The sequence below is a fragment of the Pecten maximus genome, chromosome 1 (assembly GCF_902652985.1).
Source record: "Pecten maximus chromosome 1, xPecMax1.1, whole genome shotgun sequence".
In the NCBI taxonomy this organism is placed as follows: Eukaryota; Metazoa; Mollusca; class Bivalvia; order Pectinida; family Pectinidae; genus Pecten; species Pecten maximus.
Genome location: NC_047015.1, coordinates 25,090,724 through 25,234,902, shown reverse-complemented (window position 1 = coordinate 25,234,902; position 144,179 = coordinate 25,090,724). Strand labels below are relative to the sequence as shown.

Here is a 144,179-nt window from a genome sequence, read left to right as displayed (position 1 = left end):
TCTTTTACATTTTGCATCACAATTATTCCTTTGCTGAATTGTGCTTCTTACGTTTGCTTTGAGGCAGTCATATTTCATACTATTTTTAGTAAGATGCACTGACAGCGAATTTCGATGAGATATCTTGTGTTAAATACAACTACAATTTATGCACAACAATCAATATTGCATCATATGATTCCAATCACCTGACCGTTGTGCGAGAGGATGTGCTATAGGCATTAAGTAATATTTGAGGCCACCTATCCTTTTTGCGATGTGACCAATATAGTCTCCCTTATATGTCGATGTCAATGTTACGCTTTGGGAGTGCACCATTTGCTTACCTGAGAGTTGATAACAAACATCAATGTGAAGCTGATTTAACGGGACTTTTTAATGGACCAAGGTCTGGAGCATATCATCCGTTACTGGAGAATTCAATTAGAACATACAGTGTGCAGCACGTGCTTAAATGTTTGAAAATAAATTTTACCCTGTTTACAATCTTATTAAAACAGTACATAGTAGTAACTTGATTTGCAATCTACATCTACTGTTTGTATACTAGTATTGTTACAGTAGTCCTAGAAACATTTTGACATGATTGATTTTTTAATTATCGTATGTTAATTACATTGAAGGTATTTGAGAATGATATTTCAACAACTTATTATCTTACCGTAATCATACCAATTAGGACAGTACATATAAAATAAGCAATCCGATATACAGATAGATATATTTGCGCATGTAGGGCTGTTTTCTCTGATACAATTACCTAATGGAATGCAACCACCGTATCAAAGCAGTGTCTTATACGGGAACAGATGACTGACGGTGCTGAAATAATATCACAGCGTATTTAACTCTCCTGACCTTATATACATTATAATCATGTCCCATATTGTTCCACATGAGACGTTATGTTTTGTCATTTGTTAAACAGAACATTATAAAACTATACTGTAAATGCTGCCCACGCAATGTGTCTTTAATGAGAGACTCTGACAAATATATACGACCGTTATAATCATTAAGATTCACGGGTTATGATCCACTTCACGTAATGACGGCCGTTAACGAGGTGAGTCGAGCGTATTTCTCGAGTACAATAGATTGTGACACACCCGACATTACTTTGCTATCACCACCAGGTCTGGAGAAGTATTCCAACTTGTTCGTACTTGCTTGTGATAGTAGTGAGACATTGGTCAACCTATTTAACGGATATCACACGTAACAACAGAATAATTATCTCATATCTAAAAGATTTGGATAAAAATATTCCGTTCTGAAGTCTAATGTTAATGATATCTGGTGATAACTTGAAGCTGACTGAGGTAAATTAAATAGCTTGGCTCTGTCAATCATTGCCTATTGTAAGCTATGTTACGTAACTAACGAAGTTTTACGGCGAAAAGCTAGGGCTGTTCAAACCCACTTCGTATTTACAAGGAGACTGTCTCTCAGCCTTTATAAACATGCGTTGGTAAAAGGCTTCATTCTGTCTAGGGGAAGTTTACACCAGCGGCTTGAGTACGGCATTTATTGCCTCACTAACTGTCAAACATGAATTTGTTACACAAGGGAACAGTGACAATTAACCACTGAAAACAACTTTTTTGGGAGATGCCATAGATATCGTTCTGATACGATCGAGTTATTTCCTCAACGGATTCTAACTTTTATGTATGTTTATGTTCTAATTGATTTAACATTTTGAATCATCTGAGATATTCCTTGTACAATAGCTTCTATGAATTAACGTTTAACCAGTATACATATATACCGCCTTTACAATAACGTAGAACAAGTATCAAATAAATACCGCCTTTGAAATAACGTAGACCAAGTATAAGATACATATCGTCTTTAAAATCAACCCAGCGTCATTGATATATCACGGACACGTGGTAATCAAGTGGTTATGTTATCAATTTTTTTCACCATACGTCTTATATTATGTACACTGTCACGCGAAGTACTTGTAAGATACTGCCACAACAAATGTTCAAAATTCTAGACACTTTCATCCAAACAATCTACGTGTAAAATACAGAATTGATCACGCCATCAAGTCAGAAAATACTATCATCATACTAAATCAAAGCGTCTCTGTGTCGTCTCAAAATACTAAAATTTCATATCTACAACTTATCATCATATCAATCCACTTGCTTCGTCACTACTTTGAAATATGATGCCTAATATCCTTCAACTTATTAAGACATAATTTACTTCGCCAATACATTAAAAAATTGTACAATCTTTCAATATACAAAATATACACTATGGCGAGTTGTCATTTATTTGCAGAGCAATATTGATCCAGTATTTTACCAAATTATATAAGATATCTTATATGTTTATGAGATATCTTTTTTAAAGTTTATAAGATATCTTATATAATATATAAGATATCTCATAAAAGATATGGTATCTTATATAATACAATGTACATAAATAAAGTCAAGAAAATTGGTCTTGGGGTAGGCGATTTTGATGTGAGTTATTGTAGAGAGGTTGGGAGAGGGGAGTCACTTTACCATGATTATAGTGAAAATATTTGTTTGTGGATTTAAATTTGTTCACTTAATATTTTCCAATAAAGTGAATTTAATGTGAGTCATGTAATGAGGGGGAAGAGGGAGGGGGGTACATTTGACCATGGCCATGGTAAAGTGACCCCCCCCCCCCCCCCCCCCCCTCCCGCCCCTGCACACACACCTACAAAGTTAACAATATTTTATTTGTTTTACTTCCATTCATTATAATATACATAAATAAAGTCAAGAAAATTGGTCTTGGGTAGGTGTTTTTGATGTGAGTTATTGTAGAGAGGTTGGGAGAGGGGAGTCACTTTACCATGATTATAGTGAAAATATTTTTTTGTGGATTTAATTTTTTTCACTTAATATTTTCCAATAAACCTCAATTCATTAATCTATACATTTTAAAAAATTGAATTGAATCGTTATCAGTGAATTTAATGTGAGTCATGTAATGAGGGGGAAGAGGGAGGGGGGGGGGGGGGGGGGGGGGGGGGGTCCCGCCCCAGCACACACACCTACAAAGTTAACAATTCTTTTTATATTGTGTTGATTTTTATTTTTTAAATTAAAAATTAATTCAGTTAATCAATTGAAGTAAACTACTGAAAGATTTGGCAAAATCCTATTTCTTGATGGATGTATATAAGATATCTCATAACAGATATGGTATCTTATATAATATATAAGATATCTCATAAAAGATATGGTATCTTATATAATATATAAGATATCTCATTTAATTGTCTTTATAAGATATCTTATATCTTTAAATGAAATACCATATATTATATAAGATATCTTATTAAGTATATGAGATATCTTATAAAGTTTATAAGATATCTTATACAGTTATATAAAATATCTTATATAATTTGGGTAATCCCTGGATCAACGTTGCTCCGTGAATAAGTGGCAACTTGGCTTGCTATAATATACAAAAAAAATATACACTGTGAATGTATGGAGCCACAGCATAGAAAATCGGAGTGTACTCTAATCACTACCTCTTCAGGGATTATTAAGAGTGTTAAATCATATTTAACCTACTGTATACAACTCCTGTCAAAATCCTCTTTTATTGATGGACTCCTTGTATAAGCCAATTCAAATCAACATTACAAACGGCAAGGTCATTGTTTACGTTATTGGCTCAAAACATAACTTGTTAAGCTAATGGAAATGATTGTTACAAGCTAGATTATATCATATTACTCTAGTATCATGCATGGATTTGAAAGAAAATTGAAGAATGATTTATAAAACAATCTTGAAATCAAAATAAATGTAGAGAAAGCATGAAAAATATTAATGATAATAAAGATATAATGAACTGTCAGAACTAATTCGAAACTGTCACATTTACATACATCCACTTTCAAACTTACGAGCAACAGAAATCAGTTCATAGTGATTTGATATTTTGGTATTTTTGTGGAAGTAAAATGTTCGTTAAACCTTTCTTGATCTCAACCCGAAATTATCAAGCTTTTTATATAAATGACGAGTATTCAACTAGATAAACAAAGAAAGACATACCATGGAAAGGTCAAGGTGACTACGCCGAAACGTTATCATAATGATAAACAATGTAAATAGAATTGCCCTACCAGGAGGTATCAGGCTATAGATAGTGTAAACATGGAACACGAATACACCGAATATGTGTGATGCAGAAGCCTTGGTATTAAATCTGATCCAGTATATGGCACTGGCAAATACTATGCATTACTGTATCTTTCTTGTCTGACACTGACTTCAGATAAGATATGTTCATTATGATAATTGAAATTTTATTAACACATACGTGTACCAATATTTGAAGTATAAAACGCATAGAGATAAGCTATTTTGTATTTATCTATACACACGGTGGTTTATTTAGATAACAGTTCTGTAAGCTTCGAGAAGAGATCAATGTTAAAGGAGACTACGAAACCTCCTAATAACAACATATCAAATTCTTCTTTAAAATAAGCATTGCAGATGTAGGCTGCCAATAAATATAGGTGACTATTTATAAAACCTACACTAGAATGTTCCGAGGAACTATCATCTTACTTCGTATACACAAACAAGATAGGATTGCGTCGTCAGTACATATCCCAATAGGATGGCCACTCAATGTGTTTATGGAGAAGATATTTGAATGTTTGTGAACCTTATCTCTCACTGATCAACACATATGTATGAAGACTCTGACTATGGCTATATTTTACTATCAACTACTGTTTATATTTGAGCGCTGAAGCATGTCTGAGTCGAACTTCCTCCGATGGAGATACATTGTCAAAACACTGACAGCCTCATTTCTGCATTATTTAACTCCGATCCGTATCTGGTTCAAACATTTCACTACAAATTGTTCTTTACATCTTGATATAACAATATGCGTTTATCAATGTCAATTCTCCATTTGTATATAGAAAACCGTCCAACTAAGGCAATAGTTTAAACTTGTGTTACTGAAATATTTGCCGATGTAGACAACACAAGATTATGATATGTGTGCTCAGTCAAACATGAAAAATATTGATTGGAAGCAGTATCTGAACATATAAATACAGAACATTAGGTTGTCAAGTTCCACGGAACCCTTCAGTCAAACATACTAATGCTGATAATTCATTTAGAAGACAATCATGACACTTCAATCATCAAAATGCATACTCTGTACTCAGTTGACATTTTTCTCCTAGCCGATTTGACATATTTAGTCTGGAATGAAAGCTGAGTAATGCCGTAGATGCACTGAGTGTTCGGGGGTTGCTGAGGTGCTGGACAGTTTTTAAGTTAGTAGTACAACGTATCATGCAAGGAATGGTTAATAACACCATAGTCAAATGTCCAGAAAGATGCATTAAATCTGCAATCTCAATTCCACAATCAAATACTGCAGAAAAGGGATTGATGCACATTTCTCTGATCTGAAAAGTATAGTGGAATACACCTCATCACAGCTTTTAGGAAGCCATTTAGATAGTGTTACATTGATACTTAAACGTTTGATTTATACTCGACAATTTAAAATGAATTACATTGTGATTACTTATGCTGAGATTAGAATTCCAAATACAATGAATCAAGTCTAAAAACAATCCAATTATATATAGAAATCTAAAAAGTATCACAACTGATTTCGATAACGTTGAGGATGAAATTTGGTTTAGTGCATTGACTGTTATTTCAAGATTAGATATTTTAAAAGCAACCGATGAACATTTGAACATAAGAAAACCTTGTCTTAGACATCCATCGTCTCTTTACAAAAAGAAAAAAGAAAACGGCGTGAAAGTCACGAATTGCTGACTGCTAAAACACTGGTACCTCCTGGAGGAAAAATGTCCGCGATAAATAGCACAATGGGAAATTGTATCGGCAGAAATGACATCACAGTAGTCTTTGCTGAAAAACTATGACAGAAAGGAAACAATGTCAAGGACGGTCTATAAATACCAAACTGACCCATTTGAAATTATTTTCAGACGTTATATGATATATAGATGTATATCTTTATATATATATATATAACAAACAAAACTTAACGACACACATTCTAGCGCTTTCACAGCTATTGGTGCTCTTCCGGAATTCATTGCGATCCAGGTGTTCATATCATCTTACAGACGCCTTCCACTATGATCATGTCAGGATATCGGGCCGACTACCACTGCGTCATTGAAACGTTCTTTTTAAGAACTCCGATGTGACGCATCGGGTATTTCTGGCTAGACGATTGGGTGCCGTAGATCGTTAGTCGGAGGCCCGGTCAGGGCACGAGTCATTTAGATGTCTTCCTTCGTCCGTTTTGTTTGTTATTATGTCATATATCAAATATGTCATACAAGAATGTACAACAGCCCTGGAGGGAAAATTTTAGTTACCATTTATTTGTTAACACTTATTTGTTAACACTTATTTGTTATCACTTATTAGTTATTACTTATTTGTTATCACTTATTTGTTATCACTTATTTGTTATCACTTATTTGTTACTACTTATTAGTTATTACTTATTTGTTATCACTTATTTGTTATCACTTATTTGTTATTACTTATTTGTTACTACTTATTTGTTATCACTTATTTGTTATCACTTATTTGTTACCACTTATTTGTTACTACTTATTTGTTATCACTTATTTGTTATTACTTGATAAAAGATAAAAACAACGCTGCGCGGATTCTTCAGTCACATCCATCTGACTCTATTCAGATTTCTTTGTGTAACATTGTTTACAAGTAGCAACCGAGGTAAAGAGTGTTATATAACCTGTAAGCATATAGAGGATATTGAATGGTTTCCCGTTTAATATAACATATATTTCATGAGTATGACAGAATATCGATATTTTCACGAGTGCGAAGCATACGAGTGAAATATATGTTATATTTAACGGGAAACCATTCAATTTTCTTTTAATTGCATTTCATAAACTTAAAACAAAATTAGAAACATCGAAAAATTAATAGTGTCAAAAAGTGCGGGAATCAGTAATGACGTCATCTCTTTGTGACGTTACTCCACGTCAACTTGACTGCGCCATTTTGAAATGACTGATCAACGCAATTTAAGCGTTTTATGCTGTTATAGGAGAATCTGTGCATGAAGAGCTAACGTCAAGGGAGTATTTTGTAAAAAAAATAGTCTGAAAATTTCAGAAATACAGCAAAATAGCCAATTTATCTATTTCCGCCTCGACTGGAAAAATCAGCAAGTTTCAACGAGGTGAATACAAAGGTCCGATCTGATTGGTCAAAAACGGAAAACTGATATTTTTACTGCAAAACTTATATTTTCACTGCAAAATCTTATATTTTCACTTCAAAATCTTATATTTTCACTGCTCATCGCTGCAGTAAAATATAAGTTTTATTAGTTTGATAAATTTCTATATTTTCACCGGCAAAAATGCAATAAATATTTATATGACATTACGGTATATGCTCGTGTTTCGATATATCTGTAACCCCTGGTACTATTTATAAGAAGAAGTCATAGTTTCATGAGTATGAACTCTACAGTTATATTCGCTATAACCAAATAACAGTCATACGAATGCAAATATCGATACTTATTTCAAATATTGCATTTAATGTCCAGACTAGATAATTACTTGGGGGATACAGCGTGTTTTATGAATATACTTGTTTAGTTATCCTACACAATTAAAATTACTTATATCAGAAACTGTGCAGTAATCAAACCCATATCTTGGAATATCAGTTGTCTAGATAATGTATCCATTTCACCGATTGATATATGTTTATTTTGGAAGTCCTATCTGGGTTTGAGTAGTTAATCTCATACCGATAATTTAGATTAAATCTGTTTTTATCCTACAACAAACACGGCGGATATTTGACGATAACAGCCAGATAAATCAATACTTTACTTGCCAAAACAATATGCTTATCATGTCCATTTTCTAATGATAATGAAAGGTGACTTATTCTTTCTCAAGGAAACTAAGATGGATGAAGAAAGCATAAAGTTTGTAAGAAATACGAGGGAAAAATATGCCATTTCACAAACATGATATAAACTATTTACATCGCGTACGCTCGATCAGGGTCATAAATCTGCCCTCATTTGCTACTTACGAGATCGACCTCAATTCAAACTATGTCACATACTTCGAAGAACAACTAACGCTTGTACCACTCCAATACAACTGTACAACTTTACTCGATTGATGATTTTGAACCCGACGGTTTCTGTGGTCAGTTTGTTGTGAATCTTGCTGAAGTCGGTTATAAAGTTAATGTACGTTCGAAATAGCAAATTGCAATACCCCGAAGCAGTGACGAAAGCAACGATTTTGGTTTCGCTTTTGTTCGCAAGCAGGATCAATATGAACAATTGGCTCAAACTAATGTGCTATGTTTTGATTATGATTGAAAAAAGGGGCCTCAATACATAATGAATATAAACTTTTAGCCCTATGCAAATGTAATCAGAAAGTTTTAAAGTTGAAAAATGACCGATTTGTGCCGATGCTTGAGATGTTTTATTCAATCAGAAAAAAATAACCAGTATCGAAATATTCATCGGAAATGTCTCATTGTTTGTAAATAAATGCCTAAACATAAAACATTACTAATACAAACATTCTGGTAATTTAGATTCAATTGCGCAGACAAACAAATCCCAACGTCATCATAAATGACTGTTTAAGAATGGTTACAATCATCACTGTCGACAAAATTACTTTCCACTGGAGGTAAACTTTGCCTGTTAAATGTATTTTGATCAGTGTATGAAACATAAAATAATTTTGTCAAACGAATACTTTGAGGGAAAATCTTGATGCTACGGATATTTGTAATCCAATTGCTTTTCTGACATTTGATACTGGCTATTGTTTGGTTGTTCGTTTGTTCTATTGATATCCTATGGTAGCGGAATCGTGGGATTCCTAAATTTCTCTCCGAGATTAAAGTTTATACAAGTTTGTTACAAAATAAAGAATTTTATTATCATTTTGTTTACGTGTTTATGTGTAAAATTAGATGAGATTCAGATTTTTGCTTGCCTTTAAATTTCGTGTATTATTCTGGGACTTCAATCGCGCTTGCTTTAGAGCTCAGATCGATATCGACCACCATTGTCCTGTTCTTTTATGTGATTCCAGCAGGTTTAGTTGACAATATATCTAAAATAAGCTTTTTTTCACCGCAATCTGATATCAACTGTAAATCCTAAATTTTGTTCATTGTGTAATGTTAGATTCGCATATCTCGTATCTGAAATTGATGGACCTTTTTTTTTACATTTGCTAGCCGTTCGTTGTCATGGTAATGAGAGGAAGTATGCATTAGTTCCCAGTCGCTGTTAGGATTCTCTCCACGTAACCTACATATATAGATGCCTGTTTCTGAAGATCATGCAAAACAAGACAAATACAAACACGTCAAATATGCAACCAGGCCTCATTTATTTTGTCCAATCGACTTTATATACGACCTTTTGTTCACAGCTGGTGGAGGGTAATTGGTTATGGGGCCACATACTCGCCTTAACCTGTTATATATTACGCGATGAAGCATGCGGGCTGTCAAAGATTTCTGGATTCCTGTCTATTCAAAAGCCGCCGAACTAATCCGAGCTCATCATTCCCGTCCGAATTGCAACTATTGAAAATAATAATGATTCAAATTAACCTTATTCGGAAATAGGAAAGCAGAGAAAATCGTCAATCATTGTAAAGTTGTAACGGAGTTAATATTTTAAGAGGAATTCTTTTGATTTCTTTTTAAAATTATGTAAATCAATCAATTACGACGGATAAGTCTGTTCAATCCGTATTTTAGTTAGCATTCAAAGCGTGTTTGTAAGATAACCTTAATACTAAACGTAATGTCTCGTTCAGGTTGCTTCTAAGATTGTGCAAATGACAATCAATTTCAAAATGGCTTAAAATAGCTTCAGTAAATAATCACAAAGAGTTTTGTTGACGATGTATCTCGGTTCTTCACGGTGTTCAATAGTTAAACAAAAACGTCAGAATTCACCTACGCACCTAAAGCAGATGCAATATATTTCTTAAGATTTGAATATCAAGAAGAAGTAAGATGTTTGTCAAAGGCAAGTCAATATATAATTTTAAGTAGAACTTCAGTAGATTACGATATATACCGAATAATGTAGATAGGTAGCATGTATCAATGTCGTATTTCTGGGATTTTAAACTGATATAAGAAACTGAAAGTGTGTAAAATTTCGGTTATTGGATTATTTGTATATTACATTCAACATACGTGCCCATTCTAAAATGTAGACCTGAAATGCTTGGTTACAACTAATCCCGGATACTAAAATGTACCAGTAGAGCTTACCAACCAGCAAAAAGGGGATTGTACGAGAGTTGAAGTTCATCTTTACAACATCACTTATAAGTATATTGACGATGTGTTCTCTTTGAATAATTAAACTTTTATCGACCATGTCGATTGGATATACCATTCAAGACTTGAAATCAAGGACGCTACAAACTCTTGAACATTACGTTACGTTACATAGGTGATATTCACATGTTTGTACATTTCTCTGAACAATGGAAATCTGGGTCAAACAATAACCACGGCTGTTACAATGTAACCATGCATCGGGCAAGGCAAGGAAATATGATATTTTTCGATGAGCATTTCTTACATCTACATACATTTCTCAGAACTGTATTTGTTTTAGTCATCCAACCAAACTTGTCACGGAATTTCACGGAACAAACCCTAGCAAATCGAGTAAAAATTGGACATGTAAACACCATCATTTGGGGAAGCATGTGTATTACTATCTGGAAATGGAATGAGAACAACAGGAACATGTAACGCTTATCGTACTGTTCAGTTGTATGCTATTTAAAGTTCATTGAAATTGAAGGGACTTTTTTACCTTCCATGTAAACAGCTACTTACGGAAAACAGGTCGGTCAAGATTGTACGTTACAAATCGCAAGAATCAACACCATGAGAGCATTATAAAAACAATGCGGCAGCAGAGGGATATTATACAGTTGCTACACTATATGCAGGTTTTCTGTAGACTTCCAGTCTACTGCCCTACACATCCTACATATCAAGTATTTTGTTATGTCGAGTATTCTCTTCACAATACTAAAACAAGTGTCCAGGGTGTTTCTGAGATATTTATTACAGATTTTCATTATAACGGTTAATTCCAGTCGATATATCATATAAAGGTCACGTGGCAAGAATCCTCTCTCACAATTATTAGAATATTACTAAAAACTATTGTTTACATCTAATTCAGTAATTAAATTCAGTACATTCAGGTACATTAAGGAACGTACAGAGAAATTAAATAAATAAATCCTTTTATACAATATGTCATATTTACATGTACGTAATTCCATTTTGCACACAGCCATCAGTCTTGAATTAAAAAAACAAAAACATAAACAAACAAAAAAACAAACAACAAAAAACAAAAACACAAAAAAAAACAACCATAAAATACTACTTGTACTTAATAATATAATAACCCGTAGAAGGTGTAATAAAACGAAAATCGCAGATAACGATGTACCAAAAGAAAACATAGGCAAACAATAAAATATTGGAATCATGAGAAAAATGGCACTGCTACACTGTACTTTCAAGTACATATACCATGGTCACAAGGGGATATGAACAGCAAACCTACAGCTTCTTACTAATCACTGCGGACGCGAAACGATGGCACGTATACAAACCTATTGAGAGACTTGTTTTGGCGGTAATACTTAGAACACAATCTTCCAGAAGCGGCACTTAACGTTGGCCGTTCGTGCTTATTTAGTCTGTGTCCCCTGAGAAATTGTATGGGGTGGCGATCACATAGAGACCAACAATGGTATGCAAATTGGATTTTTCGTTTGCAAGTTTTAGTTCATGTATTTTTCATGGAAGAGACTCATATACAATGCGAATGTGTGTAAAACTCATTGCTTTTCATTGGCCTATTTACCATGAAAAAGTAGAAGAACAATTTCATAATTGGCTAGGGAATATGTTTGGTCAAGTTTGGCGTCTCTAGTATGAGAAACACGCTGACTGAGATTGATTTTAAGTCTTTCATTCTTAAATGTAATTATAACTTTAAATCAGTGTTAGTCGACATATCCAACGCTCTACTTAACAACGCTTTAACTTGTTAAGGTACAGATGTAGTTACCAGTCAGTGTTAGATTGTATAACATGTTGACCCCCAGTTAGAGGGGTACTTAGATAACTATAATAAAAACAATGGATTTACTATTATACAAATATATCACGGGTGTCCAGTATATTTGACACAAGATACTGGTAATCGACCTATGTTCTATTGCACAAGCCGAACTAAAGTGATTATGTAAATATCTTAGACTTACAATGCACTCCCTTATTACTTTATTATTGGTATCATTTACTTGTTACTAGTTTGTGCTAGTTTGTCAGTGTTGTTGTGCCATTATTCTGTTGTTGTTTTCAGACCACTTCTGACTAAATACGTAAACCAACGGAGTAAAATCTGTAAATTAACGGGGCGAAATACGTAAATTAACTGGGCACAATACGTTACTACGTTAAACAACGGGGCAAAATACGTGAACTGTCGGGGGAAAATACGTAAACTAACGCGATCAAATCCACAAAGTGACCAGGCAGAATACATAAACTAACGAGTCAAAATATGTAGCCTTACAAGATAAAATGGGTAATTATATGTACAATTCAAGGTGAGGATTCCATGAATTGTTATATAAAATACAATGTATGTTTCAATCAAACTAACGGAACAAACACATCATCATTGTTCTTGACCAATGGAAATACGTCAGGGGATAGCGCCACCTGCATTCATTTTCAAGCAGCGTGATTATTTGTAGCAGCAGTGTTTTATTCATCATCCACCATCCGCCCCACCTCCACCTTTGATAATTTGCAGTTTTCTTTACTGTGGTTTGTGTATAATTGTTTATATTATATTATAATTACCTTTTAATATTTATATACTGTTGTTTTGTTTTGATTGCCTGTACTTTTCATGTGTATATGTTGTTTTTATTATATGTGTTTACTTATAATATTTATATTTATTACATGTCTTTTTTACTTGTTTCGGGCTCATTTGTTTAGGGGTAAGTAAGGCCTCATGGTGAGACAACACCTGGCAAGCTGGTCTGAGCATTGGCTAAACCTACCTCCCTGATTCAGGTTGGGGCAGCCGGCTCGCAGCACCTTTTTGTACATCTGTGTTGGTTAATTATAAGCTTTATTTTGTTACAATGCAAGCTGTCACATTTTTATTTTTATTTTGGGCTGCTCTTCTTAGTAAGGAATAGTTAGAGGATATCACTCACAGTAATGAATTTATCACGCCGTGATATTCGATTTGGCCTTTTAAATTCGGGGAATTTCTTGCCCCCAATTCATTATATCATATTTTGTGTATTTATTTCTTATGTAGATGATATGCTTGGGATCGCCCAAGCTCGGGGGTCGCCCCATCTGAAACAGTCTTAGCAGAACTGCCTGCTTTTTAGCTACCAACTGCTTACTCTGTGGCTTGAGGTCGCTCAAGCTAGGTTTCTCTCCTCTAGCTTGGGGGTTGCATGCCCCTATAGTATAATTAGTATCTTAATTGTTTAGGTGTATCTTTTTAGTAGCGAGTAAAAATTTATTATGTAATATTGTTAGTTGATGTTATTTAGTTGTAAGAATGAGCAGCCCCTAAGAATGCCAAAACCTTTAGGTAATATTTAATATGAGCCTGAACAAGTTATTGGTTCCATTCAATAAATTTTTGACTTTCATACTGTTTTGGTGTGTTGTGTATAAAATCAGCCTTGTTAGATATGGAAAGTAACCGACATGAGAGGTGAAATGACTTGCAGAAATTATATTTATCTTTTTTATCTTGATCTCACACGTTGGAAAAAAGTTTTCTTTTTAATGTAGTAGCTGAGGGGAAATGCAGAGCAGAAATAGTGAGAATGGTCCCTAAAATACTAAATGTAGTACAACATAAACATTTAACAATGGATTATCAAATATATATTTTTACAATATTTCCATTTTAAGTTTGAATTTATATTTATAGATACAACGCATGTTCTTAAATTCTAAAAAACAATATTCAAAGAAATCATCAAAATTGTGGATGGTCATGTCATTTTTTGCGATTTGTTATTTTTCAGTGACATATACATAATGAACTCATTAGTCCCTGTAGTACGTTAACACACAATCATTGAGGCTATATTCGGCAGTACCAGACAGATGGTTATAATCTTTAATAAAGCAACCTCAGCCCCAGGAATGCTCAGAACCGTAGTAATGTCTTTGTTCTCAGAGACGACGTGATCGCAGTCATAGACTGTACAACAAGCCCAACACATACACTGTTAAGTTCGGAGACCTAATGATGATTCTACAGAATAAATAAAGTATCTATCATGTTCGTACTATTTTAGTATTGGAGCTGAAATTAAAGATATGATTATATCCAGATTGGAATGATGCTGATCTACATCGATTATGTTGCATTCCTAGACTATATAAGAATCGTTATAAACAACGTTTTATTGCTGGCTTGAGTAGTCGTTCTAAACATTTATTCCAACACTCGATACAATTAAGATAGGACTACAGTTATATTGGGATACTGTTTACAAAGTGAAATTAATGCAATATGGATTTTGAAAAACCGTCTTGTTTACGGTGGACAGCATGGTCTCATTTAGAAATATTCCCTTTACTTGTGCTATATGAAATCGGACGAAGATCTGCGTGGTGGGTGTCGTCGATGAAGAGGACGACGCTTACTCTTCCGGAGCACCCAGCCTTATCATCCTTGTGCTTTTAAATGGTGTCCATGCAAATCTAGACATTTTATTCATATCATGAGTTCGTTTATCAATTTTGAGTTAGAATTACGTTTTTTGTTATTATGTCGGTATTATTATTATTTTTTTTTAATTTTGCATGATTGAATATTGGAAGGTGTCCTTCCATGTATAAACGGTTTCTGCTTAGAGTTACAAACTAAATAAGATTTTAACAGTAAAGACAACGTTCACAACGTTCAGAAAATAAAATTCAATAAAGGCTTGGAAATAAACACATTGTGAATGTGTGAATGTTTAAGTCTAAAGTTATCTGTTCCGTGTTGTTTTGTTTAGTGTTTCCAGAGAAATGATATAAAACATAATACACATATTCAGAAGCTAACTGAAAAATACATTCCTGGAACAGCCACCCAAGTCCATAATTTTATCATCCTCGAGATCTAGGCAACGAAACACAGAGCAAATTTCAGTGTTGCACAGAAGCTTTCATATCATTTGCACAATTTAACATTGACATCTTCAGCAATGGTTTTATATATAGAGTTCTTGACAAGCATTTAGCGATTAAAATCCCCATTTGATTTTGAAGAGTTTTATTCTGGGAAGCGTTATTGCTTCATATACACCTGTGTTAACTCACTCTGCCGATTTAAGCGGCAAATTATTGGAACAATGACTGTGACAACGAACACCAGTTCAGTGCTTTTTACTATTAGTTTACTGACAGAAAACGTGTTTAACGGTAATAATTTTCACTTTATAGAGTCTTAACTGCTCAAAGCAGCTGGTGGCATAGCATTACCACACATCAAAGGCTATCAGACGTGTAATTATCACATTTTTATATCAATTTAGCGACCTAAAGACTTAAAGACTTAATACATTATTAAATACTATTTTGTACGATGCTTGTTAATTTCATTGCTCTACTTGGCTCTTTCCAAGTGAGCACATGCGCATTTTCAGTGAAATCGGTTTGTTCTACACTCGTGTTGTCTAATGCCTTCAGTAATAAAGCTACATCCCAATAAAAAGGGTAATTTCAGAATTAAAACATAATACATTGGATTGGAAAATATATCGGTAGACGTTGAAACGTATGTCTTAAACTTTGTGGCGGGTATGAAGGTAAAAATGTCGCCAATCCTTACATTAAAATGTGTGCAGTACTTCAGTGTCAGTGTATTGAATACCGAGGACTAATTGTCTTTAATACGCATTCCGTTCATTTGACGACTTGTATACATGTCACTAAAATGCAGCAGAGTATTCGCCTTCGAGTCGAATTCCGTTATCGTGTCTTGCAATCTTTTGGGAATCAAAGTAAAAGTTTACAGATCCATGTACATTTATCATATCTGTGGTTGTCACTCGGCCTTTCTCTGTAAATCAGTGGCTTGTCCCCGAGAGAGGTTCAAACTAACAGAGAGGATGATTCCAGAAACACTGATAACGACTGTACTGTCTAACCACCACAGATGGGAACATTGATTCGATGATAGCATGCCCAGATCTTATTTGAGTCCATACATTACAAGCTCTTTCATGCAGCAAACGTATACTTCACTTCCAACCAGATTAAGTATGATTTGGAAGCTTTTTGAAGCTTTACCTCATTTTCACACAAATGAAATGTGATTTAGAAGATATAACTATACAATTTAAAGTTTATACTAGATAATCGATTGAACATGTCAATTTTGTTGAAATTAGCTGACAAGACGATGAAAATGTTTCAGACCACACATCAAGAGTGTATTAGAAGAGGGATGCTGAATTTATTCTTGTCATGTTTCTACAGTGTATACATACATTCATGAAATACCGTACAAGTACATGCAAGTGAGTATGCTCGTTTCAATCATCAATGTGGTTGTGAGCTAACTGCACACTACCAATCATATACCGTAGTTGTCGATACTGGTGTTGATATTATTATATCACGAGATAATGTCATTTGTAGTCTGTGAATATCAGGTAAACATACGACCAACCTTTAGTGAAACAGCTTCTCACATGTTAACTTCAAGTTATAGTATGCATTTATATTGATTCTTCTCAAACATTTATTATCAAAACTGGTCTCTTGATTCTCGAAGGGGGCCGCGGTGGCCGAGTGGTTAAGGTGTCCCGACACTTTATCACTACCCCTCCACCTCTCGGTTGCGAGTTCGAAACCTACGTGGGGCAGTTGCCAGGTACTGACCGTAGGCCGGTGGTTTATCTCCGGATACTCCGGCTTTCCTCCACCTCCAAAACCTGGCACGTCCTTAAATGACACTGGCTGTTAATAGGACGTTAAAAAAAAAAAAAAAAAGCCAAATTGATTGTCGTAACCAAACATCAACAAGATGTAGACAATACTAAAAAATTACACGTGTACTGGCCATGTACTATCTAGTATTCATATTCATATCTATCGTTTATAACTAAATGAATGCTACGAAAACAATATTTCTCTGTCTGCGAGATGAATATTGATTTTGAACATTTTTAAACCAGGTTTTCATTAACTCATCTTTTTTTATTATTGATATGTTTTAAAATAAATAAATAAATAAATAAAAAACCTATTTAGTATACCATTATGAATTTAGTTACTATAACACAGTATGGTTGCAGTAGTTACACAATAACAAATATTTATCCACAAAACACATACTTAATCAAAATTATACGATATAGTGTTTTAGTAAAATAATAATCAACAGTAAGAGCAGATACATTGATAATTAGGTTTGAAAATGTTCAAAATCCTTTTTCATCTTAACTGAGAAACATAGTGTCCATAAAATCACCTGTCCATAACATCACCTTTAAAACATAGCATTCGATGCTAACTCAGCAATCAGTCATCTTACACCTACCGGTATACTTGTTTATTATCAATAACCGTTGTTTATATATCTTCAATAACAATAAAAATTCAAATTTATCACTGATGAAATCACTACTGTAAACGTGGTTATTTCTGCGGTTTTCGATAGGTTAGTTATATACGTGGGGGCTATTTCTGCCATTTTCGATAGGTGTACTATTCGCGTGAGGGCTATTTCTGCGATTTTCGATAGGTTAACTATACACGTGGAGCCTATTTCTGCCATTTTCGATAGGTTAGATACACACGTGGGGGCTATTTCTGCCATTTTCGATAGGTTAACTATACACGTGGGGGCAATTTCTGCCATTTTCGATAGGTTAACTATACACGTGGTGGCTATTTCTGCCATTTTCGATAGGTTAGATACACACGTGGGGGCTATTTCTGCGATTTTCGATAGGTTAACTATACACGTGGGGGCTATTTCTGCCATTTTCAATAGGTTAACTATACACGTGGAGCCTATTTCTGCCATTTTCGATAGGTTAGATACACACTTGGGGGCTATTTCTGCGATTTTCGATAGGTTACCTATACTCGTGGGGGCTATTTCTGCGATTTTCGATAGGTTAACTATACACGTGGGGGTTATTTCTGCGATTTTCGATAGGTTAACTATACACGTGGGGGTTATTTCTGCCATTTTCGATAGGTTAGATACACACGTGGGGGTTATTTCTGCGATCTTCGATAGGTTAACTATACACGTGGAGCCTATTTCTGCCATTTTCGATAGGTTAGATACACACGTGGGGGCTATTTCTGCGATTTTCGATAGGTTAACTATACACGTGGGGGCTATTTCTGCGATTTTCGATAGGTTAACTATACACGTGGGGGCTATTTCTACCATTTTCGATAGGTTAACTATACACGTTGGAGTTATTTCTGCGATTTTCAATAGGTAAGTTATACACGTGGAGCCTATTTCTGCCATTTTCGATAGGTTAGATACACACTTGGGGGCTATTTCTGCGATTTTCGATAGGTTACCTATACTCGTGGGGGCTATTTCTGCGATTTTCGATAGGTTAACTATACACGTGGGGGTTATTTCTGCGATTTTCGATAGGTTAACTATACACGTGGGGGTTATGTCTGCCATTTTCGATAGGTTAGATACACACGTGGGGGTTATTTCTGCGATCTTCGATAGGTTAACTATACACGTGGAGCCTATTTCTGCCATTTTCGATAGGTTAGATACACACGTGGGGGCTATTTCTGCGATTTTCGATAGGTTAACTATACACGTGGGGGCTATTTCTGCGATTTTCGATAGGTTAACTATACACGTGGGGGCTATTTCTGCGATTTGCGATAGGCTAACTTTGCACGTGGGGGCTATTTCTGCGATTTTTGATAGGCTAACTGTGCACTTTGGGGTTATTTCTGCCATTTCTGATAGGTTAACTATACACGTGGGGGCTATTTCTGCGATTTTCGATAGGCTAACTTTGCACGTGGGGGCTATTTCTGCGATTTTTGATAGGCTAACTGTGCACTTTGGGGTTATTTCTGCCATTTCTGATAGGTTAGCTATACACGTGGGGGCTATTTCTGCGATTTTCGATAGGCTAACTTTGCACGTGGGGGCTATATCTGCGATTTCTGATAGGTTAACTGTGCACGTGGGGGCTATTTCTGCAAATTTTGATAGGTTAGCTATACACGTGGGGGTTATTTCTGCGATTTTCGATAAGCTAACTATGCACGTGGAGGTTATTTCTACGATTTATTTTCACCAATTCCTTAAATACCACACGCAATTTCTTTTATCTGAAGAATCTTATATTAATAGATTCGACTGAAATGCAGCTCTTAGACGGTTCTTGACTTGCCCTACCGTTAAGGGCGAAGGCTCGGCGATTTATGAAATCTGACTAAAAAAAAAATAGCTGGAGAAATACGTTTCTAAAATCATATCATATGAAAAGGTATGGGATAAGATACGACAAAAAAGTTGAAAAAGAAAAACGGCAACATCATCCCATTTTATCAATAAAAACTAAGTTTTCTCGTCTAAATCTGAAATTACAAATTGCAAATGCATTTGCCAAAAATATAGCCCAAAACTCTTCAGCCAAAAATCACTTATTCCAAACATTCAAAAAAGAGAAAGAAAAGAAACGTCTTAACTTTAAATCCAGCATAGAAAGTTACAACTAACCTTTTGATCTGCCAGAGTTGCTTGAGTCTCTAGAAAAATCACACGATTTAGCAGCTGGCCCCAATGCAATTATATATCAATTTCGGAAACATCTACTGGAATCATCATTAAAATGTCTCCTATCTATTTTAACCAAGTCTATACTTCCGGAAAGATCACCGAGTCTTGGAAAGAATCTACACTTAATTCAATTCCAAAACCCGGCAAGGACGCCACGGAACCAAACAATTACCACCTATCTCTTGAACGAGCTGCATGTGTAAAACACTTGAACGAATGACAAACACTAGATTAGTTTGGTTCCCTGAATCCTATAATATTTTGTGTCCACTTTAAAGTGGATTCAGAAACCACAGAGGAGCGGTAGACCATCTAGTCCGATTAGAAGCCTTTATTCGAGAAGCTTTCGAAAAGAAGAAACAACTTGTTGTTGTCTTCTTCGATCTTGAGAAAGCATACGATATTACATGGCAATATGGTATTATGAAACACCTGCATGAAATTGGTGTGCGTGGGAATTACCAAACATTCATTTAAAATCACATATCTGACAGACATTTTAAAGTATTCATTGGTTCAACTTATTCTGAAACAACTGAATAGGAAATTAGATCCCTCAGGATAGGATCATATCCGTAACTCTTTTTGGTCTGAAAACCAACAGTATAACTAAATGTCTCGGTAAGTCAACTGAAGAGTCTCTATTCGTTGATGATTTCTTGATCTGCTATAGGTCGAAGAACATGCACACGAGAGGACGACAACATTAATAATGTTTAGGCAAACTAAAAAAACTGGCAGATGAAAACGGCTTCCAATTCTCCAGATCAAAAACTCTCTGCATACACTTTGGTCAAAAAAGAAAACCACACAATGATCCAGATCTAACATTAAATGGTAGCAAAATTCCAGTTGACGACCTGACGTAATTCCTCGGACTAATATTCGATTCGAAGCTCTCCTTCATTCCACATATTAAACGTCTGAAGGATAAGTGCTCAAAGGCTCTGAACATTTTACGCTTACTATCCCTTATTGCCCGTGAAATGGCTTTGCACCTTTATATGACACTTATTCGATCAAAACCCGACTATGGCTCGATCGTTTATGGATCAGCACGCCTTACCTACAGATGCTGGATCCTATCCAAAACCAAGGACTACGTCTAGCACTTGGTGCTTTCTGAACAACAACAGTGTAGAGCCTTTATGTAGAGGCAAATGAACCATCTTTAAATGACCGAAGGAAAAAACTGGCTTACAATATGCCGCTCAGTTGAAGTCAAACCCGAAAAACTCGGCTTTTAATCTTTCTTTCAATCAGCAATACCGAAACATACTCACTCAAAACCAAAAAATCTTACCAACACTTGACATAAGAATTTCAGTCTTTCTTCAGGAACATAACATAAGACAACATAGGCGAGTACATCGTATCTGATTCACCACCGTGACTTGTCAAACAACCTATATCAAACTTACTCTGCATGACAGGGCAAAGTCGAGTGCATTGCCCGAAAAATACAAATCCTTTTTTTTTCTTTTTCTTTTTTGCACTCAGAGCCGGTAAAAGCAACCTAGCAGCCAGCAACAACACGGCATCTGTTCCTTTATTATATATTTTCATAAATGTCGTTCATACCTGTTCATACCTGTACAATGTATACTTACGTACAATCTTACATACACACATTCGTCCTTTCAAGAGCATGACCTCACACTCCCTCACACATGCAAATGGTACGGGGAAAAACGCAGACTGACACGGAAATTGGATACACACACAAATGTACATGTCCTTTCATAAGTACACACACATTCATCAATACAATCATACAAACGACAAGATATACAAAAAAACTAACACAGGCTGACAGCTAAACAATCATCACTTCCACAAACAAAATTACTGCGTACTTCACAGACATGCAGATGCTAAAAGAACAATTTGCATACGCTCACGAAGGACAGGGACATACTTAGATAGACATGTAAGAATACACCAGGCAGTCACTCCCTCAACTACGAGTACATACGCACTGACAGACATTTAACGCATACATGCGATTACGTCTACACATACTTACGTAGAAAGTTTAGTATATATCTTCTTTTTTATCTTGATTTCGTGTGATGCTTTTGCTGATATCATCTCATTTTTTTCTCATCATTGTGCTTGATTATTTTATTTCTTTTTATATCTACACACGTTTTTCAGTAACGTTATGATTACAAACTTATTTTATAGAAAAATATGTAACAAAGACAGCCTTTGTATTTTTGAAATAAAATTTTCTTCTAAATTCATGCTTAAATAATTTGACTATATCCACATATTTGGTTCTTGATTCACTAAGGTGGTACCATTTATATATAACAAAACCAATCAGTGATAAAAGACAGTTAATGTCATAATAAGCAGTATAAATGCTTTTGTACCCAAGTACTATAAACTTCAAATTCCTTAAATCAATAGTGTATCCAAGTTTATCCAGCGACTGTCTTACATGATACCATAAGTGGATCAATACAACAACATTCAATAAAATAGTGATTATAATCACTCTTAATTTTACAAACATTACAGCTTTCGCTTAACATAATATTCCATCTCTTTAATAATACTCCATTTGGAATAATATTGTGAAATAGTTTCCAACGAAATATTTTCTCATCATTTTCTATTATTATTCTAAATATAAAATGAAAGAAGCTTGTAAAAGTTTGATGAATGCTTTTCTTCAATACTGAATTGATCTTTCCATATATTGAAGCTATGTGACATGCGAGTTTTTTTATCCCGTAACATTGCATAAATATCATGGTTACTTATCTTTTCTACTAACATCACACAATTCCTATTGTAAAGACAAACATCTTTCCAAACAATTTGAACAACAGACTTAGATCCTTCTTTTTGTAGCTCTTCTAACCAAATTCGAGGCATTGCCTGTTTTAGGGCAGCAATCCAGTTTCGTTTACAAGTTAATTCACTATATATAAGATCATCATCAATATTTCCATTTCTTCGGATAATGTCCTTAATGTAGACCATACCAGAATCAATCCAGTTGGTATAGTATAAAGCTTCACCTTTAAAAGTCATGTACATGTATTTATTTCCCCAAATCACTTGTTGTTTTATCTCTCTGTAATTTTTGTTAACACTATTATCAGTCTGCATCATATACCATGCTCTTAGTAAGTCTAAATAAAAAGCTGTTATTTCGTGCTTTTTTGGTAGGAGTTTTATAGAATCTGTATTCATTTTAAATAATAAGTTATTTTTCCCAAATTGCTCGAAATAAAAACGTGGAATCAGTTTCCATGAAGCTTCATTTTCATCTAATAGACGTTTTATCCACGAGATGCGTAAAACATTAACATGACATTCAATGTCTCTTATTTTCAGCCCGCCCTTTTCAATATCACCAATCATTACTGTTCGCTTTATCCTATCAGGCTTTCCATCCCATATACATTTATATATCATCCTATTTAAATATTTTACTGTATCAGTGTCTGTTCCAATAGTATTTACAAGATATTTTTGGAATAATTAAACTTCGGATGATTAACGATTTCCCGAGTAATGTAAGTTTTCTTTTTTCTCCAGTTCTTAAGTAGTAGGTCAATACTTGTTATTTTTTCTTTCCAAGAATACAAATCCTCCTTTCCAGAGTTCATTGCAGATTTCCCCGATCATGTTCAGATTTACACTGATGGCTCAAAAGATGGTGAAAAGGTATCAGCAGCATTCTACACTGATCAGTATTGTTTTTCAATCCGTTCATCAGATGGTGCCTCTATTTTCTCTGCGGAAGCATGTTCCATCGGTTTGGCCCTCAACCATATCGATGAACACCGCATTAAAAAGGCGATCATTTGTTCTGACTCTCTGTCTGCCCTTCAGAGTTTACAATTGCGAGATTCGAAAAAAAACACTAGTACAAAAACTTGTCTTTCGAATATTTCATATCTTATAAAAATGATAAATAGATTTAGTTTGGATTCCGAAACATGTCGGAATTAAAGGCAACGAACTTGTTGCAAGTAGAAAATGCTTTAAATCTGCACCAAACACATATCGATCTACCATATACAGATTTCAAACCTGTCATTTGTACTGCTATTCAACGTAAATGGCAGCAACTTTGGTCTCTCGAGACGAGCAACAAACTTTTTAAAGTACAACCGAAACTTAAAGCATCCATTCTCAGTCGGAAAGATCGTGGAGAAGAAGTTGTCTTCTCTCGGCTCCGTACTGGGCACACATATATCCTACTCATTCGTTCCTTTTAAAGCAAGAATATCCACTAATATGCATGTGACAACCCAATTCACAGTGGAGCATTTACTGATAGAATGTTCCGATTTCAATCACATTCATGATAACTACTTTCGAGTCCCGGATTCGAAAGCACTACTTAGCTATTTGAAATACATCGATTGATTCTGTAGACTTTGATGTCCTTCTATCTTATTATCTTTGACGTTGTACATATATCACAAAGTTCAAATAATCTATTAGTTACATTTTTTTATTATTTTAACCCACTTTTTTTATCATAATGATCTAAATATACAATACGAATGCTTTTGAAAATGAACATTTTTATCTGATTTTAAATTCAAATTAAACAAAAGTATTTTAGCAGGTACTAAATGACCCTAGCTGTCGATGGGCCGTAAAACAAAAACAAATAAACAAACAAACCACACGCATTACAAATTAATACGTGTGGGGGTAATTTTCGCGTCCGAATGACATTTTTTGCGTAAAATCCCCCTCACGTCAATGTCCAAGTTTACAGTATATATTAATAATTTAATACCAACGAATGTATATCTTCTTAAAACAAATCCGATAATAAAATAACTATTCACTAAAATAGATAAAGTATAAAATATGTCGAATATTTCAAATTTCAAACTTAATGAATTCCACAAAAGGTTCACGACATACGTAGCCGTATAACAATGCTGTTGACATCAATAAATCTCTCTGTGTATATGTCAGTGTCCTCTGATGCTGTAAGCTTTATATAACTACGTCAATACCAGGTAATGACCAGTCCTATATGTGTGAGTGTTCTTTATCAGTCATGAACTTGTCAAATTGAGTTAAAATATCAATAATATATGATGAAAAAATTCTCAAAATCAGCGATTCCCTACATTTATTGACCACTGGATCACCACGGGAAAATCTCTTCCACTCTTACTTAGTGGGAGCCCGGATCTATCAACGACACCGTGTCCGGTTATTATACCTTCAGACCATATATATCGGTCACCTCTTGGGCACCGGTGGGAAATGGCGTGATTATCAGTGTGACTATAACATTAGTCCTATTTAGGTCAACTGTGCGAATATATTTACCAAGATTATTATGTTCAATAAAACATAAATAAAGACGATCGAAGAAGAACAGATTAAAAGGCTCTTGGGTAAACAATGTGTCCATATCTTATGGATGTAATGTCATGTTATTCAGATTTTTATTCAGTTAGCCTCGAAAGCGATCCTTGGGGTGTGTTTTCTTTGATCGTTAAGAACCGGACGTGGTGTCGGGAGATTTCGAGTAATAGACGCGGTCGTAGGGAATATGGAACACTATTCCATGGCCGAGCAGGTCTGTGACAACTCACATTGCTAATCAATGGAATCAATCGATAAATACTATATTGGTACACAGATCATGATCGATATTAGAAATGAGTGTGATTTCAAGTTAACTGACAATATGTTCTAGTTTGCTACCATGTCTGTCGTAAGTGGGCGAGTCAGATCGACAGCACATAGGCGAGAAATAAAGTGTCAAAAACAGTTTTAAAAGTTGACGTCGCTTTATCAAATAATTTATTAAACAACAAGCAATCCTCTTTTTAATTCATTTTGTCGTTACATTTGCAAATCGGCTTAATGACGGAGTGTTGTGAGAGTATACATACATATAACATACCCGAATAACAAAGACAATTGCCATAATATAATATTGAACCTGTTATAGTAATTACGATCTTTATACAGAAGTGTTTGGTAGCAATTACGTATTGCAAAAACCTTTTTTTCCTCTGAAGGACCATCGTGTCTCTCATAGAAACAAGATTTTAGAAAACATATCCTTACTTGGTAATGACCTTTTGTCACAATAGAATTTCGTTAAAATGTTACATATTGAATCTATGTGACTTACTTCCGGTATTTTCCGGGGGCAGTGGAGTCGTCACGCGCGATTCTGCACATTTAACGTTCTTACTTCAGACAATGATATCCTTAGCTGATTTCGATACACGTATCTTGTAGGCATTCCTATGGTCCTCTGAAAACAGTTTGTGTCGACTATCAATACAGGTATTCGCCTTATTTTAATACAGTTTTCTTAATGTTTGGCTTTAAATATATTTCAGGTACATTATCATGCAAAGCGAGCAACAACCCCTCGATAACTACAAAATAAAATCAAAATTGTGATCACAGTCTGTTGGCAGAAGGCAGAGGGATAATTTTTTCCCAAGAAGAAGGATTCAAAAGATATCGGGCAGTTCAGAACAATATCCTTGGTGAGGAATTTGTTTGCGGTATTGGCAAAAGGTATGACATCGTACATGAAGACCAATGAGTAACTAATTTGAGAGGCCAAGTCCAGCCGAGGGAATCTTTCAGTAGTGTGGCCAGACATGGCAAATACATTTAGATCAATACCCTATCAGCTAGTTGAGGTAGCCCTATAACATTACGTTATCCCAGTTAAGCCAGGAACGTGGGACCATGGGTTGTATCCATTCAGCATGCAAGACATCGCTGACACAGGGATGGAGGCATGACCCGGTGCTGCAGGAATTGGCAGATACCCTCGAGGTGGAAAGGAAGGAGAGAGACCACCCTGCAAACACAATCCATCCTCCATCCGGTTGGTAAAAGAAGGGAAGAAAGAAACAAATGCAGCAGCGGGCAACACTTTCATTCAAGAAGAGGCAGAACAAATGGGAGATGAGAATTGACCCTAAGGAAATACAGTTGGTGTTTCCGGATGTCGTACAGAAAACGCTATATACGTCTAGATGTGATAGTCATCGAGTTGTCAGACCAATGAGAGGAAGAGAGCCATGTAAATAGAACTCGGTGAGCAATATAGGGAGCGAGGGTGGCGAACATGGCTGTTTCCTGTCGAGGTCGGGCGTAGAGGATTCCCGGCACGCTCAGTCTGAAAGACATTGCAGGGTGTGGTCGGAGGTTACGCAGACTAGCAGAGGCTGCCGAATGCGTACGTGCTGGCTATGGAAGAGACTGGAGGGAAAACGCTGGAAGTAATCCATTTACGGGCAGTGAGGAGATCGCCACTGTCGACCCACCATCACATGGACATCCCGGTACAAAGGTTGAACCGCCTAAAAACTGCAGTAATTCACCAACAGTACAGGTACATATCAAAGTTGCCATGTTTCCGTCTGCATATTTTTTTTTCAACTGACGTCTAGTAAATTCAATGTTGCTTTACATTCATTCAAATGTAAACGACGTAGACTGTTTAATCCTTTGTGCAGACATAATCAATACAATGTAAATCTTTATCTGTATGTAACTGTAAAAAGTGGTTTTGTTGGTTTAAAATATATATAATTAATTTTTCTTTGTTTTCATGGTAAATACTCAAATGTGATTGGTCGAAAAATTCTTTTCATTCTTCTATGAAAGAAATTCCGAGAATGGCGCGAAAAAATGTGACGTCACAATACGACAATTGACGTTGCCTATTGATTTGAGAAAAAGAATCCCATTTAAAACCAGTAAAATTGTACATAAAACATGTTTTAAATTAGAAAATCATTTTCAAAAATTAATTATAAGCGTTGATGTCAATTATTTTTTTAGTTTCATCGGGGTATGAAACAAATTTTGTTTGCAAACTTCTGTAAGAATCCGCTACGCGGATTCATACAGTTTGCAAACAAAATTTGTTTCATACCCCGATGAAACTAAAAAAAAATAACATCAATGCTTAAACATATTGGTAGATACAGTATCTTCAAACTAAACACCAGTATATAAATATGTTAAATCCATAAATCATGAAAATAAACAAATTAATTTGTGTTTACATTTTCAATGCTTATTAAGTCAACAGTATACTGCGGTAATACTTTTTTATTAATGTCATTTGCAATAATATTTACTTGTAAATAGGAATTATGTTACGATAAAAATACAACAAACCACGCTAAAACTTAATTGATAGAAAAAAAGAGAGTTTCATAATGAATGTCTTCATTGTGCTATTCTAAAAGGTTTATTTTCATAACTGCTTTGGATGGAGAATGTTTCACGGCAAGAAATTCTTTTTAAAATGTTTAAGTTCAGGGCGGCTACAGTTTTTTCTGGACGTTAAAAATTATATAGAAAAGCCACTGGGCTCTGAAATATGTACATATGAACGGGTTTGAATAAAATATTAAGTCTAACCGCTTTGAGATAGCAAAGGAAACAACATATTTGTATTACCAACAACACAATAGTGCACATGTCGTATAAAGCCATAAAGCATTCCGAACTCGACACACGGTGTCGCCGACAGAAATGGCTTCTTTCCCTATTGGGGAAAATAAATGAAGGTCGCAAATTACATATTTTTTGTATTTATATGGCTGTTAACTACGATACAGAAAAATGAAAAATGGCAATACATCTTTTGAGAAAAAAAAGGACTTGATTTTCCCAGGCGAGAAGAAAAGAAAGTGATGAATAAAACTACAATCGCAGGCCGTGAAATGATGACGGGAAGATTAGTGATGTATGTCCTAGACAGAAAGATTCCTCACCAGACGGCTTTAATGACGCCACCAGCGCGATCGCTCAGTGTTAGTACCAGAGATTCTATATACCATTTACTAGTAAAATCATTGTTCAATTAATCTATTGTTACGAAACAAAACGCATAAACACCTTTCCAAATGAAAATACTTATTCATCATTAAATAGTTTTTTTTCTGTAACACCCATGTAATGGTATATGCATGATATACACGCGTGTAGTGTACTATCGGAAATACTAAAGCCTATACAAACATTACAATGCTAGCAATGCAATCCCAGCTACTCACTTGACACTAAAACGACCGCTTTGTTGCAAATCAAAGATAAAGATTTGCTCACTCGCACTTTGTCGTTTGGGACACTGTATTCTCTCATAGGAAACACTTTATATATGGAAATGTTATTTGAAGCAGACCCGTATCCTGATTAAGGGGTCAATAATGGGGTAAAACGAATAATCTTGATCCCGTACCTCAATATGTAAGGTATAAGGGACGTGGGACGTGGCCTTGATATATAGAAACCATAAACGTGGATCCCAGTACACTCAGAACCCCAAACACCAGCACGTGTTTCATATTTCCACGTTATTCAGTACCCAATAAATTTTAGGTATGGGAGATTCCACCGTTTTTTGGTTTCATCCTTTTTTTTAATTCCCAAAAACATTAACAACACCATAGAATGACTCTATTCTGATATCGGTCAATGAGTGGAAGTTTGATCAATTTGGTTGAACCCGACCTCTCGCTGACAAAATAAATTATAATAATTGATATACTGTAGGACCAAGACCCATTGTGATGTAGTGATCATTATTTCAAACATAGTGCCAGGGGTAAAATATTGTTATCACTAGAAATGTCACTGGAGACAATCATTTATCTTAAAATATATCAATAATTCAAAATTGCTGCTTGTGGAGTTGTTTCCGAAATAAAATGTAATTTATAGCATTTGGACAAAGGAAAGAGACCATCGGCCTTATCAACAGTGCCACAAATCAAGAGAAAAGCTAAATTGGACAATAGAAGAAAATGATCTAATGAAGATGTACTAAGTCGAGGATTACGTGCAATAATAACAGAATAGTATCTAACGTAAACGTATTTCCACGGGCACAATAAGTTTGTGTAGCGGAGCGTACGGTGTCATAGATTGAAAGCTGACATTCCTTATGAGATTTTCAATCAGCGGTAATAAAGTTTTACGGTTTGACAGCAGAGCGTCTGATAAAGTGTACGGGGTCTGAAAGTCTGACAGTCAGTAGTAACACGGAGAGGAGGTGTACAAGCCTGACAGTCAGTAGTAACACGGGGAGGTAGTGTACAAGCCTGACAGTCAGTAGTAACACGGGGAGGTAGTGTACAAGTCTGACAGTCAGTAGTAACACGGGGAGGTAGTGTACAAGTCTGGCAGTCAGTAGTAACACGGGGAGTTAGTGTACAAGTCTGACAGTCAGTAGTAACACGGGGAGGTAGTGTACAAGTCTGGCAGTCAGTAGTAACACCGGGAGTTAGTGTACAAGTCTGACAGTCAGTAGTAACAAGGGGAGAAGTGTACAAGTCTGACAGTCAGTAGTAACACGGGGAGGTAGTGTACAAGTCTGACAGTCAGTAGTAACACGGGGAGGTAGTGTACAAGTCTGACAGTCAGTAGTAACACGGGGAGGTAGTGTACAAGTCTGACAGTCAGTAGTAACACGGGGATGTAGTGTACAGGCCTGACAGTCAGTAGTAACACGGGGAGGTAGTGTACACGTCTGACAGTCAGTAGTAACACGGGGAGGTAGTGTACAAGTCTGACAGTCAGTAGTAACACGGGGAGGTAGTGTACAAGTCTGACAGTCAGTAGTAACACGGGGAGGTAGTGTACAAGTCTGACAGTCAGTAGTAACACGGGGAGGTAGTGTACAAGTCTGACAGTCAGTAGTAGCACGGGGAGGTAGTGTACAAGTCTGACAGTCAGTAGTAACACGGGGAGGTAGTGTACAAGTCTGACAGTCAGTAGTAACACGGGGAGGTAGTGTACAAGTCTGACAGTCAGTAGTAACACGGGGAGGTAGTGTACAAGTCTGACAGTCAGTAGTAACACGGGGAGGTAGTGTACAAGTCTGACAGTCAGTAGTAACACGGGGAGTTAGTGTACAAGTCTGACAGTCAGTAGTACCACGTGGAGGTAGTGTACAAGTCTGACAGTTAGCAGTAACACGGGGAGGTAGTGTACAAGTCTGGCAGTCAGTAGTAACACGGGGATGTAGTGTACAAGTCTGACAGTCAGTAGTAACACGGGGAGGTAGTGTACAAGCCTGACAGTCAGTAGTAACACGGGGAGGTAGTGTACAAGTCTGACAGTCAGTAGTAACACGGGGAGTTAGTGTACAAGTCTGACAGTCAGTAGTACCACGTGGAGGTAGTGTACAAGTCTGACAGTTAGCAGTAACACGGGGAGGTAGTGTACAAGTCTGACAGTCAGTAGTAACACGGGGAGGTAGTGTACAAGTCTGGCAGTCAGTAGTAACACGGGGATGTAGTGTACAAGTCTGACAGTCAGTAGTAACACGGGGATGTAGTGTACAAGTCTGACAGTCAGTAGTAACACGGGAATGTAGTGTACAAGTCTGACAGTCAGTAGTAACACGGGGAGGTAGTGTACAAGTCTGGCAGTCAGTAGTAACACGGGGATGTAGTGTACAAGTCTGACAGTCAGTAGTAACACGGGGAGGTAGTGTACAAGTCTGACAGTCAGTAGTAACACGGGGAGGTAGTGTACAAGTCTGACAGTCAGTAGTAACACGGGGAGGTAGTGTACAAGTCTGACAGTCAGTAGTAACACGGGGAGGTAGTGTACAAGTCTGACAGTCAGTAGTAGCACGGGGAGGTAGTGTACAAGTCTGACAGTCAGTAGTAGCACGGGGAGGTAGTGTACAAGTCTGACAGTCAGTAGTAACACGGGGAGATATTGTACAAGTCTGACAGTCAGTAGTAACACGGGGATGTAGTGTACAAGTCTGACAGTCAGTAAATAACACGGGGAGGTAGTGTACAAGTCTGACAGTCAGTAGTAACACGGGGAGATATTGTACAAGTCTGACAGTCAGTAGTAACACGGGGAGATATTGTACAAGTCTGACAGTCAGTAAATAACACGGGGAGGTAGTGTACAAGTCTGACAGTCAGTAGTAACACGGGGAGGTAGTGTACAAGTCTGACAGTCAGTAGTAACACGGGGAGATATTGTACAAGTCTGACAGTCAGTAGTAACACGGGGAGATATTGTACAAGTCTGACAGTCAGTAAATAACACGGGGAGGTAGTGTACAAGTCTGACAGTCAGTAGTAACACGGGGAGGTAGTGTACAAGTCTGACAGTCAGTAGTAACACGGGGAGGTAGTGTACAAGTCTGACAGTCAGTAGTAACACGGGGATGTAGTGTACAGGCCTGACAGTCAGTAGTAACACGGGGAGGTAGTGTACACGTCTGACAGTCAGTAGTAACACGGGGAGGTAGTGTACAAGTCTGACAGTCAGTAGTAACACGGGGAGGTAGTGTACAAGTCTGACAGTCAGTAGTAACACGGGGAGGTAGTGTACAAGTCTGACAGTCAGTAGTAACACGGGGAGGTAGTGTACAAGTCTGACAGTCAGTAGTAGCACGGGGAGGTAGTGTACAAGTCTGACAGTCAGTAGTAACACGGGGAGGTAGTGTACAAGTCTGACAGTCAGTAGTAACACGGGGAGGTAGTGTACAAGTCTGACAGTCAGTAGTAACACGGGGAGGTAGTGTACAAGTCTGACAGTCAGTAGTAACACGGGGAGGTAGTGTACAAGTCTGACAGTCAGTAGTAACACGGGGAGTTAGTGTACAAGTCTGACAGTCAGTAGTACCACGTGGAGGTAGTGTACAAGTCTGACAGTTAGCAGTAACACGGGGAGGTAGTGTACAAGTCTGGCAGTCAGTAGTAACACGGGGATGTAGTGTACAAGTCTGACAGTCAGTAGTAACACGGGGAGGTAGTGTACAAGCCTGACAGTCAGTAGTAACACGGGGAGGTAGTGTACAAGTCTGACAGTCAGTAGTAACACGGGGAGTTAGTGTACAAGTCTGACAGTCAGTAGTACCACGTGGAGGTAGTGTACAAGTCTGACAGTTAGCAGTAACACGGGGAGGTAGTGTACAAGTCTGACAGTCAGTAGTAACACGGGGAGGTAGTGTACAAGTCTGGCAGTCAGTAGTAACACAGGGATGTAGTGTACAAGTCTGACAGTCAGTAGTAACACGGGGATGTAGTGTACAAGTCTGACAGTCAGTAGTAACACGGGAATGTAGTGTACAAGTCTGACAGTCAGTAGTAACACGGGGAGGTAGTGTACAAGTCTGGCAGTCAGTAGTAACACGGGGATGTAGTGTACAAGTCTGACAGTCAGTAGTAACACGGGGAGGTAGTGTACAAGTCTGACAGTCAGTAGTAACACGGGGAGGTAGTGTACAAGTCTGACAGTCAGTAGTAACATGGGAAAGTAGTATACAAGTCTGACAGTCTGTAGTAACACGGGGAGGTAGTGTACAAGTCTGACAGTCAGTAGTAACACGGGGAGGTAGTGTACAAGTCTGACAGTCAGGAGTAACACGGGGAGGTAGTGTACAAGTCTGACAGTCAGTAGTAACACGAGGAGGTAGTGTACAAGTCTGACAGTCAGTAGTAACACGGGGAGGTAGTGTACGACAGTCAGTAGTAGCACGGGGATGTAGTGTACAAGTCTGACAGTCAGTAATACCACGGGGAGGTAGTGTACAAGTCTGACAGTCAGTAGTAACACGGGGAGGTAGTGTACAAGTCTGACAGTCAGTAGTAACACGGGGAGGTAGTGTACAAGTCTGACAGTCAGTAGTAACACAGAGAGTTAGTGTACAAGTCTGACAGTCAGTAGTACATGTAACACGGGGATGTAGTGTACAAGCCTGACAGTCAGTAGTAGCACGGGGAGGTAGTGTACAAGTCTGACAGTCAGTAGTAGCACGGGGAGGTAGTGTACAAGTCTGACAGTCAGTAGTAACACGGGGAGATATTGTACAAGTCTGACAGTCAGTAGTAACACGGGGAGATATTGTACAAGTCTGACAGTCAGTAAATAACACGGGGAGGTAGTGTACAAGTCTGACAGTCAGTAGTAACACGGGGAGGTAGTGTACAAGTCTGACAGTCAGTAGTAACACGGGGAGGTAGTGTACAAGTCTGACAGTCAGTAGTAACAAGGGGAGGTAGTGTACAAGTCTGACAGTCAGTAGTAACACGGGGAGGTAGTGTTTACGACAGTCAGTAGTAGCACGGGGATGTAGTGTACAAGTCTGACAGTCAGTAATACCACGGGGAGGTAGTGTACAAGTCTGACAGTCAGTAGTAACACGGGGAGGTAGTGTACAAGTCTGACAGTCAGTAGTAACACGGGGAGGTAGTGTACAAGTCTGACAGTCAGTAGTAACACGGGGAGTTAGTGTACAAGTCTGACAGTCAGTAGTACCACGTGGAGGTAGTGTACAAGTCTGACAGTTAGCAGTAACACGGGGAGGTAGTGTACAAGTCTGAGAGTCAGTAGTAACACGGGGAGGTAGTGTACAAGTCTGACAGTCAGTAGTAACACGGGGATGTAGTGTACAAGTCTGACAGTCAGTAGTAACACGGGGATGTAGTGTACAAGTCTGACAGTCAGTAGTAACACGGGAATGTAGTGTACAAGTCTAACAGTCAGTAGTAACACGGGGAGGTAGTGTACAAGTCTGGCAGTCAGTAGTAACACGGGGATGTAGTGTACAAGTCTGACAGTCAGTAGTAACACGGGGAGGTAGTGTACAAGTCTGACAGTCAGTAGTAACACGGGGAGGTAGTGTACAAGTCTGACAGTCAGTAGTAACACGGGGAGGTAGTGTACAAGTCTGACAGTCAGTAGTAACACGGGGATGTAGTGTACAAGCCTGACAGTCAGTAGTAGCACGGGGAGGTAGTGTACAAGTCTGACAGTCAGTAGTAGCACGGGGAGGTAGTGTACAAGTCTGACAGTCAGTAGTAACACGGGGAGATATTGTACAGGTCTGACAGTCAGTAGTAACACGGGGATGTAGTGTACAAGTCTGACAGTCAGTAAATAACACGGGGAGGTAGTGTACAAGTCTGACAGTCAGTAGTAACACGGGGAGGTAGTGTACAAGTCTGACAGTCAGTAGTAGCACGGGGAGGTAGTGTACAAGTCTGACAGTCAGTAGTAACACGGGGAGATATTGTACAAGTATGACAGTCAGTAGTAACACGGGGAGGTAGTGTACAAGTCTGACAGTCAGTAGTAACAAGGGGAGGTAGTGTACAAGTCTGACAGTCAGTAGTAACACGGGGAGGTAGTGTACGACAGTCAGTAGTAGCACGGGGATGTAGTGTACAAGTCTGACAGTCAGTAATACCACGGGGAGGTAGTGTACAAGTCTGACAGTCAGTAGTAACACGGGGAGGTAGTGTACAAGTCTGACAGTCAGTAGTAACACGGGGAGGTAGTGTACAAGTCTGACAGTCAGTAGTAACACGGGGAGATATTGTACAAGTATGACAGTCAGTAGTAACACGGGGAGGTAGTGTACAAGTCTGACAGTCAGTAGTAACACGGGGAGGTAGTGTACAAGTCTGACAGTCAGTAGTAACACGGGGAGGTAGTGTACAAGTCTGACAGTCAGTAGTAACACGGGGAGGTAGTGTACAAGTCTGACAGTCAGTAGTAACACGGAGAGTTAGTGTACAAGTCTGACAGTCAGTAGTACATGTAACACGGGGAGGTAGTGTACAAGTATGACAGTCAGTAGTAACACGGGGAGGTAGTGTACAAGTCTGACAGTCATTAGTAACACGGAGAGGTAGTGTACAAGCCTGACAGTCAGTAGTAACACGGAGAGGAAGTGTACAAGTCTGACAGTCAGTAGTAACACGGGGAGGTAGGGTACAAGTCTGACAGTCAGTAGTAACACGGGGAGGTAGCGTACAAGTCTGACAGTCAGTAGTAACTCGGGGAGGTAGTGTACAAGTCTGATAGTCAGTAGTAACACGGGGAGGTAGTGTACAAGTCTGACAGTTAGTAGTAACACGGGGAGGTAGTGTACAAGTCTGACAGTCAGTAGTAACTCGGGGAGGTAGTGTACAAGTCTGACAGTCAGTAGTAACTCGGGGAGGTAGTGTACAAGTATGACAGTCAGTGTAACACGGGGAGGTAGTGTACAAGTCTGACAGTCAGTAGTAACACGGAGAGGTAGTGTACAAGCCTGACAGTCAGTAGTATCACGGAGAGGAAGTGTACAAGTCTGACAGTCAGTAGTAACACGGGGAGGTAGTGTACAAGTCTGACAGTCATTAGTAACACGGAGAGGTAGTGTACAAGCCTGACAGTCAGTAGTAACACGGGGAGGTAGTGTACAAGTCTGACAGTCAGTAGTACCACGTGGAGGTAGTGTACAAGTCTGACAGTCAGTAGTAACAAGGGGAGAAGTGTACAAGTCTGACAGTCAGTAGTAACACGGGGAGGTAGTGTACAGGTCTGACAGTCAGTAGTAACACGGGGAGGTAGTGTACAAGTCTGACAGTCAGTAGTAACACGGGGAGGTAGTGTACAAGTCTGACAGTCAGTAGTAACACGGGGATGTAGTGTACAAGCCTGACAGTCAGTAGTAACACGGGGAGGTAGTGTACAAGCCTGACAGTCAGTAGTAACACGGGGAGGTAGTGTACAAGTCTGACACAATGTGTTTTGTTTCTGATTTAGAAGTGTGGATAGTATTTTTAGAATATTTGTGGTTGTAACGAAGGCGAGGGAAACTAGTAGGCGGGTCGAATTGTCATTTCGTCCCAGGAGCGCAGCATTTTATTCTTTTTAAACTAAAATCTGGGCGTGTATATTAAAATCAAAAGCTTTATGTTAAAGATCGATATATCTGACATTCCGTGTGGCTATTCCCGATGTCACAAGACATTCGGAAAGGTGTAATAACGACAGAGATGTCATTCCCCACTCTCTTTGTGTCGCTATTGCTGTCTATACCCTGGGAGTTGGCCAACAACAGTCCGGTGTTGGATATAACTAGCGGTGCTTTTCCCTTTACCAATGTGTTTGCATGCATGTATAAGATATCCTTTAATTTGAAAGAATAGTCCTACTTTTTTTTTTACTTTGTATTACCTAATTCGCTAAGTGGTGCATTTAAATGTATGACTCGATAGTTATGGCATCACTCAGCCTGTCAAGTTTGTTACTCGCTACTTCAGATCCTATAATGATCTAGTAGACTGTTTTTTCGAACAAAATAAATAGCAAACTGCCGACAGGGCTTTCCTTAGCTCACGCCAATTTGCCCAGTCTTGCGTCGCCAGGACGTAACTATAACTGTATACCCTGGACAGTTGCGGCATCCTCGGATACAATCCTTTGGAAGTATGGTTTTATTCGGATTTCAAATGTATGAAGACAGCTTCATGGAGTATACAGATTCTCCATCATAGAATGAAATGTAAAGAGTTTCGAAGGATGGGTAGATAACAATACTTATTTACATGATTAAGCTGCGTGTGTTCAGCGGGAGAAAAGAAGGCATATCATACGGCTTCAAATGCCGACAGCTTCAACCTTGGCGTCATTATAAGGAAATCCGTGGGTGTCGTTGGATCGCTTTTCGACAAATACAGTATAATAAAGATTATGTACCTATATCATCATCAGCCATACTTACGGAGCCTCACAAAGCACTGACATTTGAACATTTTCAGGCACATCTTAGATAATTAGCACAAATCCTGCCCCGGGGTCTATGATTATCGGTGTCAATTTGTGACGATTCCTTGCATGTATTCCGTTAAACAGAGCAGGGAAGATATATCCATTACCTATTACAGAACAAAAGCAAACAAAAAACTAAATTTGAATATGCATCTCCAATTGTGTCCTGTGTAAAAACCTTCTGATACCCGGTGGTCTGGACGTCATCTAACGTCTAATCAAACATGAAGAGTAACGAGACAAGTGGCCTCGCTCTTCATTATATACAACGATTTATACTCCCACATCACAGCTGGGTCAAAATGACGTCATTATCGTGGGGGTTTTAGACGTTTTTATCGAATTACATGGTACGGTTTGGGGATGCTGAGTACAGGATCTCGTGCCACGAATGATTAGCATCCGACGGTCAAACTGACCCTGTGCACGTGCGGCTAATAAACGCTGTTACATCTCAATTTCAAACGATGCTACTTGACGTAAATGTTATTGTATATATTACTATGGAAACGAATGATTTTATATAGTTTATCAAAGAAATAGATACAAAATTTCATCATTAAATTACAGCTTACTACGAATGATTCAACCATATCGCCGTTCAAGAGACACGTGGTGTAGTGACGGACACATGTTCGGGATGTTACTTACATCCTGGTAGGCTACATGTATCATCGTTACCTATATATTTTATATAGAGACATTATATGCCACAAGTTTGCTCCGTAAAAGAAAAGCTTGTATGTTTGAGCTGTGTGTTAGCTATCTTTCAAGAAAAAAATCACAGTGTTCTGCTGAGAAAATGTTGCTTTTCAGCCATAAAATTCGCATGGTGATTTTTGCACTCGATCTTGAGATTCGCCATCAAATAATTCTGTTCGCGTGTTGCTGGTAAAATGAAGACATATTACGAAGAAATCACTTTTCATCACGGATCCCTAGCTCTTAAATTTTCAATTTAATGACAAAAAGAACATCAGAAATAGTTCTCAAAATATAATCATCAATTATTGAGTTTGCGGTTTGAAGATTGTCAACGGTAATTGCTTTCTTCACTAACGCATATCGCAGAGTGTCAAATGTTACAGAGTGTTGATCTAATCGACCGCCGTCCATATTGGGCCACTACTAGCTGTCTCCTTATTACACACGCGCCTGGCATCATTTATCACTTACGGTCTTGTTTTGATATTAATGTTTGCAAATTGACGCAAAATTATTTAAAATCGTCAGAAGATCAACTGCATTAACGCTTAAAATGCACACAATTTGCATTGTCGAACCATATGATTGGCATTATAGCGATATATTTAGGATAAATGATACTCTGGTTTCACACATAACAATATTGAGGGGGTTTCAAAATGTTTAGATTGTACCCTATGTGTAACGGTGTGGTCGGGGAAATGTATACCCTTTATCAGAAGTAACGGTAGATGTGATGAAAGCAACAGGCTAAATTACCGTAATTTAGCAGGAAGTAAACTCGTGACTATTGCTGTTGTGAAAAACCTTATTGTCGTTGAACCGGAAGTGATGTATGCTCAGAATCCCAATATATGTTAATAGTTGGTAAAATAATATTAGCCTACAGGAATTGTTTTATCTACGTCCATACCTACAAAACTATGAGTGGTATCTCGCTTTTCACGAACGAGTCATTTTGTTATTTACACAGATGTACATTCTGATTTGCTACTAACATGCATGTACATTCTGATTTGTTACTTCCACACACGAACATTCTGATTTGTTACTTCCACACACGTACATTCTGATTTGTTACTAACATACACATGTACATTCTGATTTGTTACTTCCACACACGTACATTCTGATTTGTTACTTCCACACATGTCCATTCTGATTTGCTACTTCCACACACGTACATTCTGATTTGTTACTTCCACACACGTACATTCTGATTTGTTACTTCCACACACGTACATTCTGATTTGTAACTTCCACACACGTACATTCTGTTTTGTAACTCCCACACACGTTTATTCTGATTTGTTACTTCCACACACGTACATTGTGATTTGTTACTTCCACACATGTACATTCTGATTTGTTACTAACATACACATGTACATTCTGATTTGTTACTTACACACACGTACATTCTGATTTGTTACTTCCACACACGTTTATTCTGATTTGTTACTTCCACACACGTACATTCTGATTTGTTACTTCCACACACGTACATTCTGATTTGTTACTTCCACACACGTACATTCTGATTTGTTACATCACACACGTACATTCTGATTTGTTACTTCCACACACGTACATTCTGATTTGTTACTTCCACACATGTATATTCTGATTTGTTACTTCCACACATGTACATTCTGATTTGTTACTTCCACACACGTACATTCTGATTTGCTACTTCTACACACGTACATTCTGATTTGTTACTTTCACACACGTACATTCTGATTTGTTACTTCCAAACATGTACATTCTGATTTGTTACTTCCACACATGTATATTCTGATTTGTTACTTCCACACACGTACATTCTGATTTGTTACTTCCACACACGTACATTCTGATTTGTTACTTCCACACACGTACATTCTGATTCGTTACTTCCACAGATGTACATTCTGATTTGTTACTTCCACACACGTTTATTCTGATTTGTTACTTCCACACACGTACATTCTGATTTGTTACTTTCACACACGTACATTCTGATTTGTTACTTCCAAACATGTACATTCTGATTTGTTACTTCCACACATGTACATTCTGATTTGTTACTTACATACACGCACATTCTGATTTGTTACTTACATACACGTACATTTTGATTTGTTACTTCCACACATGTACATTTTGATTTGTAACTTCCACACATGTATATTCTGATTTGTTACTTCCACACACGTACATTCTGATGTGTTACTTCCGCACACGTACATTCTGATTTGTTACTTCCACACACGTACATTCTGATTTGTTTCTTCCATGAACGTACATTCTGATTTGTTATTTACATACATATACATTGTGTATGTGCATTGTTTGTGCTCACGACTGTGTATGAATTGTTTGAAATTACGACCTTTACTGTGGCTATGTGTTATAGAATTTTTAAGGATAGGTGTAATTTTGAATTTTTTTTCGATATTTTACCTGATAAAGACAGAGCATTTTTTTTGTAAATTTCGCACTACTAATCATAAATTCATTGTTGAAACTGGCAGATGGCACCATATTGAGTATAAGGAAATAAAATGTCCACATTGTAATGGTCAACAAATTGGTGATGAATTTTATTATTTACTTGAATGTACAGCGTTATCTGCTCACAGAATTATATATGTATATATAGACAAATACTATTGGTCATGTTAATATGTGAAAAAAGAATAAAATGAATTTGAATTTGAATTTGAATATGTGGGCATTGTTTGTGATCCCGGCCTTAACTGTGTGTGAATTGTTTGTGATCCCGGCCTTAACTGTGTGTGAATTGATTGTGATCACGACCTTATATAAATGTGTTTGAATTATTTGTGATCACGACCATCAATGTGTTTGAATTATTTGTGATCACAACCTTAAACTTTCGTTTGTTGTTTGTGATCACGACCCTGAATGTGTGTGAATTGTTTGTGATCATGACCTTAAAGTGTGTACATTGTTTGTGATCACGACCTTATATGCGTGTAAAATGTTTGTGATCACGAAACTGAACGCGTGTGAATTGTTTGTGATCACGAAACTGAACGCGTGTGAATTGTGTGTGATCACGAAACTGAACGCGTGTGGATTGTTTGTGATCACGAAACTGAACGCGTGTGAATTGTTTGTGATCACGAAACTGAACGCGTGTGAATTGTTTGTGATCACGAAACTGAACGCGTGTGAATTGTGTGTGATCACGAAACTGAACGCGTGTGGATTGTTTGTGATCACGAAACTGAACGCGTGTGGATTGTTTGTGATCACGAAACTGAACGCGTGTGAATTGTTTGTGATCACGAAACTGAACGCGGTTGGATTGTTTGTGATCACGAAACTGAACGCGTGTGGATTGTTTGTGATCACGAAACTGAACGCGTGTGGATTGTTTGTGATCACGAAACTGAACGCGTGTGAATTGTTTGTGATCGAAACTGAACGCGTGTGAATTGTTTGTGATCACGAAACTGAACGCGTGTGGATTGTTTGTGATCACGAAACTGAACGCGTGTGGATTGTTTGTGATCACGAAACTGAACGCGTGTGGATTGTTTGTGATCACGAAACTGAACGCGTGTGGATTGTTTGTGATCACGACCCTGGATAACCTGAATACGTGATTATTGTTTGTGATGATAACCCCGAGAATGTTTCCATTGCTGTAATTACACTTCTGATCATACAATCTGTTGTCTTGTCTTGTTGATATGTAAATTACATTGCCTACATGAAGATTACATGGACAACTTCCGGAGTGTCGTTACCCTCTTGTTTCGTCCTCCAAGACTTTGCTTTGATCGAAACACATTAAAGATGTTTTGTTGCAGATTTATAACACGATACACAAAATAAAATATCACTGGTTTTTTTACATTTGATCAGAGTCAGGTGAACCAGGAATCAATTTGATTATTTGCCACCACATGATATCTGATCCCATCTATTTCGTTAGAAAAGTCGGTATATTGGAAAAGTGTGTTCAAGCAATGCAAGTTGAAGGTACGTGCTTTTAATAGGTATTAATGTCTATGCGCACCTGCGCAACTCGTGATTCTACAAATAGGAAAGTAATGTTGATTAAATGCAGTCCCTGCTTTTGTTAGCATGGTTTGTCATGGTTTTTGTGTGTAAAATAATATGAAAACCATATGTGTACGACATTGACTGGTACATAAGAAAGTGGAATATTATAGATAAAAATATATTTAGTAGGTAGCTCTGCGCTTTGGATTCTATCATTTACTGCCGCAACGATTTTCATAATGCTTCCCGTACCGACCGACGGTTAGTTACTGTTTTAGTACAGCAACATATTCCCAATACCTATATTCCTATACTCGTACAGTGTACAAATACAGTACATGTACCGATTCTTTTGCCCAAATTCATATCAATATTGGTTCCAATGTTCATGCATTACACTGGAAATAGTATAGGAAGAAAAGATAATGTCTTTTATACAAACATTTGTGTATAGTAGACTTGTTGATCAAATGTACAAAATTCCGTTTCCCTACGTAACAATGATAATAATGATGTACAACATTTATATAACGCACTATCTAATTTGCAACATAACTCTACTGTGCTTCACATTATATAATATAATAATACATTTATCTCAAGTGTTACACAATGTACAGAACATATATAAATATAACATATACATAAAAGTTCTTTTTATACAATAATGACATGCAAAAATATGGATAATCACATATCAATAGATTGGTCGGAAGCTATAGTTTCCAATAAACTATAAATAGATTTGTTGTAAATTCGTATTATATCTTAATATTTACATTTACACTGCAGCCCCACTATATAACTTTACCAAGCTCACTTGGAAGTTATGAGTCCATAACTTCCAAATCTTTATTATGACGTCATTATTATAGTGACGTCATAATTGTCACGTCGGCGATAACGAAAGATGGCTGTTGAAAAGGCTGTTCCGTCATTGACGATAATAATTTGTTCATTCATTATCAGAGTAAAATTCCTGGGTATAGTCTTTCAAATTCGTTGTCAAATGTAAATATAAGCATTGAACTGCTTTCATTTGGAAGTTATGGGCAGATGAATGCCAACTGGACAAAGGCAAATTCAACATGAAGCGCTAGCGCGCTTCATTAAATTTTCCTATGGCATTTAGAGAGTATAAACTCTGTTTTTTAATGTTGTGATATTTCACTGAACAGCTGTCGTCACGTTACCCCTGTGCTCATTTTTTTAACCGAGTCCCTGTGTCTCGAGTGACCAAATCACACACATACTATACTGTCAACACTGCACTTTAAATTCGTATTTATATGGGTATTGCTAAGTTTTTATTATACAATATCATAAATATTTGTTATAAATAAATATTTTATCTTGAAAATATCGTATTTATGTGTATCAACATCGTAATAATCAAAACGTGTATGGGACTATATTTTGTGTTGCCTTGGCGACGAGAATAGCTGACTGTCTGCTGTTCCACTACTGTGCACACATGTACGATAAGTATAACAATGTTACAAAATGACATACTTACGTCACACCGTTGTGACCGAATTTTGCAATCAGGTGGCGAAGTTTTTAATTTGGTTAACGTAAATATAAGGATTGATTGTCATTTTTTTTGCTTGCATGGACTAATGAAGGGAAGTGAACCTCGTGCAAATGGTACATGAACTGCTTCGCAGTTCACTTCATTTGCACGAGGTTCACTTCCCTTCATCAGTCCATGCAAGCAACAGAATTGAAAATCAATCCTTAAATAATTAATTTTTCTTTGTTTTCGTGGTAAATACTCAAATGTGATTGGTTGAAAAATTCTTTTCATTCTTCTATGAAGGAAATTCCGAGAATGACGCGAAAAATGTGACGTCACAATACGACAATTGACGTTGCGTATTGATTTGAGAAAAAGAATCCCAAATAAAACCCGTAAAATTGTACATAAAACATGTTTTGAATTAGAAAAAGACAATTAACTGAAATTAATTATAAGCATTGAGGTTGGATTTTTTTTTTTATTTTGATCGGGGTATGAAAAGATTTTTTTGGCAAACTTTGTAAGAATCCGCTACGCGGATTCATACAGTTTGCAAAAAAAAATTCTTTTCATACCCCGATGAAAATAAAAAAAATCAACCTCAATGCTTAACGACTTTTTTCTAACATGTGCCACATTCCCCATTGAATCTCTATGTGAAAAAGTCTAATATCATCCCTATCATGCATACGACAACAAATTGGTACTATTCATACACAATATGGTTTATGTTATAGTGACCCACGAAATATGAGAACATAAGGGTACACTTGTTTGCACTTACTATGTACGGTTTGTCAACTTGTGACACAAAACATAAGGCCAATGTGACCTCACCCTTGACATGAACTTTGATATTTACTTTATATTCTTTATAAGTTGATGGTCCGACAAATAGATTGACAAGCTAAACTTTTTTGGGAAGCAATCCACGATACGTATTATTTTGGCGGACATTTTGACTATCTGCAACATGTCAACTCTTAAGTGAAATCCAATAATTAATTTTTGGATATGTATACTTTTTCTTTAACTGTGAATATTATGTAAATAAACAACTGAATCCATGGCACCGAAATTTCATCTTCGCATGGAGTTTGTTGAGTCTTAAATGATTAGATAGCATGATACCTTAAATTGGGACGTTCATAGTTATTGTCATGCAAATAATCCGATGTTAAAGTCGCGGTTTACAGGAGATGGCCTTCTCGGCCGCCATTCTTTCATATTCTACTTAGAAGTTATTGAGCAATCAGCGAGGGCGTATCAAGTCTAAGTAGAATATGAAAAAAATGGCGGCCGCGAAGGCAATCTCCTGTGAACCGCGTCTTTAACCTCGGATTATTTGCATGGCAGTAACTATGAACGTCCCACATTAAGGTAGGATAACATGTTTTATATTTGTGACGCAGCTGTTAAGCCGTTCTTACTACTAGCCATGTGGATAAAAGTGTGCCCATTAAAGTTGTGACAGATAACCGTAGCGGACCAGTAAATGTCTACCTAGCATTTTTTTCAGGCAAAACTTGACATTCTAGGCACCCTAATACACAGTTGTGGTCTTTCAGCACCAAGTATTTGGTATCAACGGATAGAAAAATGTTTCATATTTGAAAGGAGCCATGCATGATTAAAATCCGATGGTATTTAGTGGAGAAAATGAATTCTGACAGAAAATAGGTCGGTTTTCACGTTCCGGTTAGTTCATTCCCTTGTCAAGGATGTAGTCGTGGGACGGGCCATACTCGGGAGAGGCTATTTTTTTTATCTGACAATTATTTTTTGTGACGTCGGTCCGCGCCTACCCCCTGTGTGTGTACACTCATCGTCTACTTCCGTCCCTTTTCCTCCATGTCAGCAGCATATGTGTACACTCATCGTCTACCTCCGTCCCTTTTCCTCCATGTCAGCAGTATATGTGTACACTCATTTTCTTTTTTCTTGTCATTGGTGTGTATACACCATTTTGCCTCGGTGAATCACCCCGTCAATAAAAGACAATGTTCTAATTAAGCTACATGATCACTCATAATTGGTTTCGTAGTGCTATTTCTGTAAAATCAAATAACACGTCCATGTTTAACGACTTTACTTTGTCTCTATCGGCAAAATCATAGCTGCAAGAACTGTAGTTTTTTGTCACTTCCGTACAAGTGTAATACCTTATACGATTGATATTTTTCCAGTTAACAAATGAATCCTTTAAATTCGAAACGAATCTAAAGTCGTTAAACTATATCAAGCCATCATTGCGACCTAGTGGCCAATTCATTTCGTTAAAGTACAGTGTGCAATACATCCATTTGATAGCAGTAATAACTCGTCTTCATGACCTGGGAACGATCAAACAGCGGATCGACGTACTTTTAAAGTCTTTAACCTCAAACGGAGTTTAAATGGCCTCATCATATTGTTGGTCCTGTATGATTACATACTGAGTGGGAGGACCAATCTAAATGTTAAAAGGAAACCGTGAATGAATCTATCTTTCTAAAGTACATGTATATCAATTATCATTATCGTACATCCAGTTATGTACATATGCTTATTAAATGCATTTTCGGTAATAAAACGGTTTTTTTTCTATTTGTCGAGTAGCCTGTTGTATGTTATTACGTAGGGCCACACCTCGCAGGACGACATTGCACAGCATTAGGAGATGACAATACAATATATGAGATCGATTCCAGAACCCGGAACTGATGAGATCACTACAATACTTGAGTCCGATTTTCACTTGTGTTGGTTAAAAGGAAGTCGTGCGATTGAAAGGTTTTAAAGCATGAAGGAGAGCTCGAAGGAGCGCCTTGTTTGTGTCGAGGAAGTACGTGTCCCCTGAGATCACGTGATATTGTAAACAAGTAGGGAGAGGATGACTACATGTCAACAATCATTGATTCCATTCATTTTTAGTGAAGACCCATCCCTTTACCCACCGAACAATAATTGGTAAGGTTTCCTACACAGCACTGGTCTGATCATATTGTACTAATGACCACTTGACCAGAGCATTTTGTTAATAACTGCCATCTGTTATCATTTTTCACATGCAATGATCATATTGATATGTCAATAATTAAACATCGTCTTGAAAGTTTTTCAATGTATATGCTTATTGTGTCACCAAAGTGTCTTCTAACGATGGCGTCGTAGTGATGCTGTAGTCACAAAAGTCCGAAGATACACATAGCTATATAAACATGCTCTTCCATCGCCGAGTAATACGTTTATTTATAAGCTAAGAATCAAATTAATATCATAGAGCCTGGCTTACGATAGAAACTGCCTAATGTGTCGAGTTGTGCGATCATTACAGTTGATATCTTCAATAGAAAGGTTAATACGATTGATATTGGCCCATCAGTGGAAATCCTATACACCGACCGTTACTTGTATCCAGCTGTTCCTAGAAGAGCTGTTCCTTTGAATGGATCCAGGATCACATCACGTCCTGGCACTAGGAGCCGTGTCAGCTTCACCAATACCCGACTTTCATTTAGTCACGTTCATTGATACTTTTCCGTTTAACCTATTAACCATAGGAATACTGCGTATATTGTGCGAGTTAAAACTAAGTTTTATTCGATATTGAGAATTTTCAAATGGTTTCTTCAAGAAGAGAACAAGAAACACAGCCGAAAACATTCAGATTCTTAGTGTGTAACTGTATTCTGTTTTGATTTTAAGCGTATGTGTTATAAGATGAACCTCGTTTAATCGTTAATAGACAAGTAAATCTGATATCAATTAATGAGAGGAAAAGAAAGTTCCTATTGGCTCAGAATATTGATCTTGACACTTTGATGCCAACCGTTTTAGACGATAAGATTGTGTTTAATGAACTGACGTGAAGGGAATGGTGTCTTTCATCACATGTTACATCTCCGTTGACCTATGATGTGGCCTCTGACGTAAATCAGAATGACTCAATCTCAAGTAGACGGATATAGGAAGATCAGTAGCGTTTGAATTAACAACAATCTTTGAAACTAAAGAGCGATAACCAGAGCGACTAGTATATTATCCGCTGTCATGTGACACCAAGGTAAATCTTCATTCCCTGTACTGAATAAGGTATGTACCTGTAAAATATGCTTAGCTTTGTTTGGTTAATCTTAGATACGTATAAAACATGCTGAGCTTTGATTGGTTAATCTTAGATACGTGTACAATATTCTGAGCTTTGATTAGTTTATCTTAGATACGTGTACAATATATAAACCAATTTCTTATTTCCATTCGTGTTTGGAATCTTGCTTTTCTTTCGAATACAATAGGATTTGTCTGTTTCGATGGCCGAATGAAATGAAGTTAAAAATCTAAAAAAAAAAAAAAAAAACAGAACTTGTTTATATGTATCAAGTAACAAATCAACAGGATCGGCATTTCCTGGTACATCACTGGAAAAATATGTCCCTTTGTTTGTAGTTGCTCTTTCATATCTCTGGGTAAGAACTTGGTAAGACTTTAATGTGAACTACCCTCTGAAAGGTATACCACGTGAAATATCCCAGAAATAGTAGAACGACCATACCCCTTAGTCATTGTCTTCAAAACAGCAAGTTCGCCTTTGATGTTGTAATAATTGTCCTGCTCGCTGTGTGTACACTTTAAGATCATCTAAACTATTCCATAAAACAATACAGTGTCATTTTAACTTACAACCAGTTAAACAATGGCAAAATACAAAATGTAGGAACAAAACATAGCAGTGCTTGGATAAAGTATAGATACAATGAGACCAGGTATTCCGGAAGGGTAACCGGCGATAAAGGTGAGTTTTATGTAGCACACATATTAAAGTATCTGTTTCGGGATTGTTTATATAGAAACGTCTAGAAGGTTAGCCTCAGCCATCATTGAACATTGAAAGTAGCTACCAGACACAAGTATATATCCAACAATGAATAACCTGTGGAATTATTTAAGCATTGATGTCATTTTTGTTAGTTTCATCATCGGGGTATGAAACAAAATTTTGTTTGCAAACTGTATGAATCCGCGTAGCGGATTAGCGGATTCTTACAGAAGTTTGCAAACAAAATTTGTTTCATACCCCGATGAAACTAAAAAAAAATTGACATCAACGCTTATAATTAATTTTTGAAAATGATTTTCTAATTTAAAACATGTTTTATGTACAATTTTACTGGTTTTAAATGGGATTCTTTTTCTCAAATCAATACGCAACGTCATTTGTCGTATTGTGACGTCACATTTTTCGCGTCATTCTCGGAATTTCTTTCATAGAAGAATGAAAAGAATTTTTCGACCAATCACATTTGAGTATTTACCATGAAAACAAAGAAAAATTAATTATTGTCAAATGATATCCAACTGCTGCACTATTTTTTTTAAATGATTGCTTGGTTAACCAATTCAAGCAGCTACACTATCCATCATCATATTCCTACAAAAACTATGCAGTTACATAATTTATTTAATAGAAAATGTATACAAAGACAAATGTTTCCAAGTAGAAATAGATGAAATGTTTAACATTTAACATATCGATTTTGTCAGGTATGCGATAATGTATAAGCAAGCACATGAGAAGTTTTAATTTTGGTACGTTGCATTGAGTTTAACTGCGAAGAAAATCACCCAGCGTTTTATCAGCTTTTTTCCTTTCCACTTGTCAAATCTGTTTCTAACGTCGACACTGTTTCCCTCCTTAAGACTTGTCGTTCTTACTGTTTCCTCCCTTAAGACTTGTCGTTCTCACTGTTTCCCTCCTGAAGATTTGTCATTATCACTATTTCCCTCTTAAGACTTGTCTTTCTCAATGTTTCCCGTCTTAGGACTTGTCGTTCTCACTGTTTCCCTCATTAAGACTTGTCGTTCTCACTGTTTCCCTCATTAATACTTGTCATTCTTACTGTTTCTCCCGTAGGACTTGTCGTTCTCATTGTTTCCATCCGTAAGACTGATCGTTCTCACTGTTTCCCTCCTTAGGACTTGTCGTTCTCACTGTTTCCCTCCTTAAGACTTGTCGTTCTCACTGTTTCCCTCATTAAGACTTGTCGTTCTCACTGTCTCCCTCATTAAGACTTGTCGTTCTCATTGTTTCCCTCCGTAAGACTTGTCGTTCTCATTGTTTCCCTCATTAAGACTTGTCGTTCTCACTGTTTCCCTCCTTAAGACTTGTCGTTCTCATTGTTTCCCGGCTTAGGACTTGTCGTTCTCATTGTTTCCCGGCTTAGGACTTGTCATTCTCACTGTTTCCCTCCTTAAGACTTGTCGTTCTCACTGTTTCCCTCCTTAAGACTTGTCGTTCTCATTGTTTCCCCCCTTAAGACTTGTCGTTCTCATTGTTTCCCCCCTTAAGACTTGTCGTTCTCACTGTTTCCCCCCGTAAGACTTGTCCTTCTCACTGTTTCCCTCCGTAAGACTTGTCGTTCTCATTGTTTCCCTCCTTAAGACTTGTCCTTCTCACTGTTTCCCTCCTTAAGACTTGTCGTTCTCATTGTTTCCCCCGTAAGACTTGTCGTTCTCACTGTTTTCTCCCTTAAGACTTGTCGTTCTCATAGTTTCCCTCCTTAAGACTTGTCGTTCTCACTGTTTCCCCCCTTAAGACTTGTCGTTCTCACTGTTTTCCCAGTCACATGTGACAAAGGGTGAAGCAATTGTTTTAATTGTCGAAAAAAAGGAAGAATGAAATTATATCACCTCTTCCTGATTCCGTTTGATGTCTATTCCCTCCTGTATCTCCACACTTTCAATGATGGTTACGATTAATCTGCCAATAGTATTGTGATTTGGCGGATTGTTGTTCTACTTGAACAGATTAATTATACAACATGGCCCGGTGCTTTTCTCTTTCAAGTACAGTACCTATATATACATATATTATTTTACTCGTGTATTAACTGTGTAATTTCATCACAAATTTTGTTTATCCATGTCCGTCATTTGTATCTATTTGTCCACCTGAGATATAAACAGGACAGTAGAAAGAATCAAGGGGAATTACATTTTTTATTTCTTTTTTTTCATAACTGTATTTCAAACTCTAAAAATGTGCGGTAATCAAGCACAAATTCACATACAACGGGTATCAAAATATTACATGTGAAGTACATGACCTCCTCAAGCACTTTGATAATTCGATTACCGGATCATCTAGACGCTTTAATCATAAGAAAGTTCTATTTGTGTCAATGATCAATGATGTCTTATTATGTCACATGGTCACAAATCATGAATGGCACGGAATTCCGTCCAGCGTGACAAAAGCAATTCGCACTATTACTTCCGATAATCACAGTGTCTTCATATACCCCAGGCCGGTTGGCCCATGGGACTTAATCAGGTCCATTTGATCACAAGCCTCGTTGTCGTATATCATTGAAGGTCCATCACCCTTCCTGTCAAATAGATCACACTGACCACGTCGTCTCACAAGCCGGTGTGTTTGCTTGCAGGACAACGCGTGCGTCCGACAAGGATATGAATGGGCGTCCGCGCCTCCCGATGTGCCTGCGCGCGCCTTTGCCTCGAAATGGCGTTACAAAAGAGTTATTTCTGTACGCCAGAGGAAGAAGATGTCGTTAATGCTCATTATTTACCAGTAAGCGACCGGATACTACTCCACAGATCGTTAAGTGAAGGAAATGATCCTTATCATGATCACAATTGTCAGTTTGGAATGTCAATTGATATATAATGTACATGTTGGATTCGAAAATTACATAAATACAGTATTTTATAAAAAAAAAATACAGTATTCAATTAGTAATTGGCGGTACTAGGCTCAAAAAAGGTTAAAAGGGAACTTTTCCAATCTAAACAAACACGTCATCACCATTTTATATCAATTCCATAAAATTGGCGAGTGTCTTCACCCTTACCAAATAGTATCGACGTAACATCAACGCCCCGTTGTATCCCATTATACCGTTATACCCCGTTATACACATAATAACGTCCGTTCACACAATACAATGCTTAAGAGTTATTTCATTGTGACTTATGTCACTGGTCTTAGAAATTCCTTGCTGGGTTGGATAAAAAAAACACACCTCTAAATAGCCAGTCTAGAAAGGTGGGGCTCCTTATTTGTATCTGTAGAAAGTTGAGCCAGATTCACCATGGAAGATTACGAATAGACATCTCTCATTATCCATGTCGGTACAATATTATGTATGTACCTGTAATAAAACAAAAACTTAACCTATATTAAACAATTGTAAATCCCACGTGGTCGGGCATGTGGCCCCATACTTTTTCAAATCCGATCGTGGAATCGAACTCCGGCCGTTGAGGTGAAAGGCGAGTGTTTAACTACTGAGTAATGCACCACCCGACCACCCATGTGCTAGTTCCTTCGTTTCCTTCTTGTACAAAGAAGCTCGCCTGATAACCAAAGAAAACATACAAAAAGTAGATAATGAAATTGGCCTTTTTAATTCATCATCCTTATGGGTAAATGTGTATCTTAATGCGGCATATTCCCTGATTGGTATTAATTGAATGTAGATTTGCATACACACTTCGACCTTTCGATCAATTTTGAACATTCGCTCCTGATAATTGCTCTCATTTGAGCACTCAGTTCATTTAAAATTAAGAAATGGTCAATTTTCTTGCTACGAACAGCTTCTTTTCCAAGATACATGTACATATTAAAGAGTTGTGAACTATACTGGTGTGTACAACTAGATATTGTGCTATACTGGTGTGTACAACTAGATATCGTGCTATACTGATGTGTACAACTAGATATCGTGCTATACTGGTGTGTACAACTAGATATTGTGCTATACTGGTGTGTACAACTAGATATAGTGCTATACTGGTGTGTACAACTAGATATAGTGCTATACTGGTGTGTACAACTAGATAGTGTGCTAAACTGGTGTGTACAACTAGATATTCGTGCTATACTGGTGTGTACAGCTAGATATCGCGCTATACTGGTGTGTACAACTAGATATCGTGCTTACTGGTGTGTACAACAAGATATCGTGCTATACTGGTGTGTACAACTAGATAGTGTGCTATACTGGTGTGTACAACTAGATATCGTGCTATACTGGTGTGTACAACTAGATATCGTGCTATACTGGTGTGTACAACTAGATATCGTGCTATACTGAGGATTAATTCCCGAGAATCATTAAATTGACGCTAGCGCTGTTGGTATTGGTTCCAATATCTTTGTTTCCGTAACCAATTCAACACTGCCAATAACATCATTGGAAACAAACTGTGCCCCTCCCTTGGTCGACTTGTTATTGTTTTTATATATAGCTATAGTCTGTTAAAACTGACCATAGTCGCTGGCTCCAAAATTCTAACCGGTCGCATGTTAATGTTCTGCTATCTGCTGTTCTTCGAAAACCGGTAATTTGATGCTCAGATCTGGCGATGGCGGTTGAAGCAGTTTACAATTTGATGTTGGATGAAGTAGTTGTACCGATTGAGTTCACATTTACTTGACTACATGCTACATGTCGATTAGTCAAATCGTGTAGGCTACGTCGTGTAATTCAGTTGAAGTGTTGTCAATTTCAGTAATAGGTTTCTTTCAATGTCCTCGCTATATATGTTGACTATTGACAGAACAAATAATACAAAAAATAGTGTCGAAATAGGCAGGATGACGGTCGACACATTGATATCGTTTTAAAGTGTTAAATTCCTTGTACAATATTGATTAGGATGTGCTCGATATCCGTGATATGCCTGTTGGCTCCGGTGATATCATCCCAGTTTTTCTTTTGCGAACTCCGTTTATATTGTGGTATTCGTCGATGTAGCTAAAGACGTTTATACTTTAGGAATTCCTGGTATTGTTCTTCTTGTTATCCCTAATCAATCACTCTTTTTCATATTTTGCATTCGTTCTTTTGATTTTTGTAAACATCAATATGGATTCGTAAAAGAAAGGTAGATTATTTTGCAGTTACTTAAAGTTATTGATGAATGGACAAATGTTTCAGACCAAGGAGAATCAATCGAAACAGTATACATAGATTTCATGGGTTTGATACGGTTCCACATCTACGACTCATCAGCAAATCACATGAATTATCACAGGAAACCATTCAGTAGGTGCGAACTTTCATAACTGGCCGGAAACAGCGAGTATCGGTAAACGAAGAACTGTCCAAATGGATTGAGGCTACAAGTGGGATTCCCTATATTATTCGCAGATGATACTAAAAATTGTAATTATATGGAAAATAACAATCTTCAGAATGATCTAGATCAACCCCCAAATATGGTCAGACCGATGGCTTTTCAAATTCCATCCAGACAAGTGTTAAATTTTGCAGCTAGGAAAGAAATTCAACAACAGGTCTCTACATTTACACCAAAACACATCAAAGGAAAAGCTGCAATCATACTTCAGGAAGTAACAGGAAAAAGGATCAAAAGTTATTTAGATTGACCGTCTCTTACTCACAGTCCCTGGTAGAAACCTTAATTTCAGCGAACATATTCATGATATTGTTATCAAGGCAAATAGAATAATGGAACCTACACATATCTTGATACTACGACTTTCTGCCTTCTATATAAAGCACTTGTAAGGCATCATCTAGAATATAGGGATTGTATATAGAACCAATATTTGCAGAGTATTATAATTGATCGGATATTGGATCTAAGCTTCGAAAACAGACGGATAGTTCTTGAATTACCTACACGGAAACAGAAGGCTAAGAGGAGATATCATCCAAGTATATAATTAACACACGGAGGACACGATCGCAGTGGGATTTTAACACAAAGTATCAACAAAAGAACAAGAGGGTATACCATGGCATTAATAAAACGGAGAATGAGGAAATATTCGTTAAGCGAGCAGATTGTTAATATGTGGAACTCTCTTCCCGATACCACGGTTACTGCACCATCAGTCAAAACATTTGATTAAATTAACACTGGGGACAACCTGAATGCTATTTCCACCATGTAATATATGATAATGAACTAATCCATATTCGTGACGTCAGTTATCATTATTATAAAAGTTGGTAGTATAATGAACTTAATGCGTTTTGCCTAAATCAGAAATATCTGTAACGATTAAGTAACTGTCAGTTGATGTCGTCGCCTGATAGTAGTAAGTTTTAATTATAAGGTTACACTCGATAACCAGATATTTAAGACGACTTAATTTTATGAAAAATTTAGCAATTACAACCCAAAAGCCTAGGATAAAGGGTTTTTCTATTATTTTTTTTCAGGCGAGTGGATTTATAGTGATAGCATGATCCTTGTGTGTCTCTTTGTTTATTCCGATAAGAAAATGTACTTGTATTAGTTGAAGTAATAACCATTTTTTTGCCGATATCCCATTTTTGTATTCTGTGTTGGGTAGTTGACACTAGAATTACCATTCCCACCTTTAGTATGACGACGTTTTCTGGTGGAAGTACTCTGTAACCTTGGCCTTTACCACGAGACACTCGGGTAATGCAATCGGCCTAATTTGTCTCACAGTCTGTCCGTACCCCAGAGGCTGCTGTGTTATGGTTTCCGTAAATTATTTCGCCCATTTTTGTAGTTTACAGGAACAGCAAATACTGAGTGGGTTATTGTTAATGACTTTCACCTATCGAACAAATCAATCCTAGGTTGGAATGCCCCAACATCCCTCGGTACGGCCCCAGTCGCAGCTGTACCGTAGGCCAACCACGCCATGGGTAAATAACGCCAACACGTCTACTTCATCATTACGTCAATATGAAGTCAGCAAATTAACTTCCGCGATAACTAGGTCTACTGAATATATTAGTTGTATTTGCTATAAACCAAGAAGGAGGAGTTCAAGTCTTTACAATGGCACGGAAATAACGTTATTACACTTGATTGTAGATGGACAAACGGCTAATGTTTCCGGTAAGGGTATTCCGTCAGCTCAAATTAATCATTAATACATAACTGAGTCTCTCTATAACTGAATATTATGAGGATCTGCTCACAGCATAAATTTCTCTAGAAGTTTTGCTATTTTTCGTGTTTTGATAATTGTTCTTTTCACCGTATGTCGAGATGCAATACACGTATGACTATCGCATGTCTAGAGAAGGGCAACTATAGGTACTATGAGGGTCATACATTGTAACAAGTTTGGATGGGTTAACAAGTTCCATTCCTTACAATATCACATGATATACCGTCACATTGTTTTGTAAAGAAAAGACTAGTGTTAAGGTTAAAGGTAACAATATAACCCACTATGACCTTGTTGACACACAGTCAAATTGTAGTATGCGATACCTTCGATGCCATGCCCCAGCTATGGATTGCTGCAATTGCAACACACATAAAGATGGAAAGATGCACCGCCATCCACAAACCGATCGTGTCCCCCTATCGTAACATCTTGAGATGAAAATTTAAAAAAAATCGCCTTTGATCCATTTGATATTTCAAACGACAGTTATTTGTACAGCTAAGCTCCACCTTACAGCTTTGTATCGGCATTTATTGTAGTAGCAACTTCAAAGAGACAGCGCCACAAACATGCCACAAATACTCTCTAAGGATACATTGCCGATATACCCGGGACATGTAGGAGTCCTGGCGACATTCTGTATGAGGATCTTCCATCCTACGTTAACATGACAAATTAGACCACAGCTGACAACTGAACTTTCAGGTCTAATATCCGGGGAGTCTATAGATTTTAGAATGATTGATTCCTTGGGGAGACATTGTGGTTAGGCCTTTACGAGAAGATAGGTCTGATATGGCTCTGTATCTAGCGATATTCTGTCGAAATGATCAACAGTGTCATGACCTCACCGTTAATTCGTAACCCGTCTACCCTCAAATAAAAGTACACAGCACCCGAGGAATGGCAATCAATTCAACTACTTATCTGAAACTGTGGTAATGAGTGAGGCCTAGTATATCTATAGCAATCAATCTATCCCAGAGAGCATAACGGTCCTCTAAATAACACCCTTGTAAAACCTCTAGAATAAAATCATGATATGTATGTTTCCAAACTTAATATCAATTCCTATGAGGTTACCGGTGTATATCCATGTCTTTATTTCGTTTCTTTATTTTTTCCGCGTGATGTTTTACAAAGTGTTCGGTGATAACGGCAAGTTAAGTTCACTGATATATTTGAGGAAGATGACGATTTACGATCGTTATACTTAATGAACGGTCTTTTGGTTTTTTTTCAAGATTTTAGTCCTAATGAAATGATGTCAACAACTTGCAATTACTTAAGCATTGAACGGCTTTCAGTTGGCATTCATAGTCAATATGAATGCCAACTGAAAGCCGTTCAATGCTTATATTTACGATCTGCGATTTTTTATTTGTCGTGCGATTTTTTTTTGAAATTTTCAAATTCAAATTTCAGTTGGCAGTTCATAAGCTGGTGAACTCGCAACTGAATTGGTAGGGTTATATAGTGGCAGTGCCATACAATGGTAAATATATGCCTGTGAGTATGGCGTACTGTATTGTTATTGGTGACGCTCTCCGGTAGATCATGTCCTGGGACATAAGTGTTATGAGGTTGGAATGTATCTAACAGCATGTACTAATGTATCTGACTGAATGTTCTGAAAGGCGGCCACTAATTGTGTGGCCCTCTGTAGTGCCTGGGGTGGTTTCTCCTTTGTCTTCTGTTCAGGGGACTTTGGACAGCATGTAGATGTCCCTAACGTAACACTTTCTCTTTTTCTTGTCTGATGTTTCGTTTGATACTTTGTTTCCTTCTATGGGTTGGTCCTAGACACACATCCTCTAAGACCCGGCTTTTGCGAGGACATAAAACACATCAAGGAGAAGACAGAAGATTTTTTTAGTCCGACGCCATAACCTGGAATTCAACAGTTGTGCTTGTACACGGAACCATGTGAACGATTGTCAGCTTTTCGTTATCGAATCCTCGTTTTCGTGTTAGAGATTACCACTAGAATTACAATGATTCATATGGTCTATATATGTCTTACAACCCATTGACAGAATAATAGTCTACAGTCTTTCCGCAGATTAGTTGGCTAAAACTGCATGATTTGCTTTTCTCTGGCAAAACAACAATGCGCTTGTGAAGTGTAAGAGAATATTTTCTCGCTCTAATACACTTGTTGTTAAGGTTAATTACCATGAAATGAACAGTGAAGTGAGTCTAGAATACTAATTATTAAATCAGAAGCAAAGCACCTTCCTGCTATAGCTATCAAAATAATATTTGGTCTTTTCGCTTTGCAACGCCAAAACGAAATGAGCAATCCTCATGCATCAGCTGGCATAAAATGTGCTATACATGCTGAAAGGAAAAAGGAAACGTAATTAGAAATTGACCAGTGTACGGGAAATAAAAAGATTTTGTAGAATGTAATGATGGTATAATTGAATGCTAGGGAGCAATTTTTTTATTTATTTATTTTTTTGTAAAAATTGCATCAATGCACGTTTAGTATATGTGTTTTAAAGTGTAATTATAACCAATATTCATATGATGCTTAATGTGACCGAGTCAACAGTGTTCCAGGAAACGAGGTCTCTGACGTACAAGTTAAGTCTTGATAATGTTTGACAGTAACTAAACACCTGCCAGTTTTTTCCGTTCGTTCTCTAACCAGTTAAGCATCATGTCAGACACATATGACTATCGATATTTCCGTTTACAAAAGTTGACGTTTAATTTGATACTTATATTTTTTTATAATGGAAATGGATTATATGATTTTGGGTCCAGGTATCAGGTGGCTAGACGTCATCTAATTAAATGGCTGCAGGGTCCCGGTGAAAAAAAAGCGTTCGAATCATAAAACCGTTTAACATCTCTCCTTACTGTTGAGACAATGATTATGATAAAACTATCCCCTTGTTACGATGGTACATTTATAAGACAATAATCATTGTATACACCTAGACTACGAAAGATCAAAATCGCTTTTACGCGTCTTTTAACCGTGATTACGCGTTACCCTGAAAGCCTTAGATATAATGAAGATAAACAATTTTTTTTTTACCACATAGTTTCAGTTAATGAATGATTTGATTTTGCTTGTAAAATGTTCGCGTAATGATAATTGCGTTTTATGTGTCTACAAAAAGGTATCGGCATGGCGTTCCTATATCGCAATCTATATCCCTTCTAGATATAAAAACCATTTGATTTTACCTCGCCAACCTCAATTATTCAGACTTCAGTAGTATGATATTCGTGATTTGAAGATATTTCTTATTTAGGATTTGGAAAGCGATAAAAAGGTAATCATGTTTTGTTATTCTATTTTATTAAAAGAACTTCCAAGTTGGTGTGGTATTCATTTTATTATAGGAAATCCGCAGAATTTATCACCGTAAAATTTTATTTTGGGAATTTGTCTAAATGAACATTGGAGCTGTTATTTTTCCTCTTTAAGATTCGTGTACTACCCCAGACTAAATATCCTTGCTTTGCCTCTGTTTCCTTAAACATCGTATCTGTGTTTCTAATGTGAAATTATTTTGATTGATTAATCGTTTTTTAAGGAATATCATTTGGAGTGACCTTTGATTATTGGGTAATCATCGAATTGAGATGATAAAATTGGATGATTATCAACATTAAACATTTAATTGTTTTGTCTAATTCTGATCAATGATATTTCAAAACAAATTGTCAAATAATAGTCTTTAATGCTACCAGTGTGTCGCAGAGAATAAATAACACTGGCGGTTGTGTTTGATTGGAATCTGCCGGCACAGGCATACACCTATATTGCAAACCCTTTCAAAGTATGTAATATATCCAAAGGAACATGACTGATATTTATATTCATCTACATTTTCACACAGCTGCTTGACGGTGAATGTAGATGATGTGATTTTCATGTTCATTTTGGTATCTTGAAACCATTTCAATATATGAATTAAACATTAATTAGTGAAATGTTGACGTCACCATTGTTACGCGTTTGAAGCCTATATAAAGGTAATGTAAATACCTTACTTCCTCACACAGCGCTGTTAACTTATAACACCATAACCAAACGTCCACACTCTTGGACGTCTAAAAATTTTTATCCTGCAACTGCCACCGCATTGTCGGAATACACCTACCGTATATATTTTTGCTATATACGGCAGTGACGGAAAACAGCTGTGTTTTGGAATCTTAGCACGTGCGTCAATTCTTGACTTCAAAGTGAAACAACGTTTAAAAGGCGAACATATTTCTGTCATTTTTGACACCGTTTCACTTCAAAATGATTATTTTTGATGATTATCTTTTATTGTTGCAGGATAAATAGAATACATGGTCGACGCAGACACACGCAGGTAAAAACTAATTCAGACCAAAACACATGCTCGGATTTCGGATTCCGGATTAATACTAAAATTCCACCAACATATTTACGCATTTATTTTCTTCACTTGATTACCATTATTATTTTTTTGTAGTACTCTTTTATTGAAAGAGTTGTTGATTTATTTATTTATTATTACTTTATTTGTATATTTACTGGTCCAAACAATTATGTGGAGAGAGAGAGAGACAGAGAGAGGGAGACAGAGACAGAGACAGAGACAGAGACAGACAGACAGACAGACAGACAGACAGAGACAGAGAATTACCGAAATGATTACTTTATAAATTATATTTAAAGACATAATATGCAAGTAGAATGAATGTGAAAAAAGTAGAATGAATGACGTGTACAAGCCCTCCTGTGAGAGGACATATTTGTAATATCAACATGTTTTGCCCGAATAAAAAGATTTTACTCAAGAAAAAAAAGAAAAAGAATACATGGTCAGTGTCTTAATATATAAGCTGTATTTTTGGCTCGGGACAGAAAGACAAAAGTGGCTCGCCAAGGCTCGCCACTTTTGTCTTTCATTTTAAGACACTGACCATGTATTCTCTATTAATCATTGTCCTGATAGGGAGTAATGTTATTCGACTTTCGTTTGACTGATAACAAAGAAACGGATCCAACTCATGCTGCCCATGGGTAAGTATACGAGATTGTCTATCAGTCTCGGAGATCGTGATATTTGCAAATAAAAATGTAAAGTTATGCAAATATTGAAAGAACAAGAAAATGTCAATAAGACAGCAAATCCCGATATTTGACAAAATTCCATGAAGAATGAAGTTCATAAGTATTCCAATTGAATCTATTTAGTTGATGATTTTCTATACATGTATATAGCAAGTGGCCTTGACTTTTGAACTCTGAAACAACAATGTCAGGAGTATTCACGTACTTGACCTTTGAATAAAGTTCGGCCAAAAATCTGTCAAATAATGAAGTTGCTAAGTGTTATTATTGAATCGGGACACAACCCGACGTCTTATGGAGGTCATGAAAAATGAATACAGTATTTGTCCCGTCCCTGGGACACATTCCTCCACAGCAGTGAAGTCGATACTATTATGGCAGGTTGGTATGAAATGTCTCAGTGTGAACACACTAACGTTCACATGTAACATCCAATTGTTGTGGCCTTGTATTGATAAGATTTGACAATCGCATATACAATATCGACCTGTTTTAATGTTTATTGAATCGTCGAAGTAAACCCTTGCGGATTTATACGGATAGTGATGTCTCAATGGATTTGGCGCCAACATTCAACTTGGACACCCCGTGACTGTTGATGCTGTTTGTAGAAAACAGAGAGTAAGTTCGGTCTTTTCGTGATTATTCTTACCCTTTAGTGCGTTGGCTTTTATCCAATACTGTTAGACATTCTTTCAGACATTCCGGCAAGATATCCAAAATGTCGTGAGCTCTGATATGCATGCGTATCTTCTTAGTGTAATCGACGTGACATTGATGAGGTTTTCAGGATATATTCGCTCAACTAATGGACAAATATTTTTCAGATAAACGCCTTGCAGTAGTACATTGCTAAATTTTGAAAGCCTTTTGAAGTCCGTAACACTTTCAGTAGCCAAGATAGATTAATGCTAGTCTGAATTTCACGAAATTGAAATTATTTGATAACATTGTCCTCTATATGCGTCTGCTGGATCACGGTCAATATAGTTTTGTACCGTCGTTTTACGTACTCTCTGTACACTTATTTTTTATGTAGAACTTGCACCTACGAGTGTTTGTTAACATACCGTTTTTGGAGGAATGCATTCAGTCAGCACACCGTCTATAGCAAACCGAAGGAATATGGGTAACGGGATGGTTTTATATAAATCCGAAAGCTGAATCAATTTATGAATTAATTTACCCTGTCAAGGTAAACTTCCGGTTAATAATAAATTGCCTATCTAAAACTTGGGTACATGACACTTGTTAGGATTAGTTTTATTGCCTTTTCTTTAATGACAATTCAGACATGTCACTATCCTTTAGTTCTACGGATTTATCATCATTAGTTGAAACCGTATTTTAGTGGAATTATGTTTTTACTGTAAGGTATTAGCATCAACAGGCGCCCCGTTACTTCATAATTATACCGATTATTGTTGTACGATCTGGTGTGAAAGGCGTACATCCTGTGGGCTTTCTTTTACAGCGGTCATACCAGATGAATTACCGAAAAAGAGCCATCAATGATAAATAAGATACATTATGTGTCTTCTCTAGTAGGGCTACACACATATAGGATCACTTGTTGTGTAGAATTGTGCGGAGAGCAGGTGTATTGGTCCCTGGAAAGGGTTGCGATGATATAGAACACAAACAGATAGGTCGTCTATGATTTAATAGGTACTACTGTTATGCTATAGGAATAGCATTCTGACCATCATGTCTTATGATGCAGCTCCCTGTATATGGAAAAGATCTCATTACCTATCATTAACAGAATGAGGTTTGTAATTAACCAGTATATCAAAGCTTGTGTGTGTTGCAAAAAAGACCTAAAACTATAATGTTGATTCCTATAACCTGTTTTTGGACGGTTGATTAACCAGACAGACAGACAGACAGATTCTTTATTTCCTCAATTTTGAGATTACATGTCTTTTATCAGTGAACTAATTAACTTGAATAAAGTAAAGAAAATGTGATAGATACATGTTACATTGCTACATTATAAGCGTTGCAGATTATTTACATAATTCAGTGTCACTGGTATCTCAAACACAGAAATTTATGTCTCAAGAAAAGTGCTAACTTCAAATAGCATCTGTTCTACGCAGTGCGCAACTCCAGTGATGCAGTTCTCCCACTCACTATCGTCTATATTCATCACCATTCTACTTCCTAACAGAAACAAGTACTGCTCATCTTCTTCCAGCGAATCAAATTTAACGTAATCACTAACTTTCAGTGTGTTAACAACATGCTCCAATAGCACATCTCTACTGCTGAATAGATATGGACATTGCACAAGAAAATGCTTTGCTATGTTGTCTGTTTCTTTTCGACACAATTTACAAGTTACTCTTTCGGCTTCTGTCCTATACGATAATTTTATTAATTCCGCTATTGTCCACGTTAGGTTTGGATACTTCAAGCTCAATTCCCAAAGGGGATTTGGGCCAATGTGTGGGTGTATACTAGTATAGCACTTCAGTAGATAATTGTTCTCACTTTTATAGCACCACTCATTGAAATAAAACTGCTCGGTAACGTTTTTAACAAAGAGTTTCCACTGCCTTGAGTTGCATGTCAAAGATGAAAGAACGAATTCAAGGAAGAATGAGTGTATTCCAAATCGTATCATGGTGTCTGATATGTCCCGAATAAAACTGGTTCTACAAAGAGGGTTCTTTCCAAATATAAAGTTACACACCCGGATAAGGAATAAAGTTTTCCAAACGAAATCAGTGCTAGCATTGCACACCTTATTCCAAAAGAATAATTTACGTTTCTCGACTTCGCACCAAACATCGGGAAGTCCAAGCGCTCTTGTTGTTATTGCAGAAGATGAAGTTTTTTCGAAACCCTGACACCTTCTAGCTGCATACCTCTGTGTTCGCTCGAGCTCTTTGCTAGATGATTTAGTTGGATCTGCCCATAGCTCACATCCATACAATATAGTTGGAAGGACAACTGATTTGATGATCCGTACACTTTTTAAAGGATTCATTCCGTTTTGATGTATGCCGACACTAATAAGACTATTAACAGCTTTACGACCTTTCTTGCACGAACTCGCGATTTGCAAATCGGGTTTAAGGTTATGGCATAAAGTTATTCCTGCGTACACTTTTGACGTTACCCATCCAATTGCGGTATTTCCTAAGGAACACGATGTCGTAGGCTCACTTTGCGGTCGTTTCCGGTTTGAAAACTGCATAAGTGACGACTTTGTTGAATTATAATTAAGTCTCCATAGCTTTGCATAGTCATGAACAATGTCTAGTTGCATCTGTAGACTTTTTATCGACGCAGCTAGAAGTAATGTGTCATCTGCTAGGAAGACACACGGAATATGGACACTTTGCACATATAACCCAAGGCCTGAATCTTCCAATCTAACCGCCAAATCGTCAATCATAACCAGGAAGAGCCAAGCAGAGAGCGTGCGTCCTTGACCGACCCCTTACTCTATAGGGTACGCATCGCTCGTTTTCCCGTCGTAAAGAACGCACGCAGTCACATCAGCAAACGAATTATGCAGAATCCGCCAGAATTTACCATTTATGCCTAATCGATATACCTTCACGAGTAATCCATTTATCCAAACACTGTTGAATGCTTTTGCGTTGTCCAGAAACGCGGCGAAAACTTTTGAATTGCGCTCCAAAAAATGGCAGATTGATTCTTTTGCAGTGAATGCAGCGGTGATACTGCCACATTGAGGTCTAAATCCCTGTTGTAGCTTGTGTGGGAATCCAACTTTTAAACAGTATTTTGAAATTCGCTGATACATGATTTTTTCAAATATTTTTTGCAGTACAGGAGTCAACGTAATGTCTCTGTAATTATGCATGTCCAGACGATCTTTCTTTCCACCTTTGAATAGTGTAATGACGATTCCCTTCTTGAAGTGTTTAGGATAATCCTCCAGATCAATAATAATGTTAAACAAAATGACTAGGACTTTCTTCAGCACAGTTCCTCCATAACGAATATGTTCCACAATAATGCTATCATGACCACCTGCTTTCCCATTTTTCATATCGCCAATTGCTTTTGTTAATTCATCAAACCGAATGTTTTTCTTGCATATAGTGTTCTGGTTATTAAAACTGTTCATGTACATTTGTCCGATGTTACGCTGTACTTCCTCTTTGAAATCAGCATCAAAATGTGGTTGCGTACCCGGTTTCGCCAGGTTTTTATAGTGTTCAGCCCATGCTTTCCTGTTAGTATCCGAATCGCGACTGATCTCATTTTCGATACGCAGTTCATTTGACGCAAATTTGTGGCATTTCTTTTTCCTGACCGCCTTGTAGAATGTTCCAATATCTATTTCGGCTGCCTCTTGTAGTTCCTCCATCTGTTTTTCCTCATATGTTTTCCGCGCTTCGTCCAATGATTTTCTAAATTCGCGCTTTGACTCTTTATATACTTTGTACGATTCATAGTTATGTCCTCTTGGACGTCCTTCTTTCAACCAATTTGCACGACGTTGCCGCATAGCATTATGTAATTCCTTAACATGCCCGTAATTCCAATAAGGTTTAAGAAATGGGCGGTATCTCTTTATTGGTAGGTTTGCGTTAGCAGCCTCCCGTATCGTAGCTACAATATACTTAACAGTGCTTTCCAGCTGATCAAAATTGATACTGGAATCACGAAGATTTAGCAGATGTCTCAATCTCTCGTCTAACTGTGCCACATATTTAGTTTTCTCTTCAAATGTAGCCCTTTTCCAGTTAACTGTCCGAGGGGCGTTTGTATGCGTTCTAGTAACACATAATTCCGCTTCATAATCAATGGTAACAGGTAGGTGGTCGGATACGTTGAGGAAGTGATCATCATGTGTTTCACAAGATGCCACCAAATCACACTTACTGCTTTCAACCAAAATATGGTCAATAAGAGAATGGTGTTCCCCGTCGTATGATACAAACGTAAAGTCACATCCTAAAGACCAGTCTTGTGAGTTCGCAGATAAAAGTTGTTTCTCATGGATGAAGTTTTCAAGTATTAATCCCCTTTCATTGGCACGCTCATGATTTTTTTCGCCGAATTTCTTTGAAATATGCGCGTTCAAATCTCCAAGTATAATAATTTGCCCTTGTTCACTATAACGATCAAACAAATCAGACACGCATTCAAGAGCTTCCTGATATTCATACAATGGGCGGTTCGTAGAAGGTAAAAGGGCTCCAATGACATACAGGAATGATTTATCATGTAGCTGTACAGCTACTACTATCACGCGATCACTACCTTCACTAAGAAGTGGCGTTACTTTTAGATGATTCCTCCACAGAACTGCTATACCTCCACAACCACGAAAATGCGATCTTTGTTCAATATCAATTGGTATGCGATTATCAGATCTTCCAAACGACCTGAAGTTACTGTCAATACTTTCCAAGAAGTTTAATTGCTCAGGAGGCAACCAGTGTTCGGTAACAACGGCTATGTCTACATTTCGAAGAATTTCGGACAAGAGAGGTGTCCCATACATCACACCTCTTGTATTCCATGTAAGTAGCTTCACAAGCAAAAAGGAACATAGCGAATATAGCAGTTGTACGTATCCTGTATTTACATCCATCAATATTTTTGTGGTTCGAATCTATTCTTACGATCTTCCCACTCACGGATGAGTACATTTTCAGGCCAAAAGTTGGGATCTGTCGCTGACGCATACAATGTAGTCTTTTTCAAGAATATTCAGTTTCGCCGTGTACGTGGGGTGTTCTATGTCGTTCCAATATTTCAGAATACGCATGAATGTTACTTTGACACCTCTGTTTGCCGCGTAGGAAACAACCGAATTGATTACATCCTCCTCTGGTGCGTCTGCTGTAATTCGCGACATGATCATTCTTTTTATTCTAGGTTTACGTTTCACACCACGAAATTCATATTGCGATTGTTTTTTTTCAATTCCAAGTTGTTGTTGCGTATTATACCCATGAAAAGACACATGTCGCGAGTCTTTATGAGTTCCTCTTGGTGTAGAGTCTCTAACGGTAACTGACAAGACACCAGTTGCGGCGTTTCCTGCACACACATACCCATCTTCATATTCCTCGTCAGTATTCGCCGAATGATCAAAATCATTGTATTTAGGAGATTTGGTTTGATCACTGAGTCCATTTCCATTTGGCGTAATATCCCCAGCTCTATTGCACTGTTGTCCACTGCTATTCTGTCGTGGTGTGTCTAGTGACCGAGGTACGCGCGTGACATCTGCATATGATACAGTTGTAGTTGGAACTGACTGTACAACGGCAGGTGTGTTAACGACGTTTTGCTTCATGTGTTCTAATCGTGTTTCCAGAGCTTTGATTGTTTTGTCCTTTGCTGATACACTTTCGCGAAGATCTTTCACTTCTAACCGTAGTTCGCGAATTTCTTCCGTGTACTCCTTTGTAATGACATTCAATTGACCTAATATTTCTTCTCGCATTCCAACAATTAATATTAATAAATCTGCGTTTACACCTTCCAGTTCACTTCCTTTCGTCTGTTCTCTCCCTTTTTCCATTTTGCTGAACACTGCCCGTGTATTATGATCTCTAGGGTTACAGCCAATTTCTTTGGGGGCTGTCTCATTAAAGGACTCATTAATTGCATCGTTGCCGTTGTTCGTAAGCGTCGTGTCACATGTTGAAAGAGACCGGTCCTTGTAAGGCATGACATTACGTATATCGGACAAACCCATATTGCCGTCAATATAGTGAAATAGTATATAAATATCATCCACAAATTTATCAATTGCTGTAGTATTTCCCACGTTTCTTCTTCTAACAAGTTCACCACGAGGTGTCTCGGGTCGATTGACTATGGCGATATCGTACAGCGATTGTCGTATACATGCTAGGTCTTCGGACTTGCTTTTGTATATTGATTTAACTTTTTCTTTAAATGCGTTTCTATCAAGTCCTCCCGCGATTTCATTTAGAAGAACGAAAACGCCTTTGTCTATTTGTGATGACGTCATGCTAATCTCTTCTTCGATAAAGTCACCGTTTTCATCAGATTCTCGTGATGGACTGTCTGAAGACATATTGAGAAGGCGTTTGCTGGTAATTCAATGCTTGTAGTGCACATTAGTCTGTTCCTGTTTTATGCGTTACTGTTTGTTCCGCGTAAGGTGTTAGCATCAACAGGCGCCCCGTTACTTCATAATTATACCGATTATTGTTGTACGATCTGGGTCGCTAAAAGAAAGTGTGAAAGGCGTACATCTTGTGGGCTTTCTTTTACAGCGGTCATACCAGATGAATTACCGAAAAAGAGCCATCAATGATAAATAAGATGCATTATGTGTCTCTAGTAGGGCTACACACATATAGGATCACTTGTTGTGTAGAATTGTGCGGAGAGCAGGTGTATTGGTCCCTGGAAAGGGTTGCGATGATATAGAACACAAACAGATAGGTCGTCTATGATTTAATAGGTACTACTGTTATGCTATAGGAATAGCATTCTGACCATCATGTCTTATGATGCAGCTCCCTGTATATGGAAAAGATCTCATTACCTATCATTAACAGAATGAGGTTTGTAATTAACCAGTATATCAAAGCTTGTGTGTGTTGCAAAAAAGACCTAAAACTATAATGTTGATTCCTATAACCTGTTTTTGGACGGTTGATTAACCAGTGTGTTAGTTATAATGCTAGAATAAACGCGAAAAAAACTCTTTTGAATCCGAGTGGTCCTACTGCCAGGTTCTCAGGAGCGTGCGATAACGTCGTGTGTTGCCTAGATGTATGTAGCAGGCGTCGTAGATACAGCAGAACAAGCTTACTATCCAGGGTCACCTGGTCTTATTCTACTCCTCAATATTAAGCTCGATGTTGTATCGATATATTGGTAAACGAAACTCAGTTCTCAATCAGACCAATAAAACATTAATTGAAGATATATTTACAAAAACGACCTTTCAAAATTTGGACATTTTTCAGTGAACATATCTAAGTTTAAACCAAAGATATTTTTACTGATGTACTATTTATTTGATAAAATATATTATTTAAATTGTAAAGCATATTCAAGGATAATTAAATGTTAGTTCGAGATAATGTCACTTATAGGAGGAATTGTAAGTCGACTGTCAATTTTCAATTTGTGTTGCCAAATACAGTAAACAGTTCCATGTTACCAATATCATCATTGCGATATACATGTACGCTCTTCTATAAGTCTGAGAAAAAAAAAATCAACATTCAATAATTAAATTAACATTTAATCATGAAATATCATGTTTGAGATGAAAAGCCGAAATGCCGCAGATGAAAACACATTGGAAGCATCACTTGTAACAGGATTTGGTTTGGTTTAGTTTGTTTAACGTCCTATTAACAGTCAGGATTTAACCAATCAGAATGCTTGTTTAAATTTACCGCGGCTGGCACAACATGGCTACTCAAGGGGAAAATCTGCTATCAGTATGCATAAAAAGTCCCAGAGCCGTCGATAGGGTGCTCGAATACATAAAGTAAGTGCATGTAATAATTGTATTCGGTGATCTGATGAAGCGTACCTCTTGATTAACCCGTGGACTTCGTATTTAAAGCTATGTCCAATAGAGTCAAAGTGTGGTGACCCCGATACGTCAACTTGTCCCAGTAAACAAAATCGAGAGAATTTTGAAGTTTCACGCCCGATTTCGTAAACTAATATCGAGAAATCGACAACATGTTATGGCTTATTTTAAAGATTGGTCATTTCTCTTCAATTTAAGGCCTACTTCGAAAATGTCCACCCAATACAACCGAAGCTACGGTACTTAGAAATAAATACATCAGATTTCAAGCCTGGGGGAGTTCAGAACCTTTCTGATTTATATGCAGTCTTATATGTTATTATTTTATAAAACGAGTCAGGCACCTGTGATCGTGACATGAAGTTGTTTCTACACAAAAACCTATAGCACACAGAACTATTGTCAAATGGAACTGGATGCTGGTGTGTAATAGAAAAAGAATGTTTCTGTAAATGAAATACGATAAAAATCCAGTATAAAATGTTCTGCCTGTCAAACGTTTAGTACTTGAGGTAGTCTTGAATATAGTCCTCCGTGTGTTATGTAAACCCAGTAGATAGACTTCATCAAGAGCATTTGGTGTCTTTTCTCTTGGTTCATGATCAGCCAGATCATGTGTACATGTATCTGTATTTACGATATAATATGTACATGTATCCGTATATACGGTATAATGTGTACATATTTTTTTATATTTGTATTTAAGGTACATTGTATAATGGGACATTTCGTCTTCACAAGTTTTTTGGGTTTTGTTTCTGAATCCTTAACCGAATACCATGAGCTTTAATCCACCAAACCAGCAACAGCTGCGAAACCAAACAGCCAAACTGTATGCATATGAATAATTGATTTTAAGGTGGCCTAGTTTTACTGTAAACTCAGTATGAGGGGGGGGGGGGGGGGGGGGGTTCGGTAGCAGCAGCCTTCAGACAGCTGTAATGACGTATAGTGACATGTTTACCCGTTCATCTGCATTTTAATTCTAGACCTTTTAAAATGCATCGAAACCAACACTCCACATACATTGTAGAATTCAATTCGTAAACGGGGCATATGGGATTGCGATGAAAACTTTGAATTTAACTCGTCCCGTGGTTAATTTCGGAAGTAGATATTTGAATTTCACAGCAATACACTGTAATAAACTTTACTTTGTATAAAAACCACCAGTCTATTCCAATCGATGTGTCTAAAATGATTTGGTATCCCTTAAAAAGTTACCATTTAAAAAGAAAATAACAATTCAATTATCACATATACGTATAGTCCCATTACCCGGCAGTGAGGCTATGATTTACCAATATAATTATCACAATATCATTATCAGTTATGCATAGCACTAAACACATGCCGATAAAATCACCATTTTATTATCAATACTATTAACCACAAACCAATTAAACTATCATTATATTAACAATATAACTACTTTAAATTGGTGAAATAACTACTACATACAAATAATATCGCTTACAAACGACGTCCATTACAAACAACACCACCACCTCCAAACAACAACAACATCACCTATAAACAACACAATCACTTACAAGCAACACCATCACTTACAAACAACACCTCACTTACAGCAACACCATCACTTACAGACAACAACAACACCTAAAAATAATACCATCGCCTAAAAATAACACCATTACTTACAAACAACATCACCACGTAAAAATAACACCATTACTTACAAACAACACCATCACCTAGAAATAACAACATCACTTACAAACAACACGACTACCTAAAATAGCACTATCACTTAAAACAACACCAACATCTAAAAATAATACTATCTTTTACAAATATCTCAACTATTTCAGAGAGATACCAATACTGATATTATTGTTAATTTAGCTATGTCATTATGGTTTCATCAGCCGGCAAAACCTTCCTCGTCAAATAAACTACATGTGCCCTTTATCACATAGCACTGACATCTTCTGCCATAGCAAAGGATTAGCGTCAAATATCAATAACATTTGTTTCCCCGAACTGCTCTTCAAGTGTCATTTACTTTTTGCTGATATCATCCTTTGTGAGGTTTTGGTCGAAAACTTGGTAGAATGAAAACGGCTATTTCAGAGTTTACGCTGGTAGGGTTGCGATCGACTCACAGAACAGTTTGAATCATCTGTCATAATTTAACAGAGCATTAAACATTGATGCTGGCCGTTTTCGGTAAAAGAATTGTTTCCAGTCAATGATTTTTCCGGCAGGATCTTAAACTAAAAAGAACAATAGAAGAGGTGCTCTGAAATCGTAGCTGTACATGAAAATAAAGAATTCATCCGTACTTTTATCTTACTTTCAACATATCCGTCATATGCCAAACAAAAGCTTGCATGTTTTGGTAAGAGGTACTTATTGACACGAGCTAATCGTAACAGGAGATCAACAGCAGACATGCGCGGTGGACAGGAGAATTGGACTTGTCTAATGTAATGGAGACAATGCAAATGGTTAATTTAATTCCATATGTACATGACTCATAATCAAAGGAAAAGCGGGCAAATATCCAAATGGTAAACCAGAGATTGAGTGTTATACAGTTCATCAATTTGATAGCTAAGATCTCTTAGTTTTCACAAAAGTGAACACTGTGATCAGTATTATGAAAATGTCTTTCGCTTCGTTTTCTGTCGACGTGTTATCTTTATCAGCATATCCTCGGGTGCACTCCGCCCAAAATAAGCAAACCATATAGACTGTGCTGTTAAGAAGGAGAATCAAAACTTTGAATATATTTTGATTATTGCAAAATTTCAAATTGTGTATATTTGTTGATATCGGAAGGCTATTGGTAACTCTGAGAGTGTTGGGATAGAATCCCAATATGTAAAGAGATTTTGTATTAGAAGAGACAATCACAGAATTAATAGCTTGGGATTTCTGAAAATCCCAGTTTTGCAAACAAGCTAGTGGTTGGTGTTATGCATATAGTCTAATAGTCTACATCACGAGTCTGTTGAAATATATTTTGTAAGAATACTTCCTTTGTATATTATTTAGTAATAGGGACTGAATATGCCAAATAATATTTCGTCCCTATATACAAGCGATGAGTAGTGATATATTATATCATTGAGTAGTCTGTCACTCGCGTTTGCAAGGTTTAATTTCTGACAAATTGGTTTCTTGGGGAGTCGGCTATTACAGCGGTTGTTTATCATACATCATTTATAATTCGACTTCTGGATTTCAGTTTTTGTATGAGGATGGAATGGTGCATAAAACAAAACCCTCAAGTTGGCGGAAAGCAAATCTATCGGGAGACTGTAAAACTTTTGAGACAAGAAAAGCAAATGTAGCTGAAAGGAAAAGCATTTTATAATAATCTCGAAGACATTTGAGAATTATGAAAACTACATTGATGACAGGGTGTAATTTTCGATGGATAAGGTGACGAAAGAGGTTATGTATTGTGTGTAATACACACAAAGAATGTAGTTTTGGGTGTGAAAATGATAGCCAGTTTGAACCTTCAACACAAGAACATTCGAGATGAACAATCATTTTCCCTCAAAACATATATCCTAACTATTTTCTATAGCTCAGTCGGGTATTGTCCCTATTGACGTATTTTATTGTGTTGTCTAACGATGATAGGATTTTTTTCGTCAGGGTTTCGATAATGAGTGTTCCTTATGGATTTCTTATGAAATACTGTTGGTCTCGTGGGATCCATTACGGTGACTCTGTTGTCATTGATATGGTAAAGATAAGGCACCACGATGTCGTGCTGACGACAACACTGACACTGGCCGATAATTCACAGTGCTGAGAGCCGTGGAGTGAGATAAATGATTTTTTGTCCATGTGGTACTGACATATTTAAAAAACGCAGGACTCTTGTGTCTTTGGTATTGATCGTATCTCCTGGGATATTTTTAGTCCTTAATCTTCTTGTTTATAATTTGGATCTTGGGCAATCTATCTTGATATGGATATATACAGAGCCAAATCATAAAGATTTCTTCAACTGTTGTTCAAAATTTGCATTGTGTTGCATACTGGTTAATTTAAAAATTAACGATAAAATCAGGAAATCACAAATATCGTATCTTTGTATAGGAAAGGCAATTATTAAGCAACAGGTCTGCAAAGACGCAATGTGCACAAGATCTGTAGGATATTGGATGTAATGTAGTTAGTTAATATCCCTCCCCAAATAAAGGCTATATCTTATTGGGTGTACTTTGTCTGCCTTTAGCACGGTGAGACTTTATTATATAACTCTCTGTCTGCGGTAAGCAATCCTTGTCATTTAGAAAAAAACAGGATACAATACGGACAAACTAATAGCACCGTCCACAAAATGCACTTCTTCGTGTAAATGTCGCTAGAGGCGCTCGAACGGAACTTTCTACATAACCACATAATAATGACTTCAAAAAGAAGGACGGGATTCAGGTATTTCCTTCTTTTCCGTGTTTAATTAAAATGTCAATTTTTAGATAATCAATGGTTATGAGTTTAGGTAAAACAAGTACATAGATGATACATATGGCAGGCCTGTTGAAAGTTTTATTAACTCTGAATATTTTAATAAACAATTTCTAATTATTGAACTTTTTTATCAACCAGAGAAAATGATATACTGTAGTTTTCGAGGGTTGATGGATCATCGTATTTACCTGAAAGCAGGTTGATGACTGTTTCATTATATGACATTTACTCAATATTTTCACGTTACAAAATGATCACTATCCGCCGTTGGATTTGATAAAAAGAAAAAGTATCGTAGTAATCGACAAGAGAAAGAGAATGGCAGACAATTACAATAACATACAAAATCAGAATTAATTGAAAATTGATGGACAATTTATTAAAATATCCTTTAAAAATTCGACTTAAATGATTTACAAACTACATTTCAGGATATAAAGGTGTGAAATACTCTCGATTAAGTTCCTTTGTTGCAGCTTCAGAGTTTTTGTTTAAATGGATTCCGGACAGAGAAAATTCATCCATGTCACAATGGGTCAATAAGAACCGGTTAGGAATCCATGTCACATCGAAAATATGACGAACGTTTGTTTACTATATTGAGCGGAGATTCCAGTTACTGATATTTATACATATTGTAAAATTTATAAAACCAATTTGTTTACAATCATTAAACAAAGTGACAAAGTTATATGCAGTTGTATATACATAAGATACAAACAGTGTTTTCTGTCATGAACAATATTGTATATATGCTTTTAACAAACTCGTTTGTGTCACGTCAGTAATTTTAAATTCTTTACTTAACAGGTTTGGTATGCTCATTCATGGTATGCTTTTTAAGTCTATGTTCAGAGATAGATAAGGTACCATTAGCACACCAACAGGCTTTAGGAGTTTAAATCATTGCGCCATTCGGAGATTCTTATCACATGGTGTACATGTCAGTTATGTGATGATCTTAAATGCTATGTGTCTGTGTTTGATATTCCCTCAATATTGGCCCTGCTTTGGCTATGGTGCAGTTCCCGTTAAATCTCTTGAAATGAAAAACGGCTGTTTGCAACGTTCACCATTTCTTACCATTGTTAATCCGGGCAGAAAATCTGGATAACAATCCACAATATCTAAACCAGCGTCTGACAGAATTTCGAAGTTATTTGGATCCATTTTTCTTGTAGATACCATTGAAATGTTTTACTGAGTTGCCCTCACCTCCCTGGTGTTTTCGGATTCCTCTTTTCTAAAACAACTCCAAAATCACTTCGCGTTTATCGCTGCGATTGTTCTATCGTCCGCCATCTTGTAAACAAATGGCATCGATATCGGCACTGTCGTTCCAGAAGCGCTCCGATTGGTTAAAGTAAAATTGGGTATAAACATGTGTTGTTGGATTTTTATATTCGCCTGGAATGCTGATTTGAGGTTGAAATATTATGAGTGTTTAGAATCGACCAAAGGGGAAAGGGGGAAGCAGTCATGCGTTTGTTGGGACGACCTTACTGTTAACATGGTGTTCGGCAGCGCTTATTGCTAAATCTGTATATTAGGTGGTGTTTGGCTGTTTTAAGCCCTTTTCAGCTAACAGATAATTAATATCATATAGAAAATCAGGACATTATGTGACAACGATACACCATGTGTGGAAACATAAACTTGTGATGCTTATTGACAGTCTGGGGACTGTTAAACTCTGCACAAGTACCAATCCTCCAAATATATAGGAAGTAAGTTTGTTAATCCATTGGCATTGTGTATATGTATAATATGGTCAGTTCTACAGAGGGCAGTGTAGAACCTCGCTAGCAAAGTCAACTCATAACTAGCAAGGAATAACTGTTTTAAGCGTTTTACTGAGTCAGAATATCACTTGTCACAGCTATATTTGATAGGACCAAAATAAAGCCATCAACGGTCATGATATTCCGGATGAATCTAAAAGGTTAGGAAGATGACAGACGCAGTAACCACGTCGTTTGGTGGGGCAAATGTGGGTTTACATCACTGTTCTGACAGAATTTGATGTGAGCCCGCTATCCTCTACTAACAATGAGTATAACTAATAACAGCCCTCCAGACAATCGTTATGCCGGGCGCTTTTTCTACTGCTACTCAATCCGGACCAATTTCTTCCTTGCTTGGTGTAAATCACAGACCATATTCGTCCATTTGCTCGTAACAAGCAGTCGTTGGCCATCACAACTTACCGGTTATATATGGTATTTGCGACTAAAAGCATATGTATAGCAGGTGTAGCTATTGTCTAGACGTAATACATTTCTTTGACTTATGTTAGTTAGCTTTGTAGAGAGCCTAGGTTTCTCTCTCAACATTCTAATAAGTTATGTCAACGGAACAATTTGAAGTATCCCATTCATCGGTACATTGAAAGAGAAGGCACATGGGTATACCCATGAACCAATTAGAAAAGCTTCCTCAGTTTATACTAGTTAACAGTTGGGCGTTATATTTTTTTAATTGTAACCCCTTTTTAGTTATCACATTAACTAGATTCAATTTGACATATCGAAGGGAATTCGGAATGTCAAGTTAATCTTGTTGTTTTGTAATAAGTCGCGAAAATACATGTATATGGCGGCATGGTGTGAAAATATCATGTCGCAAAATATTATTCGTCCTCGAGCGAAATAGATCAACGAATACACTAACAGTCATATAGCATCTGATATATAAACATGTCCACCAATGAGGGACCTGTTTTCCTTCCAACAAGCTTGCATTGAGTCTATTGGAGAATCAACCGTGGTTGTCACGAATCAACAGTATTACAGGAATACTCATGGTTTTATTCGTGAGAGCTAGGGAAGGACGTGCCAGATTTTGGAGGTGGAGGAAAGCCAGTGTGCCCGGAGAAAAACCACCGACCTACGGTCTGTACCTGGCAACTGTCCCACGTAGGTTTCGAACTCGCAACCCAGAGGTGGAGGGCTAGTGATGAAGTGTCGGGACACCTTGACACATTAACCACTCGGCCAACGCGGTCCCTGTTAGGGAAGACATTTCTGTAAGAAAAACACATTTTAGAAGAAATCTTATTTCAGCGCTTTTTGCACTGGCAGCATTGCGCTTAATAATGATTGCGCTAATTCCGATTCCATGACTCTTTCTATGGAAAATAATGCGGGTACGCCAATTCTTCATTACGGCAATCTATCAAACTTAAGTGAAATGGTTTACAGAAGACCTACCATAATTACCGGATGGCTTCCAGTAAACTCTCATTATACGTTAAGTGTATACATTAAGGGGGTAGTGTACTAATTACATTCAGGGTTTCGGACGGTTGCTCAGGCGAAACGTCTCTTCACAAACGCCGCCGTACCTGTTCTTTAAGACATGCCGTCATGCTGGTATTTATCGGTTTTTCTGTCATAAACGTCCTTAATGAGGAAGTTTACTTACATTTTCTAATCAAGAACTAATTACTTTTCTATTGAGATGAAAGAAAATCACTATAAACATTAACGCAACTAATGTACATATAGGAATTCCACAGGGGAAACAAAACGTCAAGAATATGTGCAGCTCACCTGAGTGAGTCTAGCTTCAAACTGTACATATATTTGAAAGCAAAACGTCTTAACGATCAACGTAAATGAAAATTGTGTGCGTGTGTATGTGTGTTTTTTTTAATTAGTGTGCTTCGTGATCAATTAGTTTAAGACTTACACATATTATCGGGTATATCACCTGTCCTGGTATATTTCATTGAATTGTTCATAGTTCATAGTGAGCCTGTGCAGACGCAGGCAAAGAATATGTTTGTTGCATCCTTACAGTATAAAGTAAGAGGCGACTGATCAAGGGGCTATCCTACAGGCTCGGGGTGGTTACTTAGGTGTACAGTATAAAGTAAGAGGCGACTGATCATTGGGGCTATCCTACAGGCTCGGGGTGGTTACTTAGGTGTACCGTATAAAGTAAGGGGCGACTGATCATTGGGACTATCCTACAGGCTCGGGGTGGTTACTTAGGTGTACAGTATAAAGTAAGGGGCGACTGATCAAGGGGCTATCCTACAGGCTCGGGGTGGTTACTTAGGTATACAGTATAAAGTAAGAGGCGACTGATCATTGGGGCTATCCTACAGGCTCGGGTGGTTACTTAGGTGTACAGTATAAAGTAAGGGGCGACTGATCAAGGGGCTATCCTACAGGCTCGGGGTGGTTACTTAGGTGTACAGTATAAAGTAAGGGGCGACTGATCAAGGGGCTATCCTACAGGCTCGGGGTGGTTACTTAGGTGTATAGTATAAAGTAAGGGGCGACTGATCAAGGGCTATCCTACAGGCTCAGGGTGGTTACTTAGGTGTACAGTATAAAGTAAGAGGCGACTGATCAAGGGGCTATCCTACAGGCTCGGGGTGGTTACTTAGGTGTACAGTATAAAGTAAGAGGCGACTGATCAAGGGGCTATCCTACAGGCTCGGGGTGGTTACTTAGGTGTACAGTATAAAGTAAGGGGCGACTGATCATTGGGGCTATCCTACAGGCTCGGGGTGGTTACTTAGGTGTACAGTATAAAGTAAGGGGCGACTGATCATTGGGGCTATCCTACAGGCTCGGGGTGGTTACTTAGGTGTACAGTATTGTCTCATTGACGTCTGTCTTTATATGACTGTTTATTGTGTCTCCTTGACGTCTGTCTTTATTTAAATGTTTATTGGTGTCTCCTTGACGTCTGTCTTTATTTAAATGTTTATTGGTGTCTCATTGACGTCTGTCTTTATATGACTGTGTAGTGTGTCTCCTTGACGTCTGTCTTTATTTGAATGTTTATTGGTGTCTCCTTGACGTCTGTCTTTATTTAAATGTTTATTGGTGTCACATTGACGTCTGTCTTTATATGACTGTGTAGTGTGTCTCCTTGACGTCTGTCTTTATTTGAATGTTTATTGGTGTCTCCTTGACGTCTGTCTTTATTAGAATATTTATTTGTGTCTAATACATAATCTTCTTTCAACATGTCCATCAAGTGAAAACAGTCGTCTAGACACACATGTTTAAGAGTAGCATCCCTGCTTATACGGCGGCTAACTTGTGCCTTTTCATCCTTGGTCATTTTGCTCCATTTATCAAAATATTTGAAGAGAAAAGTAAATAGCACAAGTCACGCAATAGAAAGCAAGTCAACATTAACCCTTTCTTTTGGGACATGCATCCTAACCTTTTGTAGAATAACAACTTCATTTTTCACGAACGAAATATCTGCTAATCAAACCATTGAAAGGGCTAGGTATATTACATGGTAAATTTCGTCCGTACGCCAAAGTTCAAGTATGCGAGAACCAAGAGACAGAAGATTCATCCGTTCGAGGCAAGAGGATGAAACGACAAAATGGTTTATGTCAGCAATTCGTTTTGACTTTGAAATTGACATTTTATTGGGTTTTTTTTAATTATGTTACTATAACGGTATCAAAATTGAGTAGCATGTTGTTTTTATAGCATTCTGCGCTGACAAATAGCTGGATATTCTGCTACCAAGGTCCGCACGTAATTTAACAAGTTTAAGATAAATTGTAATACTTTACCAGTCCCGTGCTGATATAGACAATGGTAGACACCTTGCGGACCTATAACAGGCCAATCCGACGATATGACGACATAAGTACAATTGAACACCAATACGACGACATGACGACGTACAATTGTACACCAATACGACGATATGACGACGTACAATTGTACACCAATACGACGACATGACGACATAAGTACAATTGTACACCAATACGACAATATGACGACGTACAAGTGTACACCAATATGACGATATGACGACGTATAATTGTACACCAATACGACGATATGACGACATAAATACAATTGTACACCAATACGACAATATGACGACGTACAAGTGTACACCAATACGACGACATGACGACGTACAATTGTACACCAATACGACGACATGACGACGTACAATTGTACACCAATACGACGATTTGACGACATAAGTACAATTGTACACCAATACGATGGCATGACGACATAAGTACAATTGTACACCAATACGACGATATGGCAACATATGTACAATTGTACACCAATACGATGTAATATTCATAGTCCGCTTAAGTTTCATTTTGTCATTTATTAGAAATAAAAACAAAACTACACATAATATTTATGCTAATCAAATGAAGTAATGATCATATTTGGCAAAGCCATTAAAGGTCAGTTATCACCGAAGAAATCAATTAAATAAGAAGTCTCACAACATTTGATGATTTATAAAATAGTCATTAAAATATTTACTACTTCATCCTGACAAACGATAATCTAAACTTTAGATATAATCACAAGTTACTGCTTCTGTCTGTTTTTGGACAACACAGTATATTATACCATACAAGGATCCACTTCATGTGTGGTTAACATGTTGTGATATTTAGCGCATGTCAGTGTTTGGTTGTAATACGAGGGCTAATTCATACAACAAATGTCTAACGAATGTTAATCCGCTAGAGGACAAAATATTTATACATGTTTTTGGTTCATGCGTCGTCTATCAATATTCGTCTCGCGACACGGACCGGTGTGTCTCCTCAAAAATGTTGACCGAGGCGGCATGATTTTTGGCCATACTTTTTGCGGACTAGTCATGATCCCCCATCTAAGTACACTTTATTCCATAGCAAAACGAAGGCTAAACATCGGTGTTGGTCTGGGCTTACTCTTTGTAGTCTCTCGCCTATTTTATACACGTTAAATGTACCTGACACACAATGTAATCCCGACAATTCAATGATCTCTGTTATACGTGTTGGTGTCTTACATCATTTTGACGCTGTTGCTTTTCTCTCATTCAAATTTTTTACCGACATCGATTAGTGAACGTGCACTGCATGCTGGTGATCAGGCTGAGAGCTCCCTTTTATACCATTGCCAGCAGATAACCAGTGGTCATATTGTACAGCCTATAGTACTGTAGGTCAGTCCATGGTACTTGACCACATGATGGACTGAGTGTTTTAGCCGACGGCTTGCTGCTTACTTCATAGTTTAGAGGGCGGAGAGAGGTCTACTATCTGGACGATAAATACGGACGGTATTAATTGTGGTGGACACCAATGATAGACAGGGTGTTGTCATACTGGCGAGAATCACCGCGGAGGTTACAGGTGGGTGGCACATATTTACATACTAGGGTATTGTTGAAATAATTGTGCATTAATTAGATAAAACAAATAGTTTGTCATTGTTATAACCAATTTATAGGTCAAAATAGAGAAACTATGTTATAGACTCCAATGCAGTTTCTCATCGTCGTCTTCCCCTCTAGTTTGCTTGCGGTTTTTTTAACTCGGCATTTCCTGTTTATGTTGATAGTTCGATATGTATATCCCTTAATTTGTTAGTTGTTCTATATTTCGGTGGTTAACCATTTAAGAAAATCACACTCTGTCTTGGTTTGTTGCGATCTTTGTGTCATACATTTAACGCAATACGTGTACCTATAAATGTACCTCGAACGATTGTCGTCGGATATATCATAAATGAATTTGGTTGGTGGTAATTTTGTTATTTTCTATCAAGTGAAAAAAACATGCATGTACCATTGTAAATAATTCCGATGCCATTGGTTATAAACATACTAAAGCACTTTACAATTGCCATGACGTGTATACCCTATAGTCATAACTGAAACACCCAAATATGTGTTGAAATCGTATAAGTGTTTTACATCTTACTGTATGAATAATGGTGACGGCGTTCTAATAAGATTAGCGTTGTTGGACGATCTGGAGAAACCCTGGAGTGCAAAAGACCCTCAAAAATATTCCATGGCAGGACAAGGAATTCATTATCAGCGAGGAAAATACATGCACTGTACAACCAGAGAAGGTTCATGGTTTTATACAGTCAGAGAAGGTTCATGGTTATATACAGTCAGAGAAGGTTCATGGTTATATACAGTCAGAGAAGGTTCATGGTTATATATACAGTCAGAGAAGGTTCGTGGTTATATACAGTCAGAGAAGGTTCGTGGTTATATACAGTCAGAGAAGGTTCATGGTTATATACAGTCAAAGAAGGTTTATGGTTATATACAGTCAGAGAATGTCCGCAAGTCAAAATAAGCTACGTCCACAACTCACAATCTGATGTGGAAGATTGATAAGTCACTTTTAAATTGATAAAGGCCATACGTCACCATCTGTTAGATAACGCTCAGAAACGTAAGTCACAACTAACTGTCAAATATTTATAAGTCATTGTCTGCTGGAAAACGTCCAGAAGTCAGTATCAACAAGAAAGATTCAGAGCGATTCCACAAATCACTCGTAATCAGTCAACAGATCGCAATCAGACAGTCTAAAAATCTATGTGCTGCAGAAAATCAACCGAGATCTTTTGATAACTGCTAGTTTAATTTGTTTTCTATAATAATAAATACTCCAGAATATCCGAGTGTTATCATTCGGGTATAACGACTCTCAATGATAATTGTTATCCTTCGGGTATAACGACTCTCACTCATAATTGTTATCCATCGGGAATAACAACTCTCACTGATAATTGTTATCCATCGGGAATAACAACTCTCACGGATAATTGTTATCCATCGGGAATAACAACTCTCACGGATAATTGTTATCCATCGGGAATAACAACTCTCAATACTAATTGTTATCCCTCGGCTATAACGACTCTCACTGATAATTGTTATCATTCGGGTATAACGACTCTAACTGATAATTGTTATCCTTCGGGTATAACGACTCTCACTCATAATTGTTATCCATCGGGAATAACAACTCTCACTGATAATTGTTATCCATCGGGAATAACAACTCTCACGGATAATTGTTATCCATCGGGAATAACAACTCTCACGGATAATTGTTATCCATCGGGAATAACAACTCTCAATACTAATTGTTATCCCTCGGGTATAACGACTCTCACTGATAATTGTTATCCTTCGGGAATAACAACTCTCACTAATAATTATTATCCTTCGGGTATAACGACTCTAACTGATAATTGTTATCCATCAGGTATAACGACTCTCACTCATAATTGTTATCCATCGGGAACAACGACTCTCACTGATAATTATTATCCTTCGGGTATAACGACTCTAACTGATAATTGTTATCCTTCGGGTATAACGACTCTCACTGATAATTGTTATCCTTCGGGTATAACGACTCTCACTGATAATTGTTATCCTTCGGAAATAACAACTCTCAATAATAATTGTTATCCCTCGGGTATAACGACTCTCACTGATAATTGTTATCTGTCGGGTATAACGACTCTCACTGATAACATTACAATTTGTCGGGTATAGCGACTCTCACTGATAACATACAATGTGTCGGGTATAACGACTCTCACTCATAATTATTATTTGTCGGATATAACGACTCCCGCTGATAACCTATACTCTGTCGGGAATAACGACTCTCACTGATAACTTCTTATCTGTTGGGTATAGCGACTCTCTCTGATAACTTCTAATCTGTCGGGTATAACGACTCTCACTGATAACCTATAATATGTCGGGTATAACTACTTTCACTGATAACATACCATCTGACGGGTATAACGACTCTCACTTATAACTTCTAATCTGTTGGGTATAACGACTCTCACTGATAGCTTCTAATATGTCGGGTATAACGACTCTCACTGATAACTTCTAATCTGTTGGGTATAACGACTCTCACTGATAACTTCTAATCTGTTGGGTATAGCGACTCTCACTGATAACTTCTAATCTGTCGGGTATAACGACTCTCACCGATAACCTTTAATCTGTCGGGTATAACGACTCTCACTGATAACATACAATTTGTCGGGTATAGCGACTCTCACTGATAACATACAATGTGTCGGGTATAACGACTCTCACTGATAACCTTTAACCTGTCAGGTATAACTACTTTCATTGATAACCTGTAATTTGTTGGGTATAGAAACTCTTACTGATAATTGTTATCTTTCGGGTATAACGACTCACATATAACCGTTATCTGTCGGGCTGTAAGCTCTCACTGATAACTTATCTACCGGGTATAAAAACTCTCACTGATAGCTTATCTGTCGGGTATAACATCTTTGACATATAACTATTATCTGTCATCTGTATTTATAATGGTTAATAGATAAGATGCCACTTATCAATGTTCGATGTGATGTTGATAACAGATTACCATTAGGTTTGATACAGGTTCTCGTTTTGTAAAATATATTGCTTGTCGTTGCATTGGAATGCGTGTTCGGCCAATGTCAGGATAAAAAACAGAGCCCACGTGCAGGAAGATACAAGTCTGGTTTGTCCTGGCATACACGTGGTGTAATTAGCAATGTGGTATCGTGCGTCAGATGACGACATATCCCAAATAGATTCCACTGGCATTAATTACACATATGCTAAGTACAGTACTCAATGCACTAGCAAGTAAAACAAGCAGGGAATGTTCACTTCATGGACAATATTTTACTTTGTCCATTCAATACAATACATATCGCTATTTTGTCATTTGCTGATTAAATACCGATCTCGTAGAGTACCATGCAATGCTGATTAAATACCGATCTCGTAGAGTACCATGCAATGACATGATCAGTACATCACAATTTGACGGGGGTTGATTGATAGGTGTAAAGTGTTATCATTGTCCACATTCTAAGGTGTCCATTGTTACCTCGTCGATCATGAGGTACCCCGGCAATGGTGTCGTCGTCGATCATGAGGTACCCCGGCCATTGTGACCTCGTCGATCATGAGGTACCCGGCCATTGTGACCTCGCCGATCATCAGGTATCCCGGCCATGGTGTCGTTGCCGATCATGAGGTACCCGGCCATTGTGACCTCGTCGATCATAAGGTACCCCGGCCATGGTGTCGTTGCCGATCATGAGGTACCCGGCCATTGTGACATCGCAGATCGTGATGTTAACCGGCCATTGTGGCATCATGTATATTTGTACGTAATTAAATATTGATTGCGGACATAATTGTTCTGATGCCATTATTGACAATATAACAGTATGTTTCCCTGTTAATATGTATTGGTTTCTCTCCCACACACATACATATACCAACTGACTGCTTATAACCGTAATAGATTAAATCAATATACATTCGTTTATTAACAAGATATGAATGTAAAAGTTACCAAGACGAACAATACCCGTCATTATTTACTATAAAGATTTTACGAGTGAAAAGAACTCGCCATCTGTCGAAATAAAACGAACCAGTCTGTACAGACAGAGCAGAAACACAGCTACAGTCAACATTTAAAGGGTTTTCTAGTATCAACATGATAAATATAGTATAATCATTCATTAAAAAGCCGATGGAATATCCAGGTCTAGTCTGATCAAGCGTGTGTAAATGTTATTAGTATGAAAGTGTTTGAATTGAACGTAATATTTTGTAGAATTGATTTATTCACGGTGCATGCTCCGAAGGAGACGGTGGTCCTGTTACTTCATAACGCCCGTATACATCACAAATACAAAATAATTTGGATGGATATTGTCAATTGAATTTTGCGTCATACTTTAGTGGTAGTGTAAACAGCGTGACAATCGGGTACTTAATCAATAAAAGAATGGTGGCTATAGCCAAGGGTAGGAATTCACCGTGTTTAAATCGTCCTTTATAATCGTATGGCTAGTCAACTTATCATCGAAATGGTCACATACTCCATCAACTTCTACCAAAATTTCTATACATGTAACTAAAATACGTGTTTCATATAAAGAATAATTTATTAACTACATATGACTTACGGAATGAAATTCACGTGATATGTCTAAGTGTTGGCGGTAAACCTGTCCGAGAAGTTGTATTAAGAGTGTACCAATGTTTATCTGTATACGGTCAGTGGCACGGTCACTCATCCGTAAACACTGCCCTGAACTATCGGCCGCGATGTATATTATCTTTACGGGGCTGCCTGAAGGTTGTTTTTGACAAAGTTGAAAACTAATGGAAAATAAATGACAGTTTCATCATAGAACAATATGTCTGGGGGCTGTATAAATCTGAGGATTTTAGCGTGTAGGATTTTAGGCGGATTTGCTTCATACGTAAATAATACACAGTGAAATATCTTAATACATTGTAATTTAATTGCGTTTTTCAACATTTAATTATCTGTGTTTCATCTCCAAATATCTCACAAAGAAGGCGGAGTATCTTGAACTCACACATCCTCTTACGCTGTCCTTTCTGTAACAGATGGAGATGTTTTGTTGGCACGGCAATGTAACCGATTATGGTTGTTGGTGTTTCTGTGTGTTGTCTGACACTGTCCCTGTGTTTCCCTTGGCGTCATTAGGACATGGTTTAGACGTTTCTGTGTGTTGTTTGACACTGTCCCTGTGTTTCCCTTTGCGTCATTAGGACATGGTTGTAGACGTTTCTGTGTGTTGTATGGCACTGTCCCTGTGTTTCCCTTGACGTCATTAGGACATGGTTTAGACGTTTCTGTGTGTTGTTTGACACTGTCCCTGTGTTTCCCTTGGCGTCATTAGGACATGGTTGTAGACGTTTCTGTGTGTTGTTTGACACTGTCCCTGTGTTTCCCTTGACGTCATTAGGACATGGTTTGGACGTTTCTGTGTGTTGTTTGACACTGTCCCTGTGTTTCCCTTGACGTCATTAGGACATGAGTGTAGTCGTTTCTGTTTGTTGTATGACACTGTCCCTGTGTTTCCCTTCACGTCATTAGGACATGGTTGTAGACGTTTCTGTGTGTTGTATGACACTGTCCATGTGTTTCCCTTGACGTCATTAGGACATGGTTGTTGCTGTTTCTGTGTGCTGTATGACACTCTCCGTGTGTTTCCCCTGACGTCATTAGGATATGGTTGTAGACATTTCTGTGTGTTGTATGACACTGTCCCTGTGTTTCCCTTGACGTCATTAGGACATGGTTGTTGCTGTTTCTGTGTGCTGTATGACACTCTCCGTGTGTTTCCCTTGACGTCATTAGGACATGGTTGTTGGTGTTTCTGTGTGTTGTCTGACACTGTCCCTGTGTTTTCCTTCACGTCATAAGGACATGGTTGTAGACGTTTCTGTGTGTTGTCTGACACTCTCCGTGTGTTTCCCTTCACGTCATTAGGACATGGTTATAGACGTTTCCGTGTGTTGTATGGCACTGTCCCTGTGTTTCCCTTCACGTCATTAGGACATGGTTGTAGACGTTTCTCTGTGTTGTATGGCACTGTCCCTGTGTTTCCCTTCACGTCATTAGGACATGGTTGTAGACGTTTCCGTGTGTTGTATGGCACTGTCCCTGTGTTTCCCTTCACGTCATTAGGACATGGTTGTAGACGTTTCTGTGTGTTGTATGGCACTGTCCCTGTGTTTCTCTTCACGTCACTAGGACATGGTTGTAGACGTTTCTGTGTGTTGTTTGACACTGTCCCTGTGTTTCCCTTCACGTCATTAGGACATGGTTGTAGACGTTTATGTGTGTTGTTTGACGCTGTCCCTGTGTTTCCCTTGACGTCATTAGGACATGGTTATAGACGTTTCTGTTTGTTGTTTGACACTGTCCCTGTGTTTCCTTGGACGTCATTAGGACATGGTTGTAGACGTTTCTGTGTGTTGTATGGCACTGTCCCTGTGTTTCCCCTGACGTCATTAGGACATGGTTGTAGACGTTTCCGTGTGTTGTATGGCACTGTCCCTGTGTTTCCCTTGACGTCATTAGGACATGGTTGTAGACGTTTCTGTGTGCTGTAGAAAAAAACGTTTTGATAAATGAGGTAGTTTTCTTAATTCAGAGAAAGGTTAGGGAATAAAAAAAGACCTATTTGAACCACTGAAAAATGTCACATGCTCCAAATATCATTGTAATGACAATTTGAGAATAACTTTTCTCCTTGAACTATATTCCGACACATGATTTATACGGCCAATACGGGGTTTTAAGGAGTGGCTTCCTGTTGATTTGATGTCTTCGAGAGTTCTCTGTCGTCATTATTATGACATATCGCACTCATTTGTCAACTTTATCTTGCCCATTATTTTCATGTTACAACTGATAAAAACGACACCCGCCATGTTCCGGATATCAGCATTGTTAATCCTTAACCATTTCAAGCGTCAAATTTACATTAAAAAAAGGTCAATTTTTCATGATTTCGAGGGAAAGCCGACCGTAAACAGGTTAAAGAAAGTTATAAACATATTATACCGTCTCATCTATTTTAGAATAATTTTTTGAAATAAAAAAGGACAGGTTATGGAGACGACATGGAAACCTTTACTTTATCATCCCTGCTAACTGTGTAGGTGTTTACGTATGTGGATGTGTTAATCCGAACAAAAGACCTCTAACAACAGTCTGGCGTTGAACACGACATACAGTTACTATTTCCCTCGAGGACGTTTATACTTACACATTATTTAGTAATTCAATAAATCGTGTTGACAAGAGTAGTGCGTAAATAACAGATCGTGTTAACACATCACAACAGATCGTGTTAACACATTATAACATATTGTGTTAAAACGGGTAGTGTGTATATAACAGATCGTGTTAACACATGTATTGTGTAAATAACAGATCGTGTTAACACATTACAACAGATTGTGTACACAAGAGTCGTGTGTATATAATATATCGTGTTAACACCATATATCAGATCGTGTTGACACATTACAATATATCGTGTTAACACAATATATCAGATCGTGTTAACACATTACAACATATCGTGTTAACACAATATATCAGATCGTGTTAACACATTATAACAGATTGTGTTAAAACGGGTAGTGTGTATATAACAGATCGTGTTAACACATTACAACAGATCGTGTTAACACATTTTAACAGATTGTGTTAAAACGGGTAGTGTGTATATAACAGATCGTGTTAACACGTGTACTGTGTAAACAACAAATCGTGTTAAAACGGGTAGTGTGTCTATAACTAACGGTGTAAACACGTGCGTTTTATTAACAAAAGTATCCGTCAGATCGTGCTAACTCGTGTATGTACGAAACGTATCGTTTCGACACGTTTAGTGTGAAGAGCAGATCGTGTTAACACTTACTATGCTTGTGTATAGTAAACTGCTATTTGTAAATGTGGTCCCCTGTCTTGATGTACAGTGTTATATACTATACAATATCGCTAGGAAATGCACGAGAACTACATTGTTTCTGTATAGGCGTGTGTAGGCGCGTGTAGCATGTACAATGTAGCTTGTAATTACTGCAGACATTGCTCCCCCAAACAGCGCGTGACATTTCAGATTCAAATTAACAACTCGTACATCAGGCTCAAGTATCAATTTGTCTACACCAAATGGACTAAAATACTGAATGAAATAGGCCAACGTGTATAAAACATGAGAGGGCGTACAGAAATACAATATTAAATCTTAATGGCTTGACCAGTTCGTATGTTTAATTGTGTTTACATGTATATGGACAGAACATCTTAGAATCAACACATGTATATGTATGTATCAGTAATGGCTAACTGTCCTTATCAACCCCAATCTAATTAAAATCTAGATGGTCACTTGCAATCATAATTTATCTCTGGCCGCTATATTCAATGACCAATTCATCAAAATTGTCCTACTGTTAGTAGTATTTGTCTGTGGATCGTTCATCATACGTTTGGACCCTGAAGTATTAAGGTACAATATCTATTCCAAGTTATGACACGAATAACAACAGCGGGCACTTGCCTCCTTCGCTAAAGTTGACATCCGACTTTTCTGTGTATTTATGTTGAATCTGTACATGTTAAAACATGGGTAATTGATTCTTATATTCTTAACATTGACTTCTCTATAATTAAATGTAATACATAGGATTTGAAGAGATTTCTCAACGTCTGCTAACACTTTGCAATTTTGATATTTAAAAGGTCATGTTTTATGACAAACCAACAGTTGAAATTAAAAATCACATGATTTGTATAAATCTCGTCAACAGTTCAAAGGTTTAGATTGTTTTAAATGTAACAGCACTGGCCTTGTGGAATGAATTAAAAATTTCCATTGCTTTAATGCTGCTGAATAATTTAAAGGCCAATCACTTCAGATTGATGTGTCGAATTGTTCTCTTTAGCAAAACGTGCAATGTTCAAACGAGAATAATTTTGGATGCCTTGTGATAAAATGTAATTTGTGATTTGAAAATTTGCAAGCATTCATAGATTCGCTTCCTCCTGTCGTTAAGGAAAACTGGTGTAATCATCTGTCTGATGTTTAATTTTTTTTCTGAAGTGGTATGACTGTGAAACTTAATAACTACATTGTTTAATAGGTGTTATCTCATAGGTGTTATTAAGTAGGTTTTGTTTAATATGTGTTATTTTATAGGTGTTATTTAATAGATGTTATTTAATAGGTGTTATTTAATAGGTGTTATTTTATAGGTGATATTTTATAGGTGATATTTAATAGATGTTATTTAATAGGTGTTATTTTATAGGTGATATTTTATAGGTGATATTTAATAGATGTTATTTAATAGGTGTTATTTCGTAGGTGTTATTTAATAGGTGTTATTTCGTAGGTGTTATTTAATAGGTGTTATTTTATAGGTGATATTTAATAGATGTTATTTAATAGGTGTTATTTCGTAGGTGTTATTTTATAGGTGATATTTAATAGATGTTATTCAATAGGTGTTATTTCGTAGGTGTTATTTAATAGGTGTTATTTCGTAGGTGTTATTTTATAGGTGATATTTAATAGATGTTATTTAATAGGTGTTATTTCGTAGGTGATATTTAATAGATGTTATTTAATAGGTGTTATTTTATAGGTGATATTTAATAGATGTTATTTAATAGGTGTTATTTCGTAGGTGTTATTTAATAGGTGTTATTTAAAGGTGTTATTTTATAGGTGATATTTAATAGATGTTATTTAATAGGTGTTATTTAATAGATGTTATTTAAAAGGTGTTATTTAATAGCAGTTATTTATTTTCTATATGTGTTATTTAATATGTGTTATCCAAGAGGTGATATCTAATATGTGTTATTTTATAGGTGTTATTTTATATGTTATTTAATATGTGCTATTAATAAGTGTTATTTTAATAGGTGTTTTTAATGAGCATGACTAAGTGATGGTGTAGGTTTCCTTTTACACATATTTTATCTTTAGGAAACATTTCTGTTGTCTTTCCACATTGACCTCTTAACCTGACTGGAAGCCGGCCGTCTGCGCGTGTACACGCGCTCTCATTTCTATATCTATTCTAGGATGAGCCTCTGGTTGACCTGAAAGACAGATGGTGAAATGCTCTCTTGTAAACCTCCAAATATTCAAGACATGCTAATTATATACTGGTCAGTTTGACTAAGAAGACAAACCAAATCTCGGTACCTGTTGGAAATCCTCTACATTTAAAACTCTAACCAAATGAATATTATATTGCACACTTTACACGACCTACCTCCCAAGCGTGGATTGTCTACCACAAACTTTACACTGTAACTAAGAGAGCACCCTCTCCAGTATGACCTATTGTCTACCACAAACTTTACACTGTAACTAAGATACCTACCTCTCCGGCGTGACCTATTGTCTACCACAAACTTTACACTGTAACTAAGAGACCTACCTCTCCAGTATGACCTATTGTCTACCACAAACTTTACACTGTAACTAAGATACCACCCTCTCCAGCGTGACCTATTGTCTACCACAAACTTTACACTGTAACTCAGATACCACCCTCTCCGGCGTGACCTATTGTCTACCACAAACTTTACACTGTAACTAAGATACCTACCTCTCCGGCGTGACCTATTGTCTACCACAAACTTTACACTGTAACTAAGATACCTACCTCTCTAGTATGACCTATTGTCTAACACAATGTGTATGTCCAGTATGACCTATTGTCTACCACAAACTTTACACTGTAACTAAGATACCTACCTCTCCGGCGTGACCTATTGTCTACCACAAACTTTACACTGTAACTAAGATACCTACCTCTCTAGTATGACCTATTGTCTAACACAATGTGTTTACTGACTCAACCAAATCGGGGTATACTTAACATGTTTTACATAGGTTTCATCAAAATCAACTTCGTCCTGACCACTGCCATGTTTTTGACGTTTAGCAGCTGGCGTTAATTTGTGCGTCTGATATTCACGAGTATGACAGAATATCGATATTTTCACGAGTGCGAAACACGAGTAAAAAATATCGAAATATTCTGTTATATGAGTGAAATATATGTTATATAAACGGGAAACCATTACTTTTCTTTGTATTGCATTCCATAGACTTAAAAACAAAATTGAAAACATCGAAAAATTAATAGTGTCAAAAAGTTCGAGAATCAGTAATGACGTCATCTCTTTGTGACGTTACTCCACGTCAACATGACGGCGCCATTTTGAAAGGACTGGTCAACGCAATTTAAGAGTTTTCTGCTGTTATAGGAGAATATGTGCATGAATAGCTAACATCAAGTGAGTATTTTGTCAAAAACTAGTCTGAAAATTTCAGAAATACAGCAAAATAACCAATTTATCTATCTCCGCTTCGACTGGAAAAATCAGCAAGTTTCAACGCGGTGAATACAAAGGTCCGCGCATTTTGGAGTATATTAGCCCTCTCGTTATGGTATAGGAATCTTGCGACAATTGGACGAGACTTGCCATACACATATTTACCAAAGCGATGAGTGTTGCCTATCTCAACCAGATTAATATTTAATTGTTCATGGTTAACTTTAGTGTTCTCGTTGGGCTCTAGATCCACTAAACACAAGGACATCCTTCATGTACCTCCATTTGAGCTCTGTCACAGTCTTGGTTAGTTCAACTTTGTTCCTTATGCTCAGTGGTGGACTTTTCAAGATATGTGACTCTGTCATTATTCACAGGGTTTTGTTTGTGATTTTTTAAATTTTTATTTTATCTTATTTTTCAATTTTTGGGACTTCTTGTTTATGTTTTTCGGTCACAGTTTTTACTTGGTCATACATAGAACCGATTGCTGTACAACTTGACTCCAACTCAACATGAGTGGTCTTTAACACATTTATTTCAGATCCCATTAGATTGACTTTCACCGCTAACGAATCCAGTGATTTTTGAACCAGGTCTAACTTACTGGCAATTGGCTCTAAGTGCTGAAGTCTTGCATCAAGTTTTTATATAAGAGAAATAATGCGGCTGAGTTGACTATTCTCACCATCAAATATCACTTTTCTAGTCTGAGTTGACTATTCTCACCATCAAATATCACTTCTCTAGTCTGAGCAAGTATGTCTGATGTACTATTTTTATCACCCATGTTTACACTTTAGGCTTGTCCAAGGTATGCGTTTGCAATGGACATACTTGTACTTTTTTACAAGTACCAGTGCTCGTACGCTTACACTACAAGTATGTATGGGGGTTTATTTTCGGAGTAAAGTCATACATATCTCACTTACCTGTACTTTTGTCTACCACAGAATTTACACTGAGACTAAGAGACATACATACGAAACCTTATTCGTGCCACTTTTAGACCGTAACAATGTAAACCAGTCGTACGAACGAGATAGAAAGTCGACGAACAAGATAGAATGTCTTCCGAACGAGATTTTTTTTTTAATCTCATAGACTCCATATTAACATTGCACGAACGAGATACAAAGTTGTACGGACGTGATAAGAGAGCCCTTCATTGTAAAAACGAGATAATTACGTCGCACAGACCAAATAAAGAGCCGTAAGGACGAGATAAATGTACAAACAACTATCCACATACATGTAGCTATATTATATACTCTGAGAGTAAGTGAAAATCATGTTAACTAGCGTAATCATGGTGAAAGTACAAGTATGTCCATTGTACGGGATAAATCCAGGGTCCTTATGTAGTAACTAGGCACTAGGCCTAGGATAAGTGTGTGTGAGTTTGTAATAAATAAAACATGCTTGATTAAAAAATACGCAATGTCAAGGTGGTGAAGCGTTGAGACTCGCGGAGGCACGGTGGTCAAATGGTAGGACATAGGGCTATGTGATCGAAGGATCGCTCCATCGAGTCCCGGCATCGGCGCTGTGTTGTTCCAGTCGCCTCAGCTGTAAATGAGTACGTGGTAGGGCATTGCAGGAAATGTCATGTGTAAGCTGATAGCGTCAAAATGGCAGCTCCGACTGAATTAAAGCTCACAGTATCTTATAATCTTACCGCTCGGTCCAGACTGGCAGTCATCTCATCATGCGTACAGTAACTCCTAACGATCTGTAAAATGTATCATAAACAAGTCACGTTATGGCTAACAAAATCAGACTTCATTCATATTCCAATATATACCATGCAACTAACATTGTCATTGCCGTTTACAATGCAACTCGGTGATAGCATTCAACTTTTAAGCTCGAGTATCTCGTTTGAGAGATATTTTAACTCGTTCGTACGCCTTTGTATCTCTTTCATATGGCATGTTGTTCGTACATGCACGACTTTTTAGCTCGTTTATCGACTTTTTAGCTCGTTGGTCGACTCTTCAATCGTTTGTCAACTTTTTAACTCGTTTGCTGACTTTTTAACTCGTTGTGTAATTTTTAACTCGTTTGTCAACTTTTTAACTCGTTTGTCGACTTTTTAACTCGTTTGTCAACTTTTTAACTCGTTTGTTGACTTTTTAACCCGTTTGTCAACTTTTTAACTCGTTTGTCGACTTTTTAACTCTTTGTCAACTTTTTAACTCGTTTGCTGACTTTTTACTCGTTTGTTGACTTGTAACTCGTTTGCACGCCTCTTTATCTCGTACATAACACTTGTATTTTTTCACTCAAAAAAGTGGCACGAATAAGCTTTCGTACATACTTTTCCAGCATGACCTATTTACTAACGTGACCTGCTACCATTCCTGAGAAAGTCCCCAGGCATCATGAGTCGTTCGATCACATTCGGTGATAATGTGACCACGCCAGAATAAGTTTAATCAGTGATCGCATAGATTGTGCAGGATGATATCATTTTACCGGAAGTAATATAACAAGCATTGCGTTTGTTTGACCGGAAGAATCCGCCCAGCTATTTAAAGAACCCGGCGGTTATCTGTTAAACTGTTGGCTTTATTTCATTGAGCATTATACCATGAATACATACATTTCCAGGAGATTGGTCAACATTTGGTATATTTACGACAGAATTATCGGTGTAATCATCTCATTACTGGGATCATCCTAGAGATACACCCGGGTCCGGAAACATAATTCAGGATCACCGTGTTAGAATGGTTGATCAAGTGTAATTGGTGATATAAAACAATATTATACATTGTGATCAGCGATAACCTTCCTGCGGGATCGTCTATGGTCGGTCAAGATACGTATAGAAAATCTAGAACAAGTCTATCATTTGACAAGTTTACGCTTATCGCTTGTCTCAGTCCCGATTTGTTATTCTGTATATGTATCGTACGCGTGATTCTATTTATGCGGTGATAATAATATGACCAGTTTGCAGACATTTCTTTACCATATAATATTTCCAGTAAGACATACCGAGTGATATATTAGCTGGTTTTGTCCATAAATTTATCCGTGCTGGAGCGAGAAAGAATATGCCTGTCGTAACCCACTGTGTGTCGTAAGACGCGACTAGACGTTGTCCCCTGAAGAATGTGGGGTTTTCTTCCGTATCTTCTATTAAGGGGACAGACCAAAATAGATCTTCTGCCACCATTGCTTAAATCTTTCCTCTATTTCCACACTTTTGTCTTTCTGTTCTTTGTTTTCTTACTCTAGTTGCCGCCATGACATCCGCCCTCATATGACCCTGTCTGTTGTGAGGACGCTAAACCCCTAAACATAACTTGCCACCTTGTCTGCACGAATATTCCGGTATACGACTAGAAATATATTAAAAGCTTTTCACAATTCCATCCTCAGTATATAGGTGGTTGTGGTGTTCCTCCATACAATATATAAACTAAAATGGTTCAATACCATGTACTGGACTGATGTAATTGTTCGTTCTTAAAGAAAGTAGTTCTGATAAACCTTTATAGGAAAGGATATTTTTGTTTTATCAAAACATCTTTTGAGCTCATAAACAACTTTCGAAATGTGCAATGTTGACGAAGCTATATGTATGACAATATATTTCGTGATTAATGTAAATATCTTTATTTAAGTTGTTTATATATTTTATATACTTAGGTCAACATATATTTCAGACAATCTTGAATTCATATATTTCACTTAAACTATATTGTCAACAGTTTTACAGCTATTTTGTTAGTAAGTGTCTCGTCGATTCAAACATCAGCACAAGTACCGTTTGGCACAAGTTTTTGTCTAAATTAATTCATTGTGAATGTTCTTGTCTGTAGTCGATTTATGTTGGCCCTATACTGGTGATTCTGTTATAGAGTGTACTAATTAAAACACACATTAACAAATGCTCTGTGACAAACAATCGGTTTTAGTAGGAGAAAAGGAGAGTTAAAAACATAATAAATTCCGAAAAGAAAACATGACATTGTTTTAAATACCCAAATCACAGTTTGACATATCCGCCCTCCACCAAATTGGGCAGCATTCGACACATTCTCCAGACTGGGACTGCGTCGTGACGTGTTTAACACTGGATACAGGAGCTGATTCTCATCATTGTTGTCATTTCAATTTGACGTGACGTTCCTTGCGTGCTGGCGCTGTACATTTTCCATTTGATCATGTTGTATCTGGATGAAGGACTGCTGTCAAACAGACGCTTTTCAATAGGTGTCAAGGACTCGATGCCATCACTATTTTTTTTATTCTGGAAATGACTCAGATTCATTACCGACTCTACACATTTCGAATAAACTGCATCAAACTAATACATAATTTATACTAAACATGCTTATCTTAATTTGTCCTGTCTAACATTACGACTTTACAGAGCAGTAAATGGACATTATATGCGCAGTCCACCTACCTGTAACTATGAACAATCAGCTGATATATATTTGTAAATTATTCTGAGTTTGATAATCATGTTATCCATTTCTTGTCTAAATTGATCAATATTTTTTTTCGGCATAGTGACGCGAAAGGTGGCGTTACTGGTCAAGATGAAGTATGTGATTGGTCAATGTAGCGGTAAATGCAAAATGCAGATATGCAGTTAAAGACGAAACAAAATTAAGATTGAATGCAAGCTGAATAAGTGGATGTATCTATTCAAATGACACATTAATAAAATCATATTCCTGATTCGAATGCAGTCTTATTATCACCAAAAATGATTCAAACTGATATAATTTTGTTATCCGTGCTGAAACTGAGCTTTTATTAATTAGTTCGTTAATTTATTTCACCAGCAGCTTTACATTATAACAACCAGCATTAAAAATATGGCGTTTATCTTTTTTTTAAGATATTTCTTGTTATAAATATGAATGTATACTGTGTATAACATGAGATGGGTTGTATAGGCTTTGTCTGTTAAACAATTCCTTTTGTATCTTATAGCTGAACAATAATATCATTCTTAAATGTACGTATGTCATCACCTCGTAATTTACCGTTTATTAGTCTGCACTAATCTCCAATACTCACAGTAAAGTCGTCGGAACCTTTTAACACTACCACAAGATATGTGACACGTTCCTGTAAATAAACTCACCATCCTTGCAATCTGATTAAAATCATATCTTGATCTGCGCTCCCGTTCCGCTTCACTTGACGTAGCGGAGTGTAGTTTACGGAACGAGAGCGCAGATCAAGATATGATTTCATATTGTCATCGTTGGTAGTTAATTCACACGATTCTTAACGACCAAACACATCCCAGACTGCCAACATCAAGTAAGGCACTCGACTGCCCTGAAGGTAGGGCGTAAGATTTGTACCTGTTTTCCCCAGTGCATGATCGTACAAAAAAAATGTAAGAAGTGACTAATTTTGGTTCTTATATTTTCTCCTTTTTCCAAAAAAAATGTCCTCCTAACGTCACGTTTGAAACTGCCTCACGTTAGGCCGTTAGGCGCTCGCCCCTGTGATGAAGGCTTTTGGTTTTGTCCCCTGGCTAAGGCAAATCGGAGTCGTCGCAGAAATCGCAGAAATGGTAGTTTCTGCTCCTGAAAGCGCTCAGCATTTAGATAATGAAATGACGGGTTAATCCGTCGTTAGTATAATGTGACGAGGTGTAGTGTCCTGCTGGGTACCTTCGACAGTGCGCTCCAATGAGACAACACTAGCTACCACAAAGGGACAACCACTGATGATATCTATATAAAGTCTCTCAAAACACACATATATCTACTCAGATGCATCTAGCATAGAGAAGGTTATATTTAAAAGTTCACGTTAGAGATGTGATTATGCTGGCTATTTTATTGTTTAGGATTTGTTTATCCTTTTATAATTACATGTTTACCTGGCAATATAGTATAAATAGAGGTTACACAACGAGTGATTGTTGGATATGCGATTTATTTCACACGAGTAAGTTATTTTTTAAAAGTTACAAAAGACACGAGCTTTAGCGAGTGTTTTTTGCAACTTTTAAAAAATAACTTACGAGTGTGAAATAAATTCCATATCCAACAATTTCGAGTCGTGTGACCTGTTTCTACCACAATAATATCGGCTTGAATCAAAGGGAAACGTGGCCAAGTATAATTTCGCGTATGCAAATAAAGTGTACCGGTGACGTCCGGGACCCGTTGATGTGACGTCATTAGATTATTGATGACGTCAATAACAATTGCAGCTTGGGTCAAAGTTCACCGTGTTAGCCAATCTAAATGCGTACAGAGTTTATACCACGTTTGGTATAAACAGATTGTTAATCAACAGCTGTAATGAGTAACTGATGGTCTGAGAGTTGAATAACACAGGGTATTTGGTAGAAATACATTTAATTCTCCATGAGATTTATCCTTGGTTCACCATGAGATATATCCTTGGTTCACCATGAGATCTATCATTGGTTCACAATGAGATCTATACTTGGTTCACGGTGAGATCTATACTTGGTTCACCGTGAGATCTATCCTTGGTTCACGGTGATATCTATCCTTGGTTCACGATGATATCTATCCTTGGTTCAGGTGATATCTATCCTTGGTTCACGATGATATCTATCCTTGGTTCACCGTGATATCTATCCTTGGTTCACCGTGAGATCTATCCTTGGTTCACGGTGATATCTATCCTTGGTTCACGATGATATCTATCCTTGGTTCAGGTGATATCTATCCTTGGTTCACGATGATATCTATCCTTGGTTCAGGTGATATCTATCCTTGGTTCACGATGATATCTATCCTTGGTTCACCATGAGATCTATCCTTGGTTCACCATGAGATCTATCCTTGGTTCACCATGAGATCTATCCTTGGTTCACCATGAGATCTATCCTTGGTTCACGATGAGATCTGTCCTTGGTTCACGTTGATATCTACCCTTGGTTCACCATGAGATCTATCCTTGGTTCACCATGAAATCTATCCTTGGTTCACGGTGAGATATATCCTTAGTTCACCATGAGATTTATCCTTGGTTCGCCCTGAGATCTATCCTTGGTTCACGGTGAGAGATATCCTTGGTTCACCGTGATATCTATCCTTGGTTCACGGTGATATCTATCCTTGGTTCACCATGATATCTATCCTTGGTTCACGGTGAGATCTATCCTTGGTTCACGATGATATCTATCCTTGGTTCACCATGAGACCTATCCTTGGTTCACGATGAGATCTATCCTTGGTTCACGGTGAGACATATCCTTAGTTTACCATGAGATCTGTCCTTGGTTCACCATGAGATCTATCCTTAGTTCACCATGAGATATATCCTTGTTTCACCATGAGATCTATCCTTGGTTCACCATGATATCTATCCTTGGTTCACCGTGAGATCTATCCTTGGTTCGCCGTGAGATCTATAATTGGTTCACCATGAGATCTATCCTTGGTTCACCATGATATCTATCCTTGGTTCGCCCTGAGATCTATCCTTGGTTCACCATGAGATCTATCCTTGGTTCACGGTGAGATCTATCCTTGGTTTACGATGAGATCTATCATTGGTTCACGGTGAGATATATCCTTAGTTCACCATAAGATCTATCCTTGGTTCGCCGTGAGATCTATCCTTGGTTCACCATGAGATCTATCCTTGTTTCACCATGAGATCCATACTTGGTTCACCATGAGATCTATACTTGATTCACCATGAGATCTATCCTTGGTTCACGATGAGATCTATACTTGGTTCACCATGAGATCTATACTTGGTTCACCATGAGATCAGTACTTGGTTCACCATGAGATCTATCCTTGGTTCACCATGAGATATATCCTTGGTTCACCATGAGATCTATCATTGGTTCACAATGAGATCTATACTTGGTTCACGGTGAGATCTATACTTGGTTCACCGTGAGATCTATCCTTGGTTCACGGTGATATCTATCCTTGGTTCACGATGATATCTATCCTTGGTTCAGGTGATATCTATCCTTGGTTCACCGTGATATCCATCCTTGGTTCACTGTGATATCTATCCTTGGTTCACCGTGAGATCTATCCTTGGTTCACCGTGAGATCTATCCTTGGTTCACGATGATATCTATCCTTGGTTCAGGTGATATCTATCCTTGGTTCACGATGATATCTATCCTTGGTTCAGGTGATATCTATCCTTGGTTCACGATGATATCTATCCTTGGTTCACCATGAGATCTATCCTTGGTTCACCATGAGATCTATCCTTGGTTCACCATGAGATCTATCCTTGGTTCACCATGAGATCTATCCTTGGTTCACGATGAGATCTGTCCTTGGTTCACGTTGATATCTATCCTTGGTTCACCATGAGATCTATCCTTGGTTCACCATGAAATCTATCCTTGGTACACGGTGAGATATATCCTTAGTTCACCATGAGATTTATCCTTGGTTCGCCCTGAGATCTATCCTTGGTTCACGGTGAGAGATATCCTTGGTTCACCGTGATATCTATCCTTGGTTCACGGTGATATCTATCCTTGGTTCACCATGATATCTATCCTTGGTTCACGGTGATATCTATCCTTGGTTCACGATGATATCTATCCTTGGTTCACCATGAGACCTATCCTTGGTTGACGATGAGATCTATCCTTGGTTCACGGTGAGACATATCCTTAGTTTACCATGAGATCTGTCCTTGATTCACCATGAGATCTATCCTTAGTTCACCATGAGATATATCCTTGTTTCACCATGAGATCTATCCTTGGTTCACCATGATATCTATCCTTGGTTCACCGTGAGATCTATCCTTGGTTCGCCGTGAGATCTATAATTGGTTCACCATGAGATCTATCCTTGGTTCACCATGATATCTATCCTTGGTTCGCCCTGAGATCTATCCTTGGTTCACCATGAGATCTATCCTTGGTTCACGGTGAGATCTATCCTTGGTTTACGATGAGATCTATCATTGGTTCACGGTGAGATATATCCTTAGTTCACCATAAGATCTATCCTTGGTTCGCCGTGAGATCTATCCTTGGTTCACCATGAGATCTATCCTTGTTTCACCATGAGATCCATCCTTGGTTCACCATGATATCTATCCTTGGTTCGCCCTGAGATCTATCCTTGGTTCACGGTGAGAGATATCCTTGGTTCACGATGAGATCTATCCTTGGTTCACGGTGAGATCTATCCTTTGTTCACCATGAGATCTATCCTTGGTTCACGGTTAGATTTATAATTGATTCGTTGAGATCTATCGTTCGTTCAAGGTGAGATCTCTCATTGGTTCAGGATGAGATCTATCATTGGTTCAGGGTGAGGTATTTCCTTAGTTCTGGGTGAGATCTATTCTTGGTTCACGGCGAGATCTATCATTTGTTCACGGTGAGATTTATCCTTGGTTCATGGTGAGATATATCCTTGGTGCAAATTCTTGTTCACATTGACGGTAATGCTTGATTCACAGTGACGTACAAAACTTGGTCCACAGTGACGTACAATACTTGATTCACAGTTACGTACAATACTTGGTCCACAGTGACGTACAATACTTAGTTCACAGTTATGAACAATACTTGGTCCACAGTGAAGTACATTACTTGGTTCACAGTTACGTACGATACTTGGTCCACAGTGACGTACAATACTTGGTCCACAGTGACGTACAATACTTGGTCCACAGTTACGTACAATACTTGGTCCACAGTGACGTACAATACTTAGTTCACAGTTATGAACAATACTTGGTCCACAGTTATGAACAATACTTGGTCCACAGTGACGTACAATACTTGGTCCACAGTGAAGTACGATACTTGGTCCACAGTGACGTACAATACTTGGTCCACAGTTACGTACAATACTTGGTCCATAGTGAAGTACAATACTTGGTTCACAGTGACGTACAATACCTGGTCCACAGTGACGTACAATACTTGGTCAACAGTGACGTACACTACTTGGTCCACAGTGACGTACGATACTTGGTACACAGTAACGTACGATACTCGGTCCACAGTGACGTACAATACTTGGTCCACAGTGACGTACAATACTTGGTCCACAGTGACGTACGATACTTGGTCCACAGTGACGTACGATACTTGGTCCGCAGTCACGTACAATACTTGGTCCACAGTCACGTACAATACTTGGTCCACAGTCACGTACAATACTTGGTCCACAGTCACGTACAATACTTGGTCCACAGTCACGTACAATACTTGATCCACAGTGACGTACAATACTAGGTTCACAGTGACGTACAATACTTGGTCCACAGTGACGTACAATACTAGGTTCACAGTGACGTACAATACTTGGTCCACAGTGACGTACAATACTTGGTCCACAGTGACGTGCAATACTTGGTCCACAGTCACGTACAATACTTGGTCCACAGTCACGTACAATACTTGGTCCACAGTCACGTACAATACTTGATCCACAGTCACGTACAATACTAGGTTCACAGTGACGTACAATACTTGGTCCACAGTGACGTACTATACGTGGTCCACAGTGACGTACAATACTTGGTTCACAGATACGTACAATAATTGGTCCACAGTGACGTACAATACTTGGTCCACAGTCACGTAAAATACTTGGTCCACAGTGACGTATAATACTTGGTCCACAGTGACGTAGAATACTTGGTCCACAGTGACGTACAATAATTGGTCCACAATGATATACAATACTTGGTCCACAGTGACGTACGATACTTGGTCCACAGTGACGTACGATACATGATTCACAGTGACGTACAATACTTGGTCCACAGTGACGTACAGTACTTGGTTCACAGTGACGTACGATACTTGGTCCACAGTGACGTACAGTACTTGGTCCACAGTGACGTATAATACTTGGTCCACAGTGACGTACAATACTTGGTCCACAGTGACGTATAATACCTGTCCACAGTGACGTACGATACTTGGTCCACAGTGAAGTACAATACTTGTTCCACAGTGACGTACGATACTTGATTCACAGTGACGTACAATACTTGGTCCACAGGGACGTACGATACTTGGTCCACAGTGACGTACAATACTTGTTCCACAGTGACGTACAATACTTGTTCCACAGTGAAGTACAATACTTGGTTCACAGTGAAGTACAATACTTGGTCCACAGTGACGTACGATACTTGGTCCACAGTGAAGTACAATACTTGGTTCACAGTGAAGTACATTACTTGGTCCACAGTGACGTACAATACTTGGTCCACAGTGAAGTACACTACTTGGTCCACAGTGAAGTACAATACTTGGTTCACAGTGAAGTACAATACTTGGTCCACAGTGAAGTACAATACTTGGTTCACAGTGACGTACAATACTTTGTCCACAGTGACGTACAATAATTGGTCCACAGTGACGTACAATACTTGGTCCACAGTTACGTACGATACTTGGTCCACAGTGACGTACAATACTTGGTTCACAGTGAAGTACAATACTTGGTCCACAGTGAAGTACAATACTTGGTTCACAGTGACGTACAATACTTTGTCCACAGTGACGTACAATAATTGGTCCACAGTGACGTACAATACTTGGTCCACAGTTACGTACGATACTTGGTCCACAGTGACGTACAATACTTGGTCCACAGTGAAGTACAATACTTGGTTCACAGTTACGTACAATACTTGGTCCACAGTGACGTATAATACTTGGTCCACAGTGACGTACAATACTTGGTCCACAGTGACGTACAATACTTGGTCCACAGTGACGTACAATACTTGGTTCACAGTGACGTACAATACTTGGTTCACAGTGACGTATAATATTTGGTTCACTGTGTATTTTAAAAGTAGTTTCCCATATCAAGAAACGAAGATATCTGTATTAAGGGATCAAGTCATAAATATGTGTTTAGCAGATATTACAACAACGATAGTTTGGGAAAATATTTAAAAAAAAAATAAAATAATCACATTAATTATGTCTGTAGAAATTTAATCAGAAACAAAAATATCCATGAAAAAATATAAGAATCGCAAAGATCATTAAACGATGTTAAGATGTTGTTATTTGAAGATATACATTCAACAAACCTATTTCATCGGCAATGTTACTGTTTTTACTGCAGACAATGCATATACTTTCACATTGACAAGATTTAATCTTTTTCCACACATTTTTTATCAGCGCAAATGCCGTACAAACACAACGTCATACAAATATCATTTGTAAACACTTCTCACAGCAAATTCATATATTGCCTTTGTATATTACATTATGAAAATTCCTCCACGTATGTAGGTATTTTGTCTGTATTGGTGTTCGCAGTATGCTTAAGTCACTCTAAACATGTTTCTACATTTACTTAATGGACTGCTGGTTTGGAGGCTATGTTCAAGCGATCCATAAGATACTAAGTAGGTAAATACGGAAAATGTCTGAAGCGCCATTTTAGAGTCTTAACTCTGACGTGCACACAATATTTAGATATAACATACGGCGGATAAAAATATGTTATTTATCCTACAAAACAAATTTACACTCCCCAACAGAGCTGCTAATGCAGGTCCATATCACTTTCTATTATAAAATCATACTTCCAGACGTATTTTTTTCTTAAGCGTGAATGTATGCTTCAAGTCAAGTAGGAAGGAGACGAGTATAAAACGCAACAAGTCGAGGAGGAAGGAGAAGAGTCTAAACAAGACAATTTTGACGTGAAGCCATTATCGTAAATATCAATCGATCAAACGCGAGAAATATATTTTTTTTTAAATGAACGGAGAGCTTTAAAATATATACACTATACTACATATAACTGCATTAAAAGACAAGTTTTCATACAATTCTGAAACTTGTCAAAAATTCTGCACATCTATTTTCATTTTACATAACTCCTCTGCTTACCGTCATATATCACTTTAAAGATTTTTGTCCCTCAAGACGAAAGTAACGCCTTCTTGAGACGTTAATGCTTTTTCCATCAGTAGTACATACCATACCCCTCAGTTGGAGTGACCTATCAGTAGTACATACCATACCTCAGATGGAGTGACCTATCAGTAGTACATACCATACCCCTCAGCTGGAGTGACCTATCAGTAGTACATACCATACCCCTCAGCTGGAGTGACCTATCAGTAGTACATACCATACCCCTCAGCTGGAGTGACCTATCAGTTATATATACCATACCCCTCAGTTGTACTGACCTATCAACAGTACATACCATACCCCTCAGCTGGAGTGACCTATCAGTAGTACATACCATACCCCTCAGCTGGAGTGACCTATCAGTAGTACATACCATACCCCTCAGCTGGAGTGACCTATCAGTAGTACATACCATACCTCAGCTGGAGTGACCTATCAGTAGTACATACCATACCCCTCAGATGGAGTGACCTATCAGTAGTACATACCATACCTCAGCTGGAGTGACCTATCAGTAGTATATACCATACCCCTCAGCTGGAGTGACCTATCAGTAGTACATACCATACCCCTCAGATGGAGTGACCTATCAGTAGTACATACCATACCCCTCAGATGGAGTGACTTTCCATCAGTAGTACATACCATACCCCTCAGATGGAGTGACTTTCCATCAGTTATATATACCATACCCTTCAGATGGAGTGACTTTCCATCAGTAGTACATACTATACCCCTCAGTTGGAGTGACTTTCCATCAGTAGTACATACCATACCCCTCAGATGGAGTGACTTTCCATCAGTAGTACATACCATACCCCTCAGATGGAGTGACCTATCAGTAGTACATACCATACCCCTCAGATGGAGTGACTTTCTATCAGTTATATACACCATACCCTTCAGATGGAGTGACTTTCCATCAGTAGTACATACCATACCCCTCAGTTGGAGTGACTTTCCATCACTAGTACATACCATACCCCTCAGATGGAGTGACTTTCCATCAGTAGTACATACCATACCCCTCAGATGGAGTGACTTTCCATCTGTAGTACATACCATACTCCTCAGTTGGAGTGACTTTTTTATTTGTGCATCTCAAGATTAAAATAGAATCAGTGTTCATACATAATATAAAGTCAAATCTGGTCAAATCAATGGCCCTTTGGTGTGTTTTAGCCACTTGTGAGCAAATTGACATGGCTATTTTGTGTAATATATGTACAATTTAATGTAAATGAGCTTATTCTGTTCCCCCGAAACACGCATCTACGTATGCTTTGTTATTTACAAACAGCTTATCAAATTACATGTCAACAGGCGCACGGTTTGCCAAGGTTTATACTAAAAGTTGATGAAGATACTTTTGTTAAATTGCACCATAGTAGGAATGTATAGGCTTGTAAAATATCACTGTTTTGGTTGGATTTACTGTCTAGATGTCCATTAACAGTTCGATATCACATCCGTCTTGGCAATCTCCAATTTACTTTGAACATCATTATTACATGGCTTACTTTTCGCTGAGTGCCCTACATGACTTGTATATTATATTGGTGGTGACCTTTTATGATTTTATGAAAGGAGAGTTCCTCACGTGTATAAGATGCGATCTCTCGTCGGTTTGTTTTTGTTTTTTGTTTTTTTGTTTTCTTTTATTGAAAGTCTTTGCATTGCATTCAGCTCGATTAAAAGGGTTAGTAAAATTGATCAGTCCCCACACTAGAAATCTTACATAGTGCGTGCTCACCTTTATCTACTGTCATATACAAAAGAATTAAGGGTCATCTATATAGCAGAATAGTGTTGAATTTCAAACACGAATAAATACCTTAAGATTTGCACAAAACATGTCATGTAATATACCAAAATGTTTGTTTGGACATGTAGCTTCTTACAATCACCAATAATATGCTATAGATGCTACCAGTTTCTTCTGTAGAGTAACTTTGTGGTAAGATTTGGCATGGAATAATTCTAAGTCACGCAAATGATAAAACCTGAAAAATAGCCATGCTGTTATGTTCACAAGTGTCTATAGCACAGGGTAGGAGCATTTGTTTGACCGGATTTTACTGTATGTACGTATAAACACTTATTTTGTTTTTGACCTTGAAATACAAATGGCAGCTGAGAATAATATTACTCAAATATGGCTTAAAGGAGGCATTTCAGTTAATAACAAAACTCCTATATCGTACTTTTAAGACATCTCATCATAGTAACATGGACATTTGTTAAAATGGTGAGTTTGCAGCCTTTTTCAGAAATAGGCATATTTTACCCCAAACTCAACGGTTGAACATTTTTTCATAAAAGCAGTCTTCTTGCCACTTCAAGAATACTTTATATTGTCTAATAAGAGCATTTTTGATGTTTTAAATACCTCCTTATATGCCATATTTGTGTGATATCATTCACGACCGCCATTTGCATTTCAAGGTCAAAATAAAAACAGCGTTTATACATATAATAACGTCAAAGCTGGTCAAACCAATGCTCCTATTTTGTGCTTTAGACACTTGTAAGCAAAACGACATGGCAAGTTTGTGTAATATATGGGATGCAAATGAATTAATTACGTCACCCCGAAACATGCATTTTTCTTACGTTTTGTTGAAATTTACAAACAGCTTAACAAATTACATGTCAACAGCAAGACCCAGGGTTTGCCATGATACATACTAAAAGTTCATCATGTTACTTCTGTGACATTGCACCATAATAGGGATCTATAGGCCTGTAAAATATCAATGTTTTTACTGGATTTGCTGTTTAGATGCCCCTTAAGTCTGTCTGGCGTCGTCTCTGTGTCAGTATCCTCGATAAAATCTGTTGACGTCATAGTGTTCTGATTTTCTTCAAGACCATGGGTATATGTCCTGTTTCATATGTCTGGCTAGTCTGCTAAAACTTTCTCGCTTGGGAATCGCTATTAATTTTATCAGACCTCATTGGACAGCAATCGCCAGCGTTGGACATGAAACGGTTCTTTCTTTGAAGAAATAAAAACAATTTAGTTGTGCAATAGTTGTACTTAGTTTTGTCTCTGGACAATTGTAATATCAATTGATATCATAATGGTATTGCAATATTTCTAATTTAGGATTTCAAATCGAAGCTTATACTCCCTGTTGTGATTATATAGGATAATATATTATACGTAGAAATGGATATACATAATTAATAGGTCACGTGCACTGTATATTAATAACTTATTACCAGATACCTTAACGTAATACACAAGACACATTTACCACGTGAAAAACACATTAGAATAACAGCCTCTCTGGTTTAACTTTCAAATGGTTAATCAACACATTGCCTTTTGCAAGTCAATATTTTTGTTCATTTGTAAATTCAGCATAATCTGCATAACTAAGTGTTCCGAATTCACATTTACTGTTCCATTTTATTTTAATACAATGAATGGAAATTAATTATATCGCAGGATACTTCAATCTAGAGTGTCCTGGTATAGTGATGTGGTATAGTGTGTCCTGGTATACTGATGTGGTATAGAGTGTCCTGGTATACTGATGTGGTATACAGTGTCCTGGTATACTGATGTGGTATAGAGTGTCCTGGTATACTGATGTGGTATAGTGTCCTGGTATACTGATGTGGTATAGTGTGTCCTGGTATACTGATGTGGTATAGTGTGTCCTGGTATACTGATGTGGTATAGAGTGTCCTGGTATACTGATGTGGTATAGAGTGTCCTGGTATACTGATGTGGTATAGTGTCCTGATATACTGATGTGGTATAGAGTGTCCTGGTATACTGATGTGGTATAGAGTGTCCTGGTATACTGATGTGGTATAGAGTGTCCTGGTATACTGATGTGGTATAGAGTGTCCTGGTATACTGATGTGGTATAGAGTGTCCTGGTATACTGATGTGGTATAGAGTGTCCTGGTATACTGATGTGGTATACAGTGTCCTGGTATCCTGATGTGGTATAGACTGTCCTGGTATACTGATGTGGTATAGAGTGTCCTGGTATACTGATGTGGTATAGACTGTCCTGGTATACTGATGTGGTATAGTGTGTCCTGGTATACTGATGTGGTATAGACTGTCCTGGTATACTGATGTGGTATAGAGTGTCCTGGTATACTGATGTGGTATACAGTGTCCTGGTATACTGATGTGGTATAGAGTGTCCTGGTATACCGATGTGGTATAGTGTCCTGGTATACTGATGTGGAATACAGTGTCCTGGTATACTGATGTGGTATACAGTGTCCTGGTATACTGATGTGGTATACAGTGTCCTGGTATACCGATGTGGTATAGTATCCTGGTATACTGATGTGGTATAGAGTGTCCTGGTATACTGATGTGGTATAGAGTGTCCTGGTATACTGATGTGGTATAGTGTCCTGGTATACTGATGTGGTATAGAGTGTCCTGGTATACTGATGTGGTATAGAGTGTCCTGGTATACTGATGTGGTATAGAGTGTCCTGGTATACTGATGTGGTATAGAGTGTCCTGGTATACTGATGTGGTCCTGGTATCCTGGTATACTGATGTGGTATAGAGTGTCCTGGTATACTGATGTGGTATAGAGTGTCCTGGTATACTGATGTGGTATAGAGTGTCCTGATATACTGATGTGGTATAGAGTGTCCTGGTATAGTGATGTGGTATACAGTGTCCTGGTATACTGATGTGGTATAGAGTGTCCTGGTATACTGATGTGGTATAGAGTGTCCTGGTATACTGATGTGGTATAGAGTGTCCTGGTATACTGATGTGGTATAGAGTGTCCTGGTATACTGATGTGGTATAGAGTGTCCTGGTATACTGATGTGGTATAGAGTGGCCTGGTATACTGATGTGGTATAGAGTGTCCTGGTATAGTGATGTGGTATACAGTGTCCTGATATACTGATGTGGTATAGAGTGTCCTGGTATACTGATGTGGTATAGAGTGTCCTGGTATAGTGATGTGGTATAGAGTGTCCTGGTATAGTGATGTGGTATATAGTGTCCCGGTATACTGATGTGGTATAGAGTGTCCTGGTATAATGATGTGGTATAGAGTGTCCTGGTATACTGATGTGGTATAGAGTGTCCTGGTATACTGATGTGGTATAGAGTGTCCTGGTATACCGATGTGGTATACAGTGTCCTGGTATACTGATGTGGTATACAGTGTCCTGGTATGCCGATGTGGTATAGAGTGTCCTGGTATACTGATGTGGTATAGAGTGTCCTGGTATACTGATGTGGTATATGTTAAAGTGTAGATTGTCTTTGTATATTTATGCTGTAGTAGAGATTGTCTTTGTATATTTATACTGTAGTAGAGATTGTCTGTATATGTATGCTGTAGTAGAGATTGTCTTTGTATATTTATACGGTAGTAGAGATTGTCTTTGTATATTTATGCTGTAGTAGAGATTGTCTTTTTTGTATTTATACTGTAGTAGAGATTGTCTTTGTATATTTATGCTGTTATAGAGATTGTCTTTGTATATTTATGCTGTAGTAGAGATTGTCTTTGTATATTTATGCTGTAGTAGAGATTGTCTTTTTTGTATTTATACTGTAGTAGAGATTGTCTTTGTATATTTATGCTGTAGTAGAGATTGTCTTTGTATATTTATGCTGTAGTAGAGATTGTCTTTGTATATTTATGCTGTAGTAGAGATTGTCTTTGTATATTTATGCTGTAGTAGAGATTGTCTTTGTATATTTATGCTGTAGTATAGATTGTCTTTGTATATTTATACTGTAGTAGAGATTGTCTTTGTATATTTATGCCGTAGTAGAGATTGTCTTTGTATATTTATGCTGTAGTAGAGATTGTCTTTGTATATTTATGCTATGGTAGGTAATTTCCTTGGACATTGTTTAGATTGTTTTTGCCTTTTCTTGCATATAATACCCTAGGTTCACATCAGAATGCGTATTAGGGTTTTTGGCTCGTGATAGTAATTCTAAACATATGAACGCATTTCTACGCTCAACTGGACATGATATTGTGTTATAGGTAATACAGGTTACGTCGTGGTCTATAGCATTTTTTTCTATGGATAACAAACTTAATCAAACCCAGCACGACTCGTCGTTATCAGCAATACCAATGCTTGTTACAGGAGCATTTGTCAAGTATTCATTCATTACTTATACATTAAGTCAATCCACACACTTGTATCAGTTAGTGAAGTCCTCGGTAAATTCAGGCATGTCACAATAATTTCAACATAAATACAGTGTATACTCGGTAACAAAGTAAGCTCCGTGTCTGTCTATTGGTTTATGAGGATATCGTTAGAATGTTTCTGTACTGTTACCCAATTCTGTTGAATAAGTGTCGACTAAATGCTGACAGGGAAGTCCAGCAGTCAGTTCATTCACTGTGTACGCCTAACTATGGATTTCTGTTAAAGTTTATAGCAGAAATCGACACCATCTTTAACTATTACGTTATATAGCCAATTTGTGTCGGTACCGAATCGATATGGGACAGCTACCATCTAACATTAGCAACCATTAGTTCCTCACCTTCTATGTCCAATAGGTATGTATGATAACCATCAATGGGAGTAAAGACTTGAATCCATGGGATTACGATAGGTTAATACACAGTTTGAAATAACGTCTACATCAAGCTTAATTATTCCTCATTTTCGGTCAAAAGATATGTGTATCTAATTAGATCATAATTGAAAACCTTTCAAACCACAGGTCAGGATAAGCCAAATTTAAGACCAGATGATATTCCTTCTGAAGACCACATAATCATAGGAATGTATATTACAGGGCTATAATGATTATATAAAGTGTTAAATTGTTTGATGGTAAGATCATCTTCGTCTTGTCACAAGGCATGATCGTGTTGGCTTTGTATTGAATAAAGGATATAATTCCGAGATATAATGCTCGGTAGTTCTGCCACGGAACAAAGATGAAAAACACTGACAGCGATAACGGAAGACATCATTTTGATCCTCGCTCTTATTTAAAAATTCGAAAAGCGATCGCTATTCACTTGAGCAATTAAGCCATCAGATAGCACCAGATATAAAAGACCTAGCCTCACCAGCATCCAGGCCATCCTGACTCGGCGGGCCATTACGGAAGGCTACGGCGGGTAGACCGCGCCAGCACCAGATCGCCACTGGAATTCACATTTACGTACAGTGTACATCGTGGGGACTCTCATATCGGTCTTATTGTCTTAATGTTTGAATGTAGGTGTATGAGGATATTTATAATCACTGCTTCATTTTATATTTATTCGTTATTGTTATAAATAAGTGTAATACGTTAGCATTCCTAGTATCGTTATGTATCACAATCCAAGAGCAGTTAGGTTTATTAGTATCTACACAGCTACATATAGATTATTGTATTATGATATGATACATACGATGGTTTGTATAATTATCCGCTTACATATAATTTTATTATGGATCCCAGGAGGTTATTGGAAGCATGGATTTCATTATCTTATCAAGGATATCTACACCACTCAAATCGTTATTTAATATAATGATAGTTTTTGTTTGTTTCCAGGTCTGAGTATCTGCCAACATCTGTGATGTCTGAACAAGACGAATAACACACATTCTAGTAACAAGTCCTAGATCACAACTATGGATACGGAGACTGGAATAGAGACCCCTACGGAACAGGGTTATTATGCGACGATGAATCCCTCTCTGATGAATGCCAGTGTTCCGACGGACGGAAGTAGTACCATTGGTCATACTCCATTACAAGTTCCAGTTTATCTCCAGGCTATCCTTATTACCATGTACTCGGCAATCATAATTCTGTCAGTCGGAGGGAATTTGACAGTGTGTTTCATTGTGTTTAGGGCAAGGCGCATGCGCACTGTGATGAATTTTTTCATAGTGAGTCTTGCTATGAGTGATCTCCTGATGGCCCTTTTGTGCATCCCTTTTACGTTTGTTGCTAACCTCGTTTTGAATTACTGGCCTTTTGGTGACCTGTTGTGTCCCATCGTCACATTCCTTCAGTCCGTAACGGTCTTCCTCAGCTCTTTTACCCTCGTTGCTATCAGTATGGATCGTTATATCGCAATTATTTACCCTCTTCGCCAAAAAATGTCCAAAAAACAGGCGTTTATCGTAATCGCTTTGATATGGTTCATATCATTCTTAATACCGATACCCACGGCATTGTTTTCTTGGACGCACAAATACGTCAACGTTTCAACAGCCCCGAAATTCTGCCAGGAAATGTTTGCGAATCCTGAAGATAAACGTTTGTACGGAACAATGATAATGCTATTACAGTACTTTCTTCCCTTAATTATTCTGATGTTTACCTATGGCCGGATCAGCGCTGTCATGTGGATAGACAGAACACCGGGAGAGGCCATGACCACGCGCGATCAGCGCATGACCGAGTCCAAGCGGAAGGTGAGTTACTGTATAATTACCAACTTACCTGTTTCCATGATAATCCATGTAAATACGAAACAACATAAATCAAGTCACTTTTTTTAGCTTGATTATATTTCAAACTAAACATGTTTTAATATATGCAGAGAAGTAACTGCACATAGAGTAGTGTCGGTTATGTTTTCTGAACAAAACATCACGCATTTAATGTTTGATGGATTTCTTTATGCAATCAGGAAAAGTGTTAATACAGACCTATCCTTAATTTTCCCTACAGAGTAACAATGTAATTGCTGCACTTCCTCATGACTGACAACTATTGTTTTAAAAGTAGCCCCGCAGTGAACTCATTATATAGGGTTTGGCTTTTATTGAAATCGCTAGAAAGGTAATTAAGCGCCAATTTAAAACGCTAACAAAAGCACCTTGGTGCCTGAAGCTTAGAAAGCCGATGTTATTTTCCACAGATGTACATTTCGTCCATTTGTGAAATATACCTAGTGTTACAGTTAGTACCTTGTGAAATGAATACAGGGCTACAGGAAGTACTTTGTGAAATATATGTAGGACTACTGGAATTACCTTACTGATAGTTCTAGTTTATGACTACCTAGTAAAAAGGCCAATTTAGATAAAGGTTGCAGCGCTTTAACAATTTGATTAACAAGGGACTTTTATAGATCGTGTTGTGGCAATTCATAATTACAATTGATGGTGATGACGATTTCAAACGTGGCGAATTATTTCATCATTGATTTATAGACGTCGAAACAGCACTAAATGGCACCAGGCTCAAGGACATACTGATTTCACCTTTAGCGAATAAAACGTGATATTTCTGGGTGTGAGAAATGATTTCAGTAATGATATAACCATGCTAATAAACGTGTCCCCTTAATACACGATTAAAGAAGTTTTATTGCAATAAGATCAGGATTCCAATAAACCCCCTGATATCAGGTATAAATCAGGTATAACAGATCGTTCCCAACTTGTTCAAGGTATAATGCTGTATTGATATCCCTTACTCCTACAACCCATTTCTGTTGAAGTCAAAGCATACAAATATATTTAAGATATTTGTTTAATAGAACAGCTTTTTATACAACTCTGTAACATTATGATACTTATACTTCAGCTCAAAACTCAAAAATGTTTAAAACCAATGATCAATAAGTTGGTTATTTCTATCGCACTATTGTTTCAATGTAAGTCTATATAGTGGACAGTCCTAGTCTGTAGTCCTGTCATAGTCCAATGTAAGTCTATATAGTGGACAGTCCTAGTCTGTAGTCCTGTTACAGTCCAATGTAAGTCTATATAGTGGACAGTCCTAGTCTGTAGTCCAGTTATAGTCCAATGTAAGTCTATATAGTGGACAGTCCTAGTCTGTAGTCCTGTTACAGTCCAATGTAAGTCTATATAGTGGACAGTCCTAGTCTGTAGTCCTGTTATAGTCCAATGTAAGTCTATATAGTGGACAGTCCTAGTCTGTAGACCTGTTATAGTCCAATGTAAGTCTATATAGTGGACAGTCCTAGTCTGTAGTCCTGTTATAGTCCAATATAAGTCTATATAGTGGACAGTCCTAGTCTGTAGTCCTGTTACAGTCCAATGTAAGTCTATATAGTGGACAGTCCTAGTCTGTAGTCCTGTTATAGTCCAATGTAAGTCTATATAGTGGACAGTCCTAGTCTGTAGTCCTGTTATAGTCCAATGTAAGTCTATATAGTGGACAGTCCTAGTCTGTAGTCCTGTTATAGTCCAATGTAAGTCTATATAGTGGACAGTCCTAGTCTGTAGTCCTGTTATAGTCCAATGTAAGTCTATATAGTGGACAGTCCTAGTCTGTAGTCCATTACAGTCCAATATAAGTCTATATAGTGGACAGTCCTAGTCTGTAGTCCTGTTACAGTCCAATGTAAGTCTATATAGTGGACAGTCCTAGTCTGTAGTCCTGTTACAGTCCAATGTAAGTCTATATAATGGACAGTCCTAGTCTGTAGTCCTGTTACAGTCCAATGTAAGTCTATATAGTGGACAGTCCTAGTCTGTAGTCCTGTTACAGTCCAATGTAAGTCTATATAGTGGACAGTCCTAGTCTGTAGTCCTGTTATAGTCTAATGTAAGTATATATAGTGGACAGTCCTAGTCTGTAGTCCATTACAGTCCAATGTAAGTCTATATAGCGGACAGTCCTAGTCTGTAGTCCATTACAGTCCAATGTAAGTCTATATAGTGGACAGTCCTAGTCTTTAGTCCTGTTATAGTCCAATGTAAGTCTATATAGTGGACAGTCCTAGTCTGTAGTCCTGTTACAGTCCAATGTAAGTCTATATAGTGGACAGTCCTAGTCTTTAGTCCTGTTATAGTCCAATGTAAGTCTATATAGTGGACAGTCCTAGTCTGTAGTCCATTACAGTCCAATGTAAGTCTATATAGTGGACAGTCCTAGTCTGTAGTCCATTACAGTCCAATGTAAGTCTATATAGTGGACAGTCCTAGTCTGTAGTCCTGTTACAGTCCAATGTAAGTCTATATAGTGGACAGTCCTAGTCTGTAGTCCTGTTACAGTCCAATGTAAGTCTATATAGTGGACAGTCCTAGTCTGTAGTCCTGTTACAGTCCAATGTAAGTCTATATAGTGGACAGCCCTAGTCTGTAGTCCTGTTATAGTCCAATGTAAGTCTATATAGTGGACAGTCCTAGTCTGTAGTCCTGTTACAGTCCAATGTAAGTCTATATAGTGGACAGTCCTAGTCTGTAGTCCTGTTATAGTCCAATGTAAGTCTATATAGTGGACAGTCCTAGTCTGTAGTCCTGTTATAGTCCAATGTAAGTCTATATAGTGGACAGTCCTAGTCTGTAGTCCTGTTATAGTCCAATGTAAGTCTATATAGTGGACAGTCCTAGTCTGTAGTCCTGTTACAGTCCAATGTAAGTCTATATAGTGGACAGTCCTAGTCTGTAGTCCTGTTACAGTCCAATGTAAGTCTATATAGTAGACAGTCCTAGTCTGTAGTCCTGTTATAGTCCAATGTAAGTCTATATAGTGGACAGTCCTAGTCTGTAGTCCTGTTATAGTCCAATGTAAGTCTATATAGTGGACAGTCCTAGTCTGTAGTCCTGTTACAGTCCAATGTAAGTCTATATAGTGGACAGTCCTAGTCTGTAGTCCTGTTATAGTCCAATGTAAGTCTATATAGTGGACAGTCCTAGTCTGTAGTCCTGTTACAGTCCAATGTAAGTCTATATAGTGGACAGTCCTAGTCTGTAGTCCAGTTATAGTCCAATGTAAGTCTATATAGTGGACAGTCCTAGTCTGTAGTCCTGTTACAGTCCAATGTAAGTCTATATAGTGGACAGTCCTAGTCTGTAGTCCAGTTATAGTCCAATGTAAGTCTATATAGTGGACAGTCCTAGTCTGTAGTCCTGTTACAGTCCAATGTAAGTCTATATAGTGGACAGTCCTAGTCTGTAGTCCTGTTATAGTCCAATGTAAGTCTATATAGTGGACAGTCCTAGTCTGTAGTCCTGTTATAGTCCAATGTAAGTCTATATAGTGGACAGTCCTAGTCTGTAGTCCTGTTATAGTCCAATGTAAGTCTATATAGTGGACAGTCCTAGTCTGTAGTCCTGTTATAGTCCAATATAAGTCTATATAGTGGACAGTCCTAGTCTGTAGTCCTGTTATAGTCCAATGTAAGTCTATATAGTGGACAGTCCTAGTCTGTAGTCCATTACAGTCCAATGTAAGTCTATATAGTGGACAGTCCTAGTCTGTAGTCCTGTTACAGTCCAATGTAAGTCTATATAGTGGACAGCCCTAGTCTGTAGTCCATTACAGTCCAATGCAAGTCTATATAGTGGACAGCCCTAGTCTGTAGACCTGTTATAGTCCAATGTAAGTCTATATAGTGGACAGTCCTAGTCTGTAGTCCATTACAGTCCAATGCAAGTCTATATAGTGGACAGCCCTAGTCTGTAGACCTGTTATAGTCCAATGTAAGTCTATATAGTTGACAGCCCTAGTCTGTAGTCCTGTTATAGTCCAATGTAAGTCTATATAGTGGACAGTCCTAGTCTGTAGTCCATTACAGTCCAATGCAAGTCTATATAGTGGACAGCCCTAGTCTGTAGACCTGTTATAGTCCAATGTAAGTCTATATAGTTGACAGCCCTAGTCTGTAGTCCTGTTATAGTCTAATGTAAGTATATATAGTGGACAGTCCTAGTCTGTAGTCCATTACAGTCCAATGTAAGTCTATATAGTGGACAGTCCTAGTCTGTAGTCCTGTTATAGTCCAATGTAAGTCTATATAGTGGACAGTCCTAGTCTGTAGTCCTGTTATAGTCCAATGTAAGTCTATATAGTGGACAGTCCTAGTCTGTAGTCCTGTTACAGTCCAATGTAAGTCTATATAGTGGACAGTCCTAGTCTGTAGTCCATTACAGTCCAATGTAAGTCTATATAGTGGACAGTCCTAGTCTGTAGTCCATTACAGTCCAATGTAAGTCTATATAGTGGACAGTCCTAGTCTGTAGTCCTGTTATAGTCCAATGTAAGTCTATATAGTAGACAGTCCTAGTCTGTAGTCCTGTTATAGTCCAATGTAAGTATATATAGTGGACAGTCCTAGTCTGTAGTCCATTACAGTCCAATGTAAGTCTATATAGTGGACAGTCCTAGTCTGTAGTCCTGTTATAGTCCAATGTAAGTCTATATAGTGGACAGTCCTAGTCTGTAGTCCATTACAGTCCAATGTAAGTCTATATAGTGGACAGTCCTAGTCTGTAGTCCATTACAGTCCAATGTAAGTCTATATAGTGGACAGTCCTAGTCTGTAGTCCATTACAGTCCAATGTAAGTCTATATAGTGGACAGTCCTAGTCTGTAGTCCTGTTATAGTCCAATGTAAGTCTATATAGTGGACAGTCTTAGTCTGTAGTCCTGTTATAGTCCAATGTAAGTCTATAAAGTGGACAGTCCTAGTCTGTAGTCCTGTTATAGTCCAATGTAAGTCTATATAGTGGACAGTCCTAGTCTGTAGTCCTGTTATAGTCCAATGTAAGTCTATATAGTAGACAGTCCTAGTCTGTAGTCCTGTTATAGTCCAATGTAAGTCTATATAGTGGACAGTCCTAGTCTGTAGTCCTGTTACAGTCCAATGTAAGTCTATATAGTGGACAGTCCTAGTCTGTAGTCCTGTTACAGTCCAATGTAAGTCTATATAGTGGACAGTCCTAGTCTGTAGTCCATTACAGTCCAATGTAAGTCTATATAGTAGACAGTCCTAGTCTGTAGTCCTGTTATAGTCCAATGTAAGTCTATAAAGTGGACAGTCCTAGTCTGTAGTCCTGTTATAGTCCAATGTAAGTCTATATAGTGGACAGTCCTAGTCTGTAGTCCTGTTATAGTCCAATGTAAGTCTATATAGTGGACAGTCCTAGTCTGTAGTCCTGTTATAGTCCAATGTAAGTCTATAAAGTGGACAGTCCTAGTCTGTAGTCCTGTTATAGTCCAATGTAAGTCTATATAGTGGACAGTCCTAGTCTGTAGTCCTGTTATAGTCCAATGTAAGTCTATATAGTGGACAGTCCTAGTCTGTAGTCCTGTTATAGTCCAATGTAAGTCTATATAGTGGACAGCCCTAGCCTGTAGTCCTGTTATAGTACAATGTAAGTCTATATAGTGGACAGTCCTAGTCTGTAGTCCTGTTACAGTCCAATGTAAGTCTATATAGTGGACAGTCCTAGTCTGTAGTCCTGTTATAGTCCAATGTAAGTCTATATAGTGGACAGTCCTAGTCTGTAGTCCTGTTATAGTCCAATGTAAGTCTATATAGTGGACAGTCCTAGTCTGTAGTCCATTACAGTCCAATGTAAGTCTATATAGTGGACAGTCCTAGTCTGTAGTCCTGTTATAGTCCAATGTAAGTCTATATAGTGGACAGTCCTAGTCTGTAGTCCTGTTATAGTCCAATGTAAGTCTATATAGTGGACAGTCCTAGTCTGTAGTCCTGTTATAGTCCAATGTAAGTCTATATAGTGGACAGTCCTAGTCTGTAGTCCTGTTATAGTCCAATGTAAGTCTATATTGTGGACAGTCCTAGTCTGTAGTCCTGTTATAGTCCAATGTAAGTCTATATAGTGGACAGTCCTAGTCTGTAGTCCTGTTATAGTCCAATGTAAGTCTATATAATGGACAGCCCTAGTCTGTAGTCCTGTTATAGTCCAATGTAAGTCTATATAGTGGACAGTCCTAGTCTGTAGTCCTGTTATAGTCCAATGTAAGTCTATATAGCGGACAGTCCTAGTCTGTAGTCCTGTTATAGTCCAATGTAAGTCTATATAGTGGACAGCCCTAGTCTGTAGTCCTGTTATAGTCCAATGTAAGTCTATATAGTGGACAGCCCTAGTCTGTAGTCCTGTTACAGTCCAATGTAAGTCTATATAGTGGACAGTCCTAGTCTGTAGTCCTGTTACAGTCCAATGTAAGTCTATATAGTGGACAGTCCTAGTCTGTAGTCCTGTTACAGTCCAATGTAAGTCTATATAATGGACAGTCCTAGTCTGTAGTCCTGTTACAGTCCAATGTAAGTCTATATAGTGGACAGCCCTAGTCTGTAGACCTGTTATAGTCCAATGTAAGTCTATATAGTGGACAGTCCTAGTCTGTAGTCCTGTTATAGTCCAATGTAAGTCTATATAGTGGACAGTCCTAGTCTGTAGTCCTGTTATAGTCCAATGTAAGTCTATATAGTGGACAGTCCTAGTCTGCAGTCCTGTTACAGTCCAATGTAAGTCTATATTGTGGACAGTCCTAGTCTGTAGTCCTGTTACAGTCCAATGTAAGTCTATATAGTGGACAGTCCTAGTCTTTAGTCCTGTTATAGTCCAATGTAAGTCTATATAGTGGACAGTCCTAGTCTGTAGTCCTGTTACAGTCCAATGTAAATCTATATAGTGGACAGTCCTAGTCTGTAGTCCTGTTACAGTCCAATGTAAGTCTATATAGTGGACAGCCCTAGTCTGTAGTCCTGTTATAGTCCAATGTAAGTCTATATAGTGGACAGCCCTAGTCTGTAGTCCTGTTATAGTCCAATGTAAGTCTATATAGTGGACAGCCCTAGTCTGTAGACCTGTTATAGTCCAATGTAAGTCTATATAGTGGACAGTCCTAGTCTGTAGTCCTGTTATAGTCCAATGTAAGTCTATATAGTGGACAGTCCTAGTCTGTAGTCCTGTTATAGTCCAATGTAAGTCTATATAGTGGACAGCCCTAGTCTGTAGTCCTGTTATAGTCCAATGTAAGTCTATATAGTGGACAGCCCTAGTCTGTAGTCCTGTTATAGTCCAATGTAAGTCTATATAGTGGACAGTCCTAGTCTGTAGTCCTGTTATAGTCCAATGTAAGTCTATATAATGGACAGCCCTAGTCTGTAGTCCTGTTATAGTCCAATGTAAGTCTATATAGTGGACAGCCCTAGTCTGTAGTCCTGTTATAGTCCAATGTAAGTCTATATAGTGGACAGTCCTAGTCTGTAGTCCTGTTACAGTCCAATGTAAGTCTATATAGTGGACAGCCCTAGTCTGTAGTCCTGTTACAGTCCAATGTAAGTCTATATAGTGGACAGCCCTAGCCTGTAGTCCTGTTATAGTCCAATGTAAGTCTATATAGTGGACAGTCCTAGTCTGTAGTCCTGTTACAGTCCAATGTAAGTCTATATAGTGGACAGTCCTAGTCTGTAGTCCTGTTACAGTCCAATGTAAGTCTATATAATGGACAGTCCTAGTCTGTAGTCCTGTTATAGTCAAATGTAAGTCTATATAGGGGACAGTCCTAGTCTGTAGTCCTGTTACAGTCCAATGTAAGTCTATATAGTGGACAGCCCTAGTCTGTAGTCCTGTTATAGTCCAATGTAAGTCTATATAGCGGACAGTCCTAGTCTGTAGTCCTGTTATAGTCCAATGTAAGTCTATATAGTGGACAGTCCTAGTCTGTAGTCCTGTTACAGTCCAATGTAAGTCTATATAGTGGACAGTCCTAGTCTGTAGTCCTGTTATAGTCCAATGTAAGTCTATATAGTGGACAGTCCTAGTCTGTAGTCCTGTTATAGTCCAATGTAAGTCTATATAGTGGACAGTCCTAGTCTGTAGTCCTGTTATAGTCCAATGTAAGTCTATATAGTGGACAGTCCTAGTCTGTAGTCCTGTTACAGTCCAATGTAAGTCTATATTGTGGACAGTCCTAGTCTGTAGTCCTGTTATAGTCCAATGTAAGTCTATATAGTGGACAGTCCTAGTCTGTAGTCCTGTTATAGTCCAATGTATTCGAAAACAAAACAGTTTTAAGGAAACCAATTATGTATTACAATTACTTATGTATAACAATAGCTGTAGGCGTTACCTTTATCATGGTATTCATTCCCATGTTCTGTACCAGTGATTAAGGTATCATGTGTATATCCTTATATATATTTATATCTACCAAGGTCTTAGAATATCTATTTGAAATGCGAATACAATATTTAAAATGAGATAGAGGTGCATGTACAAGTATATGGAGCAGATAGACTTCAGGACATAACGATAATTAATTGGGTCAGTTATGAAATGACATATGTTGGACAGGGTTGTAAAAATGCCTATTCCTTATTGATATCCTCGATTTCGGCCCCAAGCTTCACTGACAATTCCTAGTAAACAGGTGTCTGTGGAGTTATAGCTGTAGCTAAAGTTATCACTTAAGAAAAATATCTTGGTTTGATGGATTATCAGCTAGACTGTACGTCCCCCATGTTAACAATTATCCCGCCCGCACGGCATGCTGGGATTTTTATGATTATTTGCATGTTTCCTGTATGCATTCAAAAATATGAGATAGATAAGATTAAGGAAATATTGTGTAGTTATTTCTATTGAAGGTGGCGCTATTCGATTGTCTACGTACCTTTAGTACAAGTCTTACACAACCTGTTCCAACATAGTTATAAGACAGTTACACTTATTGCAGGTCAATTGTTATTCATTAACTAATACCGCACCTGGATTAACTGGGAGACAACTCACATTCATTGGACCATTATATTATCTACCACACAGTACTGTTTTGAAAATGTAAAAATAATAGGATAAAACCTTCAATAATGTTTTTATTTACCTCCCTACCATTACGGTTGCCAGGTATAGACGAAATGGAATGGACGGTTCGCCAATGTCTACCCGTCTCTGTGTCACAAATCTACTAGTTGGCATCTCAAATTAGCTTGATTACTGACACACAAATCCTTTAAACCAGTTATATCTAGCATGTCGTTCGTCACATGGGGGTCACTGAGGACATAACCCAGCTAAGGAACTTGTGCGACGCGTTACTTTTCGTATAGTAAACAGTAGACTTCATGAGAAGTATCCCAATCTTTTCTTGAATTATGTACGGCATCCCTCGGGATGATACAATGCTCAATATTTGATTCATGTGTAAAGCTCTATTTCGCATTCCGAACTTCTATAAAATGTACATCGCTAAGATTTTAAGTTCGTTTCTGGCATATAAGAGCGTGCCTACACAGACTTGTATTACCTAATGTGCAGCCATTTTGCCACCGATTAACAGACGTTATGCTTCCGTCAGGAGTGAGTGGATCAACTTCAATGGTCAAACGGCAATATTAAACACTGTTTACGTCACCAGAGTGAACTCGGTGTCGGAATAAACCGTTACACACGTCCAATCAAATTCTATCATGACAGCATTTACCAGCGGTAATAGTCAAATTAGCAATAAAATTGCTTTAGTTATGATTTAATATCAGTTTCAGCTGGGTATTCCTAACTTTGTATGTACGTATCTAATTCCTAGATTCAGAATTTCTATTTATCCAATATGTTACCTGTAGTGATGTTTAACAAAAATAACCCTACAATGTTAGTAGATCGCTGGTAGGATACCTTCATGGTGTGGTGTTATAACACGACATATATCTACTACGACGTTTGTTTGTGGAGTTACAACACGACATATAGTTACTACGACGTTTGTTTGTGGAGTTACAACACGACATATAGTTACTACTACGTTTGTTTGTGGAGTTATAACACGACATACAGCTACAACGACTTTTGTTTGTGGAGTTATGACACGACATATAGTTACTACGACGTTTGTTTGTGGAGTTATGACACGACATATAGTTACTACGACGTTTGTTTGTGGAGTTAAGACACGACATACAGTTACTACGACGTTTGTTTGTGGAGTTACAACACGACATATATCTACTACGACGTTTGTTTGTGGAGTTACAACACGACATATAGTTACTACGACGTTTGTTTGTGGAGTTATGACACGACATATATCTACTACGACGTTTGTTTGTGGAGTTACAACACGACATATAGTTACTACGACGTTTGTTTGTGGAGTTACAACACGACATATATCTACTACGACGTTTGTTTGTGGAGTTATGACACGACATATATCTACTACGACGTTTGTTTGTGGTGTTATAACACGACATATATCTACTACGACGTTTGTTTGTGGAGTTATGACACGACATATATCTACTACGACGTTTGTTTGTGGTGTTATAACACGATATATAGCTATTACGACGTTTGTTTGTGGAGTTATGACACGACATATAGCTATTACGACGTTTGTTTGTGGAGTTATAACACGACATATATCTACTACGACGTTTGTTTGTGGAGTTATGACACGACATATATCTACTACGACGTTTGTTTGTGGTGTTATAACACGACATATAGCTATTACGACGTTTGTTTGTGGAGTTATGACACGACATATAGCTATTACGACGTTTGTTTGTGGAGTTATAACACGACATATATCTACTACGACGTTTGTTTGTGGAGTTATAACACGACATATATCTACTACGACGTTTATTTGTGGAGTTATAACACGAAATATAGCTACTACGACGTTTGTTTGATATTTTCCAAAATTTCGATGGTTGCAGCAATTTGAAAATCACTCACTTCTCACCACTAGAAAATTAAAGTGACTGTATCTCAAACGAATATAATAAGAATAGATAAGTCTGCCATATAGCTTGTTTATTGAATCCTTTCAGAATTGAGACACAGATGAAATGCATTTCGTGATTATCACATATATGTACATGTACATGTAAATGTTATGGTTGTCATTGCATTTAACTATCATTTGTACATATATCTCGACCCAGTGCCTTATTAACCATGTTGTACAGCCTCATTAAAAATCTTATACCTTCCTTACACACTAGAGGGGATACTATTTATGATCTGAAGCATGACTTCGCTTGTGATGCTGTTTCTGTCTATCGCCAGAGAACGGATGTTTGATAAATCATTCTCTTCTCATGTTGGTTCCTCGTCCGCTTTGTACATTTAGTTGCTTATTTGCACTAGTTCAAATCAGTGCGTTCTAACTAGTCCAATAGGCGCGACATTGACCAATCGTTAACGGCCGCAAAGGCGACAAGGCCAGCAGGGGTACACGTGATTTGGGATTGATGATTTGTCACTGCCGTTAGACTCAAACCACAGGTGTCGAAACAAACGATTTGTCATTAAAATTACATACAGAGATGACGTTGTCGTGTAATAATCAGGAAAGAATATAAGTTTCCCTGGGTGCCGTAAAACTTTACTATAGCCTAATTGTGATAGACACGGAGAAAAGAAAGTCGAGATCTATTGTTTAATTCATATTATATTCACACCATTAAATATTATATTCTTATCATATCTGTGTGGGAAGAACAACAAGACAATGCCAACCTAATACACATTGTTATATCTTCAAGGTCACAGGCTTAATTCAATAAAGATTTTATTATCTCAAAATGTGAGCTTAGAAAAATACTGGCTGGTTTTAAACAATGGCAAATATTTAGAAACATAATACAGTTGTTAAATGTTTTGACATTAATTGACACAATGAAATTATCGGATTCATTTGTAAATTCTAGCATTCATTAGTTTATAACTGTTTTCAAAATAAGAGAACATCGATATGTGATTAAAGGAAAATTTAAATCAACATGCATGTACAGTGTATATTTATAACATATATATTCACACAGGAACAAATTAAAAATAGAATAAGACTAGATGTTCGGGAAGGGTAAGCGCGCTTTCTGTGTCATTGCCAAATCTTGGCATGTAAACCTAGGTCAAATCTAGGAAATGTCACGTTTGTATCACGTTTAAATAAAGATGTCGACCAGATCACTTCACTATAGTCTACATCGATCTCTAAAAGCCCTGTATTGTTAAACTCTTTTTTGGATTTGCTTCACCGGAACTGTTGTGTTATCATTCTTTCTAGTATTTGGAGTATGATCGGTGTTTAAAAGAGTCATCCTGACTCAGACCATTGAATATCTTGTCTGCCATTATACATTGTACATGTCACGTTTATACTGTCCCTTCGTTATGTCTCTATAGTTTGTGTACATGTCACGTTTATACTGTTCCTTCGTTATGCCTCTATAGTTTGAAGTTTATATTGATTTGATGTCTTTATCTTTAGATATTCGTTGATTTATTGTATGTTCGAAATGTGGACCACTGTATAGTTAAAATTGTCGTCATGAGTACCAGCTTCATCCGGTATAATACATGAACTCCGTATTAAAGGATGTGTTCAGGACATATCGTCACCTTCCACGTTATCTGTTATCGTGGAAACAAAACCAATACTGATCCCTGATGGGATAAATATGTGATAATTTTATTGCTTGATTATTTCCCTCTTTGTGTGTACTCCAACATAGTTGTCTTACTTGATGGGTAGTTATTGGGATTTGAGTGTCGGACATACTATTTTGGTGTACTGACAAATCATGGACATTTAGTTAATATCATTATGTTGTTTTTGTCCCTATGCGTGTTCAACGAAATATTTACCTCTTATATAATCCCAAAACATTGGGAATCAATCAAAATTAAATTGACAAAATGAAGGCAATAATGACCATTGGTCGTATCTCATTGTCCCTACAATAAGATCTGACACCAAGTGGATGTTATCCCATTAATGAGCCTGGGTTGTATCAGGGTCATCCTGAGTCATTAATTGGTTTTCATCCCAGCTGAAGAAGCGGACATTATTATTTCGGTTGCTACTTCCTTTTTAAGCCCAAATGTTGTGTTTTATTAGAGACATAGCAGAGATATATCCCAATCCATCAGCCGGAGGTTCCTGTTCGAGAGTGGTTAGACCTTTTGGAGACTACGTTTGTTCCTCATCAACAAGCCCGAGGGGTATTGAAATGATTTGCACCCTGAAACTTCGTTCAGTTGATTGCTAATTACATTGGAAACAGAAATAAAATGTTCGAATGTAAAGAATTTTGAGACTCAATACAGCTGGACTGATAATGGAGAAAGGTTATTAAGTTTGAAATGTAGGTCACATTTGTGTCATAAATCAATAGTAGTAATTCAATACATTGGTAGTTTGTCAACTCATCGGCAATCATCTTTCCTAGCATAAAATTTTGTAAAAATATCATAGTTATTCCTAATGATAATCATCCCGGGATACGTGTTCATTTATTGCGGATTAACGTTATCACAAGAGCCGATACATAAAACACTTATAGTGATGTACCTATAACTACTGGCATTGACGTATAATGGGGTGACATTAAAGTGTCAGGATTTGGACTGTTGTAGCTTTGACACAGTAGTATGATTTTTGTCTGTTACTGACATAATACATAATATATACATATACATAACATCTATAGTTCCAACTAAACAGCAAAAAAACGAGGGCAGTATATAAACAAACGTATAAATGTGGATGGAAAACGATACACAAAAAAATACAATGAGAGAATATAACTGGGTGTTCTGAAACGTAAATGATAAGTAGGGTGATTGAAAGGGAACCACTAGTCATCTCGACAAGGGAACCACTAGTCATCTCGACAAGGGAACCACTAGTCATCTCGACAAGGGAACCACTAGTCATCTCGACAAGGGAACCACTAGTCATCTCGACAAGGGAACCACTAGTCATCTCGACAAGGGAACCACTAGTCAGCTCGACAAGGGAACCACTAGTCATCTCGACAAGGGAACCACTAGTCATCTCGACAAGGGAACCACTAGTCATCTCGACAAGGGAACCACTAGTCATCTCGACAAGGGAACCACTAGTCATCTCGACAAGGGAACCACTAGTCATCTCTACAAGGGAACCACTAGTCATCTCGACAAGGGAACCACTAGTCATCTCGACAAGGGAACCACTAGTCATCTCGACAAGGGAACCACTAGTCATCTCGACAAGGGAACCACTAGTCAGCTCGACAAGGGAACCACTAGTCAGCTCGACAAGGGAACCACTAGTCATCTCGACAAGGGAACCACTAGTCAGCTCGACAAGGGAACCACTAGTCATCTCGACAAGGGAACCACTAGTCATCTCGACAAGGGAACCACTAGTCATCTCGACAAGGGAACCACTAGTCATCTCGACAAGGGAACCACTAGTCATCTCGATAAGGGAACCACTAGTCAGCTCGACAAGGGAACCACTAGTCATCTCGACAAGGGAACCACTAGTCAGCTCGACAAGGGAACCACTAGTCATCTCTACAAGGGAACCACTAGTCATCTCTACAAGGGAACCACTAGTCATCTCGACAAGGGAACCACTAGTCATCTCTACAAGGGAACCACTAGTCATCTCGACAAGGGAACCACTAGTCATCTCGACAAGGGAACCACTAGTCATCTCGACAAGGGAACCACTAGTCATCTCTACAAGGGAACCACTAGTCATCTCGACAAGGGAACCACTAGTCATCTCGACAAGGGAACCACTAGTCATCTCGACAAGGGAACCACTAGTCATCTCGACAAGGGAACCACTAGTCATCTCTACAAGGGAACCACTAGTCATCTCGACAAGGGAACCACTAGTCATCTCAACAATAGTAGCTGTATGTCGTGCTGTAACTCCACAAACAAACTGTCGTAGTAGATATATGTCGTGCCATAACTCCACAAACAAACTGGTATTAGTCGTTTGTAATTTGTTTGGTTAGCTGTAGTTTATACTGGTATTGGTCGTTTGTAATTTTTTTGGTTAGTCGTGTTTTACACTGGTATTAGTCGTTTGTAATTTGTTTGGTTAGCTGTATTTTACACTGGCATTATTCGTTTGTAATTTGTTTGGTTAGCTGTAGTTTATGCTGGTATTGGTCGTTTGTAATTTGTTTGGTTAGCTGTATTTTACATTGGTATTAGTTGTTTGTAATTTGATGGTAAGCTGTATTTTATACTGTTATTAGTCGTTTGTAATTTGTTTGGTTAGCTGTATTTTACTCTGGTATTAGTCGTTTGTAATTTGCTGGTAAGCTGTATTTTATACTGGTATTAGTCGTTTGTAATTTGTTTGGTTAGCTGTATTTTACACTGGTATTGGTCGTTTGTAATTTGTTTGGTTAGCCGTGTTTTACACTGGTATTAGTCGTTTGTAATTTGGTGGTAAGCTGTATTTAATACTGGTATTGGTCGTTTGTAATTTGTTTGGTAAGCTGTATTTTACACTGGTATTAGTTCGTTTATAATTTGGTGGTAAGCTGTATTTTACACTGGTATTAGTCGTTTGTAATTTGTTTGGTTAGCTGTATTTTACACTGGTATTGGTCGTTTATAATTTTATGGTAAGCTGTATTTTACACTGGTATTAGTCGTTTGTAATTTGTTTGGTAAGCTGTATTTTACACTGGTATTAGTCGTTTGTGATTTGGTTGGTAAGCTGTATTTTACTCTGGTATTAGTCGTTTGTAATTTTATGGTTAGCTGTATTTTACACTGGTATTAGTCGTTTGTGATTTGGTGGTAAGCTGTTTTTTATACTGGTATTGGTCGTTTGTAATTTGTTTTGTTAGCCGTGTTTTACACTGGTATTGGTCGTTTATAATTTGGTGGTAAGCTGTATTTTACACTGGTATTAGTCGTTTGTAATTTGTTTGGTTAGCCGTGTTTTACACTCGTATTGGTCGTTTGTAATTTGTTTGGTTAGATGTATTTTACACTGGTATTACATGTAGTCGTTTGTAATTTGTTTGGTTAGCTGTATTTTACACTGGTATTAGTCGTTTGTAATTTGGTGGTAAGCTGTATTTTACACTGGTATTAGTCGTTTGTAATTTGTTTGGTTAGCTGTATTTTACACTGATTATTAGTCGTTTGTAATTTGGTGGTAAGCTGTATTTTACACTGATTATTAGTCGTTTGTAATTTGTTTGGTTAGCCGTGTTTTACACTGGTATTGGTCGTTTATAATTTTATGGTAAGCTGTATTTTACACTGGTATTAGTCGTTTGTAATTTGGTGGTAAGCTGTATTTTACACTGATTATTAGTTGTTTGTAATTTGGTGGTGAGTTGAGACTGATACTAGTCGTTGCTCTCTGTGAATATCAAGTTGGGAAGACGTGTGTTTACTGAGGCAATCTAAGGCAGTGTCATATACGTTTAAATGTATCTGTATGACCCCGCAGTATCGACATTGTGAGATGTTATGGCGACTTAGGGAGTACAATGCTCGGAGACTCCTACATCAATTTGCTTGCTGATCATACTGCGTCTGTAAGACCCTTTAACAGCAATCGCCTGGAATACAGTACAGAAGTGTCGTTATCGCGACATTGGCTTATTGATGTATGTTAAACGAAATAGAATCGACTTCCTATTCAATTAGTTTTTACTATGTTCATGCTGGTGAAATAAACTTGCTATATAAGATTGATCAAAGGACCAAAAACTGAAAAGCAAAAATGAAAATATTACTACGGAACAAGAATAAAACTGCAACATACAGCTGTTTCGTCCTTTCAGAATTCAACTGTGATACGAACAGCCAAAGCACTTTTGTTTTCATTTGGGAAAAATCAAAATCGTAAAAAGTGATGTTTTTTTTGTTTTTTTGTTTTGTTTTTTTTAACAAAAAGGCTTGTGAATGATTTTAAAATAACACAAAATGGACATGTGTATATTGTTTTATTTACCAGTGACAACATTTATATGGGTATAGACGACATGCAGGGTTAGATAATTATACAAAAGACACACGCGGTATCAACACGATTCAAAACAAATTTAGAGTTATCTAGATACAGATACAGTAGAATCAAAACGATTTAAACGGAATCATACAGCTCTGGTGCTGAGGGTGGCGACCAAATAACCGAAACAGCCTAAAGAAGTGCAAACAATATGGATGGATACCTACAAATCAATACATTTTATAATTCACAAAATTGGATCGGTGTACGTTATATGTAGGATTTTAAAACAACTTTAAGTAGACGTGTTGTTTGCCACATCAGATGACCCACATGTTTCTCGCTGTGAGGACCGCTCAACAAAAAAAAGCAATAAACAGGGTATTTGTGTGGGACCCTTAGAATAACAACCACTGCCCCAGGAAGATAAGACTCAACCCAAGCTCTATACAGGATGAAGCAATAAATCTTAATTGTTTGTTTAGATATGGATTAGTTTCCACAGCAAAAGTAATAAAAATGACAGTTATGTATGCATGATACCTAATAGGATGCATTGTATATTCATACTCGTAATGCCTGCCGACAACATATTGCACTTTGATTACATCAATATGATTATAATGACGATATCAGTCATACATTTCTGTCTCTATGCATATTAAAAATTACCAGACACTCCTGATTTTGACCGCCCTGTATATACGGCAACAACATATAGCGACCCTACTATATCAGCACCGCAACTCAAGTACGGAAAAACGTACGCAAAAAAAAAGATTTTTTATCTAGAAAATATTTATATTTTGGAATATACGTATATGTATATATAGCAATGCCACGAATGGCACCGCATACCCGTTAGTATTAATGACGAGAAAAAAATGTTTACCTATTTAATTGATAATGTCGTTTTTGCTCATCATGGTAATATATTCACATACAGTGGAACTTCGTTAACTCGAACTCGGAAAACTCGATTACTCCGCTTAACTCGAAGTACTCGTCAGTCCCGGCCGAATTCTCTCTTTATCCTAATAAAAAAAAACTCGGAAAACTCGAAAAACTCGGATAATACGAAGTGAAAATTTGGTCCCAACAATAAAAATTCTACTTAAAATGATCGAATAACTCGAAATATCATGTTTGTGTCCAACAACGATCGGTTGTAAACGCCGACATTTTTTCAACATCAACATTCCGTTCAAGTATCGGCAATACAATTCTACACGCGATTATAAGTGTTTCATAAATTCATGAAAGAAATTGTCGGTGGAATCGTATAACAATAACTGTCGGTGATAAAAAGTACTGCTTTACTTACATCAGGTAATGTCCTAAGGCGGTCGCCGATAATAGTACACACGATAGTCAACAACTCCTCTACCCGATCGCTCAAGTGGAACTAATCTCGGACACACCGGTAGATCTACTCGGCTAATGTTTTTACATGTGTAGAAATGAAACAGTCACCGGTGCCCATAAAATCTGTAAACTGCAGAAACAATAGCGTAATTACTGCCGAGGTGTACAGAGTACGACTGTAACGGTCAGTGCTGTCTATTAAATCGGATAAAACGCCAACTCAGTAACAGTAACATTTTATACGCACATGCGCAGTACCAACTTCCTCTGCTAATACACATGGAAATGGCGTGGTTGTCGGTAAAACGTAAGTTGGACCAGAGACCTATATAGTATATAGGTCTCTGGTTGGACTATCGAACAGTATTTTATATGTCCAATATAAGGTAATGGTTCTGTTTCGTTTTACATATACAAAAAATGTAATCCGTGTTCAATTTAAACGGTTATTTGATATAACATTAATAAATTGTTATTCGGTTGAATTCAATTTTATCGTTATTCCTTTTGCAAACATGAAATGAACATCAGATCGTTATTGAAGTGACTAAGCGAAAGAAACTTTACCGAGACTGTATATCGGCAAAAATACACCAAACTACGATTGATAGAACAAAATATTACATATACATTTACATGTATTGACCAGTCTTTACACTGAACTGATGAGCGACAGAGCGGAGTTATAATGATTATATAATGTTGACAAATATTGACCAAACTTTGCACCAAAAACGACAACTCGCTTAATTCGAACACTCGGATAACTCGAAGTTTTCTCATGGTCCCGTCGAGTTCGAGTTAACGAAGTTTCACTGTACATCGTTGAATTAGCAATACAGAGTTGACCGTTTCATTACACTTCGACCTATTCCCCTTTATCATATCCTGATTGTACATGGATAACAAAGAAACAAAGTGCTAAGATTGTCCTGGAACTATTTAGTAAAACGGAAATAAAATTAACATTAGATATTTGTATTTGATGTTACCGGGAGAAAGCCGAATAGAGCCACGAGGATGGAAGTGGCGCGACCGCGCAGCGCGGTAATATGCATTGTTGAAGGACATACCGAATATTTATTGTATTTCACTGATTTTGGTATTTACTAGTATAAAACACGGCTGCGGACACTTTTAATTTTCGTTATTAAGGGAAAGTCTTAGTTTAATTACATTTTTGTTAATTGCCTGATAACAGTTTTTGAACAGTGAGTTAACGCTTGTAGTCGCTTATCATTGAGCAAAGTAACATTGACGGAGACTGGCATGTCCTTTCAGCCACAAACACATCAATTGAAAAACATCAAGTGCTTGCAACTTGCTCAATTAATCTTGTTACAATTCAATAAACGTGTTATCCCATCCCGAGGAGTTAGTTCGGTTAGTTCTAGACTTGTTTATGTCGACAATCATGTCTATAGTGTCACATAGAGTCGCAATTTATATTCATTGCATGGGCCAATATATTAACCAGATGGTCAGAGAGCTGGACCGTTCAGATGACCGCTCCATGCCACCCGTCATGGACATTTCGATACAAACTAATAACACACGGAGCAGATAATAAGTCCAGAAACTGCTGTCAGAGCATGTGTGGTGTGCTGAAGATTCCTACTTGAATGAACATTAATTATAAGTTGCTGACAAAATAAAGTGCTTCACCAGAAATGATTACTTACGATTTGTAACTTATTATCAACCCAATGATTTTGTAAGTCCATGGGAGATAAATTGTGTTTTGACCCAATTTACAAATACACATTATATGTAGCAACAACATCATCGGGCTGATTGGCAGCACGTGATTAGCTGTTGAGGGATATAAAATACTAATTGCTCTCTGTTTATGTAAATTTACTAAAGGTAATTCTTTACATCCAATATAGCAATAGGAAAGATTCGTCTTTAACGCACTAATTTCAATTCGGTTGCAAGTTCCATCAGGTGATTCTATCAACTTACTTTGTAATGTACGTTTGGATTGGTCAGTATGTTGTAGCGAACCTCTGTAATGAACATATGGATTGGTCAGTATGTTGTAGCGAACCTCTGTAATGCACATGTGGAGTGGTCAGTATGTAGTAGCGAACCTCTGTAATGAACATGTGGATTGGTCAGTATGTTGTAGCGAACCTCTGTAATGAACATGTGGATTGGTCAGTATGTTGTAGCGAACCTCTGTAATGAACATGTGGATTGGTCAGTATGTTGTAGCGAACCTCTGTAATGAACATGTGGATTGGTCAGCGTCTAATGCTACTTAATTGTTGACTTACCATCAAGTATTAGCATAAAAAACTGCATATGGTGAGAGCAATATCAGTAGTTGAAGTAACCAATCACCAGGGTAATATGTTTTGTGTGTGATGCTCCATCCAATAGTTGTGAACAATACCAAAGTAACACACGTCACACCAGTATAACCTTTTAAAATTTGCACTTCTAATTTTACCTTTTAAATGTAAAGTGAATAGAATCCTGAAGAATTATGTTGCGCCCTGCCTCTATATATGGTATTTTATTAGGACACTGTTTTTATTGGGTTTTCATTTGTTTGTGTTAAAATAGATATTCACATGTATACGGATGTAGTATCAGGTCTTTTTTTAAAGATTAAGTTTATACGGTGTCGGAGATGTGACATATTTAATACACTTTACTATAGAGGCACAAATGAGGTATATGCTTGATGTTTGGTTTTCGATTTTATTGTACAAGGTACACATTTGGTTATTTAAGGTCAGTCTTCCCTGTGTAAAAGTGTACATGTTTAATACGTGGATTTTTGGGAGACATGGTCATTAAATCATTTCAAAAAGAAATTAATTTCAGGAATATACTTGAAGTTATAAGGATTTTTATACGTGTGTTTAAAATTATATTTTAGACGAAGAGCTCCATGATGTAGTTCTTTCTGTAACACTGCATATGTAAAGGTGCTGTTCACTTTCTGTAACACTGCATATGTAAAGGTGCTGTTCACTTTCTGTAACACTGCATATGTAAAGGTGCTGTTCACTTTCTGGTTAGATTGGTCTTCTTTAATGAAGTACTCTTCAATGAAAATATAGGTTAATTACACTACAGAAGTGGTAGTGGTTGCTTATGTACATCACAACCAACCACAGGTTTTACTACAAAGATAATGTATATCGTATAATGATATCGTATAAATATTATAGGTATATATCATTACACTATACGAAATAATTGGATAAAGCACAATACATATTAACCTTGGTCGCTGTGTCCCTTAAGGAACCACGGAACCAAATGATTTCCCATAGACGGTAATGTTAACGTTTACCACTGTCCTGCCTAAATGGAGTTTTCAACACTGGTCCAATAGCCATAATTTTGAAGAATGTCATCTCGGAAACCCGTAAATAGGATGTTTAAAAATTGTACCAATTTGAACTTTTTTTATATGGGGCCACCATCTTGTATTGAATTCAGCACCAAAAATTCACCTAAATTTACAACAAAATACACACTTAATTAACTCCCCCTGACAAAAACAGGCTAGAAAAAAAAGTAGTTTTTTTCTATATATTTTATATCTACATGTACATGTATGGCTCAGCCTACACATACAATTTTGGAAACTTCTCTCCTGAATATCCAATCAGTAGGCCCCGATGCATTCACCTTCCTATTAAATCTTCTGCCCAAACGGGGAAAACCCACAATCTATTTTTGATTTGGTTATGTGGTCCTATAAGCTTACAAATAACGGGGGAGGGGAATCTTACACCTAAGATCCATAACGTTCCTTATATTTAAACACCTCATTCTAAATCATCGCTTAGAATTACAAATTGCATTCCAAATCATCCCTAAAATGTTCACTCATGCCTCCAGATCATGATTAGATGTTAACAACAAATTTACAAATTAAAACATTCGCTAGATGATAATTAGTTGTGTATATTTTCTGATTTTGTGTAGGAAATTACAATTTGTTTGTTGATATTTCCGTTTTGACATGTTTTTCATTCTAAATGGAAGGAATAGAATTCCATATACTCCTTCCAACAAGAAGCCTAATGCGATGTTCGTGTCCTTGGAAACCGCTATCGCTAAGATAACATACCATTAACATGATTCTAAGTCAGGCTGTTATTTCCTGATGAGGTTGCTGCGCAGACATGAGCAATCCGATGAAACTTCGAGGTATATCGAATGAGAGTGTACGTATGTTTGACCCTGTAAGCGACACCAAGGATAAATGATGTTTGGACAAACAATATGACGGACGTCTGCGGCCGCTATTGATATTGCCTAATGCTATCAGTATTCTCTATTGTCGAGGAAAATTGCCTTCTTCATCGTATTATTTAAATATCGAAAACGAATAAACGTCAAGTGTTCTTTGTAGGAACAAAGCTAACACTTTATATACGACAGTCATTCGTGTGAATTTATTTGATATATCAAATTATAACGATGACTTTAAAACCATATGAACTTTGATTGTATTGGTTAATAATTGCATTTTCCTTTAACTCTATTACTTCTGCGTCTCTTTGCCCACAAATGGTAACTCGGTTTCTAATATGTGGCTATTGGTTTGGTTAATGATAATGCAATGCTACTTTATGCCCTTGTATGATCGTAAAGTGTTGGTGGGTCGTTCATACTATATTATAACCCTGTGTGTTAGTAAGACGTTTATGACGTGATGTAGTCGTTTAGAAACTCGTTTCCTGTTTAAGTGACATGTATGGCGACTATGGCCAAATGGTTTTGAAGGGGTAGACGATTTGACTTGGTATACCTACTGATCAGTCAGACTTCTTCCCTTCAAAGTAGTTTTTCATCCTTCAAAGTACTTAACATCCTTCAAAGTAACTTAACATCCTTCAAAGTAACTTAACATCCTTCAAAATAACCAAATATCTTACGTTTAATAGACAATGTTGTCAATCATATGATAACAATTTCTCAAGGAGTGTGATGAATTATAGTGTCTTTTCATTCCCATTCTATGGTGCCTACGACTGACGCCTGTTTATTTTTAAAACGTGTTTACTTTTATCCCATCCGGTCTCAATAACACAAATCGTCCTTAACTTAAGTTAACCCAAAGGAAATCATTGTATGAGCCAATGACAATATTGGGTAAGATCTATTCCACTAATTCTGCAAAGTGTTACCTTTTTAAGTTTTGAAGTTCAGGAATTGTCCGAAGTTTAGGGACGTTCGCGAAACTGGTATGTCTGTATTACTCACCATCTATCATTGTATGTGCCGTTAGGTCAAGGTAATGTTCGTCGAAAGGAGCTTGACAACGCTTCACCAATACTCACCTCGCTCATGTTCCCCGACCTGTCGGAACTTTTCACAAGAAGGTCAGTCTATCCTCTGGAACTGATTAGGAACCCGCGTTATGTAAATATTTTGTATTGCAATACGCAAAGCAATCGTTCTGTGATCCTGGTAACCTTGTCAGGTTTTACTTACACAGACGATAGATCGAGGTCACTTAGCGCGTGTTTTTATGTGTTGGTCATCGCGGTGGTCTAGAAAAGAAAGAACTTGATTTGCTATTATTCACACACGAGGTGTTGGATAGGTAGCACTATTCATTCAATTAATACAATATGTTTCCAGCTTTCTATCGTTAATGCATTAAAATGTACATGTTAGGACATGAGATTGGATAGCATAATAATATTATTTTCATTTATTTGATATGAGAAGATAGATCATTTCACTAATTATTGATAAAAGCATCACTTTGGAAGAAGGTATGTATCCTGAATGTCTAGTCTCTGCTTTCAACTGTAACTTTCCATCGACCTGACCCGTACTGTCAGATAAATACAATACAAAAGTGTGTCTATCCAAACCAACAAACACTAAAACAAAGTGTGATACCGAACAGGAATCACTTAATGCTAAGCCTGTTAGTTATATTACATTGGTTTAGTTATGTAGAACTGGTCAGTAATGGTCCATCAATTTAGTTATGTAGAGCTGGCTAGTAATGATCCATCGGTTTAGTTATGTAGAACTGGTTAGTAATGATCCATCGGTTTAGTTATGTAGAACTGGTTAGTAATGATCCATCGGTTTAGTTATGTAGAACTGGTTAGTACTGAGCCATCGGTTTAGTTATGTAGAACTGGTTAGTACTGAGCCATCGGTTTAGTTATGTAGAACTGGTTAGTAATGATCCATCGGTTAGTTATGTACTGGATCAGTAATGGTGCATCGGTTTAGTTATGTAGAACTGGTCAGTAATGGTACATCGGTTTAGTTATGTAGAGCTGGCTAGTAATGATCCATCGGTTTAGTTATGTAGAACTGGTTAGTACTGAGCCATCGGTTTAGTTATGTAGAGCTGGCTAGTAATGATCCATCGGTTTAGTTATGTAGAACTGGTCAGTAATGATCCATCGGTTAGTTATGTACTGGGTCAGTAATGGTGCATCGGTTTAGTTATGTAGAACTGGTCAGTAATGGTACATCGGTTTAGTTATGTACTAAGTCAGTACTGGTCCATCGGTTTAGTTATGTACTAGGTCAGTAATGGTACATCGGTTTAGTTATGTACTAGGTCAGTAATTGTACATCGGTTTAGTTATGTAGAACTGGTCAGTAATGGTACATCGGTTTAGTTATGTACTAGGTCAGTAATGGTACATCGGTTTAGTTATGTACTAGGTCAGTAATGGTGCATCGGTTTAGTTATGTACTAGGTCAGTGATGGTGCATCGGTTTAGTTATGTACTAAGTCAGTACTGGTCCATCGGTTTAGTTATGTACTAGGTCAGTAATGGTACATCGGTTTAGTTATGTACTAGGTCAGTAATGGTACATCGGTTTAGTTATGTACTAGGTCAGTAATGGTACATCGGTTTAGTTATGTAGAACTGGTCAGTAATGGTACATCGGTTTAGTTATGTACTAAGTCAGTACTGGTCCATCGGTTTAGTTATGTACTAGGTCAGTAATGGTCCATCGGTTAGGTAGGACTGGGCTAATGCTGTTGAGTTTGAAGGGTTGGTTCATGATACCCAAGTTGATAGGCTTTATTTCACGTGATCGACTAACAAAGTGATGTTTGACAGAATCAAGGATCATGTTGTCTTCTTTTTATAGGTTAAGAAACAACAAACAGCTCTCACATCTTACGTATGATTATTAAATGTTAAAAATCTTCTACCATGTTTTGTTTCTTTTTTCTTCTTTTTTTTTCTGAAGCACCACAGTATTGATTTTTGTATCTTCAATTAAACACAAATGATGTTATTTGACACAATAATTGTGAAAACTCTCTTAACTCAGCCAATTAGTCGTCATTCCCAAAAGATGGCTATATTATAGACATTAAGGATATACATAACAATTCAACTTGTCATTCCATTCCATCTAACGTTCCCAACGACTGCTCATTACTGCCGTGATAGGCGCCATATACAAATTAGTTGATATCCATTATGTTGGTATAAGTGACTGTCGTTCATGTAACTCTAATAAAGTGATTAAGGTTTTCTTCCAACAAAGTAAATGAGCTCGAAACATTTCATTCGTATCGACTGACTTTTTTTTCTAATTGTCCTCTGAATAACAAGCACTTCATGTGTCAATTTACCAAGTTTTAAAGATAAATCTCTAAATGAATTAGCGAGCTAGTGTTTTGTCTGTGTAGTTTCTACTGCCCTACAAGTAGGGCGTAAGACTTGTTGTTCCCATTGTTTGATTCGTAAGAAGCGATTTTTGGGATCACATCATTTTTCTAACTTGTGTCTCCCTTGGTACTGTCTCACATTATGCCTTTAGTTTAGCGTTCGCCCCTGTGGGGAAGGCTTTGGGTTATGTTCATTGGCAGAGACACTCAAAAGATTATAACAATGGTAAATGGTACTCATGCTTAGCGATCAGCTCTTTTGGGAGTTGGACAGCTGGTTCGCCCGTTTTCGGTATACTCGGTATAATGTGACCGGGTGGTGTGTGCTGCTGGGTGTCTTATCGCAGTGCGCTTCAGTGGGAGAGCAATATAAAGTCAGCAGTACTTCATCGCTATCACATGACAGCAAATACGAACCACAGTCTCTACAATACACTCACACACACACACACACACACCATACGCTTGCTTAAATATCCTTAGCTGTTGCTAGGAAGTAAAACAATACAAAGCCAAAACCAGACAAAGCAGTGTGCAGTTCTGATAGTTTATGGAGGATCGTGACGTTAGTTTATATGCCATTGAAAAAAACGGACACCATCACGTATCATCATGTTATGTCTCCGGGAGCCCGGGATCAATGTGGATCAAATAAGAACGGTTTATGTTACCGAGCTATTACACAAAAAATGGAGGTTGCTTTCTTCATCAAGCGTATATAAATCATGTTCTAATTATCCTTAAATGACTCCTAGCTCTGACGACTAAAACTGCTGTAGTCTAATGCCAGTAAACACCGGTCATCAGAACACCTACATCCTGTCACTGGATGTTAAAGGCACAGCCACCATTAACTTGCTTCCTTATCAATGCGGCCTTACTTTTATTGAATACTTGTGACTGACAGGTTATGACGTCACATATAATGAAAACGTGCCACGCTATAGGAAGATACTAGGCTATGTGTTAACCTTGATATCGTCCAAAAGCACGCGCTTGGCAGTGCGTGCGGGTGACTTGATAGAAAAGCTATTTATAAGAAAACAAATGCGGGATGTCGCACATCAATGACTGTTTATTAAGGATGGTATGTGTACGATGCCTCTCCAAATGACGAGTAGCTCGATTTGTCGCCTCCTGTCATCCAACAATTTTCTTCTTGTTGTCATTGAAATCGCGCTCACGATTGTTTCATTATACTAAGCACAGAAAAAATATTTGTCACTAATCTAGATTTTGGGGTCTAATTGCGGTAAGCTAGGAGAATGGTAGAAAAATGTAAATATACCTAAATAAATTTAAAGTTTATAGAATGAGATGTGCATAAATCTCATAATTTTATCGGTTTGGTAACTATAAATGAAACTCAGATAAGTTAATATATTCTGAATCCGTGCACTTTAATCAACAAACATTTCAATCGACCACCGGCAGAGGTTGCTGTTAGCTTTTTCAAAGCCTGTACTTAAGTTAAATCCATAGACATGCGTTGAGCACTTTAATATGAATTTAGTTATATATGTTAAGTACGTGTGATGTTTTGGCAAAGATCTGGAAACCAAGAAGGAAATCGGAATCGATATATAAAGGATGTGATGTTACAATATATAATAACTTTTGATTGTCTATACAAAATCTTTATCAGTCCGCCATGATCATCGTATCTGGGAATATTTGTCATCTAAAGAGTAGTAAAATGGCCGTCGCCTATATTGTGGTAGACTAACGTCTTCTTAGCCATTTTTGGTATACATTGCTTTCACTATAGCATGAAGAATAATAGGTCGGCCACTTGGGCAAACCCCAACAGAGGCGAATTGCCAGCATTCGTTCCTATTCCGTCATAAATATTCTCAACGACCTATTCATTTTGCGATGAACGTCCTTCGCAAACTTGCACTTAACCCCGGAGATTTTAAGAAAACATCCATCATCTGGCGTTGATCTATTGTACAAGAAAGCTTAAACGATTTTTGTTCACTGAGGAATAATGGCCCGATGTTCATGACCTGGAAATTGAACGAGTTTAAGATATGTTGCGTAATTTTTCCACGAAGTTCCAATGTGCTGAATGCTACCCATCCTTTATAAAGAAAAAAATATACACCAGCCATTTCTCATTGTTCAATATTACTGCCAATGTGTATGAAATTGAAATAAATTTCATTTAGTTCGACAGGGTTAAGTCTACGCCTCTGGCCTCATTTATATTCTATACACAAAGACTGATAGTTTAATACAAACCAGATATATTCTTACCACATCGTAATTACCTGTCAATGGTAGAATATAACATGGAGTGTATTGAAGGTGGTAATGCTACATGACATGGTAGTGTCCATCCTAGGAATCCTCTACTTAGTAGACAAATGAAATAAGCTCATTAGCTTGATTTATTGCATACCTTACATGATTATTTTGAAATTTAATGTTCCCGATTCTGCATCTTGACTGGCTTTATAATGTTGAGATCATTAAACACTATAAAATTGTAAGCTCCCTTGCTTCCTACCTATTTATAGTAACTTTGTTATCATGGGTTTTCTGTGTTTTTTTCTTTTCAGATTATTAAGATGATGATAACGGTTGTGGTTATCTACGCGATATGCTGGCTTCCCCTCCACGTACTCAACATAGCTGGTGACGTAGATCCCAGCATATATGACATCAAAGGCATGAACTACATATGGATGACGTCACACTGGCTCGCTATGAGCAACTGTATGTATAATCCATTTATATACTGTTGGATGAACGCCAAATTCCGGAATGGATTTCTGAAAGTGTTAAACTGTTTTACCTGCGGATTGGTAAATGTGACTGACGAAATTGAAATGCAGCGAATGAGAAGACAGGACACATTAACAGTGACCACTTCCGTCTCTGTGAACGGAAGTTTGAGAAGGTTCAATTCATCAAAACGGAAAGAAGCAGCTACATATAACGCAGATTATACATCGATAGTGGAAAAACGATGACGCATGGAAACCTCGAATTCTAGTGTTGTGTGTACAGATATTATAAAGGTACAGAGTAAACTCGAGAGTTGCTCTAACTCACAATTTTCAGATGATATAACGTCCGATATGTGATGACAACCAGGTACATTTGCCCGGCTGTGAAGGACGTTCGTTGTTTACGTATTTTGGGTTTATATAATAACGACAATGAAATGAAGAAAGGAGACTTCTTTATATATAAAGTGATACATATGTCATTAGATTGTTTGTATACAACTTGGATTAAATACCGCCTGTATTCGAAAGGAGCCTGGCTGTCAGAGTACTGGGAAAAAAACACGAAAACAGAGTCGTACTCGAGTTATTATTTTCTCATATAGAAATTCACTCGCTACGATAATAGGTGAATATAGCCACTGATATATTTTGCGTATGGATTCCTTTAACATGAGCTATTGAATGATATCATATCATATTGGTACTATTATGACGTCACATAATTCCAGATTATACTATGACGTCAAACCTGGGACAATAAATATAAATATCTCATAGGAATGGATGAAACCGCGCTTGTGTGTGTGTGTAAATGTGTTCGTACATTACCATGGAATTTCATATAAATATATCATACATGAGAGATTTAACTGTTACGGCCGAGGGAAACAAACATCTACAATAATGTGACATACTTAGTAATATCGAATATTGATAGCCAGTATATAGTTACATTGTATATAAACGTAATCATATATTCTGGGGAAATGATATGTGATGTAATTTTAACGCAATAAAAACGTTGAATATATCCATTCTATTTACTTATATATTTCGTCTTGTGTGTTCTTTTCTGTTTACATTCATTTACTACTTAATGCTGAGAACCAGTAGACGACTTCCCGCAAAGAACCTTGTAGGGAAAATGTTTCCTGAAAGACAAACGTTGTCTATGTTCTCTGGGGTCAGAACAGAAGCATGCCTTTCGAACAACAAATCGTAATAAAGACAGTCCTATAAGTATCAAGTGGGGTTAAGTAGTATATATATACAATAAAATGTATTTGATCCTTACGGACGGAATAATAATTTTAAAACAAGTTTTTTTTGTTTGAAAAAAAAAAATATATATAGACAGAATAGCTTAAATGTTTCTATTAACATTCTTTTTACATATCTGTATCCATATTCTATTACTGCACATAACATGTTTTTAAACTACAAATGCATTTATTTATGACATGTGGTTCAGATTGGTGATGTAGGATAATATTTGCTGTTTTCCCCAAACACTCTCTTTCTTGCTTTACTTTGCCCTTTATGTTTAGAAATGTAAATCCACTAACGACAAATGCATATTTATTATGCACACTCCAAGACCTCCGTAGTATTCAATGACAAATGTATATTTCCCACACACTTTCAAACCTCCGTAGTATACAATGACAAATGTATATTTCCTACACATTCTAAAACCTCTGTAGTATACAATGACACATGAATATCTCCCACACATTCTCAAACCTCCGTAATATACAATGACAAATGTATATTTCCCACACACTTTCAAACCTCCGTAATATACAATGACAAATGTATATTTCCCACACATTCTCAAACCTCCGTAATATACAAT

General features: G+C 37.5%; 2 protein-coding genes across 2 annotated transcripts; one reads left to right on the top strand and one right to left on the bottom strand.

Moving 5' to 3' along the window:
* Positions 1-64,213: 64,213 nt before the first annotated feature.
* On the bottom strand, positions 64,214-66,256 carry LOC117335867. The gene has a single exon (XM_033896155.1). The coding sequence runs from the start codon at positions 66,254-66,256 to the stop codon at positions 64,214-64,216; it is 2,043 nt and encodes a 680-aa protein (XP_033752046.1).
* Positions 66,257-80,410: 14,154 nt separating this feature from the next.
* On the top strand, positions 80,411-143,354 carry LOC117328584 (RYamide receptor-like). Its single transcript, XM_033886093.1, has 3 exons — positions 80,411-80,903; positions 112,673-113,544; positions 142,151-143,354. Exons 2-3 carry the CDS (start codon positions 112,753-112,755, stop codon positions 142,562-142,564), a joined length of 1,206 nt encoding a protein of 401 aa, XP_033741984.1. The 5' UTR covers positions 80,411-80,903; positions 112,673-112,752; the 3' UTR covers positions 142,565-143,354.
* Positions 143,355-144,179: the final 825 nt, after the last annotated feature.

Coding starts and splice junctions, on each gene's coding strand:
- LOC117328584 (XM_033886093.1), top strand. CDS start 112,753: ATGGATACGGAGACTGGAATAGAGACCCCTACGGAACAGGGTTATTAT. Junction 113,545..142,150: donor TGACCGAGTCCAAGCGGAAG/GTGAGTTACTGT, acceptor TTTTCTTTTCAG/ATTATTAAGATGATGATAAC.
- LOC117335867 (XM_033896155.1), bottom strand. CDS start 66,256: ATGTATGGGACACCTCTCTTGTCCGAAATTCTTCGAAATGTAGACATA.